This window comes from Quercus robur, chromosome 2, assembly GCF_932294415.1.
Source record: "Quercus robur chromosome 2, dhQueRobu3.1, whole genome shotgun sequence".
Classification (NCBI taxonomy): domain Eukaryota; kingdom Viridiplantae; phylum Streptophyta; class Magnoliopsida; order Fagales; family Fagaceae; genus Quercus; species Quercus robur.
In genome coordinates, this window is record NC_065535.1 from 30,811,624 (window position 1) to 30,936,867 (window position 125,244).

General features: G+C 34.3%; 8 protein-coding genes and 2 non-coding genes across 14 annotated transcripts in view; 1 reads left to right on the forward strand and 9 right to left on the reverse strand.

Annotated features, from left to right (window-relative positions):
- LOC126713306 (dynamin-related protein 5A) overlaps nt 1–4,012 on the reverse strand; it is a 9,556-nt gene extending 5,544 nt beyond the window's left edge. Inside the window, exons 1-4 of the mRNA XM_050413031.1 lie at nt 3,666–4,012; nt 1,813–1,876; nt 1,612–1,719; nt 1,178–1,279 (exon numbers count right to left, since the gene is read on the reverse strand). Of these exons, the coding sequence (XP_050268988.1) occupies nt 1,178–1,279; nt 1,612–1,719; nt 1,813–1,876; nt 3,666–3,794 (403 nt within the window). The 5' untranslated portion in view covers nt 3,795–4,012. The remainder of the gene's footprint in view (nt 1–1,177; nt 1,280–1,611; nt 1,720–1,812; nt 1,877–3,665) is intronic.
- Nucleotides 4,013–16,543: 12,531 nt separating this feature from the next.
- LOC126713307 (UDP-glucose 4-epimerase GEPI48) lies at nt 16,544–22,159 on the reverse strand. The gene is made up of 9 exons (XM_050413033.1): nt 21,824–22,159; nt 20,462–20,511; nt 19,831–19,966; nt 18,995–19,096; nt 18,588–18,815; nt 18,114–18,192; nt 17,687–17,769; nt 17,123–17,214; nt 16,544–16,980 (listed from the first exon to the last, which is right to left on the reverse strand). Exons 1-9 carry the CDS (start codon nt 22,007–22,009, stop codon nt 16,887–16,889), a joined length of 1,050 nt encoding a protein of 349 aa, XP_050268990.1. The 5' UTR covers nt 22,010–22,159; the 3' UTR covers nt 16,544–16,886.
- Nucleotides 22,160–35,506: 13,347 nt separating this feature from the next.
- LOC126713309 (RNA pseudouridine synthase 3, mitochondrial) lies at nt 35,507–41,390 on the forward strand. 3 transcript variants are annotated; one of them, XM_050413037.1, is made up of 11 exons: nt 35,507–35,694; nt 36,725–36,867; nt 36,961–37,285; nt 37,795–37,866; nt 38,128–38,286; nt 38,457–38,504; nt 38,603–38,683; nt 40,047–40,163; nt 40,311–40,412; nt 40,516–40,674; nt 40,886–41,390. In XM_050413037.1, exons 3-11 carry the CDS (start codon nt 36,968–36,970, stop codon nt 41,258–41,260), a joined length of 1,431 nt encoding a protein of 476 aa, XP_050268994.1. In that variant the 5' UTR covers nt 35,507–35,694; nt 36,725–36,867; nt 36,961–36,967; the 3' UTR covers nt 41,261–41,390. The 3 variants fall into 3 exon arrangements, with proteins under 3 accessions (XP_050268994.1, XP_050268996.1, XP_050268995.1); XM_050413038.1 differs by having other exon boundaries at nt 35,516–35,694; nt 36,792–36,867; XM_050413039.1 differs by lacking the exon at nt 40,047–40,163.
- A 337-nt stretch (nt 41,391–41,727) lies between these two features.
- Nucleotides 41,728–48,356, reverse strand: LOC126713308 (uncharacterized). 3 transcript variants are annotated; one of them, XM_050413035.1, is made up of 13 exons: nt 47,790–48,356; nt 46,696–46,859; nt 46,396–46,473; nt 46,140–46,219; nt 45,651–45,735; nt 44,889–45,308; nt 44,085–44,192; nt 43,206–43,273; nt 42,958–43,045; nt 42,769–42,840; nt 42,631–42,684; nt 42,210–42,299; nt 41,728–42,111 (listed from the first exon to the last, which is right to left on the reverse strand). In XM_050413035.1, the coding sequence occupies exons 1-12, from the start codon at nt 48,205–48,207 to the stop codon at nt 42,219–42,221; spliced, it is 1,716 nt and encodes a 571-aa protein (XP_050268992.1). In that variant the 5' UTR covers nt 48,208–48,356; the 3' UTR covers nt 41,728–42,111; nt 42,210–42,218. The 3 variants fall into 3 exon arrangements, with proteins under 3 accessions (XP_050268992.1, XP_050268993.1, XP_050268991.1); XM_050413036.1 differs by having other exon boundaries at nt 41,728–42,114; XM_050413034.1 differs by having other exon boundaries at nt 41,728–42,299; nt 47,790–48,355.
- A 104-nt stretch (nt 48,357–48,460) lies between these two features.
- Nucleotides 48,461–48,533, reverse strand: TRNAA-CGC (transfer RNA alanine (anticodon CGC)). Its single transcript has one exon. It is a non-coding gene; the product is annotated as a tRNA-Ala (tRNA).
- Nucleotides 48,534–64,319: 15,786 nt separating this feature from the next.
- LOC126697438 (uncharacterized) lies at nt 64,320–65,012 on the reverse strand. The gene has a single exon (XM_050394439.1). It carries the CDS (start codon nt 65,010–65,012, stop codon nt 64,320–64,322), a length of 693 nt encoding a protein of 230 aa, XP_050250396.1.
- A 14,540-nt stretch (nt 65,013–79,552) lies between these two features.
- Nucleotides 79,553–84,126, reverse strand: LOC126713310 (uncharacterized). Its single transcript, XM_050413040.1, has 6 exons — nt 83,936–84,126; nt 83,139–83,267; nt 82,922–83,011; nt 82,689–82,828; nt 80,740–80,788; nt 79,553–80,030 (listed from the first exon to the last, which is right to left on the reverse strand). Exons 2-6 carry the CDS (start codon nt 83,265–83,267, stop codon nt 79,830–79,832), a joined length of 609 nt encoding a protein of 202 aa, XP_050268997.1. The 5' UTR covers nt 83,936–84,126; the 3' UTR covers nt 79,553–79,829.
- A 2,158-nt stretch (nt 84,127–86,284) lies between these two features.
- Nucleotides 86,285–90,295, reverse strand: LOC126713313 (nucleoside diphosphate kinase 3-like). The gene is made up of 7 exons (XM_050413044.1): nt 90,063–90,295; nt 89,562–89,702; nt 87,807–87,844; nt 87,641–87,691; nt 87,306–87,473; nt 87,110–87,222; nt 86,285–86,629 (listed from the first exon to the last, which is right to left on the reverse strand). Exons 1-7 carry the CDS (start codon nt 90,148–90,150, stop codon nt 86,506–86,508), a joined length of 723 nt encoding a protein of 240 aa, XP_050269001.1. The 5' UTR covers nt 90,151–90,295; the 3' UTR covers nt 86,285–86,505.
- A 16,268-nt stretch (nt 90,296–106,563) lies between these two features.
- Nucleotides 106,564–111,681, reverse strand: LOC126697445 (F-box/LRR-repeat protein At1g55660-like). The gene is made up of 6 exons (XM_050394454.1): nt 111,676–111,681; nt 110,946–111,139; nt 110,167–110,827; nt 109,694–109,729; nt 107,498–107,782; nt 106,564–106,656 (listed from the first exon to the last, which is right to left on the reverse strand). Exons 1-6 carry the CDS (start codon nt 111,679–111,681, stop codon nt 106,564–106,566), a joined length of 1,275 nt encoding a protein of 424 aa, XP_050250411.1.
- On the reverse strand, nt 106,574–106,645 carry TRNAP-UGG (transfer RNA proline (anticodon UGG)). Its single transcript has one exon. It is a non-coding gene; the product is annotated as a tRNA-Pro (tRNA).
- Nucleotides 111,682–125,244: the final 13,563 nt, after the last annotated feature.

Below are 125,244 nucleotides of genomic sequence, written 5' to 3' on the forward strand. Positions count from 1 at the left end.
AATGAGTATAAGTCTAAGAATTAGTCAATATAAGATCCATGGATTGTGCAATGATTGCAGTTCTAAATGGGTTTATTAGAATTTGTAAAGTTGGAGGGGTTGGGAAGTGTATAGCAGCGTTCCAGCACACCACAACATTGAATTTGGTATGAATTTTATAATAGCAAACCAATGGTTTATATCACTAGTGTTAAGATCCTTTGACTACAATTTAATTTTGGTTTTTTATTTTTTTAAATATAAAAAAGCACAAAAAAGCATGCTTCGAGCTTCTTAAAAAAGTCCAAATAAGGCGCATTTCTTTCAATGTTCCTTGCTTTAGAGGCGAAAATCGCTGGAGCCTTGGTGCTTCATGCTTAAGCATGCTTTTACCAACACTAGGCATGATTCTACATGACATTAAGAGGGCGTTTGGATTCAGATGAATCTTGCGTCCACGTTTCCAGTGTTGCGTTTTGCTTTGTTTGTTTTTTTTTTTTAATATTAAAAAATATTAAAAATGGGTCCCACAGTACTATTTACACATTTAAAAATTATTTTGCTACAGTGTTTTCAGTTTTCAGTTTTCAGTTTCAGCAACAATAAGCTCAATCCAAACAGACCCTAAGTAAAAACAAAGATAAAGATTGCAAACATGCATCAAATTTTTAAGGAAACCAAAACTACAGCTTCTATGTGCATTCCTACTAAGCAGAGAAATAAAACCCATACGTTTTGATAACCTCATTCCATTCCGTTGTTTTTAGATTCTCTTTTTGTTGTACTGTACAAAATTTGCTTTGGGTTGTTTTTTCTTTTTCTGTACATATGTTTTTTGGCTGCTTCATTCTTCTTGTATGAAGTAGTTTTTTGTTAATAAAGTTCTCTTACCTATCAAAAAAAAACAATAAAGAACACTATACTTTCCTATGCAGAAACACAACATTAATCAAAAATGTATTATCATGCACAGAGGAATGAAAGCAACCCAATTTTCCAATTAGTTTACACCTTCTATATCTAGCTCTATAGCAAAACCACAATGAGTAAAGCATGTTTTCAGAATGGAAATAAAGGTACATCCAACTTCAGACAGATTCAATATCTAAAAACAAACAAAAAAACAACACTTATAAAAAAAAAAAATTAAAAGAATAAAAACAAACAAACAAAAACAAAGTTATAATTCCTATCTTACCATTAGGAGAATGTATACTAAGATGGATTGGAACACTAGAGATCTGCTTTGAGCGGCCAGTTTCTCGATCAGTCTCATCTGCAATCTCCTTCCTTACAGCAGCTGCACAAAATACAAATATAATTAATGATAACATGCAAAACGAAACAATTTCACAAATATATACTTCTCCCTCTCCTCTATCTCTCCGTCCTTGTGTGGTTTGTGTGCATGTATTTGTGTGAGTGTACAGACTAATTTCACAAATAAAATATATTGGCCACTGAATCACTGATGCATCTACATATTATGATACGACATGATGTAGTATATAGTGGTTAGACAATAGCTTTATAGCAGCCTAATAGATAACAAGAAAACATAAATGGCATTTTCAAGTGACAATATCAATCCAGAAATTTTTTAAAAAATCAAGGAAGGAAGAAGAAATCTACCAAAATCAGTGAATCTTTTCCGCGGAAGGTGAAGAAACTCTGCATATTCTCTGCTGCCTTCCTCTAACTTATGGAGCTGCAAGACAAGCGGACGCCGAGTAACAATCCCTACATATAAGTTGCACCATTATTTTTCAAATAATCAACAAGAAAAATCAGAATAAACGAATACACCAAAAGTACGAATGCTATATATATTACCAGATCCACGAGGTAAGAAGTCCTTTCCAACAATGCTCTCTAACACAGACGACTTCCCTGAACTCTGTGACACAATCAAAAAACACAAAAATACAACACTTGCTCAGGCTATGGATAGAAAACTAATATTCATTTTCCAAAGTTGACAGGTCATCAAGATCCTGCCTCTTTCAAAAATTTCAAAATACCAAATAGAAGCGCCCCAAACGCATAAAAACAAAACCACAATAACAACCCATCCACCTGACTCATCCTCATATTTCACAAAATACTTATATGTTTGAGTAAAGATATATTTAAAGAGAAAGATTTGGATTTCAAATTTTAATTTAAATGACTTGAATCAAGTATGGAATATCAATCCTTTTCTATTGATGAAATTTAAGGATGGATTTGAGCTTTAAACTTATATCAAAAAATCTTTACTAACAATTGTTCTTCAAATCCGTTGATCCTAAATGTTCAAATCCAAATGCAACCATAGCAATTGTTGAAGAAATATTAGTAGAAAACTAGAAACCCATAGATTGATGTGAAGCCGAAGTATAGCTTATATTTGAAATGGAGCACAAAGAGTTTGCAATAAAGGTAAAGATTAATCTTCAAATCAAAGTGCCAAAACTCATTTTTCGGCTCACTGTCATTTCAAATTGTTCCCTATCCATACAACAACTTCAAATACAGAATCGTACTTAAAAATAAAAATAAAAACCCTCATCTAAGTACTCCAAGAGCTACTAGCTTTAAAGATCATCTTCATTTCTCAGTTTCGATGTAATCACCAAGTTTTACTTACGATCCACACCACATATGGAAAACCATTAATAATAAGCATAACTATAAACTAGTGAACATAATTTCTAAGCTAAAATTTGTTAATAAATCCAAGTGAAAATACATAGTAGATCCTAAAACAATATGAATGAAATGAAACGAAAAAACATCGAATCGAACAAGAGCTACTAGCTTTAAAGATCTTCCTTGATCATTAAGAAGCAGCATAACTATAAGCTTGTTAATATCATTTCTATACCAATTTTTTGTATAAATCCAAGTAAAATACCTAATTATTTAGTTAGATCCTAAAAAAAATTTGAATGAAATGAAACCAAAAAAAAAAAAAAAAAAAAACGTTGAATCGTTCAAGAGCTACCAACTTTGAAGATCTTCTTTGATCATTAAGAAGAAGTGTAACTATAAGATTTTTATTATCATTTCTATGCCAAATTTTTGTGTAAATCCAAGTAAAATACCTAACTACTTAGTTAGATCCTGGAACGATTTGAATGAAACGAAACCCAAAAAAACGTCAAATCGTTCAAGAGCTACTAGCTTTAAAGATCCTCTTCAATCATTAACTATAAGCTTGTTAATATCATTTCCATACAAAATTTTTGTATAAATCCAAGTAAAATACTTAATTACTTAGTTAGATCCTAAAACAATTTGAATGAAACGAAACAAAAAAAAAACGTCAAATCGTTCAAGAGCTACTAGCTTTAAAGATCTTCGATCATGAACTATAAGCTTGTTAATATCATTTCTATGCCAACTTTTTTATAAATCCAAGTAAAATACCTAATTACTTAGTCAGATCCTAAAACAATTTGAATGAAAATCGTTCAAGAGCTACTAGCTTTAAAGATCTTCGATCATTAAGAATAACTATAAATATAAGTTCTAAGCTAAATTTTTTTGATAAATCCAAGTAAAAAATAAATGACCTAATTATTACTCAAATAATATAGATCGTAGAACAAATTGAATGAAACGAAAACGAAAACGAAAAGTAAATAGCATAACAAAGAAGCATAGCTCTATGAAACAGTGAGAGAGAGATAGAGAGAGTTGACCTGGCCACCGACGACGGCGATGGCGGGAAGAGAGTCCCAAAGAGTAGGCAATGCACTGGCTTCGCCGTGGTCACCGAGAGCGGTACAAGCTCTCTGGATTTTGTTGACGAGTGAGATCAAGTTCTCCATCTATTTCCGATCGGAGTATCGATCAGATTCAGATCCGCCTGATAGAGGGAGATCTGAGAAAGCGATGCACCGACTAGTAGAGAGAGATAGAGTCAGAGATATGAAGCGCGTAGAGTAGTATTGAATTTCTATTTTGTTTAGAATTTTGGTAGTGAGGGAGAAAAGGATTTGAAACTTGAAAAGCACGTGTGAGAGTGAGAAACGACCGGCCAGCTGCTAGCGAGTTTAACAAATAGTCTTTACTCTTTACTCTTTTAACAAATAAGTCTTTACTCTTTTATTACGCTCCGTTTGGTTTGGCACACCCGTTGGATTCGAAAAAAAAAAAAAAAAAAAATTGTGTTTTGACGTAATTGCGTATAAGAAAAAAAATCTACCGCCAACCGCTTTCTAATATTTTCAGTTTCACCCAAAAATTTAATAAAAAACAATTTCTAATATGTCACTTGGCAGCTAGATTTTCGATTATGGATAAATTAGTATTTAATTTTTTGGTTAAATAGAAATTAAAAATATATTTATCATATTTTCGGTTAAATTGAGATATAAAGAAATTTGTTGAGTGTAGAATTCTTTTATAAAAAAAAAAAAAAAAAACTCATAATGGTTATAAAAATAGTAAGTATTTATTTGAAAATAGTTTATTTAGTCTTTTATTTAGTAAATTAGTTTTTTTTTTTTTTGACCAACGCCTCTTGCACTGTTCATGGACTCCTCCACCATCAACGAGCTTGAAGATCAACTTCGATGGTGCCGTATTCCGTGAAACAGACGAAGCGGGGCTGGGAGTTGTTGTTTGTGACCACCAGGGAAGGGTGATGGCCTCCATGTCCGAAAAAACCAGGTTACCATCTTCCTCAGACGAAGTGGAAGCGTTGACAGCGGTGCGAGCCATCTCTTTCGCTCTTGAACTCCATCTACCCTCTATTATTGTCGAGGGAGATTCGGAGTTAATTATTTCAGCCTTATGAAGTGAGGAGGAGTCCTTTACTTCCTTTGGCCATTTGATTTCCTCTATTAAGCAGAGTCTTGGAAGTTTTTCTTGTATTCCCTTTTCGCACACCCGCAGATCGAGTAATTCTCTAGCCCATAATTTAGCTCAATACGCTAGACACATTGATGCTCTTACAGTGTGAATGGAGGATGTTTCACCACAACTTCATCATGCTCTTGTAACAGACTTTGGTTGATTTAATAAAGTTTCTTCGTATTGATTCTAAAAAAAAAAAAAAAAAAAAAAAAGGTAAATGTACAGTGTTTGGGGGAGTGAACAGTAATCCAAAAATTATTTTTTTATTGTTTTCAGCAATAAATTTTCAATTTTCAGCAAAATAAGCAATATTCAAACAATCTCTAAGTCTCCCTTTAGGACGCACTTATAAACCAGCTTATTATTTACTTTTCCTACTATTTTCATATCCACACGACTCAATTACTTATTTTATTTAATTTTTACTTATTTTTTCTACTACTTACAAGTTCTATATGAGTCACTTTTTTTTTAATTTTATATAACTATTATTTTTTACTAGTATTATACTCATGCGATGCACGGTTTAATAAAAAAATTATATATAAATTTAAAAAAAAGTATTTTTTTATAATATAATCAAATTTAATAGCAAATAAAATAGTAAAAATATTTTAAAAAATTAAGTTACATGGAAAATGTATATTATGTAAGTTTTTTTTTGCTAAAAAATATATTATAAAATATTTTAAAAATTATGGCAAGTTTTAAATTTCTAAAAGCTATTAGTAATTGTGGGGGTCTGTCAATCAACAGGCCCATTAAGGTCAGGATCGTTGGGCCTGTGGCCCATCCGAGGATGCATATCCGTCCAAGGAGGCCAAGTCAGGTCACAAGGCAATTACCGAAGGGGGGTGGTAGTCAATATCACGAAGGTAGAGTTCTGTATTCATCCGAGGACGCCATACTTCTCGGCAGTATACGTCCGAGGACGATCAGGACGCGGTCTTATTGCAACCGAATCTCAGAATTATGTCACCACTGAAGATAGAATAACAGACCAAGGGTAAAAGAGAAAAGACAAAACAAATATCTATAACTACAGCTGCCTCCGCATTAATTACCTCTCAACCAACTCTCTAACCGCATTAATGTGGAGGTAATACCTGAACAGTAAGGAGGCAGCCTTACAGCTACCCATAGGAAGTTCCAGGAGGTGCTAGATGGGACAAGAAGAAATCCCCCGAACCCAACCTACACGTGTGTGGTGAGGATGGAACACAAAGGGTGGTATATAAACTGAAAGAAGAACATGCAAAAAGGGGATCGGAACAAAAAAGAAAAAAAGAAAACATAGACTGAAGAAGAAGAACGTAAAGAGAAAAAGAACTGTATCGGTTACCAAAACAAAACGATCGTTGAGCCATCTCTGGGCCTTCGAGACACGTGAGTTCATTACGAAAAAGTTAACCTAGTTCTTAACTCCCACGCTCTACAAATTATATTGTTTGGGCCTATTTACTTGCGAACCCAGTATCGTTTTAGGTCGTTACAAATTGTGTCTTTACAGTAATCAAATTGTAATTTAATTATGTATATATATATATTTTAAATATTCTATAAATATTGCTACAATTTAAGATGCATTAGAACTCTTGATTTAGTGTAGTATATGTTGCTACAATTTAAGATGCATTAGACCTCTTTTTTTTAGTGTAGTATACGGTTGCCGCAATTTAAGATGCATTAGACTTTTTGATTGAGTGTAGTATACGTTGCTGCAATTTAAGATGCATTAGACCTCTTTTTTCTGTGTAGGATACGATTGCTGCAATTTAAGATGCATTATACTTTTTTTTAGTGGAGTAATTACAAAATAAGAAGAATTAGATTTTATTATATCTACTTTGCTGCAATTTAAAATGCATTAGATTTTTTTTATGTAAATGTTTTCCTTTTAAAATCTAAAAATCTAAAAAACAAACCCTGCAATTCGGTGCTACAACTTGGCGCAACCATGACGTTTAAGCCTAACTTTTATTATATAGTATATAATTACTGTACTTTAAGCAAAAATCTAAAGAAGACTAATGCTAAAATAAATATGATAAAGAACTGTAAAGTATGAAATATTCCCTTTATTGCCATTTTCCTTTTCTTTATAAATTGTTATATCATATACAATATAATAATAATCGGACTTAGAAGTCATGGTTGTGTCAAATTGTTTCACTTAATTGCAACAATTTTTTCTTAGCTATGGTTGCGCCAAATTATTTGTTATTATCAATTTCTTTAGATAAAGTAATAATAAGTATTTTAACAAAATATGCAACATGCATTTTAGATAAAATAACAATAAGTGTTTTAACAAAATATGTAACATGCATTTTAGATAAAATAGCATATACTATATAATAAAAGTTAAACTTAAACGCCCTAGGTTGCGCCAAAAGACTTCACTAAATTGCAGCAATTTTTTCTAAGTTGTGGTTGCGCCAAGTTATTTGTTCTTATCAATTTCTATAAATAAAGTAACAATAAGTACTTTAACAAAACATGCAACATGCATTAAATAAAATAACAATAAGTGTTTTAACAAAACAAACATTTTAGATAAAATAATAATAAGTGTTTTTATAATAAAAATTGGGCTTAGAAGTTGTGGTTATGCCAAGTGGCTTCACTAAATTACAACATTTTTTTCTAAGTTGTGGTTGCGCCAAGCGACTGATGATAGCTCTTTATCATCAAACCAAGACACCAATAGGTTTTTTATGTATACGGGGATTGAACCCCAAATCTCTTATTCAACTATCAAGACTTTACCAGTTGAACTAACTGGAACCCACAATGACTTCACAAAATTAAAGCAATATTTTGGATAAAAACTTTTTTTTTTTAGATAAAGACAACAACTTATTTATTATTTTCCTTTTTTTTAGATAACTTAATAATAAGTGTTTTAATAAAACATGCACCATGCACCTAAATTTTAGTTGATAGAGGCAATAACTTATTTGTTCTTATCGATTTCTTTATATAAAGTAACAATAAGTATTTTAACAAAATATGCAACATATATCTAAGTTTCATAAATTTAAATCCTACTCCAACTAAAAATCATTTATCAAAATTTCCAAACTTATAAATATTCACAAATGTTCTTTACATAGAATCCCTCTTGCACTCCACGTTTTTGTTTATTTGTTTTTTTTTTTTAAGTTGCAACTTAAGCATATGTATTTGTATATAATAGTTTTGATTAAATAAAGTCATTTTACTTACTGTTCTTTTTTTCTAAATTTGCATGTATGGATATAATGTCAAAGAAAGTCTTCAAATGACACACATTTAAGTTCTTGGTTTCTCTTAAGTAATTTTTTTTTTTTTTTTTTTTTTTTTTTTTATATTTCTCAACTTTTGAATTATTTTGTGTGTTATAGGTTTTGGTTATTCTATTTATTTAGTTTGTCCCCCATCCAACAAGGTTGGGTAGCTCTCAATATCAAATACATAGTTTGTAAGTGTTTTTTATTTTTTTCAATTAACTATCACTACGAAAAAATCTGGTTCAAAACATGTCTTTCATGTGATGTAGCACAATCTGATTCCAAGTTACTTTTACTTATTGATTGTTAAGACTTTATCAATATTTATTTATTTTTATATTTTAAAATTATGTTCGTGCTTTGTCTTAATTTCTTAGTATGCGGAATTCCTCCCAATATGCTTTTAGATCATATAATTTAAGGTTCTTGTGAACTTTTTCATGATTGTATTTCTTTGAAAGTCTTTGTTTGAAAAATTCGCGAACTAAAATGCGAGTGTCGTGTCATAAGAAAAAAAAGGATTGGGGAAAAAGAATAAATCTTTTTTTAAATCAGTCCAAATTCTTATGTAAATCTATCTTTACTTAACTTCTTTTTCATTTTCTTTTTAAGTTGAAATTTTGATTTTTTTCAATAATGAATTGGGATTTTGGTTTAATTTTTTTGTCAAATTTTTTAATTATTAAATTTATTATTTTTTCATATGTAATATTAATATATGTGTTCTTAAAGGCTAAAACACAATATAATTAGAAACATTACTCAAGTTGTATAAGTTAGGGTGTTAACAATTTGAATAAAATCAACACTAAACAGATGATTTAAATATCAAAATAAGACTTAAAAATGAAATTTCTTTTAGGTGTACAAATACAATTGATTTTTTAATTTTAAGTTTGAAATTAATTATTTTAGGAAAACCTTATTTATGCAAGTATCAAAAAAGATTTAATTGCTTGAGTTTAAATTAACCTCCTCATTAATAAAAAATGGAATTATAAAAAATAGAAAAGAAATTAGAGATGTTATATATAAGGACAAATATACAAAATTATGCATTTTATATAATAATAATCATTCATTTAGTTAGAGACAAGTTCCAAAATTATGTAATAATAAATCATTTAGTTATTATTTATCTATATATATATATATATATATATATATATATATTGTGGTGGGCGAAAAGTGGAACAGATAAGTATGGTTGGTTTTAATCCAGTTATTATTCGCTTACATAATTAATTTATAGAGATGGAATGCAAGGTCAACCTTTAAGTACCCGTCATAAAATAAAAGGTGAAATTCATATCAAAATTACGTGTATAGTGATTAATATTCAACTGGAAATAGATTAAAAAAAGGGCTAAGTGTTCGTCCAAGGATGATATTACAATGGGATGATTTCTCTCTCTCTTTTTCTCTTCCCAACTGGATCTCCCATTGATCCAAGTGTTTCTTGGCTTTATATAACTTAGAAAATATGCATATGGATCTTACATTTGGGGGATCATGATCAGACTTTCTTGATACTTGTCCCATCAAGATCTTACTAGAAGATTTTTACACTAGAGTATTAGTTGTGGAAACACTATTCATAGTCATTTCCCCATTAATGTGCCCAACTAAGTGGTTACAATGCATTTAATGCGGAGGGGATGGCTGCCTTGTTCTTCATTTTCTTCTCTTCCTTGTTCAATACCAAGTTATCTTTGTCCCCCCTCGGATTGGATCATGCTCCCTTCATTCCTAATTCTCGGCCTTCTGAGGTTAAGTAGGAGTCCTCGACGCCCTTATCAATTGCAAGAGTTCAAACTCTTTATTAGTTAGATAAATTCTTTCTAAGGATACTTCGCGAAGTTCATCTCCTCAAAAATGCCCTTACTTATTTTATTAACTGCTTCGGATCCTTGTCCCCCCACGTATATATAAAGAAATTTTATGACTAGAGCTATGCAACGTACGAGACTTTTACTAGTACATACTAAAAAATAGTGTTTTTAAAATTAAAAAAAAAAAAATTCTTAATGGTCTATTTATTCTTTTCTTTTGTTCCATCTACACCAAAAATCAATTAGTGCAATAGCCATTATGGAATGAACACCATAAAAAAAATCTCAAATATTTATAACATGATATATTGTTGCACACTTAGATTGGTATGTTTTCTTTATTAAAAAAAAGGGAAAATTCTAGGCTTTTTTCACAATTACATTACTCTCATGTTAAAAGAGAATGTAATAAAGTTGCTTATTGTTTAGCTAGACATGCTATAAATGTTTTAGATTTGGCTGTATGGATGGAGAATGTTTCATCACAATTTGTTTTTGTACTTTAGACTGATTTAGCCGGCTTTGCTTAATCTATTAGTTTATGTTTTCCCCCTCAAAAAAAAAAAAGAAAAAAAAAAGAAGGAAAATTCTGGTTAGTACAATTGTTAGATTCAAAAAATGCTATGCCATAACTTCTTATTAAAAAAAAAAAGGTAATATACTATTTTGGTCCCTAAATTTTATCAAAAGTTTATTTTTCATCCCTAAATTTTAAGGAGTTAATTTTTCGTCCCTAAACTATTGAAAAGTTTATCATTCGTTCCCAAACTATTGAAAAGTTTCTTTTTTTCATTCTTATTTTTGTTTCTAAATTATTGAAAAAACTCTCTACAAAGTTTAGAAATGGAAAAAGAACATTTTTAAAATTTAGGGACAAAAAAACACTCTGGTTAAAGTTTAGGGACCAAAATAGTATTTTACCTTAAAAAAATTATGATCGTAATTTTGTTTAATAAGATGTATGGCCAAAAAAAAAAAAAAAACTCCTTATAAAAAAAAAGTTATGTGAATCTATTGTCGTTTTAGAAAGAAAAAAATTTGATATTCCTTTTTGGTAACATAACTTCTGAATAAATGAATGCTTCAATTAATTTAATATAACAATTACAGTCACATTTATGTATGTATTGTAAGTGTTAATATTATAATACAATTAATTAAGTAACGCTAGAAATAAATAGCTCTGTAGGGAGACAACATATGTAAACGAATATCAAGACATCATGGCACAACATTTAGTGAAAGTGTTTTTCTTTGATAATTGAATATGAAACTCCACATGTTACCAATAATCGTCAACAATTGTGGAGACCCCAAATATAAGTAAAGACTAACATCCTAAGCAAGAACAAACATAAAAATTCTCTTTATTATTTCACATTTTTTGGTGTAGGTGGAGATTGAATCTTAAATATTTTACTTAATCATCAGAGACTTTACCAGTTGAGTTAACTGAAACTCACTGTACTTGTTATAGTTACTTTTCCTCTTCATATAATTGTCATTACTAGTTTGACTTTCATCATTTGGTAATTTTATTTCATAAATCACATCACGATATATTTAGGATACTCTCTCCACCGATTTAGGTTTTTTTTGAAGGCCTCCACTGATTTAGTTGTTACTTGGTATTAATCTCAATAATCAACGTAAAGCAATTAACGTAGTTGTCATCAATTTCAATACCATAGAATCACCATCAATAAGAAAAAAGTTATATTCATCAAGGCATAATCGATCCATACCGTTTTAAAAAATAAAATAAAAATCATATACGTATTCACACATATACATAAAAGAAATCAAATAATAAAATTAAAGGTTTAACGAAGGTCATCGATGCACCTACAGCGATCAAATTGACATTTAAATTAAAATAATTACAAATAATATTTTTTATATTGTTTGGCACGACATATATAGGTGCAAACTATCCATTGTTGAATTAACCATCATATACAAATTACTAGTGAGTGTGAGATTTTTTTAACTTTTTTTTTTTTTTTTTATAAATTAAATCATATAGGAAGGCATTTTTGTTTCTAGAATAAATAACTTTCTTCTAAAAAAAAAAAATAGTGAATAACTCATAATTTATTCAAAATATCAGTTGTTTCTTTGTTAAACATAACACAACACCATTTTTTGTTGTTTAGCTGAGTAAAAAGTTAAACTCGACCATGAAGCTTCATCGCCGTCCTTATTTTATTCTTTGGCCAAGTGGCACAACCTATATCATCTTTATTTGCCATGATCAAAAGTTTGTCCGGCATTTAATTTTTTTTTGTTTTTCCTTACAATAAGTGGAGGCTAGAAGAAGAATTTGAATCCAAACCTTTTATAGAAAAATCGAACGGTGTAGCTTCTTTTTTTTTTTGGGTGGAGTTATGTTAATTGTTTAATTCATCACCGAAGATTCTTGTTTTTATAAACCTTAATATAATAAAATTCTAGACATCTTCCATTGTATTTTTTTAATAAATTTTTTAAAATAATTATATACATAATTTCTTCCATTCATAACGAATATAACAAATAGTTTCAGAAGGCATCATTTTGATGTTCTTTAAAAACTTGTCGTTTACAAAGAATAATTATATCAATTTAGGATCTGTTTAAATACTGTTTATTTTGTTGAAAGCTGAAAACTTATTTTTGAAAACACTGTAACAAAATAATTTTAAAATAGCAAAATACTGTTACTGAAAATTTATTGCATTTTTCACTTCATGACTGGTTCATGAACAGTGCCTCTCCCAAACGCAAAACATACAAACATCTTCTCCTCCCAAACGTGTGCTCAGTTTTCAAAATATTTCATAAAACTGATTTTTAAAATAATAATAATAATAATAATAGAAACCAAAATAGTAGCCATTTTAAAATTCAAAATTTGAACCATTCTTTGAACAAATATGGCCTACCTACCATATTTTGAATTTGAAGTATGAGTTTGCGTGCAAGCTCGGCACAAATGCCGGCGCTTTTTAGCAATTTATTTAGGCGATTACTTTATTGAGCTTCGTTTTAGGCCCTTGATTTGCTTTAATGTTTATCCATTGATTAGTTGAATGGTCCAAAGTTCTTGCTACTATTGCAATTTTTAAAATGGCAATTCGAATAGGCATGCACTATGAGTCATAAAAAATATAAAATAAATAAATAAAAAGGGGAAAGAAAGAAAGAGCTGGCATGGAGGGAGTAGCATATACACAGAATCACTGATAGAATTTTATGCTACTTACCAATTATCATGAATCATTATTCAAATGAAGGTCATTATTGTAGTGACTTTACAGTCAAATATCTCATAGTCAAAGGGCTTTTGACTTTGTTTGCCTGTTTGATCATGTTATGATACCGTTATAGTTTTGAATTCCTAATTTCATATGTTCATAGAGGGAGTAGAACACTTTACTATCATTTATATCTAAAAAAAATTAAATGAAATAAATAATAATAATGATATTAGCAGTGCTTATAAAAAAAAAGGGGGCAGGAACAATGAAGATAAAAATGATGGCTTTCCAGAGTTTATTTGCATTCACTTAAACTAATGCTCTTTCTGCTCATAATTCTAAAAAGATATATGAAATTAAATGCAACAAATTGCATTGGTGTGTTTGGATGGAGGAAGCAGAGAGCAGAGTAGAAGGAAGTGATGAAGAGAGTTTAGGGTACCTTGTTTTGATGTTTTTTAAAGGGAGAGAGAGAGAGAAGCATTTGAGGAGATTTGAAGGTGAATTTAAGGCATCCAAACCCCTCATTTAAATTTTTTTGAATGGGAAGAATTTGGAAGGAGGGGGGAGGAGAGATTCTACTTATATTCAAAAATATTAAATTGTTAAATTTACCATTACAATTTCAATTTATATATATTTATTTGAAATTAGCTAAAGAGACTAATTTAGGTAATGAACCCCCCTAAAAAAGCCCCACATTGGTTCCATACACATCCCCTAAAATAACATTTTGCCACAATGCTTGAAAAAAAAGTTGATGTGTTTGAAAAGTGTGAGAAGTAATAAATAAATAAATAATATTTGAATGAAATAGAATATTGAATAGAAAATCATATGTGGGTGTTATGAATAATGAGAAGAATAACCATTTCTCTCCCCGTCCGCTCTTCCTCTCCTTACCCTTTAAGTGTCCTCTAAGTTCTCCCATTTAAACTTCCAAATGATTGAGTGCAAAATATTTACTGGGGCGACATTGTGGACATATAAACTTGATATGTCAACTTGATATGTTTGTTTAGTAAACATGTGTTTATTATCAAAAAGTTATACCGAGGCATAATGCGTCAACATCATAGTTGCATGCTTCTTAATAGATGACAACAACCTAGGTTTATCATGATCAAAACTGCTTGTTAGCGCAGTTCAATTGTAGCCTTTAAGATTCTTATATAAAAAAATAAGTTGAAGCCTTTAAAACTTCAAAATGTGCCACCGTATTAAGAGAATGTATCTTGTTAACAGTGATATTAAGGATACTATAAATTTTACTACATAAAGTTTACAAACTGATATGCCACCAATCACCAAAATCATAGGAACTTTAGCATTTTCATTTGTTATTGTTAACAATGGTGTTACCTTAGAAAATCAAAAGCAAACTATAAACAAGCTGTAGCCAAGGTTTCGTTGCAACACTCATATCATTTTTTCTTTTCTTTTTCTTTTAATTGTAGGTTTCCAAACAACTTCCAAACATACTACTCCTTTTTTTTTCTTTTCTTTTTATTTTTTTTATTTTTTATTTTTTATTTTTATATAATATTTGTCAACCAATCAAATTCAGCCAAAGTGCCCAAACATTAAGACTTAGTTTGGATAGCGTTTTTCAATGGGCGTTAACGCATTTGCGTTTAATTTATGTGGGTCTTATGCACTGTTCATGGGACCCACAAGTTTAAAATTCAGCAACTTTAACTTTAAAACTGGGTCCCACGACATCATTCACACATTTAAAAATTATTTTGTTACAATGTTTTCAGCAATAAACGATATCAAAACAGACTCTAAATCCAGATCCAATATAGTTGATGTTGCAGGAGATAACCCCTCCACTAGTTGGTGCCTATTATTGTTCAAAGTTTTGAAATGTTCCAAGTAAATTCTCCACATATCATCATCTTTTGGAATTTCTGGGTTCTCTTTAGTAGTCATAACTCATGACCAAACCATTGAATTAAACAATATGTCCCTCCAATTATAATCATATGAAAAACAAATTATATTTTGATAAAATGTCACAGCGAAGTTTTAGCAATGATTTGTGCATTCATCATTGATATCATAGCAAGTTTAGGATGAACATTACTAAGGCCTTCAAGTGATCCTAACTCTATTTCCTGAACTGTATCACTTTTGTTAATCATGTATAAAAAATTCAGGTTGTTGACCACTTGCAATGAGCCATGTTGGTGGGGTTGGTGAAATCCTAGACCTTCCTAGAAAAATTTAAAACCGTCTTTAAACAAAAATGGCCCAGTATCATCATTGAACTTGGAGTTCAACAGCTCATGCAACCAAGTTCCAACCACAACGGCAAAAAATGGCATCACTTTAGGCTTTAGCTACACGTTTGGCTAACACTTTTCCTAGCTTTATTAGGCTCATCATCCATGAAAATACCGTTGACAAGCAAAAGCTCCAGTTATAAAATCATGGTCTTTCAATTTTCAAATTACATTTTTTTTTTTTTTGGTTATTTGTTTTTGGCTGGAAAATGACAATTCAAAATTCAAATGCACTAGCAACAGTCTGCACCATTATGTTCAAATCTTTGTAGCATCTGGAAACTTTAAGTACTTCATATTCAAAAGGAACCATAATAATTGCAATGACTGTATGGTCAAATATATCAGCATCAACCCCACCTATATGCTGTACTTGGATATTCTGCTACAAAAATTGAATGAGGTCCCGCACATTAAAAACCCAAAAGCCAAACCACCACCCGTGATACAGCTTATGATATGATATCTACACTGCAGTGCCAGACTGCTAGTATCTATTTGCGAAGAGAAAGATACAACTATTTTCATAACATGCTAAGATGGTAAGTCGTAATAATAGAAGCAGAAATATATATATCACCTTAACATAGTTTATTACCGATACCACCTTCATTATGCATTAGGTCATGTTAGCAATTGTGAAAAATGTCGTGTCCTTTGAAGACCACCACTGACACCTATTTCACGTTGTAAAAAAAGATCATAATACAAACCTAAGAGAGAGGACATCAACATCTAACACAAAAAGGACTAGCTGCAGAACATGAGTAGCCAAAAATGACAACCTATGCCTTCTCTCTTCTGCCTAAAACAGTTTTTTTGGGGGGGTAAAAAGCTTCCCATCTCTTCCACATCCACATACAATGAGAAATGAAACAGCCAAAGTCCCACCTAGGGGGATTGGTGGTGCCCTTGCTGGAACACATCTAGAGAAGGTCATATAAGGATTGCAAAATTTTATTGTACACATGTATAAGTCCATTGGAGCTAAAAATTTGAGTCCCATATATCATGAAATGGCTGCAAGCCCACGGGACTCCTGTGTTCATAGAGATGGAAGCTTGAAGTAAATGACAAACTCAGCAAAATGTTTTTAAGAAAGAAAAAGGTTGCAATTGTATTAAATAAATTAAGTCTCACCAATTTTGAAATGGACAATCTATTTCACCTTTATAACGAAATGTAGAAACCAAGAATTACTTGGCTAGTAACCTAGAACAATTACACCACAATGATTATCAGCTTCAATGTCTGCCAAGTTCTAGAAAAAACTAATGTCAGAAGGCTGCAAAAGCATGACACCACGGGTGACAGGACAAAAATATGCGTTGTTTTAGTTGGTGGAGTCAGGAGATCCATAGCCATTAGTTTTCTTTTCTTTCTTTTTTCTATAAGTTGACATAAGGATTTTTGCTAGCCCAATTCCATTGATTAGTCGGTGGAATCAGGAGATCCATAACCATAAGGGTTTTTGCTAGCCCAGTTCCATTGATCCCGGCACATCTCATCAATGCCATATTTTGCCCTGCAAGGAAGCCAAATGTGTAAGAAGAAAAATGTGACACAACACCAAATATTGTGTCTAGACATCAAGAAAGCCATTTGGCTAAATATTGATTCCATGATCTGCATATTTAGTACTTATTTGCTTTTATATTAGCACTTACTTCCATTCCAATTCTTTTTCTGCTTTGTCTGTAGAAGCATAAACAATTTCAGCATCACCAGGTCGCCGCCCAGATGTTACAAGTGGAATTTTCTGGAACAGTAAAATATTTCACACGTTAGAGTGCCGAACTGAGAAGAAAAGCTAAGTGAAAAAAATGAGAGAATTTTGCAATGTCTGTGCAATTCAGAGAAATAACAAGGCCTACACAATGCCTACACCAATCTAGTGGATTAAAACATCAAAATTTAACATTTACATAATGAGAACATCTATGCTAAGATGGGCCAACAGCACTCATCCAGATGGTGGCTATGTTCAGAGTCAGTATGGATGGGAGCTTGCTCACGGATCTCATTTTTGTCAACTTCTTTCCAAGCTTCGCAATGCACCCATATACAATGGACATTTAACTAAATGTTTGAGAACACCCAAAGTAATAATTGCCTTACTTGAACTACTAGGCTTCAGTAAAATGAACCCCCAAGCAATTATTCTATAGAAAATAAAAATTGGCAAGTAAAAAGTAGAGGAAGAGTAGAATTATTGTTATTATTATTTTTACCTTTCCAGATGCCTTTTCAAATGCGGCAACCATCTCCAGAACTGATGTTCCTTTACCTGTTCCTAAGTTGTAAACCTCACAACCTGTGGAGACATCAGAAACATGTAAGACCAAAAGGAACTTTACCCCCTAAGTAATAAACAGCATATGAAATTTAGTTCCTGATTTACAACCAATTCATCAACAACCTATTCTCAGGTTATGACCTTTTATATATATATAATTTTTAAATATTTACCACCAAATAATTTCCTACAATACTTTAACCAAGTTTACTTTTTTTTGGGGGGGGGGGGGGGGGAGGGGGAGTCCAGAATTGAAGCAATGCATTATACACAACATTTCAAAACAAGCTGGTAATTTGGAGAATCAACAAGCACAAGATAAGCAAAGAAAACAAAGAACATGTCAATTTCATGGCACATACCTACAGTAGGCTCATCCAGCTTGCGCAAAGCAGCAATGTGACCATCAGCTAAATCAACAACGTGAATGTAGTCACGAACCTGAAAGGAGATGACAACTATCATAATGGATTCTCGAACAAAAGTAAGAACCAAATACTGGAAAGGAAAAAGTAATAAATACTCCACACCACCCAAAAACCATCAGTGTCTCCCACCACCCCATACATATAGGGGGTGGAAGTGCCACTTCGCCCAAAGGCCAATGGCTTTCTAATTACCACACGTGTTCATCTACAATAATGAAGGATTAATCCACACCAAGTGCAATAGAGAAGGAAATGAATACTAAGGCCAATGAACCCTTATTCCCTTCCTCAAATGGCACTTCCCTCTCTCACAAGCAATGGTGGAGGGCAAAGTTATGGGTCCAAACACACAAAGTGGGCGTGTAACTAACAGATAAAAAAAAATAGAATTAAATTAAATGAGCATACCCCAGTACCATCCTTAGTTGAATAATCAGTTCCATAAACTGTGAGGGTTGGTCGCCTGCCAACAGCAACTTGCTGCACGAAGGGCATGAGGTTGTTTGGAATTCCACGGGGATCCTCACCAATATGGCCACTAGGATGTGCGCCAACGGGATTGAAGTATCTTAGCAATATGATTTTCCATTCAGAGTCCGAGCCGTAGATATCACGACAAATTTCTTCAATGAAAAGCTGAAAGATGAGACTCATCAGATGTCATTACTAGATTCTAAATAAGATGGTGCTTATCAATTGAACATTTATCTTTTATTGATTCAAAGAGTTTTTTTTTCATTATTGTTCACTTGTTATCAGATACATGATCTGAGTACTGCCTAGTACTAAGCACCTAATAACCGTTCAATACATACCTTGGTTCTCCCATAAGGATTTGCTGCAAAAAGGGGGAACTCTTCTGTACATGGTACCTCCTTTGGCCAACCATAGACAGTAGCTGACGATGAGAACACAAGCTGAAATAATTCAAGAACAAGGAAAGGAAATCAGTCAGGAATGTAAAATTCACAACCACTTTGTCATTTATACCATAAATTTTTAGGTGAGGAGAACCATCATTGGGGGATAAAAGGAAACTGGAAGAAAGAAAGATACCAATCATAAATACTACATGATATGACAATTTTTCATTGTTATGTTCAAAACCAACTGAGCAGTAATACATCAAGAACTCACAAATTTTCAACATAAAGGCAATTCAGGCCTCTGGACTTCAAGTTGAATCAACAAGCAGAGTAAAAAGCATTCACTTTTCCTTCTCTTTTTAAATGATGCAAATTAAGTTTTAAGACAGATGGAAAAAATATAAGCAGGTCAGACACTGCATATATTTCAACTCAACTGGAGACAAGTTGTGATGAACACAAGACAGTACCAAGTATTAAAAGAGCAGTGACAGAGCCAAAACAACACTGAAGCTAATAATTGAAAAAACAGAATCCTTGCAAACCATTTCCAGGATGAATGAAGGAACTCTAAATAGAGAAAATGACACAAGATAGCCAAAAAAATGCTTACTTTTCCTGACAATCTATATGTCGGAAAAAATTAAGAACATAATGAAAAACAGAACAGAAGCAGAAAAATTGTGTTAAGAGACCTCGATGGTCCTGATTATAAATTCTAGAAAATATGAATCTTGTGCATGTATAAGAAAGTAATAAAAACAACCAGCAAAATGAGGGAATACCTTTTTGCATCCATGTGCAGCCATGACTTCCAACAAAGTAATTGTCCCAATTAAGTTGTTGTTATGATAGAGCAATGGTTTTTGCACACTTTCACCAACAGCTTTTAGCCCAGCAAAGTGTATGACAGCCTCAAATCTGCAGTACAAAGAGACAGACAAGAAACCTTATAGCCAGAATAATTAAGCAGGAGGATCATTTTTGGTAAAGTATTGCAAAATTAAGCAGAGTTTTTTTTTTTAAAATCTTTTTGTGTGATAACAAACAAGCTGCTTATTGGTTGTGTAAAATCATAGTAGTCTAGTCATGCCTTATCATCTAAGGTTATGTTTTCTTTCAGGTAGAAACATACGTGATACGTTGAACTTAAAAAGAGGTTTGATGGAAGAAAAATGGCCAGTGATTTACTCTTGAAAAATCATGTGTCAAAAGGAAAACCACCTCTAGGTAAAGAGTTTGATTTTTGACGACATCTGAATAAGAAGAATGGATGAGAGCACAAAAGATGACAGTTAAAGTGATAGAAAATGTGCAGAACAATGAGAGGCCAACAAAGTAGAAAGCACCTATTTGTTTTCATAGTTTAAAGAGACTGCAAAACTGTAAATTCAACCATAAACATTTAGTACTTACTTTGTTGAAGCAAAAATTTGTTCAAGTGCTGGTTTGTCCCGGAGGTCCACCTGCAAGTGGAAACAGAAAAATGTAAAGAACTGGGGTCATCACAATCGACTTTTTCTTTTTTGATAAGTAGGCCATCACAACCAACTTAACAATGTAATATGAATAGATTAAATAGAAAAAAACAAAACAAAAAAAGAAACAAATTGAAAACTAGAATACCCCCCCCCCCCCCCTCCCCCAAACCCAAGAAAAAAAAAGTTGACTAAAACATAAATTTGACCAAAAAAGCCACCAGACTAGAAACAGTGAGATTTAGCAGATCAGAGGCATGGCCTGCACAATCAAAATGTGACTTTACAAAATACAAGATGCAGAATTAGATCAAATGCACAAAATTAGTAATTCCACGCTCAATTCTTCAATAAAAAGTAATCTAATTCAACTGAAAAAAACATATATGTGTGTGTGTATATACATGTATAGATACACGTACATATATACGTATACACACATGTTTATACCCTTATATATAACAGAATAAGTGATCAGCCAGTGACTAAACCTTTAGCACGCATAAACTACAATTCTGAGCGATTCAATCAACCAACTTTCAAAGCTTAAACCTTTAACACGCATAAACTACAACTTTTTTTTTTTTTTTTTTGAGAAACATAAACTACAACTTTAACACGCATAAACTACAGTTCTAAGCAATCTATCAATCAACTAAGATTCAAAGCTTAAACCTTTCCAGACCCAATTAGCAACCCAAATTAAATAAAAAATAAAAACCGTTTGCACAGAATTCAATGATAATTCACCTAACATAAGAATTAATTCAAAAACAAAAAAAATAAAATTAATTCATGTGAATATCAATAAATACAACTTAAATACCCAAAAAACAAGAAAAACTGTTCAAATGAAAACATGTCTATCAATCAAACAACTTTCAAAAGCTTAACCTTTCCAAACCAAATTCGCAAACCCAAATAATAATTAAAAAAAAAAAAAAAAAAACTTCACACAGAATTCACTAATACTTCACATAAAAGAGAATTACTTAATTAAAAAAAAACGACATATTGCTTTTTTTCTTGTTCTTTTTTAAAAAAAAAAAAAAAAAACAGGGGAAAGGAAAGCACTTATCAATCAAACAACTTTCAAATTTCAAAACCAAATTAGAACCCAAAAAAAAAACAAAAACACACACACACACACACACCCTTTATACAGAATTCACATAACAGAGAATTAAATCAAAACCCAGAAACAAAAACCAATCTATACGATAAAAACAAAACGATTAATACAACAAAACGATAACTTTTTTTGTTTTTTAAGAATAGAAGAAGAAGAAAAAAGGAGAACCTTGTGAAAGGAAAGGTTGTGAGCAAAATCAGCGGCGAGTTCTTTGACTCGTTCAATAGCTACGGCGGAGGAGTTGTCGAGGTTGTCAACGACAACGGTGTTGAAGCCACCCAATAAGAGCTGGAGAACCGTGTGGCTTCCTATGTAGCCGGCCCCACCGGTGACCAGGATGTTCTTCTGAGCCATGATAACACACCTTCTTCTATTACTGTTACAAAAAGCTAGACTTGTTGTTCTTCTATAATAATGAGAGCACCTTTTAGTTTTGGTCTTGGTTGTAATTGATACGAGAAACCGAGGAGCCCAATATATAGGAACTGTTACCAATGCCAGACTTGTTTTTTTGTTTTTGTTTTTGGGAGGATGAGAGTCAATATAGTAGCAGTAACAGAAATACTATATTAAATACTTCCTCTTTTTTGAGGTTATTAAATACTTCATTTTTATTTTTTCCCCTAAGAAAACAGTGTTTTCTTCCTAGTTTTTGCTAAGCAAAAAAAAGAAAGAAAGAATGTTACTTTATTTAAAAAAAAAAAAAAAAAAAACTTGAGGTGGCAAGTGCTTTTGTGGTCAAATCTAGCTATTTTGTTGATGATTTATGATTTGTCCTAAATTTTGGGATTAAGATTTTGTTGTATTTTTAGGTTTAATTTTATCTTTATTTATCCATTAACCAAAATCAAATTATTGAAAAATGACCTATATGCAAGGTAATAAAAAAAAAAAAAAAGATGTGCTAAGTTCACAATATTTTTATAACAAATTCTAGTTAGCAAGTTGTTATAGGTTTTTAATTTGAATCTACTATTGAAATTATTCTCTTGCTTAATAGTAACGGGAAGTAACAACTTACTACTTAGAATTTATTATGAAAATATTGTAAATATAACATTTTTTTTATATAAAAAAGGGTAAGAAAAAATTGCGGTGATAATCAAATCGTTAAAAAAAAGGGGTGGAAAATTTAAATAAAAAAAAAATGAAAGAGATTTTTATGGTTTATACAGGGAAGTGGCGGTAGGGAACCAGATCAGCCACGTGGTGCTAATTTTGTCCGTGGTGATGGAGGCTTCTTATCAAGTTCTACTTGCTCCTTGGGCTACTGTGAAGAAAAATGTTTGTTACTTCTTTAGATGCTTTCTTAGATTGACTAAAGTACTCTTTTACTCACTTAACCTCGTTGTCCTTTTCTGATTGGTAGTTTTAGATTCTGTTTTTGACCTATAATGAGATCTACTTTTTTATGAGAGGGATGGTTTATTTATTTTATTTATTTTTATTGTTTTTTTAAAGAGAGGGATGGCTATTGGTTGGGTGGTTTTTGTTTTACATTATTATTATTATAAGAATCAACTTTGTTTGGTGAATTTGTTTATTTTTATGGAGTCTTATGAATTAGCTTTTATAGATCTTATGAATGTCCTATGTATGTGGACTTCTTTTTAAGATTTCCTTGGTTCGCACATAAACTAGTTTTTTTTTAAAAAATATGTATCCTATGGGATTCTTTCATGTAATAATTTGGTACCTGTGGGACGAGAGCCTGCATAAATCTAGAGATCCTTGTTTGTCGAAAAAAAAATGCATGACCTTGATCAATCATCCTTAAAATAGCAAGTTTTGGCAATTTAATGGAAGGATATGTGCAATAATGGGGGATTGCCTAATTAATAATAGGGTCCTGTTAATAAGTTTCCTTGAGACAATTGTTACTAAATAAAGTTTTAATACAACTTTTATGGAAAATATAAAAAATTGTCAAAAAAATTAATTGTTTTTTTTCATTTTTCATAAAAAAAATTTTAAAAATATATTATAAACCAATATCCTAAAGACATATGATAAATTTTGCCATAATAATAAACTAAAAAGGGAGTCTTATCTCAAGAATAATACTCCCTCCGTCCCACTTTGTTTGTCCTCTATTCCATTTTGGAATGTCCCAAAATATTGTCCAGTTTCTAAAAATGAAAGTTATTAGTTTACTAATGTTCCTATTATACCCTAAGCCTCATTAAGAATAACTCCTTTTAAAAAAAGCTAATAAATTTATTTAAGGGTAGTTTTGTAAACTTATACATTTTTATAAGACAGACAAGACAATAAATGATGTTCCCTTAAAATGTTTGACTTTTCAAACAGGACAAACAAAATGGGACGGAGGGAGTAACATCTTTATAGCCTTATATCCCACAAGAGGGTCAACTTTGTTTGTGTTGCCCAAAGCTCAACAGTGATACCAGTTGTATGACCTATTTTGATGGAGAAACCTCTTAATTAGTTGCTCATAGGATCTCAGATTTTATTGCCCGCTCTTGCGAAGCTAGGGGTTAGGGATTGCCTTTAGAGCTCCGAGATCAATTTGTTTGGTAAATATTTAATTACATGATGTTATAGCATTTATCATATTTATTTTTGTGTAATAAGATTTTAAATGTAGTATTAAGGAAAACATATTTCCCATAATATTAGTGATATGACTGATATCTAACTTTTCTATTTTCTTCTTTTCAAAAGGAGTAAACGAGTAATATATGTGAAATATCTGCGAGATTGAATACTTGAATTGCATGGAATCTAATACCAAATGGGAAATATACTTATTGACAAAAATTTACCTTCTTTTTCTAATTGACAATTTGGGGGAAATTTTAACTTAATAACTATACACAAATAACTATACACAAATCGATGACATAATAGATAAACCAATCAATTGATAGTTTGAGATACCCCTAAATTTTCAAATTTTTTACATAACCCAAATAAGATGAATCAACTTGTATGCAAACAGAATTCCAATCCCTCATTCTTGATGTACTAATTCAATGAAATTATCTGATTTTTAATTCAAAGCATCATATCATACACCAATCATGATTATTATTATTATTTTAAAAAAAATAATCATCACCAATACCAATCATTCTGTAGGCAAAAAAGGGAAAAAAGAGAAAAAAACTAGGTGTGATTTCAAATGATATTCTCATAAAGTATACAAAGACACCAAAAAAGTGTTACAAGAATATATTCTTTTTTTTGGCTATCACAAGAATATATTCTGGGTTGCAAATATTTTATTATATATTCAACCTTTTTTATAGTATGTCATAAATTTCAATTTTCAAGTATGGAAATCTGATAAGTGATATCTATAAACAGTGGATACGCGTCAGTGAGCAAAAGCAATTTTCCTTTCCCTACGACTTTCTGGTTAACACGGAATTGCACCCAAAAAAAAAAAAAAAAAACTGCCAAACGGCAAAACGTACTTCTCTCGTGAGTTATCTGGAAACACCGACCAAGTTCCTTTTCTAAAGGCGTCGGTGACTCGGTAACGTTTTGAAAAGGTCAATGTATGATCATATACGTAACGTTGTTCACTTTCGGTTTGATTAGCTTATTCTAATTTATAATTGCATCCTAATTCTTAATTCATAGGTGGATTAGGATTAGCTCACCTAAAACCCAATTATCTTGTTCCTTAGGAAACACCCAGGTGGTAGAGTTAATAGACTCGAATAACATGTAGTAAATTCAAAAGTTTCAGGTTCTATGATCTATCCACCACATTTTTTATCCATAATTTTAGGAGTGTCTCATTGACAAAGAATTAAATGAGCAAGGTTTTTATGCAACCTATGTTACAAGAATTTTCATCCAAACCACTATATAGCAGTTAAAATTTATGTAACTTATTTAAATAATACTAGTCTCATCACATGCGCTCCGCACATATACTGATGCTCTTTTTTATTTTGAGTCTAATGTAATTTTTTAATTTGAATTTATCTATTGTTAGTGAAGTTATATAGGAAAGAATTTTTAAGAAACTAAAATTTATAATTTGAAATGAAGTAAATAATTGAGTTTAGTGTGTGCTAGTTTTTAGGGAAAAAATATATATCAAACATGCTAGAAATATATTTAAATAAAAGAAATGATATGTTCACAACAATTTCACAACATATTTATAACAAATTTTAAGTGGCAATTTTTTTTCCCAATATTTTTACAACAAAATTTTTTTTTTTTTTTGAGAAGGTTTTTACAACAAATTCTAAATTGCAGTTTTTTTCACAAAATTTTAGGAAATTTTTTTTTCTCTAGTATTTTTTTTTTAAATTTTGTTGAATTACAATTTTAACCCTAATTTTTATTTTTTAAGAATAAGGATTATCTAATTAAATTAGGGGTATTTTTGACTTTTTTGAAGTCATAACTAACTTTTGAATTCTCTTAATATATAGAGACTAGCCTTGTCACACGTGCTCTGCACGTGCAATGAAACTTTTTTTTTTTTTTTTTAGTTTAATGTAATTTTTCAATTTGAATTTGTCTATTGTTAGTGATGTTAAATACGAAGAGTTATCATCAGGAGTGGACGTCATAGGTTGAAACTCTAAAAAAAAATCTAATTAGATTATGGGTGTAAGGTCACAATTTGGTTCCTAAGCCCAAAAGGTAAAAGGGTCTAGGCTCAAAGAGCCCAATACAATGAATTTGTAGAGAGTGGGTTAGAAAACCAGGCTCTAATGAGTTGGGTAACAATTATAATGGATTCAGATGACAATAAAGTAAAGATAAACTAGTTTTATCCAAAGAAAATCGTCATCGACACAATCAGAAGAGATCGGTTCTTGTATATATTTCTTTTGAATTTGGTTACAAGTCCAGTTCTTGTTCCTACAGTATTTTTCTCTTAATTCTCTGATCTCCTTCCCTCAGGGTCTCCTCTCTATTTTATACTATCTTCTTCCTTTCATCTCTGCCCTCCACGTGTAGATTAGGTCGCTGGTGTTGATCATTGTCCCATTAGCACCTTCCTGAAGTCTTTGGGAGTAACTGTAAGGGTGAAAATTATTGTTCAAGTATCACTTCCACATTAATGCAGTCAGAGAGTTAGCTGCAGAGCATTTAATGCGGCGGTGGCAGCTTTCTCTTAGATATTTGATAGCTTCCCTTTGTCCTGTGCTTTCATGATGTGTCCTCTTATCAACAGGATATCTCGAAACATTACTCTAGATGACAGACTACATCTTCTGACCTCTGTTTTGCTTAGCCAAATAGGCATTCCTCATCGGCCCACCTCTCCCAACCTTCTCAGTCATAACTTGCTCATGGAGTTCTGATTCTTACATCTTCACTATCGTTTATCTATCATTGGATTACTAAACGTCCTCAGACAAGGCTCACGGCCCAATATATATTCTTCGGCCCTTTATTCCTACAATGGGTATTTTTGACAATTTCTGAAATCATAACTAATTTTATGAATCCTCTTAAAATATAGAGACTATGTAGAGATAATATACATGTAAATGGCCTTTTTAACTATAGTGGTTTGCATTAAATTTATGTAACTTATTTAAAAAATACATATGAATGGTCTTTTTAACTGTCACGTGGTAGTTTGCATAAAAACATTCCTCTTAAATAATCTAGTCAAAATCCTGTGTTGGGCAAAAATATTTTAACTTAACTTTTTTATAATAAAAAAATTGGCTTTTGGTTTTTTTTTTTTTTTTAATTTTTTTATTTATCACACATTTAACATAAATTACAAAAAAAAAAATTATACATATATATATAAGTAGTATAGATAAATTTGCATAACAGAAAATATAGGTCTCGTAGAACCTCTTTTATCAACCCAAAGGGTAACATAAAAGAAGAAAATAAGAAATACCAATTATCTCTTTGGCTTTTGCTTGGGGTGCGGTGAGGGCATGTGAAGGAGGCAGGAGCCTTTAATACTTCTTTACTTAATCGACTCCATTGCCTTCCTTGAAAGAAAAATGAACTTGACATAGAGTGACTGAAAAGAGAGTTTTTTTTTCTTCTTCTTATAAAACGTGAATATTGCATCATAAATAGACATTAATATTTCTCGTTATTGGCTTAAAGGACCTGTTAACATTTTGGTTCTGTGTTTGCACTGTTGCATGTGGTCCTTTCGTCCTGTTCTTTCACCTTTTTGCTTCATAAATAAACATTAATATTTCTCCCTATTGATTGATGGTTTAAAGGACCCCGCAAAGGTTCTGTTTTGCATGGTCCTTTTGTTCTGTCTCTTACTCATCGTACGAATTTTTAAATGCAATGATGAGGACATAATATTTCCTAATTTGCTAAAATTACAAATTTTTATATTCACTTATCTACTTCATTATTGTATCTACTAATACAATGAATCACATTAACAATTATTAAAAAAAAAAAAAATTGTGAAATTTTTTATGTCACTCAATTTATTGATTTTGGAGAGCAGCTTGTGTTATTTGACATTCGTGATCCTACCAAAGTTTTGGTTTTCTAATTTATCCTAACCAAATGGTAAAAAAAACTAGATTTTTCTTTATTTTGTATAGATAAAATAATCTTTCAAATTTATAGTGTTCATTTCGTGATAATTACTCTTTATCGTCGTGCTGAGACATCAATTAATTTTGAGTGTAAGTGGGAATTGAACTTCAGAATTCACATCTCTTATTCAACGACAATAAACTTTATTATAAATTTTTCTAGTGACTGAAATTTGATTTATTGTTTAAAAATTAAAAATAAGGGCTCGTTTGGTAAAAGATTTATAGTAATATTATTTAACTGTTATAGAAATATGTGTGAGTGAAAAAGTGTTATGAAGATACGTGTTGTAGTGTTTAAACAATAAAAACTGTTATTTAAAAAACAAAATCAAACAAATTCTAAGGGTTCGTTTGATACATGTGTTTAAAAACTGAAAGTTATTATTTAAAAATATATGTGGATGAAAAAAGTATTACTTAAAAACTAAAAATAATGGTTTGAAAACACAAACCAAACACCTCATAAAAGACCATAACTACTCTATTTGTAGATGACAACCTCTTTCATTTGTTTATGTGTTAGAACTTAGAAAGTTGGGCCGTCAAGTCACCACCCCCACCTTTGCGCATATTTTATCATAAGCGTTATGTATACCTTTTTTTTTTTTTTTTTCTCAAATCTTTTTCATAGCCCAGCTTTTTAAGGCATTGAAGTTGAGTCCATGGCACATCAACTCATTCAACTCCAAATTATTGGATTTGGATTTTCTCAATGCTGCATTCAAAATCATGAGAAAGTGACGTAAAATAGGATTTGTGTCCATGGACCATGCAACCACGTGTAGTGCACAATATTTGGAACAATTTTGTCTTATATTTTGATTTGATTAGAAGAGGACCCCACATTCTCTAATGGCACTTGCAATAATATCTCACCCGACGTCTGGTTTTTAAAAGTAGGTATACAAAAACTGTGGAACATGCCATAGATTTCATTTTAAAGTAATGCTTTAAAATATAAAAAAAGTAATGATATATTGGTCATATATTTTCATTTTTTTTAATAGGTTTTTGCATTGTTTTCATCAACTCTCTCAAAGTGACGTGTGAGTTCGGTTTATAAGTTGGTTAAAGAACCTAAAATCAAATACTACCTACACTACAAATAAATCTTTAGTGCTTTAGCACATGGTTTAGAGCAATTATGATGGAACGATGATATTTTAAATCCTATTATACATGCATATATATTAAAAAATTATGAGATGTAGGAGCTTTGTTTTTACTGATATAAAAAGCGAAAGAGGTGTTTTATTAATTAGGAAATATCATTGTCTACAACTTAAGAATATTTTCTAGTGAGTTAATTAAGAAACTTAAATTATATAAAATCTTATAAAATGAGAACTTGAATATATCAACATAAAATTAATGAAAATATATAAGATTTTATAATTTCCTTCTATAAAAAAATTAAAAAGTAAAAAATGACTAATGAGAAATTAAGTGAAAACTAAGAATTCTGTGATGAAAGTAATAAAGTGAGAAAGAGTCTGAAATGATAATAGAGAAGAGAAAAATAGAGGAAGTGAGAGAGAGCAACGAATGATATATGTTACTATAGGGACAAAGTTTGGAGCCCAAGCCCACACTGTATGGAATCCTGGCCTAAAAAACCCAATACAATGAATTTTGGAGAGTATGAGTCAAAGAACTAGGTTTAGATGAGTTAAGTGGTGGCTTGCATGGGATTAAGGAACACCCAGACAAAAACAAAAGCTATTATGATGGAATGACCTTCTGTCCGAGGAGACTTAGAATTTTATTTATGAATACAGATCACTACATTAGAGTTTTTTTGCATGCTACAGTATTCTCCCCTCTTTTTCTCGTCCCCCCCTCATGAAGGCTTCTCTACATTATATACACTTTTCCTGATCATCTGGGTTTTACACTTGTCGATCATCTGAACCCCCACTTGAGTATCCATCCCATCAGACACCCTTTTCAGTCCTTTGTGAGTTGCGACAGCCAAGGTAACATTGTTCAGAGGTCTTCTCCACATTAATGCGGCCATAAAAGTAGTGATCTGTATTCATAAATAAAATTCTAAGTCTCCTCGGACAGGAGGTCATTCCATCATAATAGCTTTTGTTCTTGTCTGGGTGTTCCTTAATCCCATGCAAGCTATTGCTTAACTCATCTAAACCTAATTCTTTGACCCATACTCTCCAAAATTCATTGTATTGGGCTTTTTGGGCCAGAATTCCATACAGTGTGGGCTTGGGCTCCAAACTTTGTCCCTACAATTACGATTGTGAACTAAGCCATTGAGGAGAAGAGCTCCTAGCGTCACCGAGAAGAACTCAAGGCTGCAATCTTCCTCTTGGTACCTTTTTTTTTTTTAATGAAAATGAAATTAGGGATTATTTCATTATTTTTATGGAATGGGTTGAACGAGAAATGAATAATTCAAGAAAATGAAATTAAGGATTATTTCATTATTTTTATGGAATGGGTTGAATGAATTACTAATTTGAATGATTAGAGTTTTTTATTTAATTTTTTGTTTTTCAATGAGCCTTTGTTAAATATTTTGTTCATTTGTTGTTGTTGTTGGCCTAATCTTGTTGTTTTTTTGAGTTAATTTTGATGTTATTTGGCTCATTTTTATTATTATTTGAACTTTTATATATTTATTTAAGGGGTTAAGATTATGTTTAGGGGCCAAGGTTATTTTTGTGAGTAATGTTAGAGATACAACAAAATGTCACACCAATTCCAATATTAGCATACAATAAAATTCTGAATGAGTTGGCATGCTAATTTTGAAATATTGTGAAATTGTTGTGACATTTTATTGTGTCCCTATCATTACTCTTTTTTTTTTTTTTTTTTTTTTGAACCCAAATACTTGAAATTATTATGTCAAGGTGGTCAATATTTTTTTATAGTAGACAAAACATGTTAATTTAAATATAATTATGTATATATATATATATTTTTTTTTTTTTGCAAGTTTATTATTACTTTTTTTTAGGGAAGTTAGGGTGGTCCAGGACCACCCTGAAAACTATGTGTAGCTGCTCTTGTGTCTACTATAGATTGCAAAAAGGAAGGGCATTTCCCAATGACTTATTCGTTCAATTGCCACCTCTTATCTTATTGTCTCCAACAATAATGTATAGGGTTTGATTCTCCACTCTTAACTTACCATGTATTAAAAAAATGACAAAATTTAGCTACAAAATTGGTTGTAGTATAAGACTACAATCTTACTCAATATTTTTTTACTGGAGGTGAAGTTTGACAAATCTACCATTGGATTACATCTTCTTCTTATATCCTCCATACTTGCAAAATTTCTAGAAATTTAAATATCAATAGCTATGTCATCAATAAATTGTTTAAATTGCAAGTTTTTATAGTTTGAAATTATGCATGAAATATAAGTTTATAGATCATATAGTAAATAATAACCGATTGACACAAAATTTAACATCTGTACTAAGAACATAAAGAACATGCAATTCAATGGTTAAATTATCAAAATATATAGTAATATTTATTTTATTGAGTGAGGTTATAGCCTAAAACTATAACTAATTTTGTAACTAAATTTTGTCCTTAAAAAAAGGGAAAGGGTTAGGGGAGGATTGAGGAGGGGAATCCTGAAGCCACACCTAGCTAAGGCCTTCCTTATGCCTAAACATATCTCTTATTATTATCACATTTATTAGTGAGTTTTGTTATACCTCTCATTAATATCACCTTTATTAATGAGTTTTGGCTTGGGAGGACTTTAAAGCATAACTCTTGTACAAATTGCGATTTGTGTGAGTTAGGCCTGGGAGGTGGCCACCTCTTCCTTAGGTTCTAATTAAATGGAAGAACCATCAGTTTAGTTTTATAACACAGTATATATCATATATACTTATATAATAATCTAAAATAAAATATATTCCATATCTATTGAATTTTTTAATTTTTAATTTTACAGAACGTGATATATGTTAAATTTTTAGCTAAAATAAAATATATCTATATACTTTTTTTTCCCTCTCACCCAACTTCAACATACCTTCTTCCAAAAAAAAAAAAAAAAAAAAAAAAAAGCTCAAACACACCATAAGGTCTTCCTTATACCTCTCATTAATATCACATTTATTAATGAGTTTTGTTATACCTCTTATTAATATCGCATTTATTAATGAGTTTTGGATGGAGAAGGGCCTTAAAGCATATCTCTTATATAAATTGCAGTTTGTGTGAGCTAGGCCTTGGAGGTTAGGCCTCGTCTCCCTAAGTGAAATTAATCAATAGCCTAAGGCCTGTAAATGGAAGAAGACCTCTCATTTTAGTTTCATAATATAGTATTATATTTATATAACAATCTAAAATATATATAAAAATATTTTATGTAGGGGTTTCAATGTTTGACCCAATCCGTGAACATGACACAAATTTTTATTGGTTAGGGTTGGGCCTTAGTAGCTTTGGGTCATAAACGGGTCGATCTATAAACAACACGATAAGAAACATGTCATAAGCGGGTCAACTTGCATGACCCGCAATAGATATGTTTGACATGTCAATTTATTTGTGCCAATCCAAAATAACTTATTTAACATGACCCGTTTAACTTGTATAACAAATAAATATTTATTTTATTATATATTTTTCAAATACCTTTTATGTCCAACCTATATTTTAAACTTTAAAAAAAAAAAGTGAGTAATTACAAAAACTTATAAGCTATATATTTGTAAATTGAAACTTTATAGACCTTAAATCTCTAAACCTTCTTATAAATATCTAATTTTTTTTTATTAATCTTAAATTATTATTTAGTTCTTGTAACATTGTTGAGGCATGATCATTTTTTGTAACTACTAATACTTATATATTTTTTAGGCGTAGAACTTGCAAAAATGAAATTGGATGAGCTTGTGGAAAATGTGATGATTTTGGACATCAACAAAGAATCTATGGATGATACTTGCAGTCATAGTCATGATTAGTCTACTGCCTGCTCCAACTCTTTAAATATTAATACTTAGCATTTGGCAAGTTCTGTGGATGTTATATTTTTGTTGAACTATGTTATTTTGGATGTGGGTAGAAGACTTGAAGTATATGCATCACTTTTGGGATGTAAAGAACTTATTTCTATATGGATATTATATTTAATATTAAGCGGGTTGAAATGGGTTGTGCCATATTCATGTCAACCCAACATGACCCGTTTATTAAGTGTGTCAAGGGGGTTGGGTCTTGTCAACCTGCTTCATTAACCAGTCGGGTTTGGGTTGAAGGGATATGACACGATTATTAAATGGGTCGGGTTTGGGTTGAGACATTTAGTCGAATACTCCTATCTTGATAAGACACGAACCTGACACGTTAACCTGAATCGACACCCCTAATTTTATGTTCGTTGAATTATTATTATTATTATTTTTAGAAAGTGATATATGTTCACTTAAAACTAAAATATATCTATATACTTTTTTTTTCTTCCACTCAATTTAAAAAAGTCTTTCAATCGTTTAGAAAAAAGAAAAAGCAAAAAAAAAAAAAAAAAAAAGAGAGAGAGAAGAAAAAAAGAAGGGTCATTTCATCTTTTAATCTCTAAGCATCCCTTACAACTAGTCACCATAAAGGCCACTCACAGATACACTTTATCTATATCTCTAAAAGCATATTTTATCAACAAGTCATCATCAAACTTTTTTTTTTTCTCGTAACCTTAAGTTTGTTTGGTTGGGAGGATGGAAAAAATGAAAGGATGAAAAAGTGGGAGGATAAAAAAGATTTTAATTTCCCTCATTTGTGTTTGGTTGGAAGGGTGGAAAAGTGGAGGGATGAAAAACGTTTTTATTTGGTTGAAAAGAGAAATGAGATGATAGAAAATGGAGTTTGTATAAATTTACTCATATGTCCTTATTAAAAATAATGCTCAATAAAAAAAAGGGCAAACAACCAACCAAAAAAAATTTGCAATCACCCAAAGTTTATTAAAAAGAAAATTCATGTCCAATAAAAAATAAGAAATTAATTAAAACAATTAAAAAGAAAAAACATCCAAAAAAAAAGCACTGTATGGTACTATGGTGTATCACATATCCGCACATCATCATCATCATCATATATATATATATATATATTTTTTTTTTTTTAAAAAATTAGCGTCTAGTTAAATCCAAAAGAAATAAAAGGGAAAAAAAAAAAAAAAAATAGGCAAGCCACATTTACGACTAGGTTGAGGTAGAAAAAAAAAAAAAGTAAAAAGAAAATGTGGGCAATTTTGTCCAAATATTTTTGCCCACTTTTCACTCATTTTCTCTCCAATTTGGAGAGATTGTGTGTGGAGGGAGAGGAGAGAAAATTTGTGGACCCTAGTAATATCTTTCATGTTTTCCATCCTCAACCAAACAACCAAAAGTATCATTTTCTTTCCAATTTTATTTCATTCATTTTCCATCTTCCCTAAAATCACTCCAACCAAATATAGTCTTAAACTTATTCACATGTGTTACATTTAAGATAAATAATTTTATTTTATTTATCGTATTTATCCTCTTATTATATACAATTGATGTGGTAAAATCTATTATTAATTTAATTTTAAAAGTGAATATTTATTTACTTGTGATTGTTAAGACAATTGGCTGACCATATTCTTAATTTTTTTTTTTTTTACATTTAATATACAAAATATAACAAAAATTTAAGTGAAAATTATCACAGATGAAAAAAAGAAAAGGAAAGAAGAGATAATGTATTACTTAAATTTATTATCTTTTGACTTAACTTGGAGCACAACACAATTTTTTGCGAGTTATTGTAAAATAGTAATAAATGGGTGAATTTTGTGCTGACTTGATTAACCAGTAATCAACCATAAATAAATTAGTTCATTATTTGTGTCAAGATGAGTTGATCAATTTTGACACAAATTTGTTGAACCCATCTAAATAAGTTAAATTTTCATCCAATATTATTTTAAATTTTAGATATATAATTGAATAATCAAAAGAATTTTCATAGTTATATTGGTAAATTATTAATTGAAAGCCTAACATCATCCACCCTTTTACTAATAACAAAGAAAAAAAACTCTCATTTCATATTATATTTTCTAGACTGTATATTTCTAAATTTGGATGAAATTTCATTGATTTTGAAAGTTGAGGGTGAGAAATTTAAATTCAGGATGTTTTCATTAAAAATATTAGAAAATATCAATTGAGTTACAAGTCTCTTAATCATTTTTGTCATAATTATGTGACGGTTGAGGTTTAACCAAACAAAAGTATGACTAAACGAAATGGTACCAGGCCTTGTCCCAAGTCCGAACACAGGCCCTTTGTTGGGTACAAAGGCTGGTCTGGTCCCAAGTCCTAACCCAGCCATCGAATCCAAGCAAGAGATTTTTGGCCCAGTTACTCTATAAACTATATAGCATCGTTTGCCCAGAGGTGTAGTTGTAGTGTAGCTTGCTCTGCTAATCGTAGACTGTTTTCAGAAAACTGCTCCACCATGAAGAACATCAACCTCCAGGTTTCTCTCTCTCTCTCTCTCTCTCTGCCTTACTATCGGATTTTATTAAATTTGAAATGGGTATTTTGTAATATTGAGAATTTCCCATTAGTAATGGGTTATGGCAGTGATTGGTTGGTCTGGGTGTTGTGGGATTTTTTAGGATTCTTTGCCAATGGTTAGTGTGTTTGGGGTTTGATTTGAAATGGGTAAATTAGATTAATAGAAAAAAGAGAACTTTTTGTTTAGTGTTGAAATTAGTGTTTGGTCTCTTAGAAAGTGCAGGAAAATGGATAGAGAATGTAAAGTTGAAGTTTTGTGTTTAATGCTGTTGTGGGTCTTTTGGGAAGGAGGAGAAAAATTGAATGGAAAGAGTATTTTTCTTTAAAGTTTAGACGTGTCAAGGTTGAGCTGAAGTTGAATGTTATGAAAATTTTGTCTTGTTTTATGTTTTGATTGACGTTTGGTTGCTGAGAAACTGTAAGGTAAAGGTTATTAAAGGGAAATAGATGTTTTGGGATTTTCCATGTTGCGGTTTTTTGTGGGTTTACTTTGTTTAAGTAGAGCTGAAATTCAGAACATTATGAAGTTCTGGTGAATAAGTCACCTTTGTGTGAATTTCTGATGTACTAGCTTCTTATCAAGTGTTTTTTCATTTGCTTTATTTTTATGTTATATATGGTTGGGATCAGAAGTAATAGAAGACTGAGAGCAATTAACAAGATTTTACGGGTTTATTGTTTTGTATATAGAAGAAATATATACTTACTGAAAAGGTAAATAAATAGAAGCATATAGAATCATTCTAAGGGACTTTGTTGACTAGTTGAAGTTGCCTTTGTTTGGTTGCTAGAAACTAGCAAGTACTTTGGAGATATATAAACAGATGGATCCTGCACTTTTTGTGGACCCATGATAAATGTTAATTTTTGTTTTGTGCTGAAAGGGGTTGCCCAGTTTGTTATGATATCAAATGGTTTTCTTTGATAATAAGAATCTAGTTGTTGATCAGCTTATTGACATTCGTTCATGTACTTGATTCTTATTTAAGGGACCCATATAACCCCCATATGAAGTTTAAGTAGCCACCACTCATCACTCGTTAGTTGGTGTCACAGAAAGAGGGTAGAAGTTCGAGTGAAGTGCACCATTTCAGGAAAGTCATATACTAACCAAAAAGCCCAGCACTGGCAGGTAATCAATCTTGTTTACAAAAAACATTATTTGATTTCCCTTCTGAGACTCATATCTCATAGTAACACCACCCTTTTTTTTTTTTTTCATCAGAATTAGCATGTGGAAAAAAATCCTCAATCGCCAACAGATATTGTTTTCTGTTAGGCAATACTCTAGAATTTCTCCTCCACAACCTGCTTACGCTGACCCGGTAATCCGGGTTTCCAACAACATAGCCCAATTGGGTGGCCCAAAAGAAGGTCCAAAGCCTCGGCAGCTCCTGTCTTTGCCTCCATTTCCTGCTCATCCTCTACCCAGAAAGAACTCGTTCAGCATCCCTGGTCAGTCCACTCGGGTCACCGCTATCAGTTGGGTCAAGTATTACTTTGATGAGATTTCGGACACTGTGATTCAGTCACATTTCAACAAAGGCCTTGTGAGTATAAATTTTTAAGTTTTTTTGGTTGGTTATTATGTTTGAGGAGTATATCAATTTGGGTTGTGAAGAATTGGATTGGGTTGTCAACTTTATGATTATTTAAAATCTTCTATATAAAATTTATCTGTATTTGTTTTGATTCAGTTAGTTTTATTCATATTAAATTGGAGTTGCGATTGGTAAACTACTGGTTGTTTCAAAAGCTTAAACTGATAAGAAGATGATGAATTTAGTAATTTAAATCAATATTCTAATACTCTGCTTCATGTGTGGGCCCAAAATCTCCTCAATGAATGGGCCCAATACAAGGAGTTTTTAAAAATTTTAAATGGGAGCTAAAGTGGAGAGAGTTGAACCATAGTACCATGTGCTGTAACATTTGTCCTTAAAGTTTGAGCTGGTGGAAGGGATAAATCTAATCATTATTATTACTGTAACTGAGTGTGTAAGGGACTTTGGAATTTTTACAGATGTTTATAAACTTATGTAATTTTCTTCTTTTTTAGGTCCAGATAGAATGCCCAATTTTGGAGGACTCCTATGTTGACAAGGAAGGACATATGAAACCTTTGAGGAAGGTACTGACACTAGCTTTTGACCACAATCTCACTCCCATCCCAGTTTTTTTTCCACAATTGTTAAGTTACGCATGCAACTAGCTTGTATCCCATTCTTAAGTGTCTTTTGAGCTAGAACTTGTTGACAGCATCATTGTTCAAATCCACAAGATGGATACATGAAGTTCTCTCTCTCTCCCCCTTTATTTCTACTTCTATTTGTTGACTGTTTGTGATTTTATGGGGGTTTACTTGATCTGCAATCATACAGCTGACCTACAGATTAGGCCTAATGAGGTCATGGAGGCTGGGGCAAGAGTTTACATACCTGTATCAGTTGCTGAGACCAGGATTTCCAAGAGATTTGACACTATTCCAAGTGGGACACTATATCCAAATGCCGATGAGATAGAGTACTTGCAAAGGCTTGTCAAGTACAAGGCATGTCTTACATTTAATTCATAATTTTGTTTCTCGTGTTATTTGAGTAGAGGCATGATGGTTAATTAACCCTTTGCTGCCTGAAAATGCTGTGTGGCTATATTTGTTGTTTGATTCTGTATTCTTTTGTGCCCATATTGCCATTTTTTAATTGGTGGTTGAAATTTCAGGACTCTGCTATAATTGTGCTAAACAAGCCCCCAAGACTGCCAGTTAAGGTCGGTATCCTTTGACCCAATTCATTTTAATGATAGACTGTTGCTTCAGCATATTCAGTTGCCACTTTTTATTTATCTATTTTTAACAATGTTCTTAGGGGAATCTGCCTGTTCATAACAGCATGGATGCGCTGGCAGCTGCAGCTCTTTCTTATGATTATGATGAGGGTCCTAAGTTGGTAAGCTTTTAGTTTTAGATGATTACTTTTCACTTTCAAAAAATGACTGTTACCTAATGAGGTTGTTGATCCAGATAATTACAAAAGATTTTTGCACTTATAATATTGTTATTTTTGCTGCCTTTTCTGTGTGATTGATTAGTGAAATCCAGAACTAAGTTGAATAGGATAGTAACTAGTTGAGAAAGCAAATATGTGCTATATCTGCCTAAAATTAAGGCTCAAGTTTGGCTCATTTATAAACAAATAAATATGAACGAGCTTTTTATTGAGCCAAGCCCAAGCTGTTTATGAATGGCTTAGTTCATTTACTTCTCAAATCATCTTATCATCACTGACCATGTAGTATTTATTTATTTATTTCTGTTTCGTGAATACCATTGAGTACTTTGTCCCCTTAATGTAAAGACGTAAAAATTCTATTTCTTAAGGAAGTTTTAATTTATTTATATATATATATATATAGAAAGAAAGTTTTAATTTGACAATCGTTTTATTTGCTTATTATTTTGGTAAACCAAGTCATAAGAAGAGCATTTAGTCATATTTTTGTGATTTATTGAATCCTCCTCTACTTTAAAAATGAGGAGAAATAACAATATAGACAAGACCATTCTCTTCTTTTAATAAAGAACTAATACAATTAAATACACACACATGCATATATGATTGGGTATGGCTGGGTCCAATGTCTTGTGCTCTGGACCTGATAGAATGCTGCCATGTGTCCAAGAATTGCCGCACGGCAGCATCTTGGGTCCAATGCACAAAACACACTGGACCTAAGCCTCTCCCTATATAATTAGATATATGACGGTTTATTTATATTGCACTTCTCTTCTTTTGCATTGAATTAAATCACTTGGTACAAAAATTAAAAAAATTTAGATGGACGTGGCGCAAAATTAGATTCCAATTAAAATTTAATTTTGGTTTTAATTGGATTTTCTCCTAGTTTCAGCTTTAGTATAATATATATGATATATGATATGGTAAGACCATTCATATTTTTCTCAAAAAAAAAAAAAAAAAAAAAAAATCTTATTGAATTCGATGTTCAAGAACAAACCTATGTTCCATGTGTAAATTTGTATGGTTGTATTAATCTCATTCCCAGATATTTAGGGGGAGCGTATCTTATGTTAAATATGATATTTGTTTTGCTATATAGTTTTCTGGTTTAATAAAACATGCCTTTTGCCATATGCCTATATCTGAAAGGTTTTTCTGCTGTAATATTTTCTCTGGGTTCTTTGGAGTGTTGGTTGCTACCTGTGCCACCACTATTACAATTTCTATGTTAAATCATTAGTTATCTTTAGGAGACTAGAAGTTTTCTGTTCTCATGGAGGTATTTTGTTAGGTTCATCGTCTTGACCGAGAGAGTAGTGGCCTCCTTTTGATGGGGAGAACCAAAGAAAGTGTAGATCATCTTCAGTGGTTATTTAGTGACATAAACAAAGCAAATTTCTCCTGTGAGGTACTCATACCCACTCTGCTGATTATACTATGTAGATCAGGGGTGGTGAATGCAACTTCTTGAACATGATGGGGAAATAACTCAATGCTTCAACTTTTTTTTTTTTTTTTAAAAGACTGATTAGTGATATGCTTATATGTAATCTAGGCTTGGAATGATGCATATGAAGCAACATATCAGAGGTATTGGGCTTTGGTCATAGGCTGTCCCAAGCAAAAGGAAGGCTTAATTCGTGCTCCTCTTTCAAAGGTTCTCTCTATCTTTTCATAAACAATAAATATTACCTTCCCTTGATGGATTCATTTGGAAGAGAAAACAACTTGAATGTATTACTAATTGTTATCTTTTGCAGGTGCTTCTGAATGATGGGAAGACTGAGAGGGTCATCTTGGCTCATCAAACAGGTTTAGAAGCTTCTCAAGAGGCAATAACTGAATATCGGGTTCTTGGTCCTAAGATAAACGGATGCTCATGGATTGAATTACATCCACTTACTAGCCGGAAGCATCAGGTACAATGTTGCATTCTCTCTCTCTCTCTCTCTCTCAGGGACACACAGGGCAGTGTTTTTATTTGGCCAAGTAAATAATAAATGTCAAAGGTCAAATCTTAGTCTCTCTCTTGTGTGATGCTGCATGATCAGTGTGCTGCCAGGGCTGGTGTTTGCTTGGAGCTCTTCCCTTTTATATCAGACTAATATAATTTCATTAACTTTATTGCAGCTCCGTGTCCATTGTGCTGAAGCTCTTGGCACTCCAATTGTGGGCGACTATAAATATGGTTGGTTTGTTCACCAGAGATGGAAGCAAATGCCTCGAGTTGATATTGAGCCAACAACTGGGAAACCATATAGGTTGCGAAGGCCAGAAGGTCTGGATGTTCAGAAGGGAAGTGTTTTATCTAAGGTTCCCTTGTTACATCTGCACTGTAGAGAGCTTGTGCTTCCCAACATTGCAAAGTTCCTTCAGGTTTTGGATCAAAAGTCAGAAAAGCTGCATCCCGCACTGAGCTCAAAGCCAGATCTCCTTCGTTTTGTGGCATCAATGCCTAACCACATGAAAATTAGCTGGAATCTTATGTCTTCCTATCTGGTATAAGAATGCAAGAAAGTCTGTTCTGTAGAGTCTGATCTACGTTTCTCTAGATTGATTTTGGTGGTGCACTTTAGCTGTTAGTGTACTTTGATAAGTTGATATTATGATATTTATAGTAAACCACATTTCAATAGATGAAGTTTCTTACAAATTACACGTTCAAATTTCAATACTTATTTTTAAAGTCCAAGTTCAATGCAATCTTAATCACCTTTTCCTTCCCCATAATTTTCAGGTCCAGAAGCATTATATAGGAAGGCGTCCATATGTGTGTGTTATAATCTAGATTTTATGTGCCAAACTTGAACTGCAGCAATGTACAACTGTTTGGGCTGTAACAACTGAGCCATGCCATTCGACAGTAACCAACAGAGCCATGCCAGGAGAGAATGAGGATATGGGACAGGAGAGAATTACCCAACTAAGAAAATCATTCTTATCCTCAACATTAAATGAGTTTTTAGGCTTAGTAAACAAAAACATAACGATCCCTTTATTCTACAGAACATCTGAGTTAATCATACACATGCACTGAAATGGAGAACTACTTTTTACACCCAAAAAAATGAAAAGAAATTGTACTACACTGTGGGAATGAATGTGGTGGTCAGTTTAAAACTTTCAATGAACAATATAAGTGAGAGAAAATTTACATATAACGCCCTTATCTTTGATTGAGCCCGTGGGAAAGTCTTCAACTGAGACAACCAAAAAAACCAAGCTTTTGATACCACCAACCTCATTTCCACAATCTTGCATTCTTTAAATTCCTGTCATGGTATTGGTATGTTCATGACTTTTGAACGTATTACACTGTTTAGCATCCTTTTGGTAATATTTCAGAGGAATGGTGCCTGCTTTTTGATTGATTCAAGCAAAAAGATCTTTTGGAATAGATACAATCAATGGATAGAGCATTGCAGACAATTAATACTTGGGTAGAACAACCAACCATATGTGTTTAAATCTGTTCTGTGGGTATGGATTGGGAACTAAGAAGTCTTTCTGCCTCATCGTTTGCTTCAGCTTGTAGTTTCCATCTCTGCAAAGGAAATTAGAGGTTAATAAACAAAAATGCATTCATGTTCCAACAAAAACTCATGGCAGATTAGCCCAGTGGCTCAGAAGAAAGTGCATTCCTCTCTCTCAACTGCTAATCACTGTCCTTGAAGATGATATCTCAATTCCTATATCATTTCCAAGTAAGCAAAACCTTGAAGGTGATTCTAGTTTCTCATATCAGAAAATCCAGGATCTATTTTCTTGTGACTAATTAAGTTTATAGTGAATTCAGTTTAACCAATATCAGTAAGGCCTTTTCCAATTCTCTGAATTCGAAGTCACAAAAGTAAATTCCATTGAAAAGAACATGCCTCTTCAAGATTCTCTAGCTCCATTATTTGTTGTATCTGTTCAGCAATACTTTCCTATAAACAAGAATGATCAAGTTAGATAATCTTATGCAAGTCAGATCAAAGCAGAGAAGAAACGGATAATCAAGTTGTGCGCACCACATTGCTTGCTGCTTCAGCAGCAAGTACGTCAGAGTCCAATTCTACTTCGATTTCAATCATTGAAGAAATCTGAAAAATGGATGGCATAACCACACATTAAATTATGCTTCTGGAAAAACAAACTTAAGAGAATTTTGTTTGGGAGGGTGGGTTGGAATTATGGTTTCTGTCATGTAGGAACCATACTCTTGCAAAGCTGTCGATTAGTTCAATTCGTCCCTTGAGGGAGTTTTCCAAGCCTTCTCGCACTCTTTTGACTCTACTTCTCCGAGCACTAAATAATAACCAAAGAATACTTCAGAGGGTAAACTTCAAACAGAGGAAACCTTCATACACTTACAACACTAGAAGTCAACTAAACTAACAGAAATAATTAGTTCAGCGATAAAACAGAAATTAAGATAGTAGTGCTAATAATGTTATGAGGGTTTCACCGATAAGAGGGTTCTCCTACAGCAAAAATTTTGTTCTCCAATTGGCACATCCGAGCCAACATCCAAACCTACACAGGAAACAAATGGATTTCTCATATCCAGCAGCAAGATGCTTTATCAGATAATTTATGAAACAATTTGGTTATTGTTATCATATAGTTTTTGCATCATATGATATTTCAACCTCACAGGATCCTGAATGAACCCATTTTAGAAGATTGCCAGAGAAGAAGACAACATTCTTCTGGTATTTTCTTCAACTATGACTTATCAGGGATTGTCCAACATTTATTTTATAGATGTATTGCTAGTCCAATACCAACCAACTATGCAAATATAAAGAGTGCTCCATGAGAAGACTCATAAGTAATATATGATGATCCTTAAAGTTCTATGTCCTTACGTATGAAAAATTCAGTGCACTAAACTTGTTTATAGAAAGCTGAGTTTCACATTTGTATCTGAAGCATAGAGTGGGACTTTGTATAGATAATCTTGATATTCTTGCAGTCTTTTGGCTGTGGTTTGAAGACTACTTTAGTGAGCACTGTTTTAATATATGTTAATTCAGATTGCTTAACATGAAAGGGAGGTATATTTATTAATCTAGATAAATCCTTCATTTTGTATTTTCAAACAAACTATTTTTGTCAATATAAATTTTGAATTAAAATTGGACTCAAAATGATTCTATTATCAGGGTTTCTAGCACATATGTAGTTCCTTCTCTAGTCCTATAACACTGAGGTCCCAGCACACATCATGAAACCTATGTTGAAAGCTTTGAGGGCTATCCTCCACACACCAACTCACTCAACTCATTTGATAAAAGAAAAGAAAGCTGTCCATGCAACCATTACAACTTGCATAAGAGCATACCTCTTTTTCAGCAGCTTCTTTAAGGTCCTTGATGCGAGACTGGAGCATATCATATTGAGCTAAAAGCTGCTGCTTTATAGCAATTGCATCCACTGATCTTTGAGGAAGCTGATATCAATGGATAAATGAATAAATGAATATGCCTCAACTCATTCCATGAGAAAAATCATTAATGGATCAAATTAAAGAGTAAATATCACATTGCAAAAGGGAAATGAAACCATTCCGATAGCTGTGTATATTTACTGATGTCCAAGTTTAGTTAGATTTGCAGTAATACATTAGCTTGACAATTACAAAAAAAAAAAAAAAACCTAGGCTAGCTGGTTTTTAAAATTCTATAAATTATGTTTTTCCGGATGTTTTGCTCATATGGAGTATAATTTTTTGCACTATCATTAATTATTTGTGATGGTTCACTGCTATGTTTTAAACATATTTGCAGAATATGATACATGAGGTATGCATGTCCAGCCTACAACTAAAAGTGACAGATGCACAAGATATAAAGACTAATTTCTGTCAAATTAAAGAATACATAATTTGTAATAGAGTATTAGTGGTCTTTCACTGCCAACTTATAGTAGTATGGAGTAATGTGTACCCATTTCTCAATCTACTTCTTTTAAATACCAAATACAGAATAAAAGGGGAAAGGAAAGGAGAAATATGCAGAACTAGATTTTATTTAATGCCCTGAAGAAACTGACACAGCCAAATGAAGGTCTTAGTAGAAATTTGATTATCTCAATGAAGACAAGAATGTGAGAGGGAGGTAATACTTGAAACTTGAGACTAGCTTACTTGATTTAACTGGGGCAGAACCAAAGCATTTACAGTAGCCCCCACAGCAAGAGATGCGACTGCAGCAGCTGAAAGGAACTGGGGCAAGCTGGGGTTAATAATTCCAGAGGCAGCATCTCCAGTGGCCAACACAGCAAGAAGGGGAAAGAGGATGGAGGGATTAAGTAAGGATGAGTTTCCTTCTTTTAGTGGTGCTCTTAACAATAGTGATTCTCGGCCATCTTTGTGGTTTGTCAGGCACATAGGCTCTCCAGCATAGAAGTTGGGGGCCTTTGGACTGAATTTGAAGGGGCCTACCTCTCTATAAACTTTTGATGGAGCTGCTACAGCAATGGTAACCCTTTCTCCTTCTTGTGCTGGGAGATCAACTGTTTCAGTAGCAAATCTGTGCGTGCGCGCCATACCAGAAGGAGTCTCTACCTGAAATTTGGAAGGATGGAAGGAATTGTTACTAAATAAGCACTGGCAGGGTGTCATTGGCGAGTGCTATATTTTTTCAGTAAGATAAGTAATGAAAGAGAGAGAGAGCCTTAAATGTTATTAGATTATTGCATTGGCAAACTTTGGATAATCAGTGATTGGCAGAGAGGTTCCCTTTTGGCTTAGTTTCTTGCAACTTGCAATAAATAAATAGGTATGCAATATAAAGTATCTTATTAAGTAATGCTTTCATGAGCATATTGGCAAAAATCAACACCTGAGCTACCAATGTGCATAGTGGGTAGAATCTGCAGTTAAACATTCTAAATCAAGAATCTATACCACGATAGAGTGAACAGCAGAAGGAATGCTTTGCTTCATTATTTGCAGGAATCTTAGCCCTCTTTTCCATGCTGGAACATCCATGCTGCGTTCGGCAGGAGGAGATCCTTAGAAGAATTGAAATATCCCAGCATCAACATCATACATTAATAGATTCTGTGATCAACATAGAATTAAAATGTGACACAGTATTTATATTTAGTGCTTAATTATTCAATATAAGAAGTTAAATGGTTTACAAGCCAATATGGAGACATATTCACTTTGAACTGGAAACATAATGTAATTCCCGTGCAAGTAAATGGAAGCAAGCTCATACATGTCGCACTACTGCAGATGCTAACCAATGGAATACCAAACAAATTGTGTAATGTTTTTTTGACGGATAAAGGAAGCTATCATAATCACAAAGAAAAACAAAAATAGCAATAGAATACTGAACAAAGTGCATAACTTTGTGATAAATAAACAAAACCAGATGGAACAAACCTGATTTCTTCAGACTCGATGCTAACTATGTCGCCAGAAATAAGTTCATACTTGTAGCGGCACTTCGCACAGGATACAACCTGCACAGACGTACTATGCATACATTAATTGTATCATCAAAGTTATCAATACTAAGAAATTTTAGGTGCACCGCATCTGTGGCATGAGTAGCAATAGTTCAAATGATCAAAATCTAGATATTCCCCACAAAGTGAGTTTAGACCAGATCGTGTTATCAAATCTTTTCTGTCTATACCTGAATACCATGTTGGGGTTGTGCAACAGCAACAGCTATCATACAACTAGGACATCTCACAACCTTTCCAAAAGGGACCTGCACAACATCCATAAAATTGCAAACATTGTAAAGTCGATATCATTAGACTAGGTAATATGTCCCATTTCCAAAGTACAAGCAGGGGAATGTTATATTTTATAGCTGATTTTATTAAAATAGATATACTCAGTAGAATACCAGATATACTGATGAGAGATGAATATTGAATCCGCTAAAGAACTTATAAAATAAATTCACTAGTGTTTTGTGACTTCATACCTCCTCGGCAGGAGATACTCCCATTTGGCAAATATCTTCAATTATCCTAAGAGCATCAGAAACCCTCAATGATGCTGCAAGACCCCTAATTAATGATGTGTAAACATGTACATCAGGCCTGGACCACTTCCATATCTCAGCAAAAGATCCATTTTCAGTAGTACCTGCAAGAAAATGTTAAGATAAGATAATAATTTAGCAATGAAAATTCTTAGAATGACCTAAATTAAACAACTTTAACTCTATAATCCAGTAACATTGTTTAAACTAGCTACCAAGTGATCGCGTGTATATATATATATATATATATATTTTGAACAACCATTTAATAGTAATCATATTTAAATAGATTAATATAATAAAAAAAGTCAGAAAATCTCAACGTACTCGCTACTTCACATTACCCCCTTCCTTTCTGTGATCCATAAAGGAATCTTGGACTTGGGAATACAGCATGAAATGAGAAAATGTAACCAAGATAATGCTTATTAGCCACCTAGTCATCTCATTTATCAAAACTTAATTAACTCATTCGAAAACAACAAGGGCAAATATGTGCGGCCAAATTACTTGGGGGGTATCCTACAAATTGTACCATATTCTATTTAGCCATCCGGATCGATCTTGTCTATGTAACTCCATTAAATTTAATTTACACCATTCCTCAAATCCAAAAATGCACACAGCCCGGGGCCAAAAAATCAAATAAACACCATCAGTAACAACACTAACGCACAACAAATAGTTATCCAATCCAATTATCACAATTTCTCTTAAATTAAATTCATGACATCCTTATCAAGGCTATGTGGTGAGTGATATACGTGAGCCACATGGCGTTACTAGTTTGGTATGAATAGACAAATGGTATTCATTTGTCCCCGAAGAAAACATTAGCCACATATGTACTACACCCTAAAAGTAGTAATAAAATTGCAATTATGTTTTCTATATAGCCTAGTTCGACCTATCACAATGTCCCAATAACTTATGATTGTAATTAACAGTTTCAACTTTCATGTAACAGCAACCAAAGCTTTCACTAAATTAAAAATGAATGCATCACATATGCATATATATTATAAACCTGGTACCTTGGTCAAAGCTGGCACGCATGGCATAGAAAACCGACAAAGCCAACTCAGCATTGTTGCGCTCAAGCGCAGCTGTTATAATCAAGCAACAATCATTAACTCCCACAACACCTCCATTTCTTCCACACTTGTCACCAATCATGTCCAAAGCTTCGTTGGCATCCTTAGCACCCGAAACCTTAGCAAGCGACTCCTCGTCCAAAAGCTGGGAAACCGAGTTCTCAACCAACCCATTCTGGCTCTCACTCAAAGAAGAGGCTCTGGTCTTGAAGGTCTTAGAGAAGTTAACAAAAGTAAGAGAATAAGAAATATTGTTGTAGTAGTTGTTGGTGGCAAAGGTTTCAGAGAGTTTGGGAAGTGGAGGAGATTGGTGAGAGAAAAGCCAAGGAGAACAAGAACAACCCAAGTTGAGAGTCATTTGTGGGATTGTTTTGGATGATCAGCCAAAGAGAAAGTAGAGCTCTAGCTAGTAGCTATTGTTTTGAATCTTTGATCGGTTTGGTTTGGTTTTGCTTGTGGTTTGGGTTTTTGGATTAGGAACGAGTGGTCGTTAGGACAAGTGGTGGAGGGTACGAGATAGGGGTGTGTTATAGTGTGCATGGTGGTGTACGAAAATTGAATAAAATCAGGGGAGTGTGTAAAATGAGAAATGTTAAAGGTTACAACAAAAGTGGAGGTGCGGGGAATCGAACCCCGTGCCTCTCGCATGCGAAGCGAGCGCTCTACCATATGAGCTACACCCCCGTTGTTATAAATGGCTTCTCTTTACTAGTTTTAATAAAACTTCATATTTAACAACTGTTTTATATTAACCGACAGTATAGATTTCTTATCAATGTGTTCATATGTAATAACGAGAAAGATTTCTGCATATGGGCAAAAGTCGATTGATAATATATACAATTTTTCCTATTTGTGTTCACAATTAATCGTGTGATCTATTTGGCTGTGATGAAATCATATGAATATACTATTAATATTACTCTAATAAGAATTTATTATCTTTTTAGTAAGTCATTAATTGGTGAAAAATGTTATAAAATTTATGTATATTCACGCTCATTATAAGGCCACCAAGCAAGTATGAAATTAATGGATTTCACCGGTTGAAAGATTTCTCTTCCTCTTTAAAGCTCTGATTCTTGGCTTTTAAAGAAGCGAAAGCAATGTTGTGAAGTGTTAGGTTAGATTATTGTTTTAAACCTAACAAGACAGTGATTCGTTTCCCATTTTATGCCAAACAAAGAAAGATCAATGATAAAATTACAAAGGCCATTTAGTGATAGCTTCTACATTATCTAAATAATATTAGAGGGATGTTACAAATTTTATCATGTAAGATTTTAAGTGAGTGGTGGAAATAAGTGTTTAGGACTAAGGTTTAGTTCTGATAGTTTATATAAGAGCGCCTTGCACTCCAAAGTTAAGTCAGTAGTGGAAAAAAGTGTTATTTTTTGCACTCCTTTGAACAAGAGTTGCATACCTTGAGGAATGCTGTAGAGGATACTCTTAATTGGCACGTTCTTAACCTTAGGATTTCATCATTGCCTACCCATCCCACTTTCAACAAACATAACATGTCTCAATTCGTTTTGCCAATTTGAGGCACGTTTCCATTATTACCCATCTCACTTTCAATAAACATAACATGTCTCTATCTGTTTTGCCAGTTTGAGGCCCGATTCTAGATAATGGCTGACTTTGGCAAATGGGATAAATCAAATCGCATTAAGTTTTAAGTGAGTAGTTGGGTGCAATAAATGCAATCCTGACCCACTTTTTAAGAGAGATCCCGTCCCTACTAAGTATACCAGTGAGATCGGGGAGATTCTAACCTTTTGTCTCTGTTGGGAAAAATATTTGGCATTATGTCTCTGTTTGTAAACTATATAGGAGCGTGCCCCTGTTTCAATACTTGGCCACTCAATAATCGAGTTACTTAAATAACTCGACTATTTTGAAGTCGAGTTCTAGGCAGGTTTTTACCACGCTGGTTTACTAGCGTGGCTTTTGGACAATAAAATATCCCTACGTTACTGTTTGTAACTCGGCAATGGGGAAACCGAGTTACTGACGGGATTTCAAATCACTTACTAGCATGTGAAGCTGAACCTGATGAATTGAAAATCGAGTTACTCGGCTTTGGTATAATCGAGTTGTTCTGTTATGTTTTGACATGATTTCAAATAAGTTATTTGCATGTGAAGCTGAATCCGATGAATGGGAAATCGAGTTATTAATGTTACTCGGCTCTCTTATAATCGAGTTGTTCTGCTATTTAATTCTTCCTCCCACAGATCACCTTCTCATGCAATTCTCCTCATCATTTTCAGATCAGCTTCTCCTCATTTTCAGAATTTTCTGTCAGAAGTTGGTGTTATCTCTCTATCATCTCAAGTGAGAAACTCATTTTCTTCTTTGAAATACATAGAGAATTTTATTGTGTAGGTAAAAGTAGTTGTAGATATTATAAAAGTTTATCAACCATAATATATGTTTTTGTTAGAGAAGAATTTTCATTTAATAGGTTGTATTACTTGTGCTTTGGTATTTTCTTGAATGGGTGTTATGTGAGTAGATTAGGGTTATATTAGTTGTTTGGTGTTACAAGAAATGTACAATAATCTATAGAAACGGTGATGAGTGTTATGTGTGTACATTGGTTTTTATTGGGTCTTTGTTGGTGTAAATTTCATTGACAAAAAATGAAAATCTTTAGATTTGCTAAAACTAATGAACAGTTAATCTTTAGATTTGCAAAAGTTCAATGTACATACTCATCATTGGTCAGACATTAACAACAACGTCTAATGTTTATGGTTAAATTTGAGTGTTAGTATTTCATTTTTAGCATGTAATAGTAAACAAATTTATGAGTGTCTTTGTCGTGTACTATCTTATGCAGTATTACATTATTTACCAACAGTTGATGCACACTGTTAACTTGATCATTTGATGTTATTGTATATAGCGTCAATGTCTAGTTCTGGCAACCCACAACTTTACAGGCCTCACTATGTGTTCATTGCTATGGGTCGTTGTTGGGTATTGAAAGATGAGTTTAGCTATCCAATCAATCCGAATCTGCGAAATATTGCTTACGTTCACAATACCATGAGACAGGAGTGAGCTTGGTTATTTCGTGAACAACAAATGTTTTATGATGAGTTGGTTGGTTTTAAGTTGCTAGTGCCTCGGCGATTCGCATTGCAGATGCCCAGAGACATAATCGATGAACTTCGTAAAGCATTGAACTGCATAAGAGAAGAAAATAATCGAATGAAGATACGTCTTAATCGATATTGGACCCAAGTCGAGATTCGAGAGTCAGTGGAAGGAGGGTGGTACGAGTACGCACAATTCATGCAATGATTTCTTGATGATCCCATTTATCAGTCAGACATGGAGATGTTAGATGAAGAGTAATCGTGTCATGGTGTAATTAGACTTTGTTGGAGAACTATTTTGCTTAACTATATTTTAAATGTATGTGTGTCACTGTTGTTGCATTTGTACTATGTAAACCTTATTATTGATTGTGAGGAGTATGCACGTTATTCGTAATCTAGATTATTCCCACATAACGCATAAAAGTTAAATATTCCCGCACATGATGTTTTTCAATAAGCACCTACAACATAACACAGAAAACTTAAAATAACTTACACGATGTCACCAATATGCATGCATTGCATATTGAACACTAACGCTACTGACATTATTAACTTAACCCTAAACATAACATACATATCACATAGGCATTTACTCTAACAAGTAGTCCTCGTAATTGAGGACATTGTTACGCTTCACCAGAGTGAGTTGCTTGTTCGTTGCGGCTGCCAGCTCTTCTGCCAGTTGTAGCATGTGATACCTAGACCTACGGAGTATCATTAGATTGTTCTCTTTCTTTATTTTTGTCACTGCACGCTCATATTGGTGCATGTTTCGCCATGGCAGTGTGAGCGAGACACGGTTGACAAAAGGCGCATTGAGTCATACAAGATCATTGTGCAAAGCGTTGGACTCGTTCACGCAAAAGTCCTACTCCCGCCTCAGTCCGACATAGTATTCCCTCTTGTCATAATCTCTCTCCCTCTTATAGTTATCTGGAAAACAAGGTAGCATCTAGTTGCGCATTGAAATTGGAAAATGTGACTTCTGATTTGTATGTGTAGATGTTTTGCAAGGGTAGATGTAAATGAGACTTCGGTATGTGTAGATGTTTTGCAAGGGTAGATGTAAATGAGATTGAGACTTTATATAGGAGTTTTGCAAGGGCAAGTATTCGCGTGGATGTGATTATATGTAAAGGTAAGTATTTACGTGAATAAAGATGATATGACTCGATAATGTATTGTTCAGTGAGGTGTTGAGGAGCACATGCAAAACTGTGAACATGACTTGGCTATATAGTGGCACCTGTTGGTGCATGTGGTTCGGGGAGGCAGCTGTTTGATATGACTATAACTTGTGCTACAGCAGCGGACTGGTGATGTGTACTGCAAAGGAGGCTGTGTATTTATTCACGTGAAGACTATTCAGCATTCCTATACTTCATCTGACATGACTTGACGAGACAGTGTCGAGCTGTGTTAAATGTTTCATAAACTTTTCAGGGATGCTCTACACCCTTGAAAACAGTGCATTGCAAAAGGATGCATATCTATGTATTGACGAGCGTGTAGGTGATATGATTGGACATGGTTCACGTGAAGACTATTCAGCATTCCTGATGCAAATCTGACGTGATTTTATGAGATAGTGTCGAGCTGTGTTAAATGTATCATAAAATTTTCAGGGATGCTCTGCATCCTTGAAAATGGTGAATTGCAAAATGATGCATATTTGTGTATTGATGTGCGTGTAGGTGATATGATTGGACAGGGTTCACGTAAAGACTATTTAGCATTCCTGTGCTTCATCTGACATTACTTGATGAGACAGTGCCAAACTATGTTAAATGTATCATAAAATTTTTAGGGATGCTTTGCATCCTTGAAAACGGTGCATTGCAAAAGGATGCATATCTGTGTATTGACATGCGTGTAGGTGATATGACTGGACAGGATTCAACAGTGCAAAGCTGTTGAGCAGCACATGCAGCACTACAAAGTGTATAAGTAGAAATGGTGGACAACTCACCCCCAAAATTGATGCATAAACTTTGAAGGGATGCTCTGTATTTTCACGTGAGTGTGGACGACTGCTTGTGGTCAGGGTTCAACAGTGCTGAGCTATCCACCGTAGCTACACTCATTGCTCCCTATGGTGGTATTTGGCAAGTGGGATTGAAGAAAGCTGATAACAACATTTGACTTTGTAATTGTTGGCAGGATTTCGTTGAATACCATTCTATCTGTAGAAAGTTATTTTTTAGTCTTCAAATATGAAGGAAATTCAAGCTTCCATGTTCTTGTATTTGATAAGACTGCCACTGAGATTTAATATCCACCCAACAAGAACTGTAAATTGGAAGATCATCAGGTAGAAATAATAGACTTAGATGAAGATGATACAAACATATCCCTCAGCTGATTTGCCTACAAAACATGAACTTAGAGAAAAGTTTGTTACGAAAAAATTTTCTTGTACATAAAGAGGAAGACAGAATGAGTGGTTAGTCTGGTTTGGATGACATGTTCTGTATTGTATCTATATGAAGTAGTACACTTGTAGAACTAAGATACACGGATACGGGTATATGATACAACGACTCATGGTGTCATATATATGAATTATTTGTATTATTGAATCATATGTGTGGTTGGTATGTGTGGTTTGGATGAGTTTGTATGTATTGAATCTATTAAATTTTCCTACAAGTAATGTGCAATAAATCTAAGTTGGGTGATGAGTGTTATATGGGTAACATTTCAAATTACACAGACAGAATATTGGAAACATCAACATATCTAAGGTTTTCCTACATTACAAAGCAGAGGATATTGTCCAGCCAAAGCACAAGAATCATTTGTAGCAACAAAGAACAGCAGGGAAAGAATGAGCAAGTGATTTCATATACAGTTAGCCAATCTATTGAAAACATTGCAACATACTGACATAGCATTGTAATACATTACCAGTTTCATGTCACGCAAGATGGAAGAGAGTATTATCTTGAACAAATGTGATTGTTTACACCTCGTTGGTGGTGGTCCCAGTTGGGCCGCACTCTACTCCGGCGAGTCCTTTCTTTAGGAGTCATATGGTTTTTTTATGAAAGAGTGGTTGGTGTGTGTGGTTTGGAGGAGTCTGTATTTTTAGAATGTATGAAATTTTCAGTTTAAATTTTCATATGTAGCAACAAAGAATAGCAGGGAAAAAATGAGAAACTGATTTCATTTAAACTTAGCCAAAACTAATGAACAGTTAATCTTTAGATTTGCAAAAGTTGAACGTAAATAATCATCATTTGTCAGACATTAACAACAACATTTTGTATTGCACAGAATGTGTAGACATTAACAACAATGTCTAATGTTCGTAGGTAGAAATTTTTAGAAGTCATCATTGCTTGAATCTGAGAAGTTTGAAATATCTCTTTCATCATCTAACGCAGTAATTTCATTAATAAACTTCATGGCTCGCTCTTGCGCCTTCCCCTTTAGATGCTTCCTAGCTTTTTGGATTGTGTGAAAACGGTCTGGTTGCCTTTGCATTTGATTGTTCTCTTGTTCAAGACGAGCAAGTATGTTGGCAGGTTCATCTTTAGGTAACTCGACTGAGCGTGCCTTAGGGACTCGTAACCCGTGCCATCGACAATACACCTCCAACTCACACCTCTTCTCGTATAGGGTTGACCATGGTGGTTCTGCTACGGTGAACTCTATTGCGATGGTATCTGTACTTAGTTTTGTAGGTTTGCTGACCATGATATGTCTGACGCTTCCAAGACTCTCGTACATGTATATTGACATATTAACGAAATCTCTCCTTTCCAACCCATTTCCCCCCATAGTGGTCTGTGTATGTCTGTAGGTCTTGATTTGCTGGAACTTCTGATGATCCACATGTTGAAGTAGATCCAAACTTGTTTTGCATTTTACGATTTGATGTTGAGGCGTTGCGACTCATAGCTTAGTCAATCTACGAAGTTAGTGGGGCAGAAAGAAGATCATTATTATGGTGTATTTATAACCTCATTTCATGGTCCAAGCGTTACAATCCAAAGTTATTAGGGCTTGTCGTGTCAATACAGGCTGGAAAAACACTATATGAATAGGGTCATAAATGTTCTCAATGTCATGTGTCTACATTCATGTGGGGACCACACCAATTTAAATATGAAATTGGTGTCTAATTTTTCTCTATCTGTATAAATTTAATTGGGATCAGTTGTAATTACGCTCACTTTCATATAGAAGTTAGATGAAAGTTAGCTGTGCTCTTTTTTTTTTTTTTTCACACTCACGTATTTTCAAGTTCACCTCCCCTTCTTCAATAATCAAAACCCAAAATCGTTCCTCTCCTACTCAGCTAACGGTGCATGTTCCCAGTTAACACACCGATTCAGGCACCTTAACATACAACTCCCCTCTTCTTCAATGAATGCTATGGAATTTCAAAAGAATCCCTCGTTATTAATGATGCATGTCTTTGGGTATTTATGTATCTTATATAGGAAGAGGTTCTCCATCTATTCCAATTTTACTTTTCTTTACAAGTTTAATGGTCCTGGTTTATGCTCTACAAAACGAATTCCAACCATTCCTAAGGTTTGATTACTCCTATCTTTCATCTGCCTATACTTTCGTTCCTTTTTGTCAAAAAATTTTATTGTTTAATTATATAATTTTATTGTTTTCCTATGATTGATGTTGCATGTTTATTTTCCGTTTCATAACAAGTTGCAAGGAAACTCACAATTTTAATGGTCTTTGTTTATGCTTTATAAGGTTTGATTACTTCTTTCTTTCATCTGCCTATACTTTCGTTTATTTTTGTGGAAAAATTATATTGTTTAATTGTATAATTTTTTTTTCCTATCATTGATGTTGCATGTTTATTTTCTGTTTCGTAGGAAGTTGCAAGGAAACTCAGAATTTTACTGCTCTTGGTTTATGCTATGCAAAACGAATTCCAATCATTCCTAAAGTTTGATTACTCCTTTCTTTCATCCGCCTATGCTTTCCTTCCTTTTTGTGAAGAATGTTTATTCTTTAATTATATAATTTTTTTCTTTCCTATGATTTATGTAGCATGTTTATTTTCTGTTTCATAACAAGTTTCAAGGAAACTAGGGAATTGTTTGAATTGAAATTGAGAGTTCTGATAATGCATTTATATTTCCGTGATATATTTCAAAAAACTTGTTTATATTGCACACATAGGGCTGTCTCCCCATGCTTTAGAAATCGAATTTTGAAACACATTTGGTTCTACTTCTTCTTCTTCCCCTAATTGTGTAATAGTATATTCTGTTTTAGCATAAAAATTTGTTGGTAACTTATATGATAAAGGGTCTTTAAACAGCTTATTGTCTTAACAAAGGTCATCTATGTTTTTACAGTTGATGTCCTTAATTGGTGTGCTTTTTTCCCCCACAGGAGATTGTCATAGAATTGGGAAACTTTGTTGCCAACGAACTGAGGCTTTTTAACTACTTATTTCCTTTATTTCCTTACCAAAGGCTAGCTCTTTTTTATTGTTTATGTTGTTATTATTATTGGTCAATTATTTGGTAGTCACAATTGTACCAAAACACCCTATTATCCCGTTAATCTATTTTAAAGTCATTAAAAATATGACAAGTAGTTAGCTATGATTTTCCATAGTACCTGCTTATTTTGTTAACAAAGGTCAGTTTTTTTTCCCCTATTTATGTTGTGATTGCAAAAGTATGGTTAGTATTTAACCTTGATAATGTATAAATAATTGCTTATTCTCTTGAAAAAGGTTAGCTACATTTTTATTGATAGCATTGTTATTATTATTGGTAAATTATATGACTTCTTGTTAATATGCTTTTCGTTAGAGCTTTTAACATTTTTGTTTTTTATGGTATTCACAAACTACCAGAACTTTGTATTTTCCCAACTAATAAATTTTCAAGTAATTAACAAATATGGTGAGTGGTTAGCGGTAATGTTGTGTTAGTGGTTCGATAATTATGGAACAAGTATATTATTTGAGATAGTTATGGATGAAGCACGAGCTAGAAGGTCAAAAAGGCGTTTGATTTTTTTTAAAAAAGAGCTATCCAAACTCAAGTAGAGATGTGTTGTAGAAGTGAAGTGGATCTTGGCAACGTATTTGATGTTCCTATTTCGTATGGTCCTGGTACCTTTGCCCTTCAACGTAAAACCATCAATGGAAATCTATTTGAGGTACCTAGAGAAGTATGGTTCTGGAATCTGTACCTTTGAATGTCATGATAAAAATGGTGCTACTAAGATATTGAAATCGGGAAAAACAGTGGGAATTATCAACAAACAATTAGTGAAGACTCCTATTATTGGATGTGATTTTCATTTTGGTAATGTGGAAAATACACTGGTGCTATCTTAATTGAATGATGAAATCCTCCAAAGATGTGACAAAGAAGTTATAGTTGACAGCTTATTAGATGTTCTTGTGGATGTGATGGTAGGAGAGGTGGCAACTTATTTTATTCCAAATAGTGTGAATACTATCTTTGGGAGCACTTCACATGAATCCAATACTATATTGGGTTAGCCTTTTGTTATACTAATAATGTGCAATGGCTATTTGGAATCTATCTTTGCACTACTAATAATGGTAAAATCAGCAGATGATCTCCACAATGAGCACTTGATCCATGTGATAAGGCCCGCCGAAGTTGCTGGTGATCTTCGCAATGAGCAATTTATCTATTGAATTGTAGAGCTAAACAAGTTGGTTCCAATAGCTACCAATTATATATTTGACATTCTAACTAAGACTTGATTTTGTTCTAGGTTCTTTACATTTAAATAAAGCTTGCTAAAGAAGTTATTTATGCTCTTTTTAAAATTACTTCCTCTCATTAGTTGGTAATTAGTTTAGTTTTGCTCACTGTTGGTTCTGTACCCTTTTCTTTTAACTGGCCTCCTTCTCATGCCACATCCCTTCATTGATAGATTTAGTTGTGCTCACTGTTTTCTGAATTACTGTTTTCTCGAGTCTCTCATATAGGTTCAAAACACATGATGTCTAAATCAGTGTAGGCAAATATTTCAGGTTGCAATTGTTGTTGGTGGGGGAAATATCACCTCACAAGTAAGGCCAAAAAACCCTTTCAAAGTGACACAATTTGAAAAACTGCTCGTGGGGAAACTTCTTTCTATTTTGTTATTCTCCAATTATTTGCAAAAACAATTATTTGTCCCATGAAAGAAAAAGATTTTGATCTTCATCTTTCCATGGACCAAAACTTTTTCAGTTTAACTCCATCTATTTTAATATCAAATTGCTTAAGAAGAGTTAATATTAGTATATATTCTAAAACCTTCACCATAAACGAGTTTGTAGAAAATTTTTCATTATAGATAATTTATTTAAAAAATTGATTTAATTTAAAAAAAAAAAAAAAACACTCTATGACCTGATCTAAAGGAATTTATGGAGGCATTGCAGGCTGGAGCGAATGTGTGCATCATTGGCCAATTTTTTGTTGGGTTTTAAGGGAATTAGGCTGCTTGAAGTGGTAATTTATGCTACTTGTTTTCCTAATGTAATTTACACTACTCTTATTTAGAGGGTATTATGTAAACAAGTTTCCATGTAATTTACGGTATTTTTTTAAATGTAATTTATGCCACTTTATTTTAGAGGGTATTATTATATTATATATTTGAGCTACTGAATAATGTTACCTAATTTAACCCTCACATAAAGTAGTTGTTATCTAAGAAATTGTTGTAAACAGATTTCTTTTGTAACATAAATTATATTTATCATTTGTACAATTCTATGAGAAATTCAATTTACATTTTCTCTTTTATCGAGTATTACTTTACTGCTCCATAAACAATGTTACGTACATTGTTCTCAGTTTTAAGGGTAATTGATATTTTTGAAATATAATCTGTTCTTAACTTTTGTTATGGATGTGTAGTAAGTGGCTAACCATTATTGATTCCTTCACCGTGAAATAAGTATATTTGAAATTTCAACTCTTTTTCACTTTTGTTATGGATGTGTAGTAAGTGGGATTTTTTTAAACGTGTAATTTTTCTTATTTTGATAAACTTTTAAATAAGGATAGGGTCACACGAATTCCCCACCTTAATCTTTTAAATTTCCCTAAATATAAGGATATGGATGGAGAAGTGGAAAAACAAAACAAATGGATAATCAGTGACAGGAAACAGGAAACATAGGTATTAATTATTAAAATAATTCTATATAACGTTCATCCAACAGTATAAACGTGTACGAGTACGACAAATTTAATCTAATTTTAACTATAAACTAGCCTTTGAGCACACGCATGCTCAGTGGCTCTTCTATTTTTTGGGTAAGGGTTAACTTAAAGCATTTATTGTAATGTGGGATTACTACATTTTCCAATCACAATAAAAATAACCTAGGGGTGTGATGAGTATTATGTGCGGTAAAATAATTTTCCGTGACAACGCCGTACTTTTTTTTTTCTTTTTCTTTTTTTTTTTGGGAAAATGTAGTAATCCCAAATTATAATCAATGCTTTAAATTAATCCTTACCCACAAAATAGAACAGCCTCTGCGCACGTGCGTGCTCAAAGGCTAGTATCTGTTTAATCTACTTTTATGATCTCTTTTTATTTTTTTGGTATAGCCATTGCAGAACTAATCAATAATGCATCTGATTTTTGGAGGGTGGTTCCTTTCTGTTATCATTTAAATGACTGTAGTTTTTCTTCAAATATGCATATATTATCAGTGAGGTTACCTTATCCACATTCCAGTTGAAGGAAAAAAAGAAAGAAAATGATCATTCAATATAAAAGTCATCACACATTGTGAATATGGTCATATTATCATACTATTAAAACCATGTTTGTGGACCTTGAAGATTACATATAATAATATACAAATACTTGAGAATCACATTAAAAAACTTTCATATAATCTATGGAAGCTACAAAAACTACTCTCCCCCCTACGCTACAATCCCTACTTCCCCTATCTGTTATGTATTGCCAAAGGCAATTATCAAAAGTTAGAGGGTGGAGGAGGTGGAAAAGCACTCCTATACTCTGAAAAATCCACTCTCAATGCAGCAACCTTAGCATAAGCCCATCTAAAAGCTGTCCATAATCTGCTTGAGTCGTCATAAAGGTCTCCATCATAGCACAAAGAGAGAGAGGAGGAGGAACGGTGGGCTCTGCAGCTGCGCTGTCAGCATGTACCCCATCATCACTATTGTCAGCAACAACAGCTGTAGGATCAATAGGACTCTCCTCAGCATGAATATCTCCAGCGGTGGACTGTACTCGTGGTCTTTTTGATGAACCAACACTCGGTCCAACATTCTTCTTTTGTGCACTCCGTTGTTTGAGAAAGGTGGCTCCTATTGGGGCTATGATGTGGATCAACTCTAGGGAAGGAAAATTTTCTAAGTGTAAATAGTATAAAACCCTATAGATGAAAACTGGAAAGAATAGACCATGCTTCTTACACTTGCTCCTATATGCCTCAGCAAGTGTTTGAATGAAAAGGGAAGGAAAACAAATAGAGGCATTAGTGATGAGGGCGTACAAAAAGAAACATCTCTATATAGGAATAGTATGGACATGGGAGATGGGGAAGATGTTGTGACAAGCTATCTTAAAGAAGATATAATTAAGCTTAATTAACTCACTCGAGTTAATTCTTGGGTTAGATCCCCATGTCACTGATCTTTCGCAAAGAAGAGTCATGACATCAGATATAGGAGGACGCTCTGAGTATGGATAAGTAGGTCTACAAACACGAGGTACATCAAAAGCCTTGGATACATCATTCTTAGTTATGACAAAACTTTGACCTTGAATCCAAGTACCCAGATCATCATTAGAACGAATATGGAGATTGGAATAGAATTATCTAACTAGGGCAGCTGGAGGGGGTTGTAAATCTTTACACAGAGACAACCAGTTCCTACACTGTAGATTCCTATGGATAGAAAAAGGTAATTCATCTAGATTGATTTTTCGTTCTGGCCAAATCTTCCTAAACTGAATTACGTTTTCAAACCTTTGCTCGTTTGTAACCCTTTGAAACCTTATTTGATCAAACGCAATTGTAGGCTCAGATGAGGAGGCAGACACTCTTTTGGCTTTGGTTTTAATGGTTTTAGACTTCTTAGGAGCCATAACTATCCTACAGAGACGGAACGAAAGAACAATAGAAAACCAATATTCAGAACTGCGTTAGAGACACATAAACACAATGTACATATGCATGAGAAAAAGACGACATGGTGCATGAATACAATTGGGGCATGAATGAATGCATTGAAATGATCAATTTTATGGAAATATACGAACATGGACCCATGCAGTGAAGTTATTTGAAAAACATGCGAACCCACATAGGACCTAATGCAGCGGGTGTAAAACCAGTTACTACCGATCCATCAAACTTACCACTGTGGTCAATTTCAGGCAATTATACCCAATTCAACAAAACCCCAAATTCCACATAGAACAAGATTGGTGAATGAACCAACATGCATACCCAGATGTGAAAAATTTGAATATAAACGATAGAGAATGTGTCGCCAACATGCATATGCAACAATCCATGAACCAGTTCAGATTAAATGAAGCAATTCATCGAAATCCCCAAATTCCCAATATGAAGATATGAACCCTAATTTCCCATTTTTCACAAATCATGCGTTCTTCGCAATTAAAGGGTAGAAAACATGTGTACAACATCCATACAAAAAAACCCATGACATATTTCACGTCAAAACACCCACACCCACACCCATGAAAATCCCCAAATTCCATATGAACACATGAACCCTAAATTCAAATTAGCTGTGTTTATGTAATTAAAGGGTACAGATCGTATGAACAACATGCATACGTAAAAACCCATGAACCATTTCAGACCACAACACCCAAAATCATGAAAATCCCCACACTTGCATAGTGCGAAATTTCAGCTTTTACAGGGAGATTAATGCAAGATTTTCAGTTAATTTGAATGAGAAGCAAGGGTAAAAGAGTCTTACTACAATTGAGGATCAATGTTTGGAGCTCGGGAAGTCGCTTTCAAGCCACAGGAATCGAGTGCAATCGACTACTGCTTCTGTGGGGAGTTGAGTTCAGCAATCCAACAACAAATGTGTGTTCTGCAGAATCGAAATAAGGAGAATCCACATAACTCGATTTTAACATAATCAAGTATCGAAAATACTCGCTAACTCTAAAGTCGAGTTTCAGAATTTTGACCAATCGAACACCAATCGGTTTTTACAGAGAAGTTTGGTTGGACTCATGCATTTTTCGATGGGTCGAATCCCAGTTTCGACTGATCCAAATTCTTCATCAATACTCAGCTTCTCTGGTGTCGAGTTTTACAATTATAACTCGCTTTCTCAGAGGCCGAGTACTGTCTGGTCGTCGTGGTTTAGAAACGACTACATATTACTCGACATTATTGGTATTGAGTTACTTAACATAACTCGATTTCTTCAAAATCGAGTTATGTGGAAACATAGTTCTTCTGTTGTCGGCTGCAACTCAACTTTATCAATACACCTGCTATTTACAATGTTCATGAAGCACTTGTGCATTGCATGCAACACAATTGTTGCTTTTGAGATTGCCCCTGCTATAAATATGAATGCCACCAAGTTGTCAAAGTTGGAAATCACACTAAACATAAGGCACTGCTTGTAATAACTACAATTTACATGTAACTGAATTGTTCGCTTGACCAGCTTAGTGAAACAAAGGTCTAGTACATAACATTAATGCCACTAACAAAAAATAGACCACATAAGTACATAACTTAGTATCAACTTCCAAAAAATAGACCACATAAGCACAGAACTTAGTATCAACAAAAAATAGACCAATCTAACACCGTCTTCTCATCATGTGCATGTGCCTGTTCAACTGGTGTCATTCGGGTGCTTCCTCAGGTGGTAGGGATAATCCTGGTTGCGCAACGTACGTCCGTTATCACCCATCCACCTTGGCTGCCCTACCTACTGTAAACAGTTCAAATATGTTATGAAGAACTTGTGCCTATATAAGTTATTAACAAGCAACATAGCCACAACAATGCTCAGATTCATGACTTACGACGAATAATGTGACAAAACAATTGAATAACCTCATTTCACGATTCTCCAGTGAGCATCATATTTAAATACCAACAAGGGACTCATTTGCCTATTGCATGACCACCAACGTTTGTTTCATGACTAGTCCAAATACTTACTATGGCAATAAAGAACAAAGAAACTACTACTGAGTTGTTAACATTCACGTAACGATTTATATGACAAAAGTATAAGGAGAAATGGAAGCTTTACCTATGATGCAGCTCCACCGCTCATTGACTCCGCATTTCAAGTAGGACATGTTCTACGGTTGTGCCCCTCTTGGCGACACAACCCACATCTTGACTTGGGTCCATTCTCGATCCATAGGGAGCTCGGCAACTCCCTATCCTCCTCATCCATCTCATTGTGGATTCGTGTGGACTTTGGGCGACCTTTGTTCTAGATCAATCACGGGTTGTGCATCACTACTCTAGTTTTTTTTTCTGATCCGGCCATGCTAATCTGTCTTTCAATGGTTGGAATACCGGTTCATAGCTGTGGTACCTATGAGTCACGCTATAGCAAGGATCAATAAATTGCTGTGCATCGTGCTTATTCTTAGCACAAATTGCTATTACGTGTGAACATGGGATCTTGTATGCTTCCCATTTCCCACATGTGCATGTCAGACCTCGAAGATCAACCCTATGTGTGTGTTGACCGCCCCCATTACTTAGAGGATTACCCGGTGTGTCAACCTGATATAACCACGCTTCTACACACATCCGTGTCACCATATGGTCCTTTGCATTCGCTTGATTTTTTTCGAACTTGTCCATGGCATACTTGCACCATTCTTGACCTGCTTCCAACTGATCTAGAGTGAGATTACGACGAGCGTCAAAGTACGAGTTCACTTTGAAAAAGGTGAACTTCACCATTGCCATTATTGGCAAGCTGCGTGCACCTTTCAATACTCCATTAAAGCACTCCGATAGGTTGGTTGTTATTGCTCCGTATCAATGCCCTCCGTCGTGTGCAAGTGTCCATTTTTCTTTGTTTTCAGCTTGGAGGTACTTGTGTGCAACCGGTTTGACATTGCGAAATAATTCTAGTGTGGCTCCAAACTTTATGACTTGATTCACACTTGCTGCCCTCTATACCAAGTTCTTCAACTCCGGAATTTTCCATTTTGTGTTAACATTGTTGGCTACATGGCGGAGGCAGTACCGGTGAAGGGCTTGGGGAGGCTGCAACCAAGTCATACTTGTGTCATCAAAGCAGGCTTTTATCCCCGAATGTCGGTCAGAGATGATGTAAAGATTGGTCCGGTCCGTAACAAATCATTTCAGGCATGCCAAGAACCATCCCCATGTCTCCTTGCTCTCACTCTTAACAACGGCAAATGCGAGCGGATAAACCTTGTTGTTAGCATCCGTTGCCATTGCTATCAACAACTTCCCCTTGTACTTGCCATAGAAGTGCGTTGCATTGATGCTTATCACCGACCTGCAATGCTTGAACCCTTCAATACACGGACCAAAAGCCCAAAAGGCACAGTTAAATGTGCAAGTTCCCGGCACACCACGGTGGTCGTACTTCAATTGTGTCATTGTGGTTGGATCTGCATCTTTTAACACCACCAGAAATCGAGGCAATTCTGCGGATGACTTATCGAAATCCCCATAGATGGTCGTAATCGCCTTCTGTTTTGCATCCCAAACCTTATAGTGAGACACCCAATGGTCGTGCTTCGCATGCAGAAGACTACGCAGGGTTGCTATTGTTCTTGAAATGTCTTCCTGTACGAATGACTCAAGTGTGATGGCAATGAACTTTGAATCCATCATCCTTCCATCATGATCCACTTGGAGTGACGAGCAAGTGTGGGGACCCTTACATGTTGTGATTATCCACTGCTTGTGCCTTTTGCTGCAGATAGCTCGAACTGACCATGGACATGCATCGTGTACACACGTTACAACCAGTCTCTCGGGGTCTGACTTCATGTACTTAAATTTCTTATTGAGCCCCATAGAGAACATGGTCAACGCGTGCTAAACTGCAGCTTTATTCTTGAATAGCATCCCTTTGCTCGATTCATCCCCCAGTCGCCAACTCATCGGACTTGTTTCCAGGGAAGGTGATGGGTCATGAAAGTCATCCCATGTGTTTGACGTGAACCATTCGGGGTTAGGATTCGGATTGGGGCAAGCATCCACATTGTTTTCAACTTGTACTTCATCTAAAAATTCTGGATTGTCTACTGGTCCATCATTATCAATGAACTCCTCGTACACATCTCGAGTGTCATCCATTTCGATTGCCTCGTCCAAGTAGGTTTGGATATCTTCATTTTCGTGACTATACCCTCGACCCTCATGGGTATGGATAGACCCTAACACTTCAGCGTCTTCAATATTGTCCATAGCAACCACATTGTAGGGCAAAGACGTTTCGACTGTAACTGAAGGGTACACAACGGTTACAGGAACTGATTCTTGTTCTCTAACTCTACTGGCATACTGCGAACCCCCGTCGACATTAAACCCAACAGTGTCAACAGTTACATACAAGTTAGAACCTATGAATTGCGATGCTTGCTTTATCACTCCCGACATTATGTCCACATCATCGTCGCATTGTAACAGAATTGAATTGTAGAAAACTTGGGTACCCACCAATTGCTGCGAAGCCCGAAATACAATGGAGATGTCATGGGAATCCTTGTCTAACCCAAGAGTTGACATTATCTTCCGTTTAAGTTTTCTCATGTGTATCCCACGTTTCACTGCAACAAGCATCTGCTTTTGGTTCGGACCTCGGTATGATAGCCCGTGCAAATCATTAATATATGCCTCCCCGTCGTAGTAAACGTAGAAGTAATGTGGACTCATAACAGACCTGAACCACAAATAGTAATAATTGTATCATGCTGTGTAATATTGTGAAACCATAGGCTAACTATACATGCCCTATGTTTGGGTGTTCATGCAGCTAAACAACCTAAGCAAATTGTGCTAAAGATGCTAAAAAATACTATTGAATAATTGTATCATCTAGTCCATCAAACTTCATTTCGAAAACAAAAATGTTCACACAATGTGTTTGGGTTTCACGTAGGATATTGTTAAACAAATGAGAATTCAGCAGCATTGCAAATAAGGTCGATAATTCTTAGCATGCAACATGTACCACATTATTATGTTCAAATACCCCCCATTGTAGACCCACAACATTCAAAGAATTTGTGTTATCATAAATTGTACCACATTATTATGTTTAGATCCCCTCCATTGAAGACCCACAAAGTTCAAAGAATTTGTGTTATCATAAATTGTATCACATTATTATGTTCAGATACCCCCCATTAAAGACCCACAACAGTCAAAGAATTTGTGTTATCATAAATTGTACCACATTATTATGTTCAGATACCCCCATTGAAGACCCACAACATTTTGTTTTCATTTGTGTTATCATAAATTGTACCATATTGTTATGTTCAGATACCCCCATTGAAGACTTATTATAGAATTCTTAGGTATGGGGACATAGCTGTTGGCCAATCATGGTATTTTATTAATAAGTTTTCTTTAGTTTATGAGTGTTCATCCATGTGGGTTTTGGTTCAATTCACTGAGGGTTTAGTGTTCTGGCAGATTGTGGGCAGATTTAGTTTATGTTTATTCTTACTTGTATGCAATCCTACATCAAGTCTTTTTCTCTTCCCTATTAAAACCCTAGTCTTTCTTTCATTTGCCTAAAGCAAGGAAGTTATTTATGCTCTGACTCAAGAACAAGATCTATACACAAAATGGTTCACCTGCATGCATCTCATCCTCACTCAACATGCTCTTGTCCCCTAAAATCATTCAAATGACGTTCCCCTCATGAATCTAAAACCACAGACAAGACCATTTCGAATTGACCCAACAATGCCTTTTTCTTTGTACCAAGACTGGAAGAGTTTCTTAGCTAATGTCGAAGAAATGCCTTTTCAATTTTTCACTTACCAATCAACAAAAAGAAATGCCTTCTCTTTGTACCGAGTATGCTGGTCCAGCGACATATGCATGGTTTGAAATTTAACAAGTTGCTGTCTCTAACATGCTATGTCCAAGCTGAAACATAACACTTGTGTTGTGTTTGTGTCCAAATTTCATAGATCTAATTTGATGTGCAGGGAAGATTTTAATAATAATAATTTCATGTGCAGGGCACCTTTTTTCCATCACTTTCTTGCAAATCAAACAAAGCTTAAAGCAAGGAAGGAAATTTATAAACAGAACTAAGCAAATTCAATTTCCAAGCCATGTTGGACTTATGTATATCTAGAGAGAGGAGATTCATAATTCAGTTGCTTAAAAGTAACAACTTCCTTTTATAGCCAAGAAAAATCCCAATTGTCTAATAATGAGGACATTGATTTTCTCTTTTTTTTTTGGTTGTGAATTGTAATTATCGAAAAATGAACCTCAAAAACTAAAATAAATTAAAAAGTTTAGATATTGGGCAAGGTTTTACCCCCATATGCTCCACATCATCAACAGCTCAACGATCTTTTTGTTTCCTCACAGCTGCCTTCGCCAGTCTCGTCTTACTTGAAATTCAAAGGGATCGCACATTACTTGAATGCACACATTCCCTAACAGCCAAAGTAGAGTTTAAAGAGAGGGATTGCACATTCCCTAAGGCCACAATGATGTGGAAAGGAGCTATATAGCTTCTCTTTTACCCATCCACTAAATAGGGGTCAACACTTAATAGGCTACGTCATTGTGCAGATTCTGTGAGGATTTTGTGGAATGAAAAAAGAAAAACTAATGAGAAAATTCTATCGTAATGATCGATCACCCTTGACACCACTAATAAGTTGGGTAATGAATTGGGTTGCCATCCAATGTCACATGACTGCTACAAATTCTACAACCACAAATAATGATGGTGAATACATGATTAACTGCATTGCAACGATGGTAACAGTTATTGAATACTATAGAGGATATACTTAAGACTCTTGGATTATGCGTTTGGTGATGAAGCCTTTGAAATATCTACCAAGTGAAGTGAGCAATAGTTGATGAACCCTCTGCTTAATTTAATTATGAGAAAATGTTTGATCTGAGTATGATCATCACTTAAAGCACACAACATCATATTCAAGTCCTATGACATTCTATTAAGGTAAATGATAAACGATTTACATAGCATGGAGGTGTACTGGCCAAATAAGAAAATCTAATGCAAACTGAGCACAAGATTGTTAATTTGAACATTCTAATTAACAGATAGCAGTTAAGAAAGATGCATTCCTAGCTGTGCAAATAATTACTTTATCATTCTGAAGATAGAAGACTAGGACATATAATAGTGGAGGTAGAAATAGGAATAATTCCTTTACAAGTTTTATATATCTTTAATAATTATGCCCAGTCTGTGGATTTCATAAATGTTTCCATAAATTATGGTATTTACCATCACCAGTCCCACAACCAGGGGGATGTATGTTAGTGCGGAGTGATCTTCGCAACCCATGTACCGGCACAATATTCTCACTCTGTATTTGTTCGATCTGTGCAACTGGTTCGTCGGGGTTAGGAAGTGAAGGGTCCTGGGTAGGCTCAGCCTGAACTATAGGTGGGGTCGGTCGGCCAGGTGTGGGTACAAATATACAACCACCGTCGTGGGCAGAGCCGCTGAACAATGGGGAGACAGCCGAGTGGGTGGTGGGGACCGAGGGCCGGCTTGAGCACAGGGTGTGTGTTCTGCACTATTGTCATGGCCAGTGGGGTAGGATGGTTGGGCAGTAGTGTCAGACTTGCATCACGATGACCCGACGCCATCCATTTACATGCCCCACTCGCCCTCCAACACCTCATCATCTGTACAAAAACAGTTGTATTTATTAAGATGACAACAAGGGATTGAGTTAGAAAATGTCTTACTATTTGCTGCCTAGATATGATTCATTGGCATTTGACCCTTTACAGGGGATTTAATTTGGGGAATGAAACCTCTCATTTACACACTCACACGCACAAAATGTCATCCCAGTTGTAGCCTCATGGTTGCTTTCTTTTCCGGTGTTCTTACTTTTTATTCTGATTGAATATTTTCCATTTGCAATGGAAGTGTCATATTTTGCCCCAAGAAAAAAATGTCTACTATATGCTGTCTTTTTTTTTTTTATTCAATAATTATTTCAACTTTAACAATAAAATTTAAGAAAATTCTTGAAGGTGAGTGATAAAATTTGATGTTTTAGGATGGAGAAAATTTTCTAACTGAGAGTTGAGAAAGATTACTTGCACTATTAGTTAATGCATTACTCATAAAAATCTCTCTCTCACTTTTTTTGTTTTTTGATTGGAATAGTCTGCATTCATTCAACTAAAAATGGAAGACAACAAAGTCCAAAAACAAAGCTAGAATAGAGTTGAAAACACAGAGCAGCTACAAAGCTGATACAATAACAATAAAACATTGTTTTTAACACAAGATTCAAAATGTATAATTACCCTAGAAACTAGAAAGTATAAAGGAGAGGTTCATTCGTAAGTAAGTTCGCAGAATCTCAGTTTGAGTGGGATCATAGAACCCAATAACTCTATTGTAAAGTGTAAACCCTACATGACAAGGGCCAAATGCGTAAGCAATCCAAATAGACCCGCACCTAGTGCATGTTGTTCATAGAATCCAATAACTATTGTAAAGTGTAAACCCTTCCCAATAAAACTAATGCTTAGGACACCTAGACTACCCTATATAAACCTTGTTTTGTTCATAAAATCTAATAAAACTTTGTTTTTAATTCATTATTGGCATATTTAATTAACTATAATAAAAAATTTTATTAAAAAAAAACCTTTGAATTACAAAGTCCAGCTTTGTTTACTTGTTTATACTCTATCATTGTTATTATTAGTATTTTTTTTAACTCTAATTTTATGAACTTCATAATGTGATCACAACTTTGAATTTCCTCATGTAATGCTAATTTTATTTTCATGGTCACGTAGAAATATTTTTAAAAGGAATTACATTGGCAAACATATTATTGTGCTTTATACTCGATGAAAAAATGAATAGACTTACTGTTTTTTCATACATAAGCAAAATATATTAGCATTGATGTGTATATGTTAAAAGTGGATAATAGTATTGTGATCGTAGTTTATAAGGAATGAATGAAACAGTTTTGCATGTCTTACATTTCAATACATATATATTTTTCTTGGAAGAAAAAGTGCTTATTCCCACTGGTTAATATTTAAAGTGCTTAGTTTTAATATTTAAACTTTGGGAGAACATTATAACTAATTATACCATGATTAAGAGAAGGAAGTGCAAATTAACCCTAAAATCTACTTACCAAACAATATATACTTCGCTACTATAATATGTCCTCTAAATAAATTACAACTAAAAGTAATAGAAGTGGAAGTTAGTAAGAATTGGAGGTATTAGAGTTGGAAGTTACCCAAGTCATCGTCATCCTCATGACCACCTCCACTACCTCCATTGTGTCCATGGCCTCCACTGCGTACACGCTCTCTAAACCCACGACCTCCCCCACCACGGCCTGTGACCTGTGTGCTCGCCTCAGTCACTGTGGCATGCGCGTTCTCTAATGCCACTCGGCTCAACTCTTCGACAACATCCAGCGTCCTCTTCAGGTGGTTGTACACTTGGGAGTCTAGTTCGCATTGCGATGGTAATTCCACATTGGACTGAACCTGCAAAATAAAGGAGTCCCGTTAAAACTTTTCTAGTTACTTTTGTGTTGTGCAACACTATGCCTTTAATGGCAAATCGTATGATTTTTGACTATATCTCTTGGCAGGTAATTCATGACCGATTTGGAAACAAATTATGCATGTTGAGCTTAGTCATATATATATGAACATTGAAATGGCACACCAGTACATATTGCTTGTGACAAATGCATATCTAGTGGCAATAAATGACTCTAAAATGAATGTCAAAATATTGATTCAATGGCTCCATAAAACTTAAAATTTTAGAATGCATGCAGCAACACACATATATTGTCAATCCATAAAAGAAGCATCGAATTGTTGCCTTACCAGGATTTCCCAATAAGCCGACTCGCGCGTAATGTACTAACTAGTCGTCCTTCGGTACGACTCCATGTAAGCAGCAAGGTATGTCGTGTCCCCATCCAATGCCAGTGCGTCGGCAATACGTTCCTTTCTATGGGCCCATCGGTCAATGTAGACAGCATGCTCTCACACCCAATCCCTATCTAGTTTACCTCGGAGGGAGATTCTGTGGAGATCAACCGACGTATCCACAATATCCAGTGGCGCTTGCTTCATCCTGAACTGACGAAAGACATGTTCGGGATGATGATCCTCTACTATCTAGAAATAGATCAACGGCACAGTGGCCCTTCATATATGTCGGCCAACAGTGCAATATGGGGGCAACGAGTCTAGGACATCCCTGTACGGCTCCCAGACAACTTGCATAAATGGTCAACAAAAAAACAAGTCAAATACGTACTTATTTGTGTCAATCCTCAATGTGAGCACACATGTATAAGACCATTGAAGAACCACTTCACTAAAAATCCTAAGACATTCTTGACCTATTTCCCCCTCTTATTGGATTTGACATGGTAAGATGCACCTAGATACTACTGGTTGCACTAGCTAAAATCGAGGGAGAAAATTTAAGGGTACACAACTGAATATGTGTGGAATCAAAACGACAAACATCAATGTAAAATTACTAATGAAGGTACTTTATATTGATTGCCCACCTTTTTCCGGAATTCGTAACTAATTCCTTGTATATCTATGGTCTAATCGACCAAAGTTACATTATTAACTATACACATACAGTAGTTGACAACCCTATAAAGTGAAAAACAAAAATATGGAGAATTATATCCTTGTGACATGAAGCAGTAGAACACCTGGTGTGCCCGTATACTCGACAGTGACGCATGATACGCAACTAGCACATGTGTGGCATGCTCTGTCATGCTCTTCGGCCCCTTCCATCTAGTAAACATACAATTTCAGATAATGCTCATTAGTTAACATCAAACAACAATGCTACCACAAAAATAAATGCGTAGCAAAAATGAAGCGATTAATTAGCTTTCGTATTTTTGGTGATATGAAAATACTTATTAGAAATAAGTAAGGAAATACCTAAAACCTTTGTAAGGCTTAAAATTTAAATGGATGTGTAGTTACAATTGATGAAGTGTTGCAAACAAATAATTTCTAGTTGGCAGGTTCAATTCTCTCCTAATTTTATGCCTTAAGAACTGAAAAGAGATTAATTTCCATATGATAGGGGGAAAAAGTGAATTAGGATGTTGTCATAAACATGAAACTGATATTGGAGCTATCTGGCCTGGTGTAACATGGTCTACTGCACTACATGTGAATCAAACACACATAAAGGGCATTAAGAGCATTGTAGTTTAGACTTTTTCTCCGAAGGTGATTTCTTTGGTTTCATCCCCACTTGTTACTATTAAAAAAAGAATTAAAAACGAAGTCTAGACTGTGAATTTTTGAGCATACGAATATGCCTTTGGAAAATATAATAAACACAAACAAATTCATTGTTTCATAATAATACAAATTTAGATATAAATTCAGAACAAAGTATATAAATTGGTTAACAAACAACCCGTTTTTTCCTTGTTGAAAAAAAATGACCAATTTACATACACTACCAAATGAAATTATTACAGAGACTTTTTCATGAGTTAGCCAAAATTCAAAAACAAACATCTTCAATATTAAACTTAAATACGATCAGATTATATACTATTTACAAATATTTTGTACAACCTATTTTTATAAATTGTGACCGAGTACATATTAAGTACTGAATGACGTGTGTGACTGTGATTCCCATTGCACTAATAGATGCAACTAAGTGTTATATATTAGCATTTTCTATTAATGCTAATACAAAACACTTAGTTGCATCTATTAAAAAAAAGTATATTGTATTTGTAATTTTCTTCTGCACTCATAACAGTGTATCTTGGCATGCTATATCTTGTTAAGTAATCCATTAAATTAATGTCAATTGGACTTTTGGTTTGAAACAGGGTTTACTTCTCGACAGCAGTGTCCTTAGTGAATGTATTACAAGTGGCATACATGCAGGGATTTTGACCAACTATAGACACATGCACGGTGAATGACAAATGGCATGACAATTGTATTAAACTAATCAAATAACATACTGACTAGCAAAGGGACCTGCCTCCATTGGCAGTTGTGGCGGCCTCGTAAGAAGGCATATCAGTGGGAACCTCGAATACACCCACAGCTGCACCAACATCACTGCTCCTCCAATTTGCATCGCCTTCGTCTCCGATGCCTTGCATAAGTGCCTGTACAGCCAGGCTAATGCTCCACTACCCCAACTGTACCTCTTCGCATTGCTGATTGGGTTTAGGAACCGTAGAGGCATCACCGACACCCAATCTACTGACTTGTCCATAAACAAAATGGTCCCCAACTGTTCGAGTATGCGATAGTGCGCATGTTGCTGCACTACGTCATCAGTAGCATTCGCAGCTAGGGGACCTCTAAATTGTGCCTCCAGCTAGGTGACTCTTAGCCTTGCCCCAGCAAGGATAGACGTGTTTTCATGGGGATGTGGTATCGGGTCTAGAGGACGATGACCCAGTAACTCAAGACACAATGTAGGCTAATCCATCTTGACACCCCCAATCATTGGCAACCCATCAATAGGAACCCCTAGCATCACCTCAATATTTTGTAAGGTGATGCCCATCTCTCCATGCGGTAGGTGGAATGTGTGCGTCTCCGGACGCCAATGCTCGACCAATGCTGTAATCAACGCATGATCCACTTCCAAGTTTGGAACCTTGAATAACCCTTCAAAACCCACCTCAGTTATGTAGTGAGCAATCCGTGGGTCAAGCCCATGCTGGGGTAACTTGCAAGTTCGGCGTCTGCAATTTAGCATGCCTGGCACTACCTGCACACGAAAGAGCATTGTCTTAGGATAGTGCACATGAAATAACTATAAGAATTCTACATAATAATAATATGCAAGAAACAGTAGGCTAACTAGTTAGTTACGAACATTTTGCAATATGTTAGTTACGATGTTAATTGGTTATTCACTCTAGCTCAATAGCAGATAGGATCAATTCAAGATCAATGACATTGTTTAAAATTAGCACTAAGGTGATGGGCTTTATGTTTTGAAATGAATGAACAAAGTGCCTCACTATGTCAAATGGAGTAGGGAATTAGGAATCAAAGTCGTCAGTTGTCTTATGTGTAGCCATGCCTAATTGTGTGCACACGTTTGGAAAAATAATGGCAACGGATTCATTTTTTAATTGATTACTATAGCTTCTAAATGAGATCTACTGACTTTGAATATTTCTGCTCCATACCATTTTCTTGATTATTTCTGCTTCATACCATTTTCTCTTTGGATTAAATACAATTTTGCCTAAACCAAAAGAGAAATTCTACCATGTCCAACGTCTATTTACAAATAATCAAAGAACCCTACAGAAATAAAAAGAAATGATTTCGACATGTCCAAAGTTCAGTACAACTACATACCTGACCGGCAGGCGTCTCCCAAAGCGCCGTGGATCGATGACCTAGCTGTTGCGTCAACTATGTACCAACCGTAGGTCCAGGATCCACATTTCGCAGTTGCTGCATATCTGACACGCATGCAATCAGGTTAGACACGTAGGTCTATGTTTAATAGTGAAGAAAAGCTTGGCTTTTGCAAGTAAACACAAGCAAGTAATTGAATGTTCTAGAACAAACTCACAGAAACAAATAGAGAGAGAGAGAGAGAGTGAAAGAGAAACAAAGTGAGAGAGAGAGATTTGATAGAAAATTGAAAACATATAATTGCTCAACTGAATTATACATCATGCATTTATATATACACTGATTTTCAATCCATTTAATCATATCAAGGAAGAGTTAAAGTAAAACACTAAAATTTAAACAACCTAACATTCATGGCTGCAAGGCATAAACAAAAAGGACACATAGTTGCAGAATGTATAAGCAACCTAACCAACCAACCAACGTGAGAATCAATGTCTAAATCAAACAAAGTAAACCAACAAATGAACATAGCAAAATGCAAACCAATGAATTAATTAAGCACCACAAAAAACACCATTCTAAAACACTAAAACATAACTCTAAAATTAAAAGGTACCCAATTACCCCTAAACAAGCCCTGCCACCCATCAGTAGTAGAATTTCCCTTCTTTAAACAAAGTGTAGAGTTCTTTCCTTTTGGTTGTTCCCGTACTTGACATCACACTCTAAAAGAAATTTTATTTCATAAAGCAAGAAGTGAAAAGGGTTCATTGTAACGTAGTGGCTAGTGAGGTGTGTTTTCAACAAAAAAAAGGGGAGACAAACATGGAAGTAGGTAAAGGTGCCATTAGAGACTCTAGTGCAATGGACATCTCACTCACAAGCACAGCTTTGGAGTCAACTAATAATAGTCAAATTAATATTGAGCTTAATTAAATGGATTAAACAACTATGAGACCTATACTGTCAAATGATGGTGTGTGCATAGTTATGTATCAAATGAACACTGAATTGGTAACCATAACAGTCCAAGAGCTTTGCTTTCTTTTTCTTTTGGGTTTTTTTTTTCTTAATTTTTTTTATGAACCCCACAGTCCAAGAGTTAACAATTTTGAGATTATGGATACAAACGAGACAGAAATGGAAAAAGAATTCTTAAATTTTTGCAAGAAGAAGAAAAAAAAAAGATTATCTAGCATTTTTCTATAAAAGCCACAAGCCTTACAAAAAGAAATCAAAGTTTCTTTTACCCTAGACAGAATTCAAGAACTGCAAAGTCGATTATGTACATAAAATTTATGAAACCTACAAATTAAATATTTTGTTAATATTAGAAGTCAATTATATTTTTATTGGTCAAGTCTTGGTCGTAAATTAGGTTATTAGTAATTCATTTCTTTTCTTCGAATCAAGCACATTTTTGTAAATCAATAGTTGGCTTTCCTAAGTCAACTAGAAATAGGGTCAAGGTAGTTAAAGGTGAAAGGCAACCTTAAGGTGCCAAGGCCTTATATCGCCCGACGCCCTAAGGTGTGAGGCGACAAGGCCTTTGGTGTAGCCAAGGCTAGCCCATTCCAGAAGACCTGGAATTTACCAAATTGTCTTTATTCTAGGAGAACTTGATTAAAAGCAATCCAATAGGGAAAAACAAAAACAAACAATCAAATAAGAGTCAATTCAACTTTAGATTGACCAAGGAAGGTTCCAAGAAAACTCTTCATCATCTGAAATTCCCAAATTAAAAAGTCTTTAAAGGAAACTGCAATCAAATAAGAGTAAATTCAACTTTAGACTAAGGAAGGTCCCAATAGAACTCTTTATCATCTGAAACATCCCAAATTAAAAAACTCTTTAAAGGAAACCGCCAGTTACATTCCCATCACTGACTCCTAGGTTTTTAATTTTTTATAATTTTTCGTCTTTGTTTCTTTATTGCAATTTTCCATTTGCATCAACTTTTAGTATCAAAGCTCGTTCTACATCATTCACACAAAATAAGAACTGCAATTCATATTCCATTCTTTTCCATTAATTAAATTATATATCAAATCCCATTCAAAAGCCTAAACCTTTATACCCACAAAAATTAATTCCGACACAGAGAAATCAATACCTCCACCAATACCCTTGGGAAATAAGTATAGTAGGCCAAACCACCAAAAAATAAAAATAAATAAATAAATAAACAAAGCCCTAGATCCGTCAGAAGCACCCTAGAAGCACTGACACCTGAAAACAGTTGGCTTTTCAGAGGATATACTATTTCTATATCCAAAGCCACCACAAATCTTAATGCTCCCTAACCTAACCCAACCTATTATGAAAGGATTGGGTGACCCTAAAAGGCCACTAAGTTCCCTTTTCAACCCCAAATGTAATAGATGATAATAATAATAATTTTATGTACTTAGTCAACAAACATAACCCACAAAAGGCTGCTAATCTGACACAAGACAGAAGCTTGAACGGGCTTTAATACCAAATTTGATGTAGGATTTTTAGGAATTTCAGCACTAAACTAGATTCTTGATGAGATATTGAATGTGTTGATGGCTGTTTGGTATTAAAACAATAAAAAGAACATCAAATAAAGAAAGATAAAACATTGGCAATCACACTTAGGCTTTCCTAAGCAGTCACACTTAGGTAGGAGATAGCAATCGCGCTTGAAAAAAGTTTGAATGTTATTAAAATCTATCAATATTATCGACTACAATAAAGCCATTATATAGGCTATTTCTAAATCCTTTCTTAGAAAGACTAGGAATTCTAATAACAAAAAAAAAAAAAAAAAAATAAATAAATAAAAGTACTTTAAGAACTTCTAAGACAATTCTAGTCTCTTAAGACAATCAATTATGCATCTGTACACAAAATGTAAGTGACTTTCAACTGATGTGGTAAGTTTATATGTTCCCATATGATATTACAAGGATAATGACATGAAACCAATAAAATAAAAAAATAAAAACTAAGATGTTGAATAAAAACAATATGGCACAGTTAGAGCCCTAAGCAGAGTAAATGACAGCAAAGGTTTTAGGAACACAAAATAGTAGATATACAGGGCATTTATGAGTTCAATTTAGTTCAGTGATAGTGGATGTCCATGATGTGCATTTTATGGTTTGTGTGTAGATATATGCGTGCATATCCATTATACATACATTATATCTATTATAATAATAACTTAACAGAGTGGAAGCTTGTAAAAGCCAGTAAGTTTGAAGCTTGTAAAACCAATAGCTTCTCAATTCAAGATCATTTAGGATTGAATTAAAAAGAAATTTCCCTAATTCAAAATCATGACATAACTTATGAAATAATTTGTTGAAATTATAGAGTTTGATTTGATACACTTTCAAACTACATGAATTAAAAAGCAATTTCCCCTAACAATGAACACCATTGTCACGCTAACTGTATTTTACATGAATTTCTGCCCTAGATGTGCATCAAAACCAAACCCAGTTCAAAACCAAACCCAACAAAGCTAAAACAGCAACAATAATAATGAATAGAGATAGAGAAAAATCTAACAGACAAAAACTTAAGAAGCCACACTCAAATCAGAGTACATGCACAAGCAACACTTAACTCAAATTACATGCAAAGGGAAAAAAAGAAAATTTGAACTCAGCATTTAGAAATTACCTTAATACGTTTCTAATCCTTTAACTCTGAAGACGGATTGGGTTGAGCTTCAGCTATGGTGAGATTGAAAAGGTGTGGGTTTGGATTGAGCTTCGGAAAGGGTCTACTGAACGGTTTGGTTTAGGTACAGGTAGAAATAGGAGAACTTGAAGATGCATTGAACTTGGGAAGAGTCTATTGAATGGACTGAGGGTGGCTCTTGATCGAACTGAGGAAGGGAGAGAAACTGTTGAGGAAGGAAGACAAACTGTTTTAGAGACGTTACATTCAAAACTCCTTATTCTGCACATAACTCGGTTTCCCCGTTGTCGAGTTACAAACAATAACGCGGGAATATTTTATTGTCCAAAAGCCACGCTGGATTCCTAGGGTGGCAAGAACCTGCATATAACTTGACTTTGTAATAATAGAGTACTTTAAGTAACTCAATTATATGGTAATCGAGTATCAAAACAAGGGCATGCCCCTATATAGTTTCGAAACAATGACATAATGCCAAATATTTTGCCTAACAGGGGCAAAAGGCTAGAATCTCCGTGAGATCTGCATACAAATATCACCTGCCAATCTGTCATCAAATGAAAATTTTATCCTATCCTTATATTGTATATTGACCTCTCACACAATTCTTCTTCCAGGAGGATTTAAACCTACCCAAAACGGTAGGGGTACGATTTCGCAGCGGATGACTAATTAATTAGAGGTTACCACCCCAGAGAGCAGAGGTACCATTTTCCAGCGGAGGATTAATTAATTACAGAGGTCACTATCACAGAGAGCAGAGGAAAGGCTCTGCCATTAAATCATGAACATCGGGGGACGGTATGCCACAAAAGAAAGACAACAGAAGTTATTAATCTTGCTGTACAAAAGAAGCTATTAAACAAGGTGTGTCGGACTACTTAATATTCTCTTTTAACATATTGTTCGGATCAAAATATTATTTTTCTTTTCCTACATACACGACAGCTGCAACCCAGATAGCATAACCAGCTGCTACATCATTCGAAAAAGTATCCTGCGTGGATATATACATCTTTCATTTCACATTGTGTGAATCTTCTATAACCATGAAAACTACACAAATTGAAAGGGAAAACGAATAGATAGATAATTATTGCAATCATCCAATAATTACAATCCACAAGGAATGCATCCTACAAAGCAGAAATTGGAAAAAGTACCACAAGAAGGGCAAAGACAAGTTCAGTCATCCACATTGGACGTGTCAAACCTATGCACAACACCCAGAAAGTAGAGGTTAAGTCGCTGCAGTCAACGAAAACAAGAAAGACGGCAACCAAATCAATGTGCAAAAGCAGGGATTACCATATCATCAATCCATGATAAAATGCTATACACAGCAAGTGCAAAGGAACCAAAATGAATTACAAATTGTCAAATTGTCAAGATTGAGAAGAAAAAAACGGTAACTAAACTTGAAAAAGAGGCCATTGATCTTGCATTTGGGCACTCTCAGCTACTCCAACTTGCATCAACTGGATATGCAGGAAGACCAAGTAGATATGAATCACCAGAACCTTTTGCAGAAGATACCCAATTTAGCTGGCTCACTGGTTTGAATTATTTGCCTAGTCGGCCTCTTGCCCATGGTGGTCTTTGCTGGCCACCACCATTACGTTGTACAGCATTGTTACGTTGTACAGCATTGTTCTGGCGTGGCAAGTTCCTCATCCTCTGCTCCTTCATGTTTGCAAACAGCGCGTCTAGTGTCTGAGACCTCTGCTTGGTCACTGGCTGCGCCTGCTGCTGCGGTGGCATCGACTGCAACACCATATATAAAACTCATCAATATTATTTACTTTGCATGGCGAGACTAGAAGTGAGGTTAAAAGCTACTGAGCATAATCTGGTGATCCTATCACCCATTAAGCAACAGCTTAAATGTATCCCTTGACAAAAAAAATGAGTCCAACAACTTGTTGGATCAACCTATAATATGGACAAGTAAAAGTACATCCACATCCAATCTTGTTGTCACAACCCCATACATCAAACACCAAGTTACAAAAAGCTACCCATAAACCCTTGTAGCTACTCTTAAGGCCATGCAACTCACACTTCAATTATTTTCTATAAAAGATAATGAAGAATATAAATACTTCCCCTTGTTTGGTCATGTGAAGAAGCGGGAGGAAAATAAAGAGCAGAGAAGATATTTTAATAACTTTTGTTCTTACAACCAATTTCTCCCCAAAATTCACCTAGTTCGGAAAATAAAATGGACCATTGATTTTTCATTCACTAGCCCAACAATGAAAATCAACAGATTTTCAAAACCCTCTCTCTCTCTTTCTTATTTTGATGTAACAGATTTTCAAAACCTTCTCTATTTTTTTCTTCTTCAGTGGTAAACCAAACTTAGTGTAATGATTAATATTATGACTAACAAGCTTACTGATCCTACTCAATAATGTTATAAATAATTTTCAAGGAGATGAAGATTAATGCAGCTGAGAAGTCAAATAAATACCTTTGCCACAAAGCCTCCATTTGCAGCACGCCTCTGGATAAGTGGACCCCTGCACGCAGAAATATAGACAAGGATTGGAAAATATAAAGAGAACATACCATCAAGAGCTGAGTCCAACAAGAGGAATATTCAAGACGCCCCAGTATCAATACCAATTAATAACATCATAGAACCACCGTGCAATTTACATTCACAAGGAGAGTCAAGCGTCTTACCATGACAGATTCTATTTATATCCAACTAAGAGAAAGTTAACACAAACCATTTCAGGAAAAAACAGTAACTTCAATATAGTGAAGACTGGAACTCTGAAGTATGAATTCTCTTAAATTTCTGTAAAAGCTCTTTCCAATCACAAAGCATGATGAGTTCAAACCTTGCACCCCGATTGAATGGAAACAAAAGTAAAGACAACCGCGAGAAGCTGAATTGGGGAAAAACCACAATGGGCTTATTCTCCATTCAATTCAATAAACAAGAGACTCTGTCCAAGGAAGCTCCAAAACGAGTCTTGAAAACTAAGCGTAGCATTCACAGTAGTGATGAAAGCTTTTGCACAAAAATGAGTATCCAATTTCCACACCTTGTCAAACTACATTAAAACCAAACTACATTGCCAACAGTGCTGCCAACTACCAAACGAATTTGAAAATAACTAACAGGAGCAAAACTCTATGCTCCTTTTTGACATTCAGCTACTACCCAAAACTCCAAACTTGGTTATCTCAAGCAAAAATAAATTACTCTAAATGAAAACCCGAAACACATGAATCTTGTTTAGTTGGCCAAGAACCATCCTTTTTAGATCCATCCCATCACAAAACACAGTTGAAGACCAATCACCAAGACCATAGGCAAGAAAGAAGAAAAGCAGAGATGAAGTGTCAGTCAGATGGAGTAGAAAAAGCAGATGAGTTCCAAAATGTAGAAATCTCTTGTAATTGACCCTAAGACTGAAGGGTGTGCATCCCACAGCATTATCTTCCAATTCACATAAATTATCAAAATTTCTGCAAGCCAACAATGCTCTGTGGACAAGGATTAAACCAAATCCTACAAATCTCAAGAATGAAATCTCATGGATAAATGGAAAAGCAGCAGATCTCATCATGGAGGATATGGCATAATAAGCATGCATGTCGATAAAACGACTGTAACCATCAGAAAGATTCAGACCCATAACCAGGAAAAGTGGTAACTGCCGCACTCACTAGGTAACTAGAAAACATCCAGTTTGGAGCATATGTAAAATAAGCATACATGTGGATAAAACAACTGCAACCTTCAGATAGATTCAGATTCATAAACCAAGAAAAGCAGAAATTGCCGCACTCAGTACAGTAACAAGAAAACATCCAGTTGAAACTGCAAAAAATGTAAACTTTTTCCTATCAAGCAATGAGCCACTTAAAATGCACAATGCGGACTTTTCCAGTGCATAAGCTATCTTCAAATAATACCACCACACAAACTTCCATAGATCACACTTAATTCACAATTCCATTAAACCATTTCCTTCCAATCATATCCCTGTTTATCACTTATAAACCACTACCTCAACAGCCAACCCAAATAACAAAACTCCAATTTCCAAATATGCACAGCAACATTCAAATTAAAGTGCTCTGCCCACACTATGTCACACTTTGCACACCACATAAATGAAGATTTATGATGCAAGAATGCTATTCAGGATGGCAATAGGAAACAGTCAACACTTGGAATTATTCCCAAATTGGCTGATTCCGGTGGAAAACAAATCATATGCGACTTATTTATACATTAACAGGAAGCACATGGCAGATGTGATCAATTCTATAGAAGAGCCACACTTTTACCTGCAATTATTTATCAATAAAACAATCCCATCAGATGCTAAACTATTGTCATTGCCACAATAATGAGGTTTAAGCAGTATAAGGAATAAATAGACCTTTGGGATGAAATACCTTGTCTTGTTCCAATTAGCAGCCCTGTTACGACCAAAAGCTCTATTGCGAAGCGGAGCAGCTGCAGCCTTCCATGCTGCCTCAGTTGCCAGAGGAAATTGGTTCCCCTGAAAATTTGACCTCCTTTGAGCTAAGGCCCCCTGATTACCATCGTTGAATAAAACAAAGAAACATGAGATCATTGGGCAAACTAAATAAACAAATACTGCACTTTAGCAGCAACCATTTCATACCTGTCTAAATGACGATCTTGTATCCATATAACGTCGAACCGTTGTAGATTTATCTTGAGCAATATTATTGGGAAACTTCTGAATTTTGTTCTGAATGGACAGATGATTCATATATTATGATAACAGCCCAAGAAAAGAGAGCATATATTATAGAAGATATCAGAGAGGTAAGCTTGCTTTCACAAAAAAGAAAAAAGAAAAAAAAAAAAAATCTTACCGGAACCCTTCGCTGCTTCCTCCCCCTAGACTTGGGGTTTTTAGACATTTTGATGATATCTTCTAAGGCCATGTCCATTTTTTTCTCTGTAAGGGCAATTGCCTCAGTTGTAAGAGGTTTAGTTGCCATCTGATAGAGAATGTTGAAGTCAGTCATAAAATATAAGATAAACAAAGCAAAATAACATGGCAACAGAAACATCTTCACAGCCTACCAATTATTAAAGCGATAAACAAGAAGTTAAAAGAAACCTCCACAGTGGTACATAAACCAAAGCATATCAACAAAGACCTTTGGAAATTTACTTCAAAACATTCAAACTCTTACAACCATAAACTATAAGAATCAAGGGGATTAATTATCTTAACAAATATTTAACCGTAAAATACCTCAAAAAATCTATGCACCTAGAAAAGCAGACATTTGAAACAAACTTCTAATCTAAATTTATAAAAATCAAGCATATTTCGCAATTATATCAAAATTGATTAGGGCAATAAAAAAAATTTAGCAATATACTTGAATCTCAGATTCTTTGCTGCTTTTAGAACCCTAGAGCATAAAAAAAAATCCACGATAAATAAGTCTAATACAACACCAAAGCCAAGCTTGAATTGAAGCTATACGATACCAAAATCAAAATCATAACTCATATCTTCTCTATTCCATGTTTTCTCACCAACCAAACAGAAAACTTCCCATACAACTATGATCGAACAATAAGCACAAACATAATTAAAAAACTAATTAAACAAAAAAAAAAAATTAGGGCTAGGGTTTTGGAATCGAAGACTCACCGAGTTAGAGAGTAGGGATTCGACGAAAATCGAAATCAAGAAGCAGAGCGAGCGAAGATTTTGAGAGAAAATTAGGGTTAGGGTTTAGAGAATATATGGGGAATTTGGAAAACACGGAGAGCAATTTGGGAGTTTCGTGAAAACTAACAGCCAGCTTCCTCGAAAAGCGACCCGTGTGAATGAGTGTGTGAGAGAGGGTATTTAACTATTTATAGTAACTGAAGGACGCGGTCCGTGTGAACGGCGGATTTCAATTCCGCATCAAATGGAAAAAAAGTTTACCTCTCTAGGAAAATTTTTCCTACTCTTTTTTTTTTTTTGAGGAAATTTTTTTTCCTACTCTGGTAAATGATAATAAAATCTTATTGTTATTTTCATGTATTTAAAAAAAAAAAAAAAACTGAAATGGTCAAAGAATTGGAAAAGATTCCGATTCTCGATTTTTACCAGTTTGGACTAATTTTGGAGGATTTTTATCCGGCTGAATTAAGGTTTAGTTTTTAATATTCTGCTTTTACTTGATTATGTCACTTGTTTAATTAGACATATAACTTAAAAAAAAAAAAAAAAAAAAACCACATAGATAATGTTATGAGTAACCATGTAATGGTAGAAGGAAATTTCTCAAACTAGTTTGGAGGGATATTGTGTCCATCTTTTTTTTTAATACTAATTTGTAAATGTTTTTTTCCCTCTCCTCAATACATATTGAAATATTTTGTTATGAAAATTTTGAAAGACATTATCTCGAATATTACTTTTTTTTTAAGATAATGATAAACTTGAAATCTATGATTTTTGCTGCATATATATGCTTGTTCTTTACCATTAAGTTAAGAAATCAATTGATTTTTGTTGCAAATGAGTTTTGATCCCATATACTTTACTTGTTTTTTGAGAATGAATAAAGACTTACTAATAGAACTAATAGACATCTACAAATATTTCTTTTGATTAAATTGAGTTGTAATCCACGTTTGCACAACCCACCAACTTAACGAAACCAACCTAATCCATCGCCTCTAGTTGGTGGGTTGGATTCCTTTTTTCCATCCAATTTAACCCAACTCGACCAGTATATATAAAAATTTATTTTAGTACACATTTTTTTTTATATTAGTATTTTGAAAAATAGTTTTGATAAATCTAAAATATAATTTAGACATATCATGTTACATGTAAATTGTAATAATTTATTGAAAAATTGACTTACATAGTAGATGAAAGCCCATTTTTTACAAGTCCTAAAACATTTTAAGCTCAAACCCTTGAACCCATTTGGATTGGGTTGAATTGATTTTTATACATGTGACAAGTTGAAAATTTCTCAACCCCACAAAGTGAGAAAATCTTGCATGACTTGGACATATATATCCTTTGTAAAATTGACATATGGCATATATGCCTATAAGGCCCACATATCAGTCTTACAAAGAATGTATACACCCAGCTCACTAAATACTTTCCCATCACTAAAGATGTATATGCCTATAAGGTTCACATGTCAGTCTCATAAAAAGCGTATACGTATATACTCACCAATACTTTCCCTACAAAGTACAAAGTTGAATTAGGTTGAAAAATAGTAAACCCTCTTAAGTCCAACCCAACCCCACCAAAAGATGACTAGATAGCCTATAGGAGGTATACACATATCATGGTGCGGGCAACCACTGACATGGGATGGAACGAAAGTGCCCACGCTCATTAATTCATTTACTTTGTTCAAAATTCATTTAAGAATTTTCGGCCAGACAAACCCATTAAATATTTTTTTTTTTTTTTTTTTTTGCTAGGTGATTTTGCGGGGGCTAGAACCCCCGAGCATCAGGACACAAGGGTGCCTGGGTGCCAATAGGCTACTGAGGCCAATGGCAACCCATTAATTGGTCGTGCTCTTTTACCCCTCATCATTGGATCCGACTTTTTTAGACTTAAAAATTCTTGAGTTCCTAGGAAACTCTTGGGGGTAAAAGTCGGTCGCTTTTCATCATTTGATCTTAGTATTATTGGCAATGATCACATCACATCAGCCTCCCATAAAATAAACTTGATACTCAATTAAAACGAAAATCTACCAACTTCTGTTAATAAATATGATATAATCTCTTCTTTTTCTTTTATTTCATATATATATATATATATATATATAATTATTTATAAGTCATGCAATCTTAATTATCAGTAATGAATTTAACTGTTAACATAGGCCAAACTCTGTGTAATGCATCCTCCTAAGGTGTAAAGAATGTCATGCAATACCAATCAATTTCATATCTTAAGTGAGGGACAATAACCAAATAGAAATTGTACCTGTGCTACCTGGTGGTTGCCTATGATTTGAATTCATAATTAAAACTAACTCGTTTGATAAGTGTTGTCCCATGAAAAAGAGGTGAAACTAATTATTACAAATGTTTCATGTCAGCCAATTGTGTGCAGAAAATTGATGTTATCAACTTATAATTTATCACTCACTTCAACAAAGGACATTTTTATTTCTAACAATTTTGCTTCAACCCCCGCTTCTTATGCGGGGTCTAATTCACTCAAAGAAAAGGCAAAAATGATTAGTTGTTTCCATAGACCCACTTCTCTGAGTTGCTTGTATAAGTAACCAATTCCTCTGGTTTGAACCACAAATTGATTTCATCCTTGGCGGTCTCTGGACCATCACTCCCATGGATGATGTTTCTACATGGCAAACAACAAAAGTAGATCATGATAACAAAGCAACGAACAGTGTATGCATGTGGAAGGCAAAAGCACAACCGTCACCAGGCCCATGATAATTACTAACAAAAACAAGGGCCCAGTTATTGTTTGCTACTCTACACTCTACAGTGAGAAATTGTAACTTTAATGGCAAATATCACAGGTAATAGAACCAGATCACAGATAGGCGAAGTAATTAATCAAGATATACTACCGCGCACTCTTAGTACGATGGTCACTCCTATAAGAGTGCTTGTGGGGTGTGTGTGGGGGGGGGGGGGGGGAGGGAGAGGGCCGGGATTTAAATTTCCAAGAGGGAACTTTATATACACATACACTTAGATTAGGCTAGAATAGAATTCTATCTCAACCAAAAAAAAAAAAAAAAAAAAAAAAAAGATGTAAATACCTATATGGTAAATTTAAGAAACCAAAAACTGCTATTATTCAAAGCAATACCTTCCAACAACAACAGCCAGATCGCCCCTGATAGTTCCTGGTTCTGATTTCTGTGGATCTGTAGCTCCAATCAGCTTTCGACCATACTTTATTACTCCCTCTCCTTCCCAGACCTGTATGGACAATTAAAACAATTGAGTTCGGCTAACTCACAAGTTGTGGTAACCAATAAGATGAGAGTTATAGATTTTCTAACCATTGCAAGGACAGGGCCAGAGCTAAGGAAATCACACAGGCCATTGAAGAAAGGTCTTTCCTTCAGATCATGGTAATGCTTCTGTGCAAAATCCTTTGAAGGAATCACAATTTTAACGGCCACGAGCTTAAAACCTTTCCTCTCAAAACGAGATATGATCTCTGAAATCTGGAATACAATAATGTCTTAGATGAGATAAATATCCTGTTACCAGCCTAAAAAGACCAACCAACAACTCAACCCCACTGAGTGGTATATATTAGGCTAAGTCATTTTGAAACAGTGCGAACAGGTTACTATTTTTTTTTTTTGCAAGAAGTCTAATGGTATCTTACCAGCCCTCTCTGCACTCCATCAGGTTTGATTGCAATGAAAGTGCGCTCCAGCTGAATAGAGAAGAACAAGCAACATAATTAGTCATTGAGCAACACAAAAGGCAAATGAAAGATTGAATTGGAGTAATGATGAAATAGATAAGTAATAAAATGGTTATTAGAGTACCTCTGCAGCATATGCCTCCTGTTCCTGAAGCATGTAAGCTGCAATCACAAAGAAAAGAAAAAATATGATCCAAAATTGGAGAGAGAGAGAAACTATATCATAATATCATGCAAGCAGAAGAGGACAGTGACACTCCCCTTAAGATTCAGTTATTGTTCAAATCTTCACCAATAAGTGATATAACCCATATAGTAAAATTATAGGGTTGTACAAGTAGGACACTAGGGGTCCGTTTGGATACAGCTGAAAACTGAAAACTGAAACTGAAAAACACTGTAGTGAAATAATTTTTAAATGTGTGAATAATATCGTGGGACCCATTTTTAATGAAAAAGTTGCTGAAAAGTGAAATTTGTGGGTCAGTGAACAGTACACGATGTGTTGTGATTGGTCCAAAAATATTTGAAAAGTCAAAGTTTGCGGCTACTGTTCATTGAACAGTGCATGAACAGTAGCCGCACCCCTCAAAACGCTCAAAAACGCGTGAAAAGAAAAAAAAAACGTAAACGCAGACGCAGACTTTTCATCCCAATCCAAACGCAACCTAGATGTATCTGGCACTTAAAATTTTTTGCTAACATGATTAAAACGATTCATAACTCTTGCTGGAGGTCTCTCAAGATTCCACACAGGAGATTATGACATTTGATCAGACAACTTACTAAAACAATGTTTAAACATTCATGTGTGTGTGTGTGTGTGTGTGTGTGTGTGTGAGAGAGAGAGAGTGAGAGACCACAAAGTCAGACAGTAAAAGGATCGGCATGAAATGTGATCAATGCAGAAGTCCAACTGTAGCTGACAAATGTTTGTAGTTTGGGGTTCAGGTAAAAATGTTGGGGAAATTCAGGAAAATAGTCAATTCTAGAATACATCCAAGGTTATAATTTCAACCCATTACCATGCACAAGTATGGTATAATTTTTTTAGAAGAGGTACCGGATGCCACAATGCTAAATTTAAGCAAGGAACATGGCTCCTCTTCCTTCCACCCCTAACTACAAACACTGACCCCTGCTCATACCTTTTACTCTTAAGTCATCATTTCCTTTTACTCCCATGAAAAATATAGGTAAGAAATTTATTTCGCAACTATCCACTAACAAAACCAATCCAAATGCCACATAAACAAGAACATCATTATTAAACCTAAAACAAATGAACATGAAGCAAACAAACACACACATATAAACAGTCACAACCTTATCAATTCAAAAGGGAACATAATCATAACCGATTAAAGTATGATTATCATCTCAACAGTTTAAAAGCACATCACAACAATAAGCCAAAAAAACACTTTAAATCCTAAAATTTGACCCAACTTCCAGTTTTGTCCCCAAATTTTAGCAATTTGGTTCTGGAATTTTTTTTTTTAAAGTATTAATTTCTTCATTCTTTTTCAGTCCACACTCTATCTCTACTTAACCTCCTATTTAAATAAGTTAACAAATCTCATGTGTTGACCCATCAATCAAGGAGAGTCAGGACCCACAAATAAGAACACCTTAAACTTTTGGACAACAATAAATCTAGGGACACCCAATTTCACAAAATGCCGAAGTTATTGACTGTGAATGGTTGACACTTTCTGCACACTACCTTCTACATGGATCCACCATTTTTTGTTCATCACTCACAGTCCACCACTTCAACATGTTGTGAAATTGGGTACGTTGATTGGGATCCAACTCTTAACCAAATTTTAACGACGAGCTCAACAAAATTTATAAAGACTGGGTTTTTAGTTCGAACCTGCCGCAGAAACGCCAATCGCTCCTGCAATCCATTCTCTTGATGCATTCTCCGAACCCGCCTTTCCGTAATTCGAAGCTAAAAACGGAAGCTTGTTGCCACTCAACGACACCGCTGTAGCCGCAGCTACAGCTCTCCCTTCTGCAGAAACGACAAGTCGGTTTCATCAAACATAAATCTCTCGCTCCAATATATACAAATTATTAACCAAAAAAATTCACACAGGCACAACACAAATCATCAAAGAAAACATATTTCAGATAAAAAAAAAAATTATGAAGCTTTTCAAAGAAACCAAAAATCTATAAGCATAATCAACAATATTAAACTCGATCAGTGCTATTTTATTATTAAATAAAAAAAAAATCCTAGCTTCAATGAAAAAAAAAAAAATGCTAAATGGGTTTCTCATAAAACAGTTTTTGAACCGATAACTGTTACACAGATCGGAGATTTAGCTGAGAAAGCAGAGTGTAATAGAGAATAAGCTTAAGAAATTACCAGAGTGAAAACGAGAGGCCTTGGAGGAGGAGGAGAGGATTGACCTGGCAGCTCTAGAAGCATATCGAAAAATCTGAGGAGAGCTCATTTTTTTTTTTGGTTTTGGTTGAGAAATGAGAAGTAAGAAGTGAGAAGAAGAGAAAGAAGAAGTGTGTGATGCTGAAATGATAAAGAGAGAAATGAACGAGTGAATGTAAGAGTAGAGAGAGACAAAACAGGGGATTGGTTTGGTTTCCTTTTTACTTGGGGGTGCTTTCAGGTTAAACCCTACCCGAAAGTCGGACCCCGTAAAGTTTTAACTACCCGTATGGACTTTTGCACCTTTTGGGTCTAGAGCTGTGTGCACTAGCAGTGTGGTGCCGACGCTGCTGTATAAACAAATAGTACAATGACAAACAAATTGATAACAGAATACTTTCTAACCAAATTTATTTTTATTTTTCGAACAAATTTATTGTGATAAATTGTTTTCGGTTATTAATTCATCGTTAAAATAATTTTTTTACTCATCAATAACAATACGTCATAGAAAATTTGTTGCGAAAATATTATAAACATAGCATTTCTTAATTGATAAACTATTGATTCTCTAAAAAAAATGCTACAACATATCTTAAATGAAATGCTGTAGTTGGTTTTGATCCTTATTAGCCATTGAAACAATTCAAAAAAAAAAATTATGATTTTTTGAAGTCTGGATATCAAACCATATTTTATGCTAATAAATGAAATTCCATTCAACGAAAGCACCCAAATCTTGGAAGCCCCAAAATTTTAATTTTGGGTCTAAAATAAGTCAATCACCACAATTTCATAAACACATCCTTTTATAATGTTTAAGTCATTTGTGTTTTTTTCTTAGTGGGATTTATTTTTTTAAAAGGGATTTGCTTTTTCTTTGTTAATAAAATTTTACTATTTGTTTTGGAAGGGCCATTGACCATATATATGAGCTAGGTAACCACTTTAATTTTCGAGTTTTTAGGAATTGATTTTCAATTTAGGAGATGCCAAGTAGGAATTTTTTGAATCAAAACATACAGTATGTTGTGTGTAATATAACTTATTCTACCCTTCATTAAAAGTTACTATAGTTTTTTAGTGGAGTTTGTGTTGTGTCTCTCTATCAGAACCCATTTCCACCCTCCCCCCACCGGTCTATATGTAGTTTCATCCTTAATTTTGTTGGAGCTATATAACATCAAGTAGTAAGTCTAGAATACACATTTTTCATGGGTTGAATTAGTAAATTGTGATTTGAATCCTAAATGTTTCTATTAGAAAAATTAAAGGTACTAATTGAGTTACAAGGCTCTTAACCACACTAATAATAAAAACTTGACATGTTAGTAAGTTGTGAAATTGGGTAAAAAAGTATTTGTTGGTTATATTAAAAGAAGTATGTGATGATAAAACTATTTACTTCAGTTGGTTAGTTGTTTGCTCTATTTGTTTCGATAAAAAAACTTTATGTGAAGATGATTTTTAGTGTTTTCCTATGTTTGGTAGTATAAAAAAAAATTAGTACGAAAACTATTATGGTCAATGGCAAATCCTATTAAAAGTATGACTTATTTTTTAAGGGTTGTTTTTTGCTAAATTTTTTCAAAAAAACGATTCTATTTCATGCCAAGTTAAATAAGAAAAGCCAAGAAATAGTCTTTCAACTTATTTTTAAGATTCCTACCAAATATAAGAAAATAAAATAATTTTTCAAAAAACACATTTTTTTTTAGAAAACGAATCATGTAAATATGAATCATAGAATAAGCTTTAGTCTACAAATATGATCAATTCTTTTTAAGACGGGAGTCCACCCATTTATAAGGTGGATCGCATGTGGGAATTATATGGGTCCTATGATGCAGTGTTTTTTTTTTTTTTTTTTTTTTTTTTTTTTTTTTTTTTTTTTTTGAGAAAGTCCTATGATGCAGTTATTTTAAATGAATGGGAACAAATTCAGCAAAAAAAAGAAAAAGAAAAAAAAAAAAAGAATGGGAACAAATTTTATGAGGTCCCAACTGAGGAATCATATTCTCTATGATTAAAGTTACGAGGACATGAAAAATGCAGAACTTTAATACAAAAAGTAACCTTCTTTTTTTTTTTTTTTTTTTTTTTTTTTTTTTTTTATATAGGAAAAATACAAAAAGTAACCTAATAAGTCAAATCAAATTTTAGAATTTTGATAGTCGTCTCATGCACTTTTTTTTTCCTTCCCAATTTCTCAATTTGGTAATTATCTCACCCAAATCTATTATTCATCAATAAAAAAAAATCTTATTAGTTGAAGTAATTAAAACCCACACGCTCTTTTCCACGTTTAACACCATTTTTCTTAACTATTGCTTACCACTCCTATGAATTACTACCATTTTAAAAAAAATTATTAAAAAAAATTCTTTATTAATCTATACTACTATTGAAAGGGCTTCTCCTATTTAGATTTCTCATTTTTTTAATTCAAAAATACTTCTACACCTCTATATTTAAGTAGAGAAAAAACTAAAAGGATAATCCGGTAAAAATGCAACTCTAACTCCCACTAAAACATTGTCTAAAAAATAGGATTACTCTTTCGTTAATTTTCAAATTTGCTTTATCCACTTAAAATTAGATTCTCAAAATAAAAATTATATATATAAAATAAAAACATAAGTTTTTTTTTTTTTTTGGCTAAAAAAAAACCTCATTGCACATGCATAGCGCATGTGATGAGGCTAGTTTGAAATAAATAATCTTTCTTCACATGTGTATTTATTTATTTATTTTATTTTATTGAGAAGGCGTGTGCACCTGTAATCAATCGTCCAAACTCTAAATCAGTGCATTAAAAATTACAATTTACCCACCTGTGGTTTGATTGAAATTTAAAATTGCCTACCTGTGATTTAAAATTTGACATTTTATCCACCTGAGATTAGATCAGTTAGAGTTCCGTAATATATCTCTGTTAAAAACATAGCTAAATATGTAATTTTGCTCAATTTTTATGTCTTTTTCCTCCAAAAACACAAAAACCATAAAAATACAAGATAAAAAAGGATCCAGCGGAACACTTTTATCATGAGATTTCAAACCATAGGTAGGCAATTTAAATTTCGGTAAAATCTTAGGTGGGTAAAGTGTCAAATTTCAAATCATAAGTAGGCAACTTAAATTTCGACTAACTCACAAGTGGGTAAGTTGTAATTTGCTCATAAAAATTATGGTTAAAAATTGACATTTTTTTAAAAAAAATTTTAAAAATAATCACATGGTTTGTTTATGATCAGAATCACATGGTTTCAGTGTTGATCAAGATACTCTACTGTTTTACTTAGGCAAAAAAGAAAAGAAAAGATATTGTTGTTCAAGATACGAAAAAAAGATAAATTGTAAGAAAGTGTGTCTCATTCATATGCTGTATATATATATATATATATATATATATATTTGTGGTAATAAGAGGTTGCATTAAATAAATTAGCTTCTTACAGCCCAAACATAGATCAAATTAGAAGAGGTGAGTTAAAATTTTGATTCCACAATTTAAAAAAGAAAAAAGAAACATGAGGGATTTTGTTCAAGTTAAATTGCAGAAGGAGGAAACTTCTCCTTTTTGTCTATGTTGTCAATACAAAGAAAATTGGGAAGCTTCTTTTCTATTTACAAATACTTGACGTGTGAGCTGATGTAGACAGAAGGAACCTATTCCCTGCCATAAATAGAAACCCTTTTTCAGGGGAGGTGGGGAATAAAAGGTACGGCAAAAAAGTTCATAACTAAGAGCATCCACAATCTCACCAAAACACAAAAATGCATGCTGCAGCAGTGAAGCCATGCCTAACAAATTTTAGCTTCTTACTATAGTGCACAGTTATTTATGATTGTGCACTGTAGCAAGAAGCTAAAAAAAAATTTATTACACTTCTTATTAGGGGTGTCAATTCGGGTTAGCATGTCGAGTTCGTGTCGTGTCGAGGTAGGAGTATTCGACAAAATGACTCAACCCTAACCCGACCCATTTAATAATCGTGTCATGATCCTTCAACCCTAACCCGACCTGTTAATAAGGCAGGTTAACCTGACCCAATCTATTTGACACACTTAATAAACGAGTCGTGTTGGGTTGACACGAATGTAACACAATCCATTTCAACTTGCATAATATTAAATATAACATCCATCTAGAAATTTTTTTTTTTTACATCCTAAAAACAATGCATACACTTTAAGTCTTCAACCCACATTCTTGTAATCTTTAAAAGCAATACCCATCAGATCTAGTTTATAAACTATCTCAATAAACCCACTTACAAGGTATGCAGACATGTCCAACACTAATACAAACAAAAAAAAAAAAAAAAAAAAAAGAAAAAACACACACACACACACACACACACAGCACAAGACAAAAGTTACAACTGTGGCCTTAATCAAAAATTAATATATCTCATATATTAATAACGACACATGGGTTCAAAGTTTATAGAACAAAAGCATTATGCAGAAAAAATAAACACATGAGAGAGAGAGAGAGAGAGAGAGAGAGAGAGAGAGAGAGAGAGAGAGCAATAACCAGTCTGAGACTTTGAGTTTGAGAATTGGGCGTGAAACTATAAGATAGTAGAGTGAGTAGTATGACTGAAGTTTTTTTTTTTAAAAAAAAGATATTTATAAGAAGGTTTAGAGATTTAGGGTTTTTAGAGTTTAGAGATCTAGGGTTTGTAAAGTTTCAATTTCTAATTATATCCTTTATAAATTTTTGTAATTACTCACTTTTCTTTTTAAATTTAAAATATATGTTGGATATAAAAGGTATTTGGCAAATCTAAAATAAAATAAATATTTATTTGTTATATAAATTAAACGGGTTGTGTTAAGTAGGTCATTTTGGGTTGACACAAAATAAAATGGTGTGTCAAACGTGTCTATTACGGGTTATGGGGGTTGACCCGCTTATGACCCAAATCCATTAAGGCCCAATCCTAACCCGAAAAAACCCGTGTCGGGTTCGTGTCATGTTCACGGGTTGGGTCGAGCATTGACAGCCCTACTTCTCATTAAAATAATATTTCTTTTCTCTTCCCGTTTCATAGCTCATCTCTCACTCACTCTCTCTCTCTCTCTCTCTCTCTCTCTCTCTCACGTTACTTCCCTCTCTGCTCTCTCAGACCAAAGCTCCTCTCTCTCATCTAACAGATCAAGCCCTGCCCTTGCCGCCACCAGTCACGCCCTTATCGCCGCCCTTGAATCCATCTCGCCTAGTCCTCCACGCCGCCGACCCATAGGTCTTTTATACACTCTTTCTCTCTGGGACTAGTCAATCTATATCACTGGTATCTGATAAGTTTTTTTTCTCTTTTTGGTTCTTTTTTGGGCTATTCTCTCTTTGTTAGAACGAAGAGAGGTTGGGTTCAGGGTTGCCGATTGGTTTGCAATTTTGGGTTGTTGGGTTTGGTAACAGTGGTGGGGGTTGGGTTGTGATCACGGTGGCTGGGCTATGAGTTTGGTGGGTCTTAGTGAGTCGATCTTGCGATGATGGGTTGTGATCATGGTGGCTGGGCAGTGGGTATCTAGCAGTGATCATGGTCGCTAGGTAGTGGGTATTTGGAAAATTTGATCACTTTGTTCATCTTGGTTCAGAGAAAGAGAAAGAGACAGAGAGGAAGAGAGAGAAAGAGAGAATAAAAAATAATAAAGAAAAAATAAAGAAGGGATATTTAATTGAAGTGGTAAATTTTCTCAAAAATAAAAATAAAATAAAGTGGTAAAAAAATATCATTGTAGTAGTGGCGGCGGCGGAAGAGTTGGTGGCAGCGGCGGAAGAGTTGGTGGTGGCGGCGGAGGTGGTGGCAGTAGTGACAGCGGTAGTGGTTGTGATTGTTGTTTATTGTAGTGGATATATTATTTTATTGTGATATTTGTATTATTTTATTGTGTTGAAAGCTAAAATAGATCCACTGCTGTGGGATAATTTATAAAGTGAGTAGGTAAAATAGATAAAGTAACTTTTTGTGGTGCCAAATAACTAAATTTTTAGCTTCACTACTGTAGATGCTCTAATTAACCATTTTTCCTACTACAAGCTCATCTCAAGTACTAGAATTGGTGCTGCTGATTTTTTATTTTTACAATTTGATAGTTACATTGGTGAATGAAAGATTTGGTGAAATATTATTAGTATTGCTTCTAGTCTTCTATGCTTCATTCTCTATTATTGAAAATTTACCATCTCAATAATTATTAAAAAAATTGTGAAAAAGTTAATTTTAATAAATAAGTAATTTTTTTTTTCTAATCACTATTATTTTATATTGAAAACTATATCATGATTGTTAAGCTTGAAAATTTTGTAGTTTAGACTTCTTTGTTAATTAATCATCAACTTATCTCTTATATGTGATCTACAATACAATTATATATATAAAAAGATTTGATGACGAAGTGAAAAATCAATGACGTAACTCTTTAAAGGGGAATCCACTCTGGGAATAGACGATTCTATAAAAAATCCACTATGAATAAATAGTTACAAATAGTCAAAACTTACATAAAACTTTTGTAACTTAAACAGGAGCGGCTTGATGCATTTGGGGCTTAAGATGAAAATTGAAATTGAGGCATTTTATATATTTGAATATAATTTTTTAAATAAATATTATTTAAATTCTATTAAAAATTATTACTAATTAATATGAACCACGCAATTTTTTTTTAAAGAAAGTCTATAGGCACAAAAAATTTGACAAAACTTTTCATACCTGTTGATGTGGTGGAATGACAGTGGTAAGTAAAAGAGTGATGTTGGTGGTGGACCTAAGTGAGAACTAGTTAAAGTTTGACAACTCAACTATTTGAAAAATGTTGTGAATTTTTTTGTGTATTGCACTCTTTTTTTAGAAGTGTCACATTCACAATATTTTTCACAACAAATTCTAGCTGTTAAGTTGTTACGGGTTCTAATTTGAACTCATCACTGAAATTATTTTTTTACCATCAATAACTACCTGCTACTTAGAATTTGTCGTGAAAGTGTTATAAAAAATGTTGTGAATGTAGCAGTTCTATCTCTTTTTTTCTTTTTTCTTTTTTTGAGAAAAAAATATTATTTTATTTATTAACTAATATTTGAGTTTAATTAAATTAAAATTTGAGAACTTTTTTAATACTTGGAGCCTTAGACGACAATGGCTTATATTGTTATACTATTAAGCGGGCACTGAGCTTAGACATATAGCTTAGACTTTTGTAGCTTACAAATAGCTCTAGAGATTACACAAAACGACATGCTTGCCTTCCTACCACAATAGTTCTAGAATCTTTGAAATTCTCTGATACTGATTTTCGCCACATGAAAGCACCTTCTTGAAGATTTCTTCTACTGTGAACCTCACTATGGTTTCATACAATCAAACACTCTCCTTGGGATCACAAGATGAGTAGACAAAGAATAAGGAATTTTCTATGAAGTTCAAGGAGAAAAGGCATAAGGCATTCTCTTTGAATTGCTAAGTTTCTTTTCTTTGTTTATGCTTTAAAAAGAAATGGACAAAATAAAATTTGTTTAGGTTTGATATAATCTCATTTCTCATCTCTGAAAGTCATATATAATGTGCTTTATATAGGTGCACACTGCACAACATATAGTTAAAACCTAATAGAAACCAATTTTCTAACAAAATTAAAATTTCAAATTGCCAGAGTTTTGAGCAAGTGCAATTGCTTCTTGCTCGATCAAGATTTTGAGATTTAACATTATTGTGGCACCTTTAAACAATCATATCTTACTCATTTCAAATTTAAATTGAGTCAAATTTGTGTCCATTTTAATTCCTAGATTTCTATTTTTTAATGAAACAAGTTTCATTCAAATATTTATTACGGTAGAAAACATATGGACAAAAGATCATTGATTCCTCATCTTTAAGCATGTTAAAACTTCGTCTTTTCTAAGAAGTTTTTGACCTAGACTCAACCTTAACACAACTTTTTCAATATAACCTAATTTTTACATCTTTTGACACTGAGATTTGCCAAGACATCTACAAATTCTTTCGTGTACATGAATTCTTTACCCACAAAGCAGACAATTTAAATTATCTTCAACAGGATGTAAGTGTAACACACAATGATCGCTAAAAAGACCGCATCAAACACTTCATGCATTGTAGTAGGCTTTTGGTGTACATTAAAGCATTTTTTTTAAACTTAATACTATATTTCTGCATGCGCTGAGGCACACATACACCGGTGATTTATGTAAGGATTCCAAATTTGTACTTTTCTTTTGAAGTTGCAAATTTGCAATCATTTAAAATACTGCATCTTTTTTTTACTGTTTAGGCTACCTCACAGCTGGTAAAACTCAAATAAGAGTTGTAATGGATGTTTCGTGCCCATTCTTTGTGAATAAGGCTGCGTTTGGTTCGTGTAAAAGTATTTCCAGAAAATATTCTATTTTCTGGAAATGCTATTTTCCGGAAAGGAAAATGTTTTCGTGTGTTTGGTTGCATTTCAAAAAATGTTTCGGAAAATATTTTCTGATGTTTGGTTGTGTTCTTGAAAATACCATAGAAAAACACATTTTCTACTTGTTGCTCACATTTTCTTACATTTTCTTGGTTACTAAACGATTATATAATATCATTTATTCCTCAAAACACAAACAATACCTAGAAAAAAATCATCAAATCTGGACAAACGAAGTCAAGATTGCGATCGCGCGAAGATCGAAGCGGAGATCGCGATCGGCGCTACCGCGCCAGCCGGTGATGTTGACGGACAGTGATGTCGCGATCGATTCTGTCTTTCTCCCTCTCTCTCTCTCTCTCTCTCTCTCTCTTCTATTTTCCAAGGCTGGAAGTACTTTGAAGTGAAAATAGAAACGGAAAATCATTTCCGTTGTTTTGGCTCTCAAATTCGGTCAACTGGAAATGCTTTTCAGTTTGACCGAATTTGAAGTAACAGCCAAACACCCCCATTTTTCGGAAAATCATTTCCGGAATCAGTTTGAAGTCAATTCAAACGCAGCCTAATACACATTCTATGGCAAATTATAGAATGCGTTTGGGCAACCTCACAGTTTTAGAATGTGAATAATACAGATTGTATGACAACATATAGAATGTGAATAATACACATTTTATGACAACTTGGTAAAACTCAAATAAGAGTTGTAATAGATCATGGATGTCAGGATTTGTTATGCATATGCCCATTAGTTTTGTACAGTACACATTCTACGAAAAACTTATATCCTAGTCTAGGACGAATTCAAGGAATACCACTAATCATGCCACTATGGATAAATTAATCTGCATATTTGTGTACAGGAGAGGATCGCTGCAACCTTGTATGTAGTAATTGTTACATATAGGGTAAGGTGACAGCTAAAGAGGAGTGATAGTAAATAATAGGTTACGCTGATCATGTGCATTTCACATGACCCTTGGACACTTGTCACTTTCTTTTAGCTGCCACCGTATCTTATATGCGGCAATTGCTGCATACAAGGTTGCGGCAAATCCTCTCTCTTTGTGTACATTATTCCAAATTGGGGATGTAGCTGGAGTCGTCTAGGTTGTGATGTTGAGGGGTTTCTAATATTCCCAAATTATCTGGTGAAGATATCGGGGAATATACGTGTTTTGGTGGGACACTTTGATTACTTGGTGTGAAATACATTACTTTGAATTCACCACCCATATCAAAAAGAGCTTAGCTCAAAAAATTGATATTTGTTCAATAATTTTAAAATTATACAAATCCTAACATTGTTAATCAAAATAAGTAGCACAAACACAAAGGAGTCTAGACTACTGTAAGGGGGGTGGGCTGTGCTAATGGCGTTGGGCTGCCTCCTGTTGCACTAAACCCAGGTTTTCTTGATAAAAGAGTCGGGACCGGTTCAACTTCAACTTAAGGTGGTCTGGCTTGTGCGCAAACTAGGCCAAGTCTGCCAGGAACGTGTTCACGGCAGGCGGAACTGTTTCAGACAAATTGTGGCAGACATAATAATAATAATAATAATAATAATAATAATAATAATAATAGAATAAATAGAAAATATCTAGCCACTTAAATGGGGAATTGACCAAATAGCCCTTAACATCAATTACAATAACAATACTACTTGTTTTCTTTTTTACGGAAGAGAAAGAAAGAATAATAGAGAACATCGAATGTTTATAATCATGGGTTGATCGGAATACTTAGAGGAAATCGACCGGAAATTCAATCCGCGGGAGCAGAGCCACAAAGGGGAGAACGTCCCTCCTCAAAGCCGTCAATATCTCAGGAAAGAGTCCTACCGTAGAGGTTAATAACCCTGAGGGAAACGGGCCTGAGTGGTTTTTTGCATAGGTGTTTTCAAGTTTTTTCTTACAGAGGGTCGGATTTCATGAGGGAGAGAGGGGATTAATCTACCGGTGCATGCTCACCTTTCTAATTCTCACTGTTTCTTTTCCTTTCTTCTCACTTTGTTTTCTTTGCTATTTCTTTTAAGTTTTCTATTTCTTTCTCTAAGTTCCGTTCATGTTGTTCCCTGTTCACGGCAAGACCCTCCTTTTATAGTGCCTATCGTGACTCGATTTTACTGTTTTAACCTTTAATTCCCTTTGTTTGGTCTGAGTGTACTGGCCGACCATCACTGTGTCGTCTGTGTGTCACCCTCCCATCGCCAGACAAGGAAGAGTATTTTGTTTGCTAGTCTGCCATGGTCTGGGTTATTTCTCTCTCCCTATCCCTCATGGCATGCACCTAATGGTTCCAACTCAGCTTGCCTCTTTTGGGTAGTAAACCATCCCAACAGGACACCTCCCCGAAAGAGCTTGAGCCGGAACCATAAAAATAGATTTTTCTCGTCTCCCCACCACCAAACCATGCCCTCTGATCCTCTAAGCCCCCGACCTCACCATGCTCTGTATTGGCTGGGTACAGGCTGGTGGTGCTTGGGCCTTGCGCGTGTCTTCATTTCATATGTGTCCAAAACTTGCCTGCTGCCCATTCATCTGCCGTGGTCTGGAGGCTCGTCATCCGTGTTTTTTGACCTCTTATGTGGGCTGTTCTTTGTTTTCCCGCTCCATTCAACAACTGGGTTTTGTCTGATGATGGGCCTTACATTTCTTTGGCCCATTCCTTGGTTTCCCTTTGGGCTTTCCTTTGGGCATCCTTGGCTCATTTGCTTTCTTTGGGCTTCCTCGGCCCTTTTGCTAATTCCACACTCTCATGGGCTTTTTACTAACTTCATTGGGCTTCCCTAGCCCAATAACCTTATTCTCATCCTTGGGGTTTATGAACCTGCCATAAACCCCTTACTTTCTTAGTTTGCATTACCTTGGGTCTGCAGTGGCCATTTCTCACTTTTCTACCTCATACACTACCCATGAGATGCTATTTCTTTCTTTCCATGCTTCTTTGAGCCCACTTGCCTCTTCAAGACCCATTTGTTTATTTCTTGGGCCTGTGATCTATTATTTCTGCCACTTGGGCCTAATGGTTTTGCTGTCTACTTTGTCAATTCTTTGTTGCCCTTGTTATTGGGCTTTCTTTCCCACAAATGGCCCTCAACAACTACCTTTTGAAAATCTCATTAAAACAAACACACAAGTTTCATTACTACGCAGTATTAGCATCCCAAAATATAAAGCAAAATTACAAATGCCCAATTGGATAACTAATTTGACAAAGAATAATAAAACATATAAAAAATTTGAAATCTTGAAAACTAATTTCATAATCTAATATCTTGAAAAAAAAAAAAAATCTAATACTTGTGTTTAATTTTAGATGCATTCTGGTTGACACTCTATTTCAAATTGGGAATATACATCAAAGGTTGATTGTTTATTTATTTTTACAAGGTTTTTATTTTTATTTTTATAAATATCATATTATTGTTAAGCAATATATATTTTAGAAAATATCATCTTCTATTTTTAAAAGCTTTTTATTATGGCTATGGACTGTTAAAAAATAGGCTTAAACATCCATAATTTATGCTAATTTCATTGATATACTTTGGTTTTACTCTTTTCATACTTATGAATACTTCTCATAGATATCTATAATTTAAAATATATGCATTTGAGTTTATTGCAACTAGATTATCTTGGCATGTACTTTATCATTTAATATTTAAAAATCTTTACTTATTGCATTATTCAAGCAAGAAGAATGCCTCAATCATCATTTTTCAATTTGTTTGCATGCAAGTAGATAAAAATCTCAACTGTTTTCTTGAGCTCATTGTATTTGAATGGAGTTAAATATAAATACATGTTTTTTTTAATGACATCATTTAAAAAATGTTTTAAAATTTTAATGTTATTTAGGGGGGAAATCATGTTCAATATATTTGTCAATGTTTTAAAATTAACTTGGTGTGATTAATTAGTGTGGTATTCAAGCAAAAAGAATCCCTAAGGGTGTGTTTGGCAGAGTGAATTTTAGGGAGGATGGAAAAAAAGAAAAAGAAGAAAAAGAGAAAATGAAGAAGGGAAACTTTTTAGACGGTGTTTGGGTTGGAGGGAGGGAGAGAAAAGTGATGATGGGGCTAGGGTGTTTTATCCTGGACCCACTAGAAATTAATTTTTCCAAAATAGAGAGAAAAGAGAAGAGACAAAGAACCCGGACTATTATGGACAAAAATATCCTCCTCTAATGTTTAAAAAGTGTGTTGGCTTTTGTCATTTTCTTCCTTTGATTTTTCTCCCATTATTTCTTATACAGTTTTTGTTTTTTCATCTATTACTTACAATTCAGTTCTTAAGTCTGTATTTTGATCTTACTTCTTCAGGTTTTTTTTTTTTTTTTTTTTTTTGTTTGTTTGTTGTGTTCATTTTTTTTCTTCTCATTTTTTACTTTTTTTTTTCATCATTTTTTCCCCTCATTTGTTTTGGGTTCTTGTGGTTATCTTCCTCAATTTTTTTTTTTTAAATGAAGTGTCCTTCTATAAACAATTTTTAATTAAAAACATAGTGTGCAATTTTTTTTTAATCTAACAGGGGCATGAGAGTAAATTTATACAAAAAAGTTTTCCATTCTTCCACTTTTCTATCTCTCCAACCAAACACACATGAGGGAAAATTAAATCTTTTCTATCCTTCCAATTTTCAATCCTCCCACCATTTTCACTCTTTTCACTTTTCCACCCCTCCAACCAAATGGACCCTAAAGACAAATTCAAGGAATACCACACAAATCATGCCATTAAGGATAAAGCCATATAGGCCTATAATCTGCATATTTGTGCAGGTTAAGTTCAAAGGAAAAAAGTTTAGTTACAAACTTGGTTATAGCCAATGCTATGACTTCACTCAATATCTTTTTATTGGATGTAAATTTTGGAAAAATTCATCATTGAATTACATTTTTTTTCTTATGTCCTTTATGCTTGCAAAATTTCCATAATATCAAAGATTAATAACTATATCGTCAATTAAATATTTAAATTTCAAGTTTTTTTAGTCTACAATTATGCATTAAAAATAAGTTTATAGGTCAAATAGTAATCTATTTCGGATTGGCATAGAATTTAACATGTGTATTAAGAATATAAAGAACATACAATTAAATAGTTAGATTTTTAAAATATATAGTAATGTAATTTTTATAGTGGGAGTTATAGTCATTGGTTACAACTAAGTTTGTAGTCAAATTTTGTCCATGTTCAAAATAATGATTACAGCTAAGTTTGTAGTCAAACTTTGCATATGTTCAAAATTGTCTACATTATTTATTCAAAAAATAAAAAATAAAAAATAAAAACTGATGGCATTCTCTATGGGTGATTACTTTACTTTGCCATTGTCATTGTCATTATCATCGTTATCCTCTATTAAATAAGAAAAAAGAGGTAGAAAATAAGGAAAATAGGGACATTATGATTGTACGGGTATTTTATTTATTTATTTATTTATTAATATTGATAAGCTTGCTCATTTGGAATGCTTTATTGACTCTAGCCCTCTAGTCAAAGAAGTTTTACATTAATTTTCTAGTGAAAATGGAATAATACAGCATTCACATCAAACACACGAAAATTCCTACTACGCTATCAAATGCTAAAACTTTTGACACTCACTAGCAGCTCATTTTAGCTAAATGTTAAATGAAAATAATATTTTTTAATCCCTCAACACACGTGCTAGTTTTCCCTTTTCTCACGCTGGCTCCTCCATTTTTCTTTTCTATTGGTTCTCCCTCAAACCGCTTAGTGGCGACTCCAGAAAGTTTTTTAGGATGGTCATTAAAAACATATTCAAATATATAAAGTTTTAAAATTTTATTTCACAAGTTTTCATATTTTAAAATTGTTGTATGATATGATAGTTTCACTATTAATATTATCAACTACATATTTTTCAATATATGCAACCAAACAATTATTAAGCTATTGATCTCCTATTCAATTACTAACATATTGCCTAAATAAGTACTAATATAGACAAAATACATTATCTTTTTGAAAAAATATATCACATAAATCTAACAAATTTGGCTAAAGACTAAAGCAAATACTAACAGACTAGCTATTTGAAAAATGTGCATTTTTTTATATAAAAAAAATAGCAATTTTAAAATATGCAAGTTGAAACACAATTTAAAAAAATCACAAATAAGCGTTTGATTTGAGATTTTAAGCTAATATGTTTGTTTGAGCAATTTTTGAGAAGTGTTATGTTCACAACATTTTGCAACACTTTCACAACAAAACCTAGGTTGTAAGTTTTTACTGGTTCTAATTTGAACTTATCATTGAAATTATTTTCTATTCATCAGTAACAACTTGTTATTTAGGATTTGATATGAAAATATAGTGAAAATGTTGTGAAAATAGCATTTCTTGCAATTTTTTTTTTCAACATTCAACGAACAAAATTTTGGAGAGGTTGAACTTTATTTTTAATGGGTCCAATTATTATTAAGGGTGTTCAAGTTTTTTTTTTTAGGGTGGTCAAGTTTTTTTTCTAGAGTGGTCAAAAGATCCATATTAATTTAAAACTCAGAAATTTTTAAGTTATATTAAAAAAAAAAAAAATTCAGGGTGGTCCTATGACCACCCTGATTAACACTTGGTGCTACTAATGAAACCACCTCGCCTATAAATCCTTCCCTTCTCCTATGCCTAAGACTGAACCCAAGCTTGAAACTCTCTAACAGTCGTGGGCATCAGCGTTAAGGTGAGATCGGCATGGGCATTAGCGTGGGCATCAGCTTAGAGATCTATTGGTCATTAGCGTGGGCATCGTGGTGGTTGTTTGGATTTCGTGGGTTTTTGTTGGTTGTGGCATGGGTGGTAGGTTTGTGGTGGTTGTGGTATGGGTGGTGGGTTTTTGGTGGGTGGTCGGGATTGTGGGTGGTGAGTTTATGGAGGTTGTTGGTAATGTTTGAGTTTTGAGCATGGTGACTATTGGTATTGTGGTGGCTGGTGGTTGGTAGTGCATAGGATTGTTGGATTGAGAGGGAGAGAGAGAAGAGATAATAGAGGAAGAGTAAAAAATATATTAAAAAAAGGAATAAAAAATAATAAAGAAAAAATATTTAAATGAAGTGGTAGAAAAAAAGAAGAAGTTTTGATGTTGGGTATATTGTAAAGTGAAGTGTTAAATACTATAAAGTGGCTTTTGGAGTTGCTAAATACTAAGACTCCGCTTGGTATAGTAGTTTAACAATATGTTTTCAGTTTTTAAACATTACACGTATTTTCACACATTTTTTCACCAACGCGTATTTAAAAAAAATACAATAACACAAATAACGTTATTAGAACAACGTTACCAAGTGGCCCCTAAATTTTTTAAAACCTTGATGTTTATGCTATAATAATCTAGAAAAAACAATGGACAACTAGCAGCATAAATAAATCAGTAAAAGAATTCGTGGAAGCCCATTGTCCCAAAATCTAATTTGCCCGAGGAAGTTTGTAATTTTGTTTTTGGACATATATGCCAGAATAGATAAAATTTCAGATGGAGATAGCAAATGTATTGACACTTTAAATAGATATAAACCAATATATCTTTGTATTGTCTTGTATAACTAGCTTTTCAACTGTGATGAAACCATTGCCTTCTCGCTGTTTAATTACCTATTGATGAAGTGTCTTTGCAGGCAAGTGGTTGGGTTTTGTAGAGAGTAATTGGCCTAATTCGTAAAATGCTAAGGTGAGGAGAACAATAAGGTGAAATGCATATCACCACAAAATGCCATCATTTGAGAAAGAACTGAATCTTTTGCATGTGTGGGCAGTGAGTTGAATACATATAACCTCTGGTTGCATTAAAGGAATAAAGGATGATAAATTTGGGTTTGTTTCCAGTATCCCCATCCTTGTTTCAGCATCTTCTGAAAGCAAATTTATTACTTTATTCATTAATAAATAGTCTTATCAGATCTAAGATACATGTGAATTTATTGAAAACTGGTTTTGCAGTTAATGACTTGAGTCACTTGACTTTGCTCAATTTATTTTTCAGCAATATTAAAATCTGAACTAAAAACTTTGTAAAAAAGATTAAATGAATGGGGCATTCCGAGAATCGAACTCGGGACCTCTCGCACCCAAAGCGAGAATCATACCACTAGACCAAATGCCCATTTGGTGACACTGTATTGTATTTTAAATTTACTTAACCATTTCCATTAAAGTCAGTTGAGCTTTTCTCCCCCTAGCTTTTCAATTGTGAGACCAAATTTCTGGCAAAAATGGCCCATTACCATCAATTTTCAAAATAATTTGCCCAGAAACACTGTTTCCAAACTATATAGTAATATACCACTTTTTTAGGTACTCGAGCTTGCCAAGCTCGAGTACCATGTTTTTTAAATCCACTATCGCCCCATATTCAAGGAGCCCTATAGTGGCGTTTTTAAGCCCTATAGTGACGTTTTCGGGCCAAAAGACGCCACTATAGGGCCCCTTAACCTGTAATGGAGACTTATAAAAAAATTTTTGCAGGAAAACGCCGCTATAGGGCCCAAAAACGTCACTATAGGGCTTAAAAACGCCACTATAGGGCCCCTTGAACCTGTTATGGGGACTTATAAAAAAAATTTTGCAGGAAAACGCCACTATAGGGCCCGAAAACGTCACTATAGGGCCCCTTAACCTGGTAGGGGGCTTAAAAACGCCGCTATAGGGCCCGAAAACGTCACTATAGGGCTTAAAAACGCCACTATAGGGCTCCTTGAATATGGGGCGATAGTGGATTAAAAAAACATGGTACTCGAGCTTGGCAAGCTCGAGTACCTAAAAAAGTGGTATATTCCTATATAGTTTGGAAACAGTGTTTCTGGGCAAATTATTTTGAAAATTGATGGTAATGGACCATTTTTGCCCCAAATTTCTCATGAAACAGTACGTAAAAAAATATTTGAGATTTCACCATTAACAATTAAAGGATGAAAAAGAAAAGAAAATAGTCATGTTAATAAATTCATAAGATTACCAACTGAACACCTTTAGGAATTTCTCTAGATAACCAACGTTGAATCTCCATAGGCTTCCAGATTTCCCATGGCTTTCTATCTTCCCTCTGCCCCCAAGTGTCACCACCGAACAAAAACTTGGATGATGGGTCTATTACAATCTTTTCTAGTGCTTTACAACGCTTAAGCACATGCAATGTGAGCTCCAACTCAATAATGTTACCACAAAAACCTTCAAGGTGTAAGATCCTCAAATTTTTATGGTTAGACTTGGTAGGCTTCCTAATTTGTCTAACTACATCAGCCTGTGTATTTAGCTACATGAAAAAAAATGTTACTTTCCAATATTTTGGAATGATAAAAATTATAACCACAAAGAAGATCTAAAGAAAAAAAAGCATATTTGAAGGCCACCATATGTTAAACTTTATGCATTTAGCTAAGATGATTGTAAATATGCTATGTGTGGCAACTCACAAATTGATAAATTTTTACAACATGAAAAAGAGAGAAGCAATTTGTTTTATTTGAGGAAAATTGACCTCACAGTTTCAGTCAAAAATCAAATTTTACTAAAAAAAACAAAATATTTAAATTCAAATTAAACTATTACCTTTTTTTTCCCTACCAATCGCTAGGGTTGTCCAACCGAATTCGACACCCAACAAATTAGTCTGACCCGGAGCCACCCAAACTAGAATCGACTCAATCCAAGCAAGGAGGTGGTCGACGACTTGACGGCGGGTCGAGTGATGGGTTTTGTTGCCTGAGACTCGAGAAACCAAAACCGACTGTAGACTTTGCCGTTAGCCTCCTCCTCCATTGCTATGAGCAAGAATTTTGTCTCTATTTTTTGTAGGTCAGGCGAGATCTCCACCAGCTCACTGGATTTGCTAAGTGCCATAAAAAAACCGGTTTCAATTGACCTAGTTGAAGGAGTTTTAAGCACTTGTCAGTCAATTTCAACTTGAAATGGCAGTCAACGACTGTTTGCCTCTATAGAATCCAAAGTTGTCAAGTCGAGTCTGGGTTGGGTACAAACCCGACTCATGGACACCCCTACCAGTCGCCACCTATCATTTTGTCCTATTCCTTAAGGTTTTCAGACTCAGACCGGACCGGGAGGTCAGATCATGAAAACTGAGAACCGGGATGAAAACCAGTTTTTTAAGCATAAAGAACTGGATTTTTTGTTAATTTCGTGAACACCTAAAACTGGGGTTGGACCGCACGAATCGGTGGCAAGAACTGTGAACTCCTTAGCATTTTTTTTATTTTTATTTTTAAAAACAACTTAACACAATTTTATTCTACTTAATTAAATTATCCATTTCTTACAAGGAATAAAAAAAATATATAATTAAAATCCTTCAAAGATATTCAACTTTACTTCAAAAATTAATCATAAATTTTAATATTTTCATGGTTATTATTTTATTTTATTAACTTTCTTATTTAATTATTAAATATATGCTTGAAAATGATTAAATTTCCCTCACATATGTAGATATATTGTCAATTTTGCTAGTTTTATAAATTTAATATCTATATTTAGGTTTTAATTAATTATGACGTCATCACGATTCGACTTCAAAAACCTTGAACCTCTCCTTTTTATGGTTCAATGAACGATCCGGGTCTGAAAACCTTGCTATTCCTACACATTTTTTCCATTGCAATTTCTTGTTGATGACCAAACCAAAAAAAAAAAAATTTATATTTATTTTCTGTTCTCTCAACCAAATACTCATGGTGGAAATTTCTATATTTTCTTTCTATTCTCTAACTTTCCTATCTTCTCAACGTTTTCCACCAACACAAACAAATAGAGTCTTATCCATTTACTAAAGAGTAATGTTAGGGACTCAACTTTTTTCACCACCCACTTGGGTCTAAGATTCATACCACTGTATCATCAATTCTGAAAAAAAGTTTTTAAAATGTTAGGGACAACTTTTTTCTCCACCTACATGGATCTAAGATTCACACCAATATATATATAAAAGCAATTATGAAATATTTTTCTTAAAAAATGTTATTGATTTACCCAACTCCTAATAACAAAAAATAAAAGGCACATAACAAAATAATTCTTACCACCAGATGCAGTTCTTCCAGCAAGGGCAAGAATTTCAACAGATATGCTATCCAAAGAATATCATTATCAAAGGAGTTAGCTGCCAACAGATATGCCAGAATTTCAGATTAGGAAATACTTTGAACGCTTGTGGTATGACATCAGAGAGGACAATCTGAAAAGCCAAAAAGAAAGGAATAAATTAATAAGGTAATATCCTCTACAATAACAATATGATATTTGTTGATAAATCTGAGTCATGCCAAATTTAATTACAGTTGAGACGAGGGTTTGTGATTGGTGTACAATAAAAATGATGCTAATAGTAGTTTTGTATTAGAATGATGTTATACTAATCATAATATGCCACTTTAATTACTGTGAAATTGAAAAATTATGTTTTACATTACACTATTCATATATATTTTACATTATAAACTAAACAAATATGTACGATATTTTATATATTTTGTATGAACAATGTACAATATTGTAGACTATTCATGCAAATGTGTGCAATTAATTGTTCTATGAAATCTGTTATGTTTTTGTAGTATTGTAGAATATATATATATATATATATATATAATACTTGTGTAAGCATTCACTTACATAAGGTGTCCTCCCATGTAAGTTTAGAATTTCCAACTGAGGAAGACGATGTCCAAATTTTGTGAGGACATTTAAAACACCACCATAATCATCGTCAGTATTGCAATTGAAGCTCACGTTCACCAGTTTTGGAACATTCTTGAAAGAGCAATATTCATGTTTGCCGGCAAAGAAAAACTCATTCAGCTCCACAGCACCATTAATATTAATTCCCCTCAACCTCTCGCAGTCAACTATAGCCAGATACTTGAGTTTAGAGAGGTCAATATTTAATTTACAATCACGGTCCATTCTCAATCTTTTGAGGCTTAATTGTTCAAGTTCTAAACCATGACTCAGCATATCTTTTAAAAAACTTCCTGTCAGTGTTACAATGTCTAGTGCAAGAGATCTTAGGGAAACCAACCCATCAAAGCTACAAGATGGTGTCAAATTGCAACACTTCAAAGTCAAATGCCTTATGGTAGAAAATTTCTCTTTAGGAAGAAGCCTAGAAGGGAAGTCATAAAATTTTTCATGGTTTCCATAATAAGCTTCACAATAAGGGTGCAACCCAAATGACAAGTTGATATCAAGTGTATGAAGGGCTCCCATATTGACTGCATCAGTGATCCACTGATCCAACTGAGGAGTAAACTCTCTCCCAAGTGAAAAATGGACCCTGAATACATTGACCTTTGAGCCATGCCAAAGACTCATCAAATTGTTAACTCTTATCACAAATTAAAGCCTTTTTTGTTGAAGTGGATCTTCATCAACAGTCTGTACAGTGAAAATACACCCCCTTAAGCTGAGTACTTTCAATCAAATTATAGTCAAAATTGAGGACGGGAGTCTTCATCCAAAAAAGCTGCCATCTCTTTGACAATATACTAGTTTTAACTGCATCTTTGATCGGTAAAATGAACACGATGGACTCTATAATATCATCTGGCAAACGAAGAAATAGATCCTCACTTTTGCTGCTAGTTATCTGTCAAAAAGCATCAAATGCAAAGATGCTTTTAAAATGTGAATTAAGTAAACTAGTCAAGTACAGTACTCTATTCACATTTCAACAAGCATGATTCTCATGCATATGATATAAAAATTTGAAAAGGTTTAATATTGATTTGTTAATGTGGTTTTTCCTCTATAAATTTTCTCCATTTAGGAAATACATATATAAATATTTTTTTAAAAATAAAATGTTGGGTAAACTATATATTTGGTTTCTAACATTTACGATGTATGTCAATTTAGTTCCTAACCTTTCAAATATGTCAATTTAGTCCTTAACCTTTTGATATTGTGTCAAAATGGTCCTTGCTGTTAAGCGACAGATGAAAAATGCTGACTTGACTAACAGTGACAATAAAAAATAATTTTTATGCCATCTAGACTGCCACATAGACTGCCACGTCACCTGAATTAAAAAAAAAAAAAAAAAAAACTAAACTAAATTAGCTAGCTTAAACAACCCTAAAACCCAGGTGAAGCTTATCATCTCTCAACCTGATCAAATCATACCTCCATGGTCGAACATTCAATGTTGTGATTGTTTGTTTTTTTCTCTTTCAAATGGTAGGAAACTATTCTCAAAGTGCAAGAGAATCATTGTCAAGATCCTAATGCAATTCCCCTTACACAAGAGGAGATCTCAAACTTGGTTTTTAAGAAGAAGTCCGGTATTGTACAAGGACTTGGTATGAGACCTTTCTCTTCTCTAGTAACCACCGCCTCATCTAGTTCCTCGGTGGAGTATATCCATCGGTTAGAAAATGAGATAATTGAGCTCAAAGAGGCAAGAACTAGGGACGAAGAGGAGTGAGCTAGGAAGCAAGAGGCGCGAGCTAAGCAAGAAGAGGTCCAAAAGAATATTCTTAATTTTTTGAGGAGCAAGGGTTATGATAACGCTCTTACCTATGGGGGTGGTTCATCTTCAAGTTAAAACACTTCATTTTTTTTTTTTGTATTATTTGAAACTAATTGTATTATATTACACTTGAAAATTTATATTTGCTTTCTACAACTTATACTTTGGGAGTTGTGATTTTAATTCATTGGTGTGGCTACTCTTAATGCATTGTTAGAAATGTTTCTTATAACATTAGTAATGTTTTTACTTTACTATTTTAATGTAGTAATGTTTTTATATTTGTGCAGATTTCTTATTGGTGGCTTTAGGGGATTTACTTTTGGCATTACTTGAAGACATATGAGGACATCTTCCATTGGTTCTAATTATATTATGCTACACTTTTTGTATTGTTATAAAACATCTTGAGTTATTGTATGTGTTGCAAACAATTATTGTATGGAAGGAGTTTGAATTGGATACTTGTTTTATTTTTTACTTGTGGAATGTATGGATCGATTTTTTATAAATGTGTTGTTGAAATAAATGTGTTAATTAAATGTGAGGTTTTAATAATGTAATGACAGGTTACAAGTTAATATCAAAGCCATGAAAATAATAAAAACAAAAAATAAGTTTTAGAGACGAATTTTTTTGTCACAAATATAGCAACAAAAAATTGTTTTAGTGATGAAATGTTTCGTCGCTAAATGTTGCAGAATTTGTAAGAGATGGTTTTAGTGACGAAAATATTCGTTGTTATATGTGCCTGGATTTTCTTAAAAATAGTTTTAGTGACGAAATTTTTTGTCACTAAATATGATTTAATAAACTGAAATGGTTTTAGTTACAAAATATTTTCGTTGTTGAATACTGTTTTTAGCGAGGAAAACATTTGGCGATAAAACATTTTCGTCGCGAAAAGTTAAAAAAAAAAAAAAAAAATCAAATCAGACTTTTAGTGACGAAATTTTTCTTCGCTAGGATTTTTAGCAACGGGGCTACAGCGACGAAACTCGTTTCGTCGCTAAAAGTCCGATTTCGTCGCTAAAGCTCCTTAGTGACGAAAAATTGGACTTTTAGGGTGTGTTTGTTTCACCTGAAAACACTTTTAGGAAATTATTTTACACCCTTGTGTGTGTTTGGCAGCTACAGAAAATACGGTCAACGGAAAATCATTTAGCTTTGTCCGGAAAATAAGCCACTTTGAGCATAAAATCATTTACGCTTTGATTTTACCTTCAAACAATTTCCGGAAATCACACCTGAAGAGAGAAAGCTCGAGCACACTCCTCACACGGTTCAAAACCCATATCCAAGCTCATCTCAGCCAAGCTCCGGCTAGCCCAGCCAAGCTCTGGCCAGCCCAGATCGTGCCGCCCCACGGTCCAAAACCCATCTCCAAGCTTACCTTCAAACCATTTCTAGAAAAAAAAAAGAACCGAACCAAGAGCAAGAAGAGAGAGTAGAGCCGGTGAGATCGCGCACACCACAACCCCAGATCACACCACCGCATCCAACCCCAGATCGCACCGGTCTTGTTGCACCCCAGCACCGATGAGATCACACCCATGACCCACCCATGCCCGATCTCTCTCTTTCTCGATCTACCTCTCCCTTTCCCTCAATTGTCAATCACTCTCTCTTCCTCCCTCTTTCTCCGTTTCACCGAATTTTTGAGTTCAATGAATGTTTTGTTTTGATTTTTGTTTCTTTTAAGTTTATTATTGAAATTTTCTATTATGAAATTTGTTTGGAAGTTGAGAAAATGGTTGGGAAAATGTGAGAAACTAGTAGGAAAATAACATTTTCAGAATGTAACCAAACACTTGAAAATATTTTCTAAAATAATTTTCATAATGCAGCCAAACACTTGAAAATATTTTATTTTTCCGAAAATATTTTCACCTGAAAATATTTTACGCTGAAACAAACGCACCCTTAGTGACGAATTTTTTCGTCACTGAAAATACATTTTGTTGTAGTGGCCACCGCCTTCCCGGTGATGGCCTTGAACTTGTCATCCCTTTGTCACTCCCTCTATTCCCACCCTCTCTCTCTCTCTCTCTGCTCAAACCCAGATCGGTTAATCCAGCCAGATTCTCTCACCTCTCAAACCTAGGAAGGACTCGGTTGGAACCACCGTTGTTTGCACTTATTTTTTGTTCGCATTAGTTTTTGGGCTTGTATCAGAATTTGTGTTAACTAAGTCAAACAAGATAGGTTTTTGTTTTATGGTTGATTGTTTTTTTTTTTGTTGTGGGTTTTAAAATTGTATGTGGTATACAATTGCGCTTCAATTGTACTGGGTTGCTTGACAATTCCTTGTTGGTATTGGCATTTGGGTTTGTATCAAAATTGTGTGCATTGATATGAATATTTTAAATATGATATTCTAAATTGAATATGGGAATTTATTAGTTGTTTTCAATTAGGCAAGCTTGGATTGAAAAGATACAATGATTTTTTGAGTAAATGATAGAAATTTTATTAAAATTGAATCATGAGTATACAGAAGTCTTGGAGACACAAAACCAGCCCAGGTTTGGCATGTCTAGGATAATAACAAAACAAAGAATAAAAACAAATAGAAGGTTACAGGACCAGGACTGTTGTTGGCTTGCTGCTAACCTTTGATATTCCTCCAATAGTTTGGTAACTTCCTTGAAAATTACCTTTGGGTTTACTGTAGAATTCAATTTCCATATTGGACTTGAATGAGAAAGGAAACAGAGTGATAGCGTAGTAGCAACAACGATGGTCTAGTCAAGTCCTTCTTGAGTTTGAGCAAAGAGAGAGAAAGGGTGAGAATAAAGGGAGCGAAAACCGGGACGACGAGTTCAAGGCCACTGCCATCATGGCAGTGGAGACAAGTGAGAAGACCAAAGTATTGAAGGTTTAGCCATGTAGGTTTGGTTCAGTCAAATTGCGAGAGGGCTTTTAGCTTGGTTTAGCATTTCAAAAAACGTTTCAAAGTGTTTAAGTTATTTTAGTTTTTTTTTTTCCTCAAAATAAAAGTTATTTTAGTTATTTTAAATAAAAAAAATTGACATGGCGATATAGTTGTCCGTTGACATGGAAATTAAATTTTTTTATTTTTATTTAGACCGTTTGCCACGTCAGCAATTTCTATCTAAGAGATAACGGCAGTGACTAAATAGACACGACACTTAAGGCTTAAGAACCAAATTGACACTTAAAAGATTAGGGATCAAATTGAAATATGATGTAAAGGATAGGGACCAATTTTGTAATTTACCCTAAAATGTTTAATAATATCATCTTATATTTTGTATATCTCTAAAAAAAATTATTTGTACGTCTGATCTTTATCTTAAGATAAATTCATATTATGTCATTATATGAATTATATAACATATATAAATTAATAGGCATAAAAATCAAGGTAGTAAATTTTTGACAGGAACTTTTCAAAAGAAAATTTTTTTTTGACTGGAAGTTGTTTCGAGTTAATCATGGGAAAACAAAATATTTCAGTAAGCTACACAAATTAAACCCTGTTTATATTTTATGTATGTTGATGATCAATTTCTACTTTGTAAGCTATAGAAATTAACACAATATTTTTTAATTTCACATATAAAGAAGAGATATTTTTATATGAGTATACAAATGAAAAGAGTTTCGATAGAATATGAATTGTCAAAAGAGAATATTTTTTTTCAGATAATTTAGTAATTCTAGAATTTTTCATATCATCATATAACCTTGAATCAATTTTCTCACTTTGGCACATGGTAGTATTGACTAGTAGGCTTTTTGTTATGATGTTATTGGGCTTATTATAATTATAGCCATCCAACTAATCCCAGAAGGCAAATTCAGTAAAACTGAGAATCCCAGAATCCTAGGAGGCAAATTCAGTAAAACTGATAAAATTTTAACGCTTATGCATGTATAATTTGTAACCTTTTGAACCAAAGGGATATGCATTTACTCTCTTATCTCAACAATTAAACAAAAAGTAGGAATTACCTGGTGAATTCCGAGATTTCGAATTTTCTTTGCTTCGTCTTTATCATCATCATAGTAATCATACTCCATAAGATTCGATCCGATTTATATAAGACAATACCTAGTTACCTACATCAAGCTTAATTTTTTTTTTTTTTGAGAGAGAGTTTCAACCTGTGACGTTCACTCTTGATAATAACTCTTTATTATCAGATCAAAATACCAATCGGTTTTTGGTGTAGGCAGGGATTGAATCCCAGATCTCTTATACAACTATCAAAGACTTTACCAGCTGAACTAATTGGAACCTACTACATCAAGCATAAATTGATAAGACTAGGTTCAAGAAAAGTATAGTGGAAACAATTAAAGGCCTTAAAAAAAAAAGAGCTTAATTGATTATAAAGTATAAACCAAACTGTGAGGATTGGAACCATTAGGGTAATAACATAGTTATAAACCTCCATTATATCATTGCAAAAAAAATTTCTCCAAGATAAACAGAGAAGAATACCAAATTAGTAAAAAAAAAAAAAAAAAAAAAACCCTTAAGAAATCAAGATTAACAAATAATAGAGAGAGGGCTTGAAGTTTTATAAATTAATATAATGGCTACGTGACATTAATTAATTATATGACCAGCAGCACCACATAAGCTAGGATTTGGGAGGAGTAGAAGTTTGTTCCCAATAAACCTCTACAACCCAAATGATCACATACACATTTTTATTTTGGGTAAACTACATATTTAGTCCTTATCCTATACACTATATTTCAATTTGATCCCTAACTTTTCAATTGTGTCAATTTAGTCCCTAACATTTTAGTATTGTGTCAATTTAGTCCCTACTGTTATCTTTTGGATGAAAATTTATGACATGTTTAATGGTCGAAACAAAAAATTAGCTTACGTTGATGAGGCAATAAACTTAAATTTTATTTTGGTTGTTTGTCATGTCAACAATTTTCATTTAAGATATAACATTAGAGACTAAATTGACACGACATTGAAAGGTTAGGGATCAAATTGACACAATTGAAATGTTAGAGACTAAATTGAAATATGGTGTAAAGGTTAGGGACCAAATATGTAGTTTACCCTTTTATTTTTTACTATCTATAATTCTTATTTTGATGAACACTTTTGATTATTATTAAACTCTACTACCAATAATTATTTTTATTATTAAGATAGTATACTTTGGATGAGACTCTATTACCAATATATCAAATGGCTTATTATTAATAATAATTAAATTCTATTAAAAAAAAACTAAGTTTTAAGAAATTTTCCTTAAAAAACCCTTAAAAAATTTAAAATCATACTCCAACTAAAATTCTATCACAAAACTTTTAAGAAATTTTAAATAAATTTTATTATTTATTTATTTAAATTATTTTGATAATAAATCATAACTTTGTATTTTAATATAATAAAACTTACATCTGTATATAACACATATGTTATTACACATTGTAAAATCAATAAGTTATTAAATAAATTAGACACGTGGCTGTAATTTAGAAGGGATACTTAAGAAATAGTATCTAAGATACTGTATTTAAAAATTTGGACCTTTTTGTTTTTCAAAAAAAAAAAAGTTTTGTCCTTTTTGTTATATGTATCATTATTTATTATTAAGATAATTAATTGATGATTCTACGTGAAATTTTATTAAGATTTTAAATGACTCACTAATAATAATTAAGATAATGTCAATAATATTAGTAAAATATATTTTTTAATTCACACATAAATTTAAATTTAATTAATCCATGCATCATTCGATATACTAGTTTTAATAACAGTTTAGAAAAATGACGTGAAACATATAATTCCCCGCTATTGGAAAATTCAGGTTTGGTATGGTTGGTGGTTTGATCAGAATGATTAAGTGATTTGGGTTAGGGAAAAACTTAAATACGATTCCTTGAATTGTATGGTCTAGATTTTTCAATTAAATTCAAATATAACTATATAACCAATGTAATGCAAAAGAAAATTATTTTTTAATGATAATTATATTAAATGTAGTCATGTGTTTAAATTTAACTAGTACTTACTAACCCGTGCGATGTACGGGAAAATTATTGTGTATAAAGATGTAAATTATTCTTTTTCTTTTCCTTTTTCATTGTACATTAAGATTCCAGTCTTATAGTTCCTATCCTTGATATGAAATATTAATCTTGATATGAAACATTAATTTACATAATGAAAAATAAAAATCAATCTTAAGTTTAAAATAAAATGAAGAATTAAATCTTTAACATTCTCGATTATCCATAAAACGTATTGATGATGCCAAAAAATCAACAGTAAATCACACGGTCCTCACGTGCTCGAAATAGCACGTGCACAACAAAAAGAGAAGACCTTACAAAGAGCACTGGTGTGGTGCTGACCAAGTACCTTTCGAAGGTCAAGTTAGAACTTCTCACAACTCTAGAGTGCCAGAGCGGGGTAAATTATGCGTACCTTGGTTAGTGAGAGTATTGGGGTTTTTATAGTAGAAAAAGGTTGACATCTCTTTCCTTGGTTTAGAAGTCTTTCCCTTCTAGGAATCCTCATGAGCGTATTTTTTGGAATCCTTTCCTTGTAGGAGTCTTTTTTATCAACATTGGGCATGGGGCACAAGAAATTTCTTTATACGTATGTGTGGAGATTAAGTTAGGGTTACGTCAAAATCGTCAACCTAGTTCCTCCCTTTATCATGGCGGCATCAGCTTTCAATCCCCGTCCAAAGTTAATCCCGTCAGCTTTGTAGACTTACTGTTTGTCATGTGTTGATAGAGGCAAGGCTGATGGGTTGGTTTGGGGTGTCACTCTACGCCTTGCCATGGGTAAGTCCCAATATTACAAAATTATCCTTACCAGCTGCCCCCTACTCCATAACCTCATCAGCTAAAGTTGACGGGTTGTGGAGTTCAGTTTTTTATGGCTTCCATTTATTTAATTTCATTTATTCAGGAATAAGGAAGAGGCATTTATGGGCGTTTCCTTGAGCATCCTGCATTAATTGTTTGAACATGTGTCGCATTCCAACTGGATTCGCTTCTGGATGAAGGTGTTGCTTCGTCTTTCGTGCACCCTTTGATTCTATATATATCTCAGTTCTTTCCCATTCTCCCCATTTTATTGTTGATCTAGAGAGAGAGAGAGAGAGAGCTTACTGTTTGGAGAACCTTGCTCCCGTTGACGTCTTTTTATACGCTTCATCCGTTTGTTGAGACCGTCACTTCTTCCAAAGACCGTTTACTTGGTAAGTCTTCTCTTCTTTTCTCCTATCTATCATTTTATTGCATTTTAGTTGATAGTGTAGCTTTTTAGTGAGGCCGTCAACTTAGGTACTTAGAATAACTCCGTCGCTTATAGGTAAAAAATGTCTAGGGGAGCGATTAGTGAGTAGTCGTTAGTCCGTGAAGGAGCGGGCTACGACGAAGTCTACCAAACAAGATGGGAGCCCGAGGAGGGCCATTCTTGGTCGTCAGAAAGAGAGATGTCAACCCATTCTCTTGACGAGGACGGGGAAAATTATATAGGAGAGGAAGATGAGGAAAAGATATATGAGGGAGAAGTTGATGGTGAGGGAGAGATTAAAGATGATGGGGTAATGGAGGGTGACGGGGACGAAAATCACGCGGATGATAGGACCCCTGAGGTTGGGAGTTCGGGAAACCTTGGAAGTGGGCACGCTCGTCCATTCATTCATCCTTAAATGTGGACCGTCAATGACTTCCTACCAAAGATGATGTCCAACATTTTCAAGAACTTAAGGGAATGTTTCCAAATCCTCGATCATATACCAATCCGTCTTCCTGGGAAGTTCGAGAAGTGTTACTCTGGAGAGACGGAGGATACTGGTATGTATGACGCCACGCTAGCAATGGGGTTGAGGCTACCACTGACGGCATTACATCGTTAGTTGGCTAACTTCCTTGGTCTGTCCGTCAGCCAAATCACTCCTAATGCCTAGAGGATCTTCATAGGGGCAGAGATCTTGTGGGGTCGTCTAAGTAGAGGGAATCGTCAGCTTACGCTAGACGAGTTCTTTTGGTGCTACCGACCCTAACACATAGTCTCTTCACAAGGGATTTATCACTTTGCTGCTCAGAAAAAAGTGTTGAGGCTTGTATTAGACATGCCCGACTCTAACAGAAATTGGAAGGGCAAATAGTTTTCTGTCAAAGGGACGGACTAGGTATGGTGTCCGAAGGAGTGAGGCACAATGCCCTACAGCTTTGATAACACTTGGGGCATAGTTAAGGATTCAGGTTTAATGCCGTCATCTTTACTTTTTTTTTAAAAAAAATTTTAACCTTTTAGTTTTCTTGCAAGTGTTCTAATGTCGTCGTCATTTTTTTATTTCAGCTAGTGTCCGCCCATCCATTATCGGCGAGCAGGAGGCCTTCATCCAACGGGTTCTTGAAATTCCATTCAAAAAGTGCAAGTGTAGGGATTTGATTACCCTTGACACTATACACGCATACTGTGGTGGTCCAGAGCCAACCCCGGTAGCTCGCAGGCTAAACTCTTATTCTCGCTGTCGTGAGTGTCTCTTATTTTCCTCTGTCACTTTATTCTTCTTCTTCTTACTTCTTAGGTGTCACTTAATTTATGCAGAAATGGAGGCTGCTAGGTTGAGGTAGCAGGTGCGCGCATCTACTACTCAGCAGAGAAAGAAAGAAGAAAATAAGGTGAAGGGGGATGGAGCATCCTCGTCAGCTCCCAAAGCCATCGGGAAGGGCGCGCACAAGAGAAAAGTCGACGGGAAGGATGATCGTCCACCTAAGAAGCCTTCTGTTATCGTTGGGGACAAATCCTTAAAAAAGCCGATGCCCCCCAAGACTGGCCACGACATAGGTAAGGGTCTGATGACATCATTGGGCCCTGTTGCTCAGGGATCGGACTGTCGCTTTCTCTCGCACAAAGACTATGCCATTGAGATGGTGGGATCCATCATTAGAGATAAGGATGTAGACCCTTATGCTGAGCAGGGGACTGACGAGTTAGGGGCGTTAGGCCTCTTTAATCTTGCTCGAGTACGTTTTGCTTTGCGTTTAACTTTCTTACTCACTTGTCTAGTAGTTGACGGCTATTGTGCCTTGTAGGCGTTGGTGCGTATGAAAGCTTTACAAGATAGGGGCGTCGCTAAAGAAGGAGTGATTGCTCGCTTGCATAAGTGCATAGAGCTGCTGATGGACGAGGAAGAACAATACAAGGGTGCCATTCGCTCTCTTAACGAAGAGGTAAAAAATCTGAAGGGTTAGTTGGAGGAGGAGGGTCGTCAGAGAAAGAGTGAGCAAGAAGCAAAGGAGAAAGTAGAGAAAGAGCTGATAGCCCTCCTTGAGCAGGTGGAGATGGCCAGAGTTGACGCCGTAAATGAATACAAGGCCTCTCAGCCGTTCATAGATTTTTGTGGTGGATATTATGGTGAAGGGTTTGAGGACTGCCTTAAGCAGGTTAAGTCCCTCAGCATAAATTTTCCAAGGTTAAGTCCCGTTCGTAGGTTTATTCTATTGGTCTCGTTAACTTTATAATCTTGTCCACTTTATGGACTTGACCACCTTGCATACTTTATGGTTTTAAGCTCGTCTATTTACAAACTATATTTTTCATCCTCTTGGGATAAATTCATTTGTCTTGTGGACTGAGCAATGAAGTCGTCCACTCTGTGGATTCGTCTACTTCATGGACTCGTCCACTTTATGTTTACTCCTCCGGAGATGAGGTCGTCCATTTTATGGACTAAAAAATAAAGCCGTCCATTTTATGGACTAGTCCACTCTTTGGATTTGATACTTGTCCATTTTAGGGACTTTAACAAATGTTCATCCTTTTGGGATGAGGTTGCCCATTTTATGGGCTTGAATAATAAAGTTGTCCACTTTATGGACTTAACAATGTCGTCCACTTTATAGACATTAAATAGCTTGTCTAATTTATGGACTTGATAATTTTTCATCCTCTTGAGATGAGATGAGGTCGTCCATTTGATAGATTGCATATTCGGGTCGTCTACTCGTCTACTTCATGGACTATTTTCCGTAGATAAACACTTTAGCCATATCTGAATAAACTCCTCTTATTTTAATAACCCATGTATTTGTAGAAAAAGTAGTTCTTAAAAAAAAAAAAAAAAAAGACCTGCCCTTTGGGCTTAAAAAGAGTTATTGTTGCAAAATATAAAGTAAAATAGAAAAACTAAGGAGTGTAGCTAAATTTAACTAAGGTATATTAAAAATAAAGGGGTACTGCTCTTCACGCCATCCTCTTTACTGCTCTTTACCCCCTTGAGCCAAGTCTTGATAAATTTAAGCAAGGATCGGTTCGTGACTTCAACTTGTCCATTTGCTTGAGGGTGGGCGGGGGAGGAGTAGTGATTTCTGATCCCTAACTGCGAGCAAAAATCTCGGAAAGAGTCGTTGTTGAATTGTTTCCCGTTGTCTGAGACTAAGACTCTAAGGATCCCAAACCTACATATGATGGACCTCTAGACGAAGCTTCTCACGCTCTTCTCCGTAATGGTGGCTAAGGATTTAGCTTCCACCCATTTTGTGAAGTAGTCTATGCCCACTATCAGGAACTTCAGTTGTCGCACTGCTATTGGGAACAGCCCCATGATATCTAACCCCCACTGAGCGAACGGCCATAGGGCTGTCATAGGGGTTAACTCTTCGGACAACCATTTGATGATATTGCTAAATCTTTGGCATTTGTCGTAGGTTTTGACATAAGTCTGAGCATCTTTTTGCATGGTGGGCCAGTAGTACCCTGCTCGAAGCAGCTTGTGTGCCAACGATAGTGATCCTGAGTGGTTTCTGCAAATCCCTTCGTGGACTTCTCTCATGACGTAATCCGCTTCCTCAAGACCAAAACACCTTAGGTATGGGCATGAGAAGCCTCTCTTATATAAGACGTCCTTCATCAAGATAAACCGCGTTGCTTGAACCTTCAACTTTCTTGTGGCCTCCCTTCCGTTTGGTAAGACGCCATTTTTTTAGTAAGAGATTAACGGTGTGGTCCAATTGCTTTCGGAACCTATCTCCTGCACATCAACGGAATCTATTAGTGGAGAAAGCTGAACAAAAGAGAGTACGTTATCAAGGGTAGTCATATGTTTGGCTGAAGCGGGTTTGGCAAGGCGGTCGGCTTGCTCATTCTCTCCTTTGGGGATTTGGATAATTTTGGCCTTCAACTCGTCTATCCTTCTCCTTACTTGGTCCAGATATCTCTTCATCCTTTCACCTTTACACTCATAATCCCTGTTTACTTGGTTAGTGACGACCTGAGAGTTGCAGTAAAGAACCACTCTTGCGGCTCCTGCTGCTTTGGTGAGATCAAGCCCTGCCATTAAAGCTTCGTACTCCACTTCATTGTTGGTGTTAGGGAAGTCAAGGTAGACCATACATTCAATCTGGTCTCCTTCAAGAGAGAGAAGCACGACACTTGCACCCCCGGCTTGCCTATTGGATGACCCGTCTGTATGTATACTCCACTGCGGACATTCATCTACCCCATTGTCTTCCTCATTGGTGAACTTTGCTATGAAGTCAACGACGACTTGCCCTTTGATGGCGGTGCGGGGGCGGTACTAAATGTAAAATTCACTTAACTCTATCGCCCATAGTGCCAACCAGCCGGCAGCTTCGGGGTTGCTCATCGCCCACCGTAAGGGCTTGTCAGTTAGGACAATTACTGTGTGGGCTTGGAAGTACGTCTTGAGCTTGCGGGCTACCATAACTAAAGCGAAGGCGAGCTTTTCCATGGGTGGATACCTTTCCTCTGCACCACGAAATGCCCAGCTGGCATAGTATACGGGCTTTTGAACCTTATCTTTTTCTCTAACCAAGGCCGTGTTGACGGCTGCCAGGGAGACAGCCAAATACAGGAAGAGCTCTTCCCCCGGTTGTGAAGGACTTAGCAGCGGTGGGGAAGAGAGGGAGGCCTTTAGCTCCTCGAATGCTTGCTGACATTCGGCAGTCCATTCAAAAGATTTCTTCAGCATGCGAAAGAAGGGTAAACATTTATCCATCGCTCTTGATACGAACCTGTTCAGGACGGTTACTTTATCGTTTAAACTCTACACTTCTTTCACGTTCTTCGAGAGGGCCATCTCTACTATGGCTCTAATCTTGTCTGGGTTGGCCTCGATACCTCTTTGAGACACCATAAAGCCTATGAATTTTCCCGTTGTCACTCTGAATGCACATTTACTCGGATTAAGGTTCATGTTGTAGGAGCGAAGGGTGCCGAATTTTTCCTCGAGATCCTTCAAATGGTCTTTTTCTCTTCGGCTTTTTACTAACATGTCGTCGACGTAGACCTAAACATTCCTTCCGATTTGGTTCGCAAACATCTTATTCATGAGCCTTTGATACGTCGCGCCCGCGTTCTTAAGACCGAATGGCATTACTTTGTAACAAAAAAGACCTTGGCTGGTGACAAATGAAGTCTTCTCCTGATTCGCTTCATCCATCCTGATCTTATTGTACCCTGAAAAGGCATCCATGAAACTCAGTAGCTGATGCTGAGCTGTAGAGTCTACCAGTACGTCGACTCAAGGGAGAGGGTAGTTATCCTTGGGGCATGCTTTGTTCAGATCCATAAAGTCTACGCACATCCTCCATTTCTCGTTGCCTTTTTTGACCATCATCATGTTTGCTAGCCAATCGGGATAGTATACTTCCCTGATGAAGCCTGCCTCTTGTAGCTTGCCAACTTCTTCTGCTATTGCTCGGTCACGTTCTTGGGTGAACACTCGCTTCTTCTATTGGACGGGTAGAAAAGAAGGCAACACATTCAACCTATGTACCATGACCGACGGGTCGATTCCTGACATGTCTTCATAACTCCAGGTAAACACGTCCTGATTCTTCTTGAGGAAGGCTACAAGCGCTAGGCGAACCATTAGGCTGGCAAGAGTGCTGATCCTCGTGGTTCTGTCTAATCTAGAGCTATCGAGGGGTATCTCCTCGAGCCTCTCTACAAGTTCTACCCCCATCCGCTGTTCCTTTATGCTCATGGTCTGTAGATGGTCATCCATCTCCAGCATCGCAATTTAGCATTCACGTGTAGCTACCTGATCTCCTTGCAATTCCCCTACTCCGTACTCAGTAGGGAATTTAATCATTAGGTGGTAGGTTGAAGTTATGGCCTTCCATGAGTTAAGGGTTGGTCGTCCTATGATGGCATTGTAGGCGGAGGAGCAATCGACAACAAGGAATGTAACATCCTTAGTGATTTGCTGAGGATAGTCCCCAAT

Coding starts and splice junctions, on each gene's coding strand:
- LOC126713309 (XM_050413037.1), top strand. CDS start 36,968: ATGTGGAAAAAAATCCTCAATCGCCAACAGATATTGTTTTCTGTTAGG. Junction 37,286..37,794: donor CACATTTCAACAAAGGCCTT/GTGAGTATAAAT, acceptor CTTCTTTTTTAG/GTCCAGATAGAATGCCCAAT. Junction 38,684..40,046: donor ATGATGAGGGTCCTAAGTTG/GTAAGCTTTTAG, acceptor GTATTTTGTTAG/GTTCATCGTCTTGACCGAGA.
- LOC126713310 (XM_050413040.1), bottom strand. CDS start 83,267: ATGGCAACTAAACCTCTTACAACTGAGGCAATTGCCCTTACAGAGAAA. Junction 82,829..82,921: donor CAAGATCGTCATTTAGACAG/GTATGAAATGGT, acceptor GATGGTAATCAG/GGGGCCTTAGCTCAAAGGAG. Junction 80,789..82,688: donor GCTAATTGGAACAAGACAAG/GTATTTCATCCC, acceptor TTCTGCGTGCAG/GGGTCCACTTATCCAGAGGC.
- LOC126697445 (XM_050394454.1), bottom strand. Junction 109,730..110,166: donor TACATGGGAGGACACCTTAT/GTAAGTGAATGC, acceptor TTGGCTTTTCAG/ATTGTCCTCTCTGATGTCAT. Junction 107,783..109,693: donor TCATACCACAAGCGTTCAAA/GTATTTCCTAAT, acceptor CTAAATACACAG/GCTGATGTAGTTAGACAAAT.
- LOC126713313 (XM_050413044.1), bottom strand. CDS start 90,150: ATGAGCTCTCCTCAGATTTTTCGATATGCTTCTAGAGCTGCCAGGTCA. Junction 87,845..89,561: donor GATTGGCGTTTCTGCGGCAG/GTTCGAACTAAA, acceptor TTGTGATTGCAG/CTTACATGCTTCAGGAACAG. Junction 87,692..87,806: donor AGGAGGCATATGCTGCAGAG/GTACTCTAATAA, acceptor TTCTCTATTCAG/CTGGAGCGCACTTTCATTGC.
- LOC126713308 (XM_050413035.1), bottom strand. CDS start 48,207: ATGACTCTCAACTTGGGTTGTTCTTGTTCTCCTTGGCTTTTCTCTCAC. Junction 45,736..46,139: donor ATCGAGTCTGAAGAAATCAG/GTTTGTTCCATC, acceptor TGCCGAACGCAG/CATGGATGTTCCAGCATGGA. Junction 43,046..43,205: donor GTAGGAGAACCCTCTTATCG/GTGAAACCCTCA, acceptor GTTATTATTTAG/TGCTCGGAGAAGTAGAGTCA.
- LOC126697438 (XM_050394439.1), bottom strand. CDS start 65,012: ATGGGGCTCAATAAGAAATTTAAGTACATGAAGTCAGACCCCGAGAGA.
- LOC126713307 (XM_050413033.1), bottom strand. CDS start 22,009: ATGGCTCAGAAGAACATCCTGGTCACCGGTGGGGCCGGCTACATAGGA. Junction 18,193..18,587: donor CAACTAAGGATGGTACTGGG/GTATGCTCATTT, acceptor ATCTCCTTTCAG/GTTCGTGACTACATTCACGT. Junction 17,770..18,113: donor GCTGGATGAGCCTACTGTAG/GTATGTGCCATG, acceptor ATGTCTCCACAG/GTTGTGAGGTTTACAACTTA.